The sequence below is a fragment of the Opisthocomus hoazin genome, chromosome 25, assembly GCF_030867145.1.
Source record: "Opisthocomus hoazin isolate bOpiHoa1 chromosome 25, bOpiHoa1.hap1, whole genome shotgun sequence".
Taxonomy (NCBI): Eukaryota; Metazoa; Chordata; class Aves; order Opisthocomiformes; family Opisthocomidae; genus Opisthocomus; species Opisthocomus hoazin.
Window position 1 is genome coordinate 5,324,112 of NC_134438.1, and position 140,224 is coordinate 5,464,335.

General features: G+C 49.1%; 5 protein-coding genes across 13 annotated transcripts in view; 2 read left to right on the forward strand and 3 right to left on the reverse strand.

The window, feature by feature from the left end:
* The first annotated feature begins 5,432 nt into the window (after positions 1-5,432).
* Positions 5,433-18,344, forward strand: DENND2D (DENN domain containing 2D). The gene is made up of 12 exons (XM_075442767.1): positions 5,433-5,597; positions 9,686-9,870; positions 10,375-10,487; positions 10,602-10,671; positions 11,769-11,846; positions 11,933-12,073; positions 13,872-14,020; positions 14,160-14,337; positions 14,847-14,888; positions 15,262-15,352; positions 15,708-15,947; positions 17,101-18,344. Exons 1-12 carry the CDS (start codon positions 5,543-5,545, stop codon positions 17,160-17,162), a joined length of 1,404 nt encoding a protein of 467 aa, XP_075298882.1. The 5' UTR covers positions 5,433-5,542; the 3' UTR covers positions 17,163-18,344.
* A 4,899-nt stretch (positions 18,345-23,243) lies between these two features.
* On the reverse strand, positions 23,244-57,319 carry CEPT1 (choline/ethanolamine phosphotransferase 1). Of its 4 annotated transcripts, none has more exons than XM_075442748.1 (9): positions 57,231-57,319; positions 53,179-53,580; positions 49,326-49,473; positions 48,214-48,355; positions 32,061-32,145; positions 27,185-27,316; positions 26,145-26,303; positions 24,785-24,910; positions 23,244-24,049 (listed from the first exon to the last, which is right to left on the reverse strand). In XM_075442748.1, the coding sequence occupies exons 2-9, from the start codon at positions 53,572-53,574 to the stop codon at positions 23,930-23,932; spliced, it is 1,308 nt and encodes a 435-aa protein (XP_075298863.1). In that variant the 5' UTR covers positions 53,575-53,580; positions 57,231-57,319; the 3' UTR covers positions 23,244-23,929. The 4 variants fall into 4 exon arrangements, with proteins under 4 accessions (XP_075298863.1, XP_075298866.1, XP_075298867.1 ...); XM_075442751.1 differs by lacking the exon at positions 32,061-32,145 and adding an exon at positions 40,899-40,983; XM_075442752.1 differs by lacking the exon at positions 57,231-57,319 and adding an exon at positions 56,513-56,528.
* On the forward strand, positions 55,385-72,164 carry DRAM2 (DNA damage regulated autophagy modulator 2). Of its 3 annotated transcripts, none has more exons than XM_075442771.1 (9): positions 55,385-55,440; positions 59,968-60,063; positions 62,498-62,656; positions 63,351-63,418; positions 63,958-64,097; positions 66,591-66,768; positions 70,244-70,326; positions 71,312-71,404; positions 71,822-72,164. In XM_075442771.1, exons 3-9 carry the CDS (start codon positions 62,526-62,528, stop codon positions 71,927-71,929), a joined length of 801 nt encoding a protein of 266 aa, XP_075298886.1. In that variant the 5' UTR covers positions 55,385-55,440; positions 59,968-60,063; positions 62,498-62,525; the 3' UTR covers positions 71,930-72,164. The 3 variants fall into 3 exon arrangements, with proteins under 3 accessions (XP_075298886.1, XP_075298884.1, XP_075298885.1); XM_075442769.1 differs by lacking the exon at positions 55,385-55,440 and adding an exon at positions 57,270-57,358; XM_075442770.1 differs by lacking the exon at positions 55,385-55,440 and adding an exon at positions 57,517-57,596.
* A 20,272-nt stretch (positions 72,165-92,436) lies between these two features.
* Positions 92,437-104,246, reverse strand: LRIF1 (ligand dependent nuclear receptor interacting factor 1). Of its 2 annotated transcripts, XM_075442736.1 has the most exons (4): positions 104,180-104,246; positions 97,055-98,570; positions 95,295-95,573; positions 92,437-93,979 (listed from the first exon to the last, which is right to left on the reverse strand). In XM_075442736.1, the coding sequence occupies exons 1-4, from the start codon at positions 104,242-104,244 to the stop codon at positions 93,512-93,514; spliced, it is 2,328 nt and encodes a 775-aa protein (XP_075298851.1). In that variant the 5' UTR covers positions 104,245-104,246; the 3' UTR covers positions 92,437-93,511. The 2 variants fall into 2 exon arrangements, with proteins under 2 accessions (XP_075298851.1, XP_075298852.1); XM_075442737.1 differs by lacking the exon at positions 95,295-95,573.
* A 21,331-nt stretch (positions 104,247-125,577) lies between these two features.
* The window catches only part of LOC104337062 (cryptochrome-1), a 15,167-nt gene continuing 520 nt past the window's right edge, over positions 125,578-140,224 (reverse strand). Inside the window, exons 1-11 of one of the 3 annotated variants that reach the window (XM_075442739.1) lie at positions 139,612-140,224; positions 135,794-136,226; positions 134,457-134,573; positions 132,634-132,781; positions 131,817-131,957; positions 130,246-130,416; positions 129,941-130,081; positions 129,306-129,457; positions 128,221-128,318; positions 127,562-127,672; positions 125,578-126,428 (exon numbers count right to left, since the gene is read on the reverse strand). The exon at positions 139,612-140,224 is cut by the window's right edge and continues 511 nt beyond it. In XM_075442739.1, the coding sequence (XP_075298854.1) occupies positions 126,265-126,428; positions 127,562-127,672; positions 128,221-128,318; positions 129,306-129,457; positions 129,941-130,081; positions 130,246-130,416; positions 131,817-131,957; positions 132,634-132,781; positions 134,457-134,573; positions 135,794-136,206 (1,656 nt within the window). In that variant the 5' untranslated portion in view covers positions 136,207-136,226; positions 139,612-140,224 and the 3' untranslated portion in view covers positions 125,578-126,264. The other 2 variants (XM_075442738.1, XM_075442740.1) reach the window with 2 other exon arrangements.

Here is a 140,224-nt window from a genome sequence, read left to right on the forward strand (position 1 = left end):
TCCCAAAGGATCTGGGGACAAGGAGGAGAGCTAAGGGGGTCCCGTGCCTCCCAAGTGCTGGCCCTTAGGAAGAAGGAGGACTTGCTTGGCGAGCGGTGATCTGGACGGAGGGATCACCCCCACCACCTGGTCCATGAGGGAGCCCACCCTTTCCACAGGCTGGAAGCACCCCGGGCTCCCACCAGGTGACGACGGCCGGAGGCGTCATTCCTGCCCAGCACCAATAAAGCCCTCAGGGATCCCCTGCGGTGGTAAAACGCTGCAGGAATGCAAAGCGACGTGCAGCCCTGGGTGCCACTGGAGGTGAGAAGCTGATTTAATTTCACAACCTGCAAAGCCCCTGGGGAGGTGGACACGGCCAGGCTGGGCACCAGGGCTGCTCAGTTTCTGTCCCTGGCAGTGACGCTTGCAAAGCAAAGCGTGGGGGCTCTCCACGAGCTCACATGCTCCTGCAAGCCAGGCCATGACCCACATCCCACCCCACCGCCTGGGTGAGAAAAAACACCCTTGGTGGCCCCTTTTTTCTGAGCTAATGACCGTGGTCACCTCTTCCTTGCGGGGTGCAGGAGAAGCTGATGTCCTTTTGCACCCCAGCACGGCACCCGGGAGGGACGGGGAGGGGATGGGGGGAGCAGCCAGGAGCCGGTTATCTGATCCCGGCAGCTCCGGTGTAAACTTAGCATGGCCTTTCGGAAAGTACTTGCTGTGGCAAAACACGCAGTAAATCGCTGTTCTGAATGCCAACAATATTTCGAGATTAGCAAATCTTACAGAGCTCCTTGGGTTAAAGCTTGGTTTGGGGTTGTGCTTTGCCGCCCTGCCAGTATAACTGGGGGGCTCTCGCCACCCCAGTGCCCCCCGAGTCCCCGGGGTTTGCACCGAGCTGCAAATGCTTCTTGTTCTGTGGAGGAGATAGGGCAAGGTCTGGGGTCAGCACTGGGCAGGGGGCTGCAGGACCCCCACGTTCACGTGGGTGCCCGCCCTGTGCTGCCGAGGAGTGGGACCGACCCTCTGATTTCCATGCCCTCCCCTTCCCAGCCCACTCAGCCTAGCGTGGAAAATCCCCAGTTTCCTCCTTATTTTTATCAAGTAGCAAAACCAGCTCCCCACCAGCTGCCCGGCCCTCTCCAGCATCATCCCGCGCTGCCCGGGGCGAGCCACAGTGACCCCCAGCACCCTCACCCTGGTGCCGGGTCCCCAGTGTCCCCAGCACCCCTGGCACTGGCAGGTCGCTGAACCACGATGCCTCAGGGTGGGGAAGCCCAGGGCTTTGCAAAAGCCACCCAGGAGTTTGGACCCCCGGTGCCACCACCCACCTCCAGACATGCCATGAGTTTCCCAGGCTCAGCTGAGGGCTAATTCTGCACCAGGGCCCTGCCTGGGGGGTGAAGAGGAGGGACGAGCACTTCGAATTGGGCAGATAAAGGGGCAGCAAGTACCTGGGAGCCAAACCCAGGGGCTTCCAGGTGGAAAATCAGCTGTAGGCTCTGCAGATGATCAACCCCTGAATTACAGAATCACAGAATCACACCAAATCACAGAATGTTAGGGGTTGGAAGGGACCTCTGTGGGTCATCTAGTCCCATTCCCAAGGCCAAAGTGGCCCAGAGCTGGCATTGTAACCCAGGACAAGTCACTGGCTTGGTACGGGAGGGACTGGGGAAAATCCCGAGCTACACCTGAGGCTGGGCTCTGCGCCTCGACCCTTTCCATCTATGGATGCCCGCTCGCAAAGCGATGCCAGCCCAGCCAGAAGCCTGTAAACTGAGACGTCTTTGCACCTCCTGACCATTAAACGGCCTCGGAAAGGAGCAGTTTCCCTGCACCGTGTTTGCGAGGGGGCTGCAGCCCAGCACCAGTCCTCCCAGCCCACCCAGCACTGCCCAAGTCCCTCTGCTGAGCACCACCTCCGAGAAAACCTAAAGGCGGACCGAAATGCTTAGGATTAAATCCATCAGGTGCAAGGAAAAGCGGTGAGATTAGTTTTGCTTTCTGATTCCTGGGAGCTTTGCAGCCCCCTCTGTAACCACCATGCAAGAAATGGTCCCTAAAGCTTTTTTCATGCAAAAATGTGCAACTTTTGGAGTCTGTGACTTGGACTTGGGCTCTCTGCAGCCCAGCAGGGAGGGCTTTCAGGGACCAGGGGTGCACCTTGCTAAGGAGCCATGATTCTGGTGTCCCATGAGGGTTGACATCTCTTCTCCTCGCCCAGTCTTGGGACTGCTTCACTCCTGGTCGCAGGCCGGAGTGTCCCAGCTGGCTCTCAGCCCCACTGTCCCAGCCGGTCCCCCTGCACCCACCAGCATCAGGGGGAGGGGGGCAGGCGAAGGATGTCACGTGGCACCTGCTTTTGGGGAGCTGGGAGTGATCACCAAGCATTGAACAGGGCAGCGAGCAAAGCATCAGGGGCAGGAATGGTGCAAACACAAGTGAGCTGAACCCGCAAGTTCTCAGCCCAAGCACAAACCTCCCTGAAGCCGGATAACCAGGGAGAAAAGTCTCTCGGGAGGAAGGTCCCCTGTCCCACAAGGTCTCCCAGAGAGGTTTCTTTGCTCTAATGCTGCCATCCAGTGGGAGAAACTCCCTGGCATGGGAAAGGCTGGAAAAGAGGGGCTCGGGGTCCCCAACCCTCGGGCGGGGCACCCCCCACCACCACCAGCAGCCTTGGGCTGCCCTCAGGGACCTCCCGGCCAGGGATGCTGCAGGCAAACCCCAGCCTCCGTCTCCAAGCCCCGACCCCAGCCTGGGGCAAAATAAAAAGTAACCACACACCCCACGCTCCAGCTGCTCCGGCACCCCGACACCCTCCCGAAACGCAGCACCCAGTGAAGGGATGGGGAAGGGGTGAAGATGCACCGGGATGAGGCAATGGGCAGCAAGCTGAGCCTTCCTCGAGAGGAGGAGGAGGCTGAGGAGCTGCGGTGCAAGCAGGGTCTCAGTGGTGAGCACACCCTGGTCCCCATGGGATGCTCGCAGCGATGTCCCCCCGGCCGCGGGATATTTGCAGTCCGAGCACACCACGCCTGCAGAAAGCCAAATTCCAGCGTGTATTCATCAGCACCGAGGCTGCAAGGAGGCAAAAAAAACCCCAAACACAAAACTCCCTGGGCTTGGTTACAGGGAAGCGAAAAACGACTTTGGCAGCGGCGACAGAGCAGCGCAGCGGCAAGCGATGCCTCGGCGGTGGCCAGCAGCCCCCGGGACCCCACAATGCGCCCGTTTGTTGTCCCGGTGGGCGGCTGGCTTCCCGCAGAAAGGAGCTTTCAGTGGGAATATTCAAAAGTCCGAGCTCTTTCAGCAGTGCAAGGTTTGCCGGATGGTGCGGCGGGCACAAAGGGACAGTGTTTCCTCGGGAGCGGGGAGGTTTCGTGGCTGGGAACACGGCGCTTTTCTTCCCCGCACAGGAGCCATCTGAGATGAGTCCAGGCGTTATCGAGGAGCCGGGGACTTGCCTTAAAGGGAGAAAGCAGAAAAGACTTGTGTATATTGGGAAAAAGATGAAAGAATTTGGGGATTTCTTTTGGCTGAAGGCAGCAGCTGTTTTCCCAAGGTGACGCCGGTTTCCAGGAAAGCAGGGATTTTCCTCCAAAATCGAGGGGGAAAACCCCTAACTTGTTATTATTCCTTCGTGCCAAGAGGAAATTTCTCTTGGGAACGAGCCCTGTGTGAAAACAAGCACTCTGCCCTCTCCTCCGGGAAGCACAAGTGCTCTTCCACCCACCCAAGACCAGCCAGAAACCACCCCCGGGACCAGCAATTCCCTGATAATCCCAGCAAGGCAGGAGCACCCCGGCCGGGTCAGACGCGCGTTTCGAAAGCGTCTGCCACCTCTGCAAGCTGGCGCAGGCCGTTTCTCCCGGCTGCAAACCCACCCTCGAGCTCCAGCCCATGTTCGGGGCAGCGAAGCGGACGGGAGGTGTTGCGAAATACGAAAGGAGGGTATTTGGTGTAGGAATTCTTGTCTACAGCTGCAAACAGCCACGCTCCAGCGTTAGGGCTGAGAACTCTGCACAGCTCATCACACCCAAAGGCCCCATAACCCATAGCTGTGTCCGTAGCCCCTTCTGTGTGTTTAATTACTGCATAAACACTGCCTAAGAACGGCAGAGGAAGTATCAGGGGTGTGGACAAGCTCAGGATGGGAAAAGGGGAATTTTTTTTAAAGATATCGCTGGTTTTAAAGAGACTTTCCTCTCTGGTGGGTCTGGAGCGGTAAAACCGCCCAGCAAAGCCGAGCAGCTCCGTCGGCGTTCCAGCTGCGTGCCTGGGATGGGGCGGCCACCGTATCGCAGTGCTAACGAACTGCTCTCCCTTCCTGTAACGAAGATGGATGGCAACCAGCCTCAAGCTGAAGAGTTGGCTGAGGCACCTCTGAGTCACTCTGAGAGGGGGAATAAATCTCTGCCCGACGGAGAAGCGCCAGTCCCAGGGAAAGCACAATGTTGACGGCGTTCCCAAGCGGAGCCAGGACAAACTCACAGCCAATGGCCGTGGAAATGAAAGCACGGTGGCATCGTCAGGGTGGCTCAGCTGACTCCTCATCACATTTTAGGGCAGGAAACCCCAAAATCTCCATCTTCTGGGGCAGAGGGGGGGTCAGCATCACCCTCGGCCCCGCAGCGGCTGCGCTGGGAAACGTCCCTGGCCCTGGCAGGGTTCCCAGGGGACAAAAGGGCTTGGAGGAGGCAGGGAGGCCGGAGCAGGGCTTGGCCAGGGGTGCCGGAGGTTTGGGGCAGGGCGCTTTGTCCCCGGTGGGGTAGGACAAAGCCACCCCTTGTCGCCGGGGTCCCTGCCCCTTTTCCTACCCTGCGCCCAGTTGTGCCCCGTGCCCCTACCCAGGCTCCCCACCAGGATGCCTGGCCGTGTGTGCGGGGGTGCTCAGCTTGCCCGGTGCTCCCGGGACCCCTGTATCCAGCTCCCGCCCAGGACCCCCATGCCCGGTGCTCCCGGGACCCCTGTGCCCGGTGGTCCCAGTACCCCCATGCCCACTGCTCCCGGCTCCCCCATGCCCAGCTCCTCCTGGCATCCTCGTACCCGGGGTGCTCCCGGCTCCCCCACTCCAGGTGCCCCCGGGACCGCCGTGCCCGGGCGCTCTCGGAGCCCAGGGTTCCCAGTTTCCCAGTGCCAGGTGCTCCCAGTATCCCGGTGCCCGGTGCTCCTGGTGCCCGGTGCTCCCAGTATCCCGGTGCCCAGTGCTCCCGGCTCCCCTACAACCAGGTGCTCCCGGCTCCCCCCTTCCCGATCCTCCCGGGACCCCCACGCCCGGTTCTCCCGGCTCCCCGTGCCCGCCCCCCGCCGTGCCCAGGTCCCCCCGCTCCCGGGACGGGCTCCCCGGTCCCAGGTGCGGCCGGAACCCCCCCCCTGCTCCCCGCTCCTCCTCTCCTCTCCTCTCCTCTCCGCCCCGTCCCGTCCCTCCTCCCCCGGGAAAGCGAAAGCTCGGCGGGCGGAAGCCGAGCGCTCCGCACCGGGCCGGGACACGCCGCACCAGGCCCGCACCGGGCTGGCACCGGGGCCTCTCCCCGCCGGGGCCACCGGGGCCACCATGGCTTCCATCGGCAACTTCTTCCGACGGAGCCTTCGGCGCTCCGGCCGCAGAGGTGAGGGCCGGGAGGGGACGGCGGGGAGCGCAGCCCCGCGCCGGGCTCCGGGAGGTGCCGGTACCGGTGTCGGTGTCGGTGTCGGTACCGGTGCCGGTGCCAGCCCCGGGGCCGCGGGAGCCGCCGGCTGCCGGCGGAGCGGGGACTTTGGGCGGGCAGCGCCGGGCGGTGACACCGGCTGGGACCGACGGGACGGGCACCGGGCACCGGCACCGGCTCGGTCCCCTCCAGCCCCGCGGAGCCCGGCTCTGGCCGCCCGCCCCCGGGGTTCTCCCCGTCTCCCGGGGCTTGCTCCGTCCCCACGGGCCGACCCCCGGCCCCCGGCAGTGCACCCCATCTCCCAGGAGCTGCACCCCAGCCCCGGGGGTTCAGCCCACCCCGGGAGCTGCACCCCCCCGGGACACCTGGAGCGGGGCATGGTGGGCACCCCCGGGGCACCCACGGGGCAGGGTACCCCAAAGCAGGACAGCGCAGTGGAGCCATCGGATGACGATGCGGACATCGCTCCTTCAGGATGCGGGATGGATCGTCGGGGTCCGCTGGCCTGCCGTATCCCAAGCCACAGCAGAGCAGGTTGGGGCAACCTATGGATTTGGGGGGTTCACTGCCACCCCCCCACCGCCCCCCAGGTCCGTTTTGCGCTGGCTGGCTCTTGCTCTGGGTGCGGCAGATGTTTTTCCGAGCTCGGCAGAAAAGGTTCGAGAAAGCGGAAGCCGTTTCCCCTCTGCCGGGGCAGGTGGGCGGCTGCGCGGCGCGGGGAGCAGAGCTCGCCCGCCAACCGTCGTGCCGGGCCGGGAGATTTTGGCACGCGGCAGCCTGGGAGTTTTCCGGAAGGAAAGAAACAGGTTGTGCCGCATCGCGGCGTGGGTCTGAGCGCGGCGCTCGGCTGATGATTAAACCCTGCTCTGGTCGGGGAAGCTGGGTGCGCAGCAAAATGTCTTTTTCTTTCAATGCCAGCAGCCCCGGCGTCGTTTCCGCATGGGCCAGGGCGCACGGACGCAGCCTTTGCCCTCTCCGTGCCCGGCGGAGGGAAGGGTGAAAATCCACAGCGCCGGCAGCCGCTCCCCATCCGGGAGCTGTGTGAGCCCCCCGGGCTGCGGGGCTCGTTCCCCTCCGCGCAGGGGATGCTCCCGCTGCTGGGGGGCTGCGGGGTGGCCCCCGAGTCTTCCCCATTTGGGCTGCGGGAGAGTCATTGGCCAAAGCTCTTGTGACAGTGGCTGGTGTCCCCGAGACACATGAGGGACTGCGAATCTTGCCGGTTTGGGGGAGTGCTGGGACCCCTGATGCCGCATTAAACCGATCCAGCGCCGCACGATGGTGCGTGGGCCCGTACATCCCCGGCGCTCGTCTCCTCGGCGCTCTCTCTCCGGTCTCGGAGGGATTTCGGCTCTGCCAGCGCGGGCTTTGCCAACCGGACCTGGCGCAGAGGAGCGCTGCCGGGTGACGCCGCGCCGGGCTGCGCATTGGGCAGGCGCGTGGGTCCGTCCGCGAGAGGCAGACCCGCAGCCCGGCACGACCAACCTCCCCGGAGCGGAGACCCCACGGGCACGGCGCGAATCCAGCCCTTGCTGGAGAGCGCGTCTCGTGCTCGCTGACACGCAGGACAGGATGGGGTAGGCAGGATTTAACCAGACTTGCACCTTACCCTGGCAGTCTGCGATGGGAACACAACCAACGCCGGCGTTCAGCGAGGATGGGGGACACCAGCAGCCCTCCCCCCTGCACAGCCTGGTTCCCTGGGGTCCCCCCAGTAACAACCTCCTGCCCCAGCCCCGTAGGTGAGGTTGGGCTGCTGAAGCCGTTGCTGGAGCATCCTAAGGAGGAGCAGGAGAAGCAAAGCGCATCGTGTTGACCTTTATTGCCTGGCCCGGAGCAGCTTACTGGGCTGTCACGCGGGTGGATCCCCACCGAGGACAAACCAGAGATGTCTGCAGCCAGGTCTCATCCTTGAGATGCTCCTGGGCTTCCCCCTGCTGCGAAGGGACCTCTTCGGGATGAATTTCACCTTGCCAAGAGGAAGGACTTTGCATGCAGAGGTGGAGCAGCCTCAGGGTGTGTGCGGGGGCGGCTTCACACCTCTCCCCGCCCCAAGCTGGGAAAGGCATTTCTGGTCCCTGGGAAGGGACATCCCGTGATGGGATCACGAGTGTCACCTCCTCGGATGAGCTTTCTGCTCCCGTCAGCTCCCAATGACCTGGAGTGAAGGCTGGAAAGGTGTTTCCAGACTAAAGGAGGCAGCTACAGAGCCGGGGGGAGATACGTGGGGTGGGGTGTCCACCAGCGCTGCTTTCGGAGGAGGAGGTCATGCACAGGGGCAAGGAGAGCAGCCGGCCGTGGCCGTGCCTTGCCCTGCCGAGCTGCGGCACAAGCGAAAGAGCCCAGGGCCAAACTCCAGGATGCAGGGAAAAATTTCATCCAGCCACACGTTTATTTTCCTGCCTGTTATTGCTACGAACTGCTCAAGCATTTCTGCTCCAGCTCTCTGCTGTAGTCAGAGCCAAGGCCAAGCCCGGGACAGTTTCGGTGCCAGGAACTGGGGATTTAGAGTTGCAGGCGGCTGCTGGGAGAGGGAAGCGCTGTGGCATGGCCTGGCTGCAGCCTCCCACTGGCCTTTAACTCCTCTGCTTCCCAGCCCTTGGATCTCGCTGCCCCGCTGTGATCATCCCGGGGCCCTTGGAGATGTCGGCTTGGGCTTTTTTCACTCTTACTTCTATTTTTTTGGGTTATGGCAGCTGACACTCCCCAGCTGCCCTCCCCAACCGGCCGAACGAGAGGTGGGGTGTAATCTCAGGGAGCTGCTTTGCTCTGGCAGATGTGGTTCAGGGAAAACCCTCGAGTATCTCATTTGCAATCAGCAGTTCCCAGGACTGAGGACATCTGGCAGGGAGAGGTTGGGATTCATCTTGTTGAAGCCTTTGGAGGTGCTCAAACAAGATTTGTGCTGTTTGTTTGCTGGTTTTATTTTCCCCTAAGGGAATAAAATCAACTACAAAAGCATTCCCACACCTTCCCGCAGACGCTTTCTGCAGAGGCCGTCTGCTCTCTGCCATCCCACACAGAATCCCATAATCCCAGCATGGCAGGGGCTGGAAGGGACCTCTGTGGGTCACCCAGCCCAACCCCCTGCCCAAGCAGGGTCACCCAGAGCAGGCTGCACAGCACCGCGTCCAGGCGGGGCTGGAATATCTCCAGAGAAGGAGACTCCACAGCCTCCCTGGGCAGCCTGGGCCAGGGCTCTGGCACCCTCAGAGGGAAGAAGTTCTTCCTCGGGTTCAGCTGGAGCTTCCTCTGCTTCAGTTTGTGCCCGTTGCCCCTTGTCCTGTCGCTGGGCACCACTGGAAAGAGTCTGGCCCCGTCCTCCTGACCGCCACCCTGCAGATATTTAGAGGCATTTCTAAGGTCCCCTTGCAGCCTTCTCTTCTCCAGGCAGAACAAGCCCAGCTCCCTCAGCCTCTCCTCGTAGGAGAGATGCTCCAGTCCCCTCCTCATCCTCGCATCCCTCCGCTGGACTCTCTCCAGTAGCTCCTCATCTTTCTTGAACTGGGGAGCCCAGCACTGGACACAGCACTGCAGATGGGGCCTCCCCAGGGCAGAGCAGAGGGGGAGGAGAAACTCCCTCGACCTGCTGGCCACACTCCTCTTGATGCACCCCAGGATCCCATTGCCCTTCTTGGCACCCAGGGCACGCTGCTGGCTCATGGTCAACTTGTCACCCACCAGCACTCCCAGTCCGTCTCCACAGAGCTGCTCTCCATCAGATCGGCCCCAAGCCTGTACTGGTGCAATGCCGGCTTCGCTCTGGGTGTCCCTCTGCCCTCTCTGGGATGGGGCAAAGGATGGGGGTGTCTGGCAGCGCTTTGGTTTTCTCCAAAAGACTCCTAAAAGCTATTTCTCTTTCCTTTCTATGTCCCGCGCTCACATGTCCCCAGCTGTTAGCTGATGGGGACCAAAACACCCTATGCACCAGGTTCCCTCCGGCCACTTTGGCTGCTTGGTCTGTAGCTCTGCATCTCCTCTCCTGCCGTTGGAACACCTCCTGGCCTTGCATTTCACTCTGCTCTGGTTTTTGGGGTTTTTTTCGGTTGCAGAAGGAAAAGAGGAGGTCTCTGCTGCAGAAAACAACGCCTCGCGGGTGCCGCAGGGGAAACCGGGAGAGCGGAGCTCTGTCTTCTATTCCGCTGGGCAGTTTTTCTTCGAGTACCTGGTGGTGGTGTCGCTGAGGAAGATGTCGGACGGACATTATGAACCCAAGATAACCTACCAGTTCCCAAAGGTATTTAGTCCCATGTTTCTGGGAAGATGAGTTTTACGAATTTAGAGGAAAAGGGGGTGTCGGTCCTTCCCCATCATGAGAGCCGGGGGAGCAGGACAGAAAAATACCCCATGCCCTGGAGTCACAGACCCAAACCCCAGGGCTTTGTCTGCTGTGGGTTGGGGTTGCTGGGATCGTCTGTCCCTCCCTGTGGTCCAAGCCCAGGGCCACAAACCCCAGGAGGAAAATCCTGGGGTGCTCCTAGGTCTCCTGTCCCAAAAGGGGAGACCACAGCGGCGATATCACACCTTGGGGAGGTGGCACAGGAGGAAACTCCCTGGGTGCCTCTGCTTTGCTCCACTGTCCATGGGATAAAACAGTCAGAAATGGGATTTTAGGGAGGTCCAGGCACCCTCTGCTTTGGTCTGAGCCGGGGGTTGCTTTGAGACGCACCCCATCCCACCCCATCCCCTGGGGCTGCGGGCACCCTCCATCACCCTGACTCTTGGCATCGCTTCCTTCCAGCGCGAGAACTTGCTGAAGGGCCAGAAGGAGGAGGAGGAACGTCTCTTGCAAGCCATCCCCCTCTTCTGCTTCCCCGACGGCAACAACTCAGCCCCCGTCACCGAGTTCACCAGGTACCTGCCGTGCTGCAGGGTCTCGGCCGTGGTTTCCCACCCCGTGCTGTCGTACCCCTGAGGGCTGCGGGCTGGAAGAGCCGTCCCCTCCCCACGCGTTCTCTCTCCTTGCAGCGAAACATTTTCTTTCGTCCTGACCAACATGGATGGCAGCAGGAAGATCGGCTACTGCAGGCGGCTGCTGGTGAGCATCCCACCACCCGTGGTGGGACACGATGCCTTCTGCCATGCCCAAAGTACAGCTCTTGGGGACGTGCCTTAGCAGGCCACTTGCCTTCACAAAGATGATGACGAGCAGCGAGGGGGGTGCCCAGAGGGATTTTTTTGGAGCGTTCTTCTGCTGGGGCATCGGTTGGATGGAGGAAAGCAGCGTTTGCTGCAGCCCAGGGCTGGACTGAAATGCAACCAGGAGATGCGACGGTTGGGAGGTGCCGTTCCCCGTACCGGTGGTCGCTGCCTCCCCGCCGATCTCCTGCACCTTCCCTGGCTCCTTTCCCTTGGCCGCAGTGGTTGGGATGGCTGCAAATCCCACTCGGGATCAGGATGGGGATGCGCGTGCACCCATCCGGGTGCCAAGGAGCTGGGTGCCCTCAGCCCTGTCCCTAAAAATTCCTTCTGAGCAGTGGCTGCCTTTCTCAGCTCACGGATTTGGCCAGCTCGACGGCTGCGAGGCGTGATGAAGGTCTTCCTTGGCTGCTGATTTACGCGCAGCCTGCTTAAATAGGGACATAAAGCCATGGGGCCACGTGTCACGGCTCGGTGACTTGCTGGATCTCACCACCCTTTCATTCCCTGGTGAACCTGCCCACTTTTCCATCCAGGGTGGAGCTCTGGCTGTTTGAACTGGATGTCTGGAGGGCTGAAAGCGCAGCGAGAGCAGATGGACCCAGGATAATCCAGTTTGAAAGGGAAAAACAGCCTGGGCACTCATCCTGCTGGTCCCCATTTCAGTAGGAGGCAGGATTAGCCCCCGGGATGGGGGGGCAGGAGGTCTCGGAGGATGCATGTCTGGGGGGATAGGAAGGTTTGGGAATATGCCAGAGGGCTTTGCACCAAAATGGTTAACAGCTTTGGCATCCAAATTGCCTTCTCCATACACCTTCTGCTTTAACAGCATCAGCTGCATCCTTGGCCTGAGCCCCAGCTCTGAAAACCCCCCAGTGAGTGACTGGGTATTCTGGGGGGGAGCGAGTGGGGTCGGGGGGGGATCTCTGGGAAGAGCGCAGAGCTGGTGCAGTGGGGCTGGGAGATGCTCCAACCCCTTCTCCCATCCTCCTCCAGCCATCCGGCCGTGGTGTCCGCTTCCCTGAGGTCTTCTGCATCATCAGCTGCCTGGGCTGCTTCGGGCTCTTCTCCAAGGTAGGGATGTGGTGGCTCTGTCTAGCACGTTGGTGGCCCATTCCGTTGCCTGCCCAGCTTTCACAGCTCACTTTCTTCTCCGCCAGATCCTGGACGAGGTGGAGAAGAGGCGCCAGATCTCCATGGCGGTGATTTACCCCTTCATGCAGGGCCTTCGGGAATCGCCCTTCCCAGCTCCAGGGAAAACCGTCACCATTAAAAGCTTCATCCCTGAGTCAGGCACGGAGGTTGGTGGGGGCCTCGGGGGCTCAGCGGCACCTCCTAGACTGCTCTGATGTGGGGAGCCCAGGCTATCTCCGTGAGCATCCTCCACACCTGCAGCACCCATGGGTGCTCGCTGGAGCAGTGGGTGGTGGGTCTAGCTGCCGGGGGCCTCATGCCCTGGGAATATGGCTGCCACCTCCCTCGTGGTCCAGGAGGAGAGCAGCAAGCAGCGAGGAAGAGGATGGAGCCCATCCGCACATGATGCTGCGCATCTCTGCAGCTCCACCAGCCTCGAGCTGCCAGCACGAAACCTCCCCGGACGCCGTTTCTTAACACGTCGGTGCTTGCACGGCGCTTACGTCAGAGCAGGGCTCGTCGTGCCGGGGGGCCATGGAGCGGGGCTGGCTGCGCCCGCTCCTGAGCCGGGGTTCGCCCCGCCGGGGGCTGCTGGGGTGGTCGGTGGTGCTGGGGCCGTTGCGGGGTGTCACGGGCTGCAGCTTCCCCTCGGCCCGGGGTGCTCAGCCCTCAGCCTCGCCACTCGCCCCGGGTCAGCGTCAGGAGCAGGCAGGAGACCCGACGCAGGCACGGTGCCCACGGGGCTCGTCTCGCCCACGCACGGCCCAGGCTCGCACAGGCACAGCCTTTTCTCTTGCTTTTTCTTGTGGCAAAGCTGGGGTGGAAAAAGAGGGAGGATCTGCCCTGGAACCAGGCAAAATCATCTCGGTGCTGAGCATCCCAGGGATGCGTCCTGCCAGGGTGGGTCTGAGAGCAAGATCCCTCCTCTCTAGTGCAATTTGGCATCTGGCTGTCAAACTGCGAGAGATTTCTTCATCCAGGAAGGTTTGTGCAAGGGCTCTGCAGGTTGCTCAACGCTCTGGCTGCCGACCAGGCTGCGGGGAGCGTGGCTGGGGGTGCCGGGGAGGGAGGATGCGCGAGGACGTTCTTCGAAAGAGCTGCGCTTTGGGGCTCCGGGCAGGGGCTGGAGCAAGTCGAGATCAGTGAGAAAACAGGGAAAGGGGTGAAAAATAAATCCTGGGTACTGCATGAGCTGGGAATTGTGCAGGATTTGTGCTGGAAAGGGCGCAGCCAAGCCCTGTGCTGCTGGCTGGGAAGATGCTGCTTGGCTGGAAAGGCGGCTTGGTACATGGAGGAGGGGGATTCCCCCCCCTGCAAAGCTGGGAAGAGGGGTCAGGACTGTGTCATGAGCCCACGGTCCTGTTAACCCTTCAGCGGATGCAGTCTTGGGGCTGCCCACAGCAGGGGAGAGGCATCGACCAGGTTTGGGAGACTCTTGTTTGGGGGCAAAGCCAGCGGAATAGACAGCCCACCTGCAAATATCCGTCAGATAATTCACTTTGGGGCCATCCTAGCTAGGACGCGGCAAACTGGCCCTCCTGGAGAGGCTTTTGAGGAAGCTTTTGTGGTTTTTCTAGCAAAAGTCATGCCCTCATCCCTCCTCCCTTTCCTGGAAGCTGCTGCTCACAGACGAGCTGTCAGATACTGAGATGGGGACACGTCCCTGCCCATCGCCTACCAGGGACTTGGGAGCGCTGGAGAAACGAGGCATTTTGGTTAAAAATCCAGTGCCCCAATAACTAAACCCCACAGCGCACATCGCCGCTGGCTTCTCCTGCATCCTCAGTGCTGCACAGCCCACATCTCCAGGCAGGACTAGATGAGGTTTGTCCCTTGCAGAGGGACACGATGCAGACGCTGCAAACTCTGGGTTGTTAATTGCTCCCAAATCACCTTCTCGGGGAGGACGGCATGGGGGGACCGCTCCACCTCCTCACTCGGGGTTTGGTGGGTCTCCCTTGGCAGCTGATCGAGCTCACGCGGCCCGTGGACGCCCACCTGGAGCACGTGGAGTTTCAGGCTCTGCTCCAGCGGCTCAGCCCCCACCTCATCCTGCACATCTTCGCCTCCGCCGTGTTGGAGCGACGGCTCATTCTCCTGGCAGAGGAGCTGAGGTGAGTCCTGATCTGTTTATTTTAAAATAAAAGAAAAAACAAAAACCCTTAAAGCTGAGCTCGGAGTGGGATGTTCCCTCTGAGCAGTGAAGCTCCCTTTCATCACGCAATGCCACCACGATGGCTCCTTGTCCCGCAGCGTCCTTTCGCAGTGCATCCACGCAGTGGCTGCTCTCCTCTACCCCTTCACCTGGGCTCACACCTACATCCCCGTGGTCCCCGAGTGCCTGATCGACACCGTCTGCTGCCCCACGCCCTTCATGGTCGGCATCCAGATGCGGCACCTGGAGCAGGTCCTGGACCAGCCGATGGAGGAGGTATTTCATCCGGGCCGGGGAGAGCAGCTGGATGGAGCCATCGGTTGATCCACGACCCTGGTTTTGGGTTGGCCCTGGGGCTGGAGGCTCTGGTTGTGCCCTTTTCCCATCTGAGGAGGCTGGAGATCGGGGCTTCTTGCGTGTCCCCTCCTGTTGGCACCTGGGGCAACACCTCCACATGCCCCTGCGTGCTGCCAGCCACCCCCGGAGCCGCAGCCCTGACCCTGGGGGTCAGGGAGCTGCTGTTGGCCAGGCTGGCTGCTGGCATCATCCCAGCCCTGCCGAAGCGGAGAAAAGCTGCGTGGGGACAAGCCACCAAGCCTGCAGCAAATATGGTCCCTGGGGAGATGCCCTGGCCCCCCTGCCCAGGTCCCTGCAGCACAGAGGGACCGATCCTTCTCCTGCTTCCCTCATGGGCTGCGGACGCAGCGGTCTGATCCCAAAACGGGTGGGAAGAAGCTTGGCTGCCTTGGTAGGGCTAAACCTCGTTGCTCTCTGCTCTCTTTCAGGCTCTGATGGTTGACCTCTGCAAAGGGAAGATCCTCCGGTCGGTAGGTCCCCCGACACAGGGCATGGGGCTGGCAGTGGGCTCGCCCCAAGAAGGGCCCCTTCCCCGCCTTGGTCCCAGCTACCTGGCAGCTTTCACATTCTGGGGGGCAGAGACATCTCGGTGTCACCCATCCAGGGGGGAACATCCCACGAAGGGATGTCTCCGTCTGCTGCAGCTCTCCTGCCGTGAGCCAGAGCAGCAGGGTCTGTGTGTTGGGCATCCCACTCCCAGCATCACTGCAGCACCCTGCCATGATAATTAATTAACGAGCTCTGCAGCACGCCCCGCTGACGGGCTGCGCTGCCCGCTGCCCGCGGCCATCGGAGCCGGGTTCCCACCGGTGCAGGCTGCTTCACTGCCCCGTTGCCTTCCAGGTCGGCGACGAGGAGGAGATCTTGCCTGTCAAGCTGCAGAACGAGATGCTGACGTCTCTGAACAGGCACAACAACAACAACAACGTGCACAGTAAGGGCGTCTCTTTATGCACGGTAAAACGGACGCAAGCTGCCTTCCGCAGATGGCCAGAGTCCTCAGCGAAATGTTTTTTTCTAAAGAGACCCGGCCTGGGATGTTTCTGCCCCAATTTGCAATAAAATTCAGCCACCAAAGAGCAATCCCTTGGCCTTTCCCCTGTCCTGCGAAACATCAGAGCAGGAACTATTAATTCTGCTGCAAAAAATCAGGTTTTGCCAATATTTGGCCTGCAAAGGTGCCACCACCCTGGAAGGCAAACACAGCCAGCGCTCCCTCAGCAAAATTAGAGCTTCATTTACTGGCAGAGGGAGGTTTTAAGCTTCTCATGCTCCGTGTCCTCTTCCAGCGCCCGAGCAGGTGAACGCGCTCGTCTCCGAAGCCTTCGTCCAATTCTTCGTCCGAACGGTTGGCCACTACGCCTCGCACATCAAGTGGAGCAAAAACGGCTCGGGCACCTTCCAGGAGCGAGCCTTCTGCAAAGCCATCGCCTCCAAGACCAACCGCAAGTTTGTGAAGAAGTTTGTGAGGACGAACATGTTTTCCCTCTTTATTGAGGAAGCGGAGAAGAGCAGGATCCCACAGGAAGGTAAACGGCCCCATTTCTCCTTCCCTCTCCGGTCGGGCGAGCTCTGCAAAGCCCTGGGCTGTTTGGTTCAGGGAAAGAGATGCCCCGTGCCCGGGCAGGGATGCAGCTGGAGGCTGAGGATGCTCAGGGCAGCGAGCAGCACCCGTTTGCTCTCAACAGCTGCGTTTCTCTTTCCCTGTCAAACAATTAAAAAAAATCCCTGGGCTCATTTGAGATCTTGTTGCTTGACTGGGGACGGGGCAGGCGTACCGAGAGCTCAGTGTTTAGGCAAACATGCCAGCAGCAGCGCAAATATTTGGCTTGGACGCAGGCAGCAGCTGGGAGCTGGCTCCTGGCTGCGCTGCCCGCGAGCCCGGACTCATCTCCGCCACTGGCTCTGGCATGGACCTGTCCCCCCTTTCCCCTTCCAGAGGATTTACAGGGCACTGGGCAGAACCGAGCTTCCTCCAGCCCAGAGCGAGGACAAACAGGCGCGGTGGAGGTTGGAGGAGCCACCCAAAATATCTACTGGTGGGCAGGGACATCCTGGCCCAGGACTTGCCACCCCCAAGGTCTCGCTGCACTCAGAGAGTGCAAGAGGGTGCAGTCGTTGTGCTCTGTCAGCGACGGCCGCGTTGGAGCAGAGCCGATGTCCCCTGGGATGGTGCCTGGTGGCAGCGAGCGGCAGAGGGTGCCAGTGGTGGGTCCTTCGCCAGCCTGCCCGGGGGCTCGGGCCCGGCCCTGCCTCAGACACTGCTTTCTCTGCCCTTTTGGGCAGGCATGGACCTGTGTCTACCTGGGGTTGGGAGAGAGGGGGGGCACAGTCCCAGCTTTCGGGTTGTATTCCCAGTCTGCGTCACCTTTTCGGCTGCTTGCATTGCCAGGGTCTCGTACTTCCTCTCTTCATTGCTGGCTGGAAACACAAAAACTGGAGGGCAACGCGTGGATTAAAAACTTGGGCTAACCCAGCATGATAAAGCCCCTTCTGGGCAGCTGAGGGAGGAATCCCAACCACCCTGATTTCACCTGGGTCTCACCTGGGTGCAGATTTGGGTGCCCCAGCCCGGTTTGGCTCCCGGGGCGCAGATGCACTCCCCAGGCTGGGGCTGTGCAGCCCCGTATCCCCCCCAGCCCGAACGCTCACGCCTCACTAACGCCCTTTTCTCCTCCGCAGCCTATTTCCAGCAGAAAATAACAGAGTACCAGGAACAGAAGAAGCACCGAAGGGACTCCTGAGCTCCAGCCCGGGACCGCGGGAGCGGGGCTGGGAGCGAGCAGGTCCCCCCAGCAGCACCGCGCTGCGCAGACTCGACGCGTGCCCCGTCCCAGGGCAGAGCACGCTGGGTTCCGCTGGATCCGTCCGCCGGTTCCGACCTACTCCTGGGACGCGTGGGCAGCGCCGAACACCGGTTCCTACCCTTTCTTTTTTCCTCAGGGCATCGCTGCACTGGAAAACTCTTTTGCACAGAGCTGGCAAGCAGGCTGTGATTTCTTTTTCCGATCTTGCTAGCAGCAGGGACAAACTGCACCTCGCCGTGCCCGGCCCTGTGCAGGGGCTTTGGCCCCACCGGGACCTGACGCAGCGAGGGAGGGAGGTCAGGGAGCTGGTGGCAGAACAGCAACGGTTGTAGATTAATTGTTAGAGAAAAAAAAAAACCAACAAAAAAAAAGGATGAGTAGGAAATAGTGCCATTTCTAATTAGAACAAACCTAGGTTTTACAACTAAGTAACATCCTACTGAGTAAGTTTCTATTATTAACTACTGTTTCACTTTATTTTCTATCAAGATCTGCTCGTTGTTAAATACTGGCAGGAACAGTCGCGGTGGATTTTAGTGGTTTCCTCTTCAGCGGCTGCCTGCTTCACTGGTACCACTCAGAGCCCAGTTTAGCTCTTTAAAGAGACAAAAGTACTCTTTTCCAACAGGTTATTTATTTGTGCTGTAAGCAAACTGTGAAGGCCACAGGGCTGCGTTTGGTAGCAGAGGGAAAGGGCTGATCACCAGCTCTGGGTAGGGAGGAAGTATTTGTTAAACCCAGTAGTAAAACGTGTCGAAATCCTCCTTGTTTCTGGTTCTGATGCCAACTTCTTCTAAAACTTGCAGTTCATTGAGGCGCCGTCTCTGAAATGTGATGCCTGCAGCAGGCCTAAAGCTAAATCATGGTTCTCCCCCTTTCCTAATGTGCTCGTCCTGGGAATAAATACGGCAGCAGAGAGAGCCAGGGCTGGCTGCCGAGCTGCCTGGTGCCTTCCCAGACAAACCAGGGCCAGGGACTTCTCCCAGCCAGGACTGGGGTCGAAGGCAGAGCTTCGTCCTCCTCTCTGGGGTGTCACAGCCAAGCTGCCACCTCGCTCCATCCCCACTAGACACGGGCACACGTGCAGATGTTACCAAAAATAAAGTTTAATACAACTTCCGCGGTGGTGTTGAATACCACGATGAGAGATTTTCCATAAACACTAAAAAATAGGCAGGCTGAGTGCCAGACAGCTTTCGCTTTCAGCGCTGTTGAACACCTAACGAAAACAAGACAGATGTAAAGGGCATTTATTTTAGAAGTAACTAATTCTGCAGTCACGCACAAATGTAAGGGACAGAAACACAGCTGGGCAGAGGGTACAAACCGAGCACCATGGAACTCCCTAACCCCGCTGAAAGAGAAGTGTTGATTTTTGTTCAGCCCCCAGGGGTGTTTGGAGGGCGGGAACAAGAATTGTTTGTTAGGAAAAAAAGGGATTTTTGGCACTGCGGATCTCTTCTCTGCCCGTCACAGGTAGAGAGAGCATTACAGGTTGAACTGCAGGAAATTAAAGGTTAGTGGTCTTTTGTTGTGGTTTTTTTCATTTAAAAACTCCTCTGCCAGCAGAAAATGGTGTGTGTGTGTCTGTGCGTGTAAAATCAAGGGCACCTGTCAAGAATTGTCCCTTTTGAAAAGACCAGTTGTCTCCTCCTTCCCCTGCTTGCTCATTACCTCTGGGAAGATGCCAGCCTTTTTTTTGGCCGGGAAGCGCGACACCGGCTCCCTGAGACACACGGGAAGCAGCCCTTGCTTTGGCAGCACCTCTTCAGAAAAGAATTAGAAATCACACACGAGATTGGATTGCGTGGTTGCTTAATTCCTGCCAGAGGAAAAATGCAATGGAAGGTCATTAGCTGCTAAAAAGAAAACAGATACGCAAAAATGATCCTTAATTTAAAAAAAAAGGAATGTCTTTCAGGTGTAGCCAGTGCTACAGATGTCAGCAAGGGTTAACTGCAGCGAGTTAGAAGAACTGGTGCTGCCTTGCTTGTAACTGCTGAACAAAGAACAGGTTGAAACACTATCTTAAGCTACTTAAAGCACTTTTCCTTTTAGTTTTGTTATGCAAAAAGAGACCTAGATCTGTTCCCAGTGACCAGCCCAGAAAAGCATCCTTTGGGAAGCACCTCAGCTCCAAGGTCAGCTTCTCAGCTGGCCACAGGACAGCAGGAACGGGTGGAGAGGACCGGGAGCCACCGGGCACTTTGCTGGCACTGACTTCTCTCCCCACCACCCAGCAGCAGCTTCAGAGCTCTAAGTGGTGGAAAGAAAGAAAACAAGCCCAGGGGCATAATCTGCCCCAGGACCCCCAGATCTCCTCCCCCCCCACTCCTCTTACATCTTCTCCTTTTCAGCATGCTGTTGCTCTTCCTGAGAGCTCTGTCCTTGTTTCCTAAACCTGATGTCATTCCTGATCAGCAAGTTTTAAGGGTTTCTTGAGTTGGGTTGGCCTGAACATTGAAAAGCAGCTTGGTATTACCATGCTTACTTACTCACCTGACTGGTGCAAGCTGGCAAGAGCTCTAACGCCCTCCCTTTAATCCCTGGAGGGTGGACAGGACACACATCCCTACGATCAATCCAGACCGGTGAAGAAAGAAGACACCATGCTGAAACGGCAGATGCTGAATAAAATACCCTATTTCTCTCTCTGAACTCAGCCAGCCTCTCTCAGACCAGTTGCTTGTAGGTGGGGGCACCGGGTTTGCTGCTGGAGACCCTGGGGTAAACTCAGCTGGGCTTTGCTGGGAGCACGGACGCATCCAGCTGGACTTGGGTCACGCCGCAGTGCATCAGCAAAACTCGCAGTGTGTTTTTAAATCCTGCTTCCTGCTCCAGCTTTGTCTAACACTTGAGCTAAGACTACAACAGTAAATACAACAGTGCCAAGAAATGTTTCCCTGGACTGGAAAGTGCTCATTTATTCTGCTAAATTGTTAGCATAGTTCCCAGCATAGCATGAGCCACCTCGCACCCGTACAAACAGCTCCCAGGCATGGCTTGGGAGTCAGCTCAGGAATTGCTCCTCTGATTTGTGGTTCAATTCCTGCCACGCATCTGCCCTGCTCAGAAGATCAGTTGCGTGTTATGGCATGTGCCACCCTCTGCCAGCTGGCCTGGGTGCCAGCAAATGGCACTCCCTACCGGAGTCGGTGCAGCCATCATTGCTAAGTGCTTTCAGATTGCTCCAGAACAGCAACAGACACAGCTTCCGCCTCAGATCACTCCCCACCTGGCTACAGCCTCTGAAAACCGCCGCAGTCTTCACCTCCTGCTCTCTGGAAGTGATTGAACTTCTCTGCAACTCCATTGCAGACTCAAAGAGGGGGCACAGCAGCACTGGATGTCCCTGGTCCATGCCGGGTAGCAGGGAAGGAAGAGAAAAATACTACTGTGAAACAAAACTGACACACAGCTGAAGCAGAAACAGGCCCTGAGGTATCCTGACCTGTCTTTTTCCTGTGTTAAATTCCTTGTCAAAGCAAGGGAACTCCTTTACCAGTTCTTACAAGAGGCAACACTCCAACACCAAGTGGAAATTTTCAGCTTGCCCTTGCAGGAAAGCTTGCTGAAGAGCACAGCGGCTGTATTTGTTTTGAAGGCAGCACACCAAGACACAGGTGTCCCAGGAAGCTCCCCAGGCTGCTGTTGCAAAAGCTCTTCCTTCTGAGTGTCTTCTGAATGCAACAGAAAGTGAAAAAGCGTGTCACAAGATCAGGCTGAGCCCACAAAGACTCTGTTCCCCTTCTCAACTCCTGGAGCAGCCTTAGCTCCACAAGCACACCTATGTAACCTATGGCCACAAACAAGACGGTACCGTAGTGCACCAGTGCCAGGGGTAAGGTTCATTTATCCCATTATTTATTACAGGCATTTACACAACACCTATATCCAGAGCAATGCTTTATATGGCGTGGATTACCAGCTCTAGCTATTCCCTGGGAACACTGAAACTTTCTTGGGACAGAAGTGGGAATTCTTTCCCGGCTGGCTGAACGCGGAGGGCATTCAAACTTCCAGGTAGCGCAACACTGATGAAAAGGTGTCCTACTGCATTTCCTGAACATCAACAGGCTTCAGCTGAGACGTGCTTTGTAAACAAAAGTTTGGTCCTAGGCAACCCTCTGAAGACTTCAGTTCTTCAGCAGTCTCAAGCATCAGTGACAAATTATTTGCAGCAGCTTGATCTTCAAATCCTGACGACTGAAAGCACGATTGTCCTTGTCTGCGTCACCAGAAAACCACTCACGCTCCAGGGAGGGACTTTCCAAGCAATGGATTTTTGCACCCACTTCATGCTGATGGAAAGAAACACACGGTTTGTGAAAGGGGAGACAAGCCCTCAGCACCTTAAAATCCTTCCAGACTGTCTTGCTCACCACTTGAAGGGCAAGAGCGGAGGCTGGACTGCCTAGACCAAACCTTCACCCACCTGAATGCAGTTCAAACCAAGCCATCTAGCTGTCTGAACTCCAGTTGTATCTAACACCGCGTGACTAAAGAGACAGCTGCCACCTTACACACGGGAGATGCTCCCAGTACTGCGGCCCTTGGACCACGACGTTTCCAGGGTACTGAGGAGCCGTGCCCCAGGTGGGTGGCCAGGATGCAGGACCCAAACTCTTCCTCAGGCTTCAGCCTTGCAGCGACCCTTTGGGAGCCCCTGACACAAACCCACAGTGCCAGGCCCCCAAAGAGCCCCCGGCTGTGCTTGCCAGAAACCAGCTGCTCACAAGCAGGCAAATGCCTGGAAGTTCAAGGGCGACGTGGGGAAGCCTCCATAAATTTCTCCTTGTCCCGAAGATGTTCCTCCTTTCCCCAGCACCCCAGCCCCGAGGCATGGCCTCCACCTCACTTGTTGAAATGGTGTCACCCCAAAAGAAGGAAACAAAACTCTTCCAACTAGAAAAGACACAAGACAGAGCCCGTCCACACACTGAAGGCTTGGCTGCACAAGTCAGCATCTCAGTTCCTGCAACATCTCAAACTAGGGCCAGCCCCAGTTCTTTCCACGCAAACACTTTAACTGGAGCCACGCTACTCCTGCGTCCTCTCTCAAGCCCCAGCAGTCCTGTGTCTCTGCAAGGACACAACTTGGGAGAACCAAGCTCTCTGTCCGTGATGGCCTGACACAGGGTGGTGCCCCAGGGAGGTGGAAGAAGGGGCTTCAAAGCTCTCCAGTCACTGAGGGAACTGAATTTTCTCTCCTACTTCCTGAGTATGTTTTCTAATCGCTAGGGTACCACAGGAAATGCAGGTCACCGCTTCGCGGGGCCAACTGAGGTTTTTCTTTATTGTTGTTGAGGTTTTTTATTTTATTTTTTTAAAGTGATCTGTGCTTAATTCCCTCAAAGAAGGGACACATGCAATGGTCTCGAGGTACTGCTGTCGCTCTGCATTCCCAATAGACAGAGGCCTTTTCTTACCATCTTGAGTGAGATGCTTCAAGGTCAGAGCGCTAGGATTTCAGCCACCAGGTTCCCAGCACTCCCCACCAACTGTCCCAAGCAGCTCCCCCACAACCACGGCAGACCCTGCTCTGGAGACACTCCCTTCGCTCCGTACAGCAAGCCCAGGCACTTCGTTCGGGGTCTGAAGTTCCCCTCAATGCCAGGGGATTGCAGCACTTCACTACCACGAGATCAAACCCTCCATTAAATCTCACTTCGCCTCCCTGATGCAGCTTCACCCCATTTAAAATGGTATCAAAACACCACCAACGGAAAAAGCCCCACCCCAAGCTTACTGCACGATGTAGCAGAGAAAGCTCTTGGAGATCCTGGAATGACAGCACTATAGACATAAAGGCATTAGAAAACTGCTTTCTAAAAAGCAAGCAGGACTGTGCTTCCTGAGTAGGGCAGAGCACCACACACATCTGAAGACAACTGTTGCTCTCACAATTCTCATTTATTAAGAGCAGAAAGGAAATTTTGCTTAAGTTGTATACATAAAAAAGTAAACAGTAAAATTTTCTTTTTATAGTCTTTCCACTAAAGAAAATTGAGAAATAAGTTGTCTTTTTAGATAATGTTTATTTAAAAAAATAAAATTAATTGACAAAGATACCACACTATTTTGCATGCCGGTCATCCCTTCCGCTTGCAGAACCCTGTTCAACACATTCTTTAGCAAGAAACCACTTCATCAGCAATGCATAAGCAAAAGAACCACACCAGTCTGGACTCAAACCTTGACAGCCGCTTCAGCTACACAAGCTAGTGCGATACCTCTGTTTTTACCAGCTTGGGTCTTTAGTAAATAAATTTCAAGTGGACACTAAACAAGTATTTCACTAAGAGATGATGAAATATTAAAATTAAAAGCGAGTCGTATTGCAGCTGTAATTATACTACATTAGAAACTTCAGTTGGTGGGGAATCCATTCACCATATATAGATTATTTTGTAATCAAGGTAATTACAAAGACAGAGCATTACTCCCTGCATGCTGTCCCAGGCTTTGAACCAACAGAGGTGACTACATGTAGAGTTGACTAGGGTGTACTTGGAATTCACTCTCAGGCAGGAGACTAATTAAGGAGTGTTACTGATAACAAAGAATAAAAGTTATACAACACTGATTATTATAAATTACTTTGTTCTTATCTGCTTTTTGCCTTAGTCTCCTACATATCTTCACATCTGTTCATGTAGAAAATCAGATCTCTCTTATTTCTCCTTATGACGACTCCCCGTTTACTAATGGTGATTAGAATGCGTGGAGGACGACTTGATTCGGAACACGTGGATGTGCAGATGGGCAGCAATCTGATTGCACACGCTGACACAGTATCGAAGCAAATCAAAGAGAGAAAAGATCTGCCAAGGAAAAAAAAAAGTTACACACATTTAGGTCTGTGCTTTCATAAAGCGCACCACCACCCGCATACTTCAGAATAAAGGCGCTGGGGTGTTTTTTTCAAGAACGAAATCCTGAACTCTGTAGGAATAACGCTCGGTGAAGGAGGAATTACCAGACACAGTGGGCTTTCCTCCAGCTTTGTAAGAATACAGACTCTGAATTCTAGAGTCAGAGAGGAGAAAATGGGTACAGTAGCTATACAGATATTGTGAAATGGCCCATTAACTCTGAATATAATACCAACTTTATTAAAAGGTTAACACTGCATTTTGGTAGGTAACGCCTGAGTGCTCGATAAGCACATACGAGTTTAACTTCAGTTTTCTTTCCTGATTGCTGCTGCTACTAATGACAGACATACATGCTTTCAAGAGATTAAGGCACAGCCACACTACGCTTGCACTGCGCATAATATATTCCGCTGCTAACAAGACAGCAACCCAAATCTTCAAAATATTCTATTCTACTGAATATTTGCCACACTGCTTTAAAATCATTCAAGCTATACACCAAGCCAACCACATCTACCTCTGTTTACTGACTTGATTTTAGATAAAGCTCATGCAAAGTGGGTTCCAGCCCCATCACCCTCTAGGCAAGTCGGCCAGGCTGAACCCATGCAAACAGTATCTGTGAAGGAGCACGCAAATGCTTGTGGCGATTACCGACAAGGAAAGTGAGCCCACACTTACCAGGGCAATCCAGAGTACAATATACTCATCAATAAAGCTGTTAAAATACTGGTCCAGAAACAATAGTGCTGGGCCTATGAATGCTGTGTCGTGCAGGTGCATTTCGCTTTTGGTCATGTGTGCAACCTACATTTAAAAAAAAAAAGGAAGTTTAAGAAATAAAACATATGCCAGCCAAGGTAGAGTGATTTCAGAATACAGCAAGCCAAAAAGGTTACAGTTCAAGCCACATTACTGTAAGATATATCACGTACTTAAGCAAAGGAGCAGCAGCAATACTGTTTCAGCCATGGAAGCCTCTGGCTATACGAGATGCAAGGTTTGCAGAGAAGTATCTTATTAGAACAATGAATGTAGCTACAGGAAAAACACCTGACATGTTTTCCAGCCCACCAACTTTCTCCTCCTGCCAGAAACAAACCAGTAAAATCGAAGTAGACGGGTGAATTTTAAGGTTTAGTTGAGCCTGGAAACAAACTCCCAGCAGCTAGATCTTCAAAAATCAGAGCCACTGGGTGCTCCTCTCACTCCAGCTATTGGTTCCCATCCCATGAGGATCACCATCTGTCTGGTTACAATCTGATGATCATGCCTGTTTTTGCCCAAGTGTGGCCTTTCCACCTCCCCCATGTGCACAGAGGCTGTCCTACACCTCATCCTCACTTTTACCAGCACAACTGCTGACGTGGCTGTAGTAAAGTGGTCTTCGTTAGAAACAAACTTCCATTGCGAGTTCGGTCCAATACAGATTCAGCTCGTGCGGCGATGCAACGCATGCCTGCAGAACTGAGCTGGTGTGGGGCAGCAGTTGTTCAGCCCCTCATTCTCTCTGCTCAGCGAGGGCTCCTCTCCTGACAGCATTGGCATCTGTTCCCTGGTACAAACCTGTTGATAACTTTAACCACTATTTCTCTCCAATTGTTTAAGTTCAACCCCAAGCAACTGTCCCTAACCTCAGCAGCTCTATCACTTTCTCTCCTTCTCTCAAACATTCCTCCCCTCTGCATCTGAGGGGGTTTTCAGCCTCCTCTGTTCTCAGCCCAGCTTATCACACATGCACAAATACACTGCAGAAGTGTGAATAAACAGCAGGGAAAGGGTGAGAAACAGAACCCAGGCACCTGTAAGCTGTCCTGGCACTGGCTGTGTAACCATGGCATTGGCTTACAGTTTACCACTCCCCTCTCACACAGGGGAAAGGCTCTGCTGCACCTCCAGGCTACCGACAACCAGCAAAGCATGAGTATCACTTCAGTACAGAAACAGATGCACGTTAGTCCATGGAATAACCAGAGAACTTTAAAATCTACAAGAAGTTTTACCGCAATAACAAGAACCTCGGAGGTTCCGGCACACTTACCACTAGTTTATTTGTTATCTTAGCAGATACAAAGCCAAAAGTAAGTATGTATAAGCAGGGGTGCCTTTCAAAGAGCTGCACAGCAGATTTCTTGTAGATCATTGCAGCTAACGCGATCACTGACCCAATATGAAGAAAAGGTGAAAGGACACTCGTCCCCTACAGCAAGAAAAAGTTAAAAGAGTTAGGTTTTAGGTTTACAAAGCGTGCACACTGCAAAGAAACCTCAGTAAGCCCAGCACTCACGTGGTATGCAATGCGTGGTTTGTAACTAAATTCACATTAAAAACATGTCTTTCTGAACACTGCTACTAACAGGAACAAAGTGTGGTGAAACCTGAGTGAGCATCAGCTGAAAATGTGGTTGAGCCTTGCATGTGCTGGGGGAAAAAACAAGGTTTCAGGCAGCAAGCAGCACACCGTTCTGACACCCATCACACAGGCAGCAGCTGACACTGTTAGCAAGGGACAGGAGACAATACTTCTACCACTTACTCTGGGCCAGCCAGAAACCAACTACAATAGTCTTCTAGGTAGCAAATAATTATTCGGCCGGTATAGAACTGCGTTTTGGAAACCCCCAGGGCTCCGGAATCAATCGCCACCTTCACCGAAACAGAAGATATGTGTGCAGGTGCCTCCACCCGCACTTTTTCACTGGTAATATAAATAGCACAGATCTTTCAGAAGGATCAAAGCCATACCTAATCTTCCTGATGAACTTTCTTCTGAATAGATTTTTGCATTGCACTTTTCTACGAACTCTTTGGAGGGAGATGTATTCGTATAATCTGTTTAATGATTAATTCACAAGCAATTATCAAAGTACCATGAGCATTCCTAATCACTCAAATTTTAAAACTCTCGACTCCTAAAGCTACTATTCTTATGCAGACAATACTAATTTGTTTTTCCCAAGCCAGCAAGGAAGTGCAAGGAAAATATTTCACATCTAGAAGGTATTATGTTGAATAAAAACTAAAGGTACAGCTGAAAAGCCACAGAACACTGAAGAGTAACTAGCAGAACAAAGCACTTACTGCTATAGTGGATCCATTTTTGCCAACTCCACCCGTGAAGATCACACCAAAGTAGTTTGTACAGGAGAATATGGTTCCTGCGACAGTACAGAGCGCCGGGAATATTTTCACCTGAATATTCAGTATTGGAATCTTAATGGAAGAGAGACAAGAAGTTAAAATATGCACAAGCTAACTACAATGGGGCCTAATACTTCTGGTGCACTCAAACACTCCACTTTCCAACACCACACTTGCTTTTCTTTCTCTGCTATTCACGGAATTAAATCTCTACAAGGCACAGAAATATGTATTTTTCCAGTCTTTCCATCAAGCTTCCCATAAAACCAGACTTATCTTCAGTTACCTGAAAAGAGCAATTGAAAGTAGAGAAGTGGACTGAAACCAAGACCTTGCTACCTAAACCACCCAGCCACCACAGAGAAGAGAAATGCATCAGTCACCTTTCTCTGAAGCTGGTTGTAAAACTCACAGCCACAGCCCAAAATCAAACTGGGCAAAGCAAGAGCCATTGGAGATGATCAAAGACCCTGAAGAAACTGGATACCACCTTACGGGCCAGGCAAGGGAAGCAAACAGAGACCAGACAAGTCACCTCAGAGTCAGTGAGCCTAGGAAAGCAAGCAATGAGGTTGCTAAAGCAGCGAAAAATGAGCACGGGCAGCTTTGACAGGCAGGCAGTAGTTTGCTTCATCTTTTAACAGCAGTGTTTCAAGCAGAACAGGAGAAACTAGAAGTGAAGAAAGAGTTCAAAATAAACCACAGCAAATATGTTATGGAAGCAAGTGTTTAGAGACAACTACCCAAAGCTTCCCTACTTTATCTGTACAACTACAAAAAAAACCTTCACGGGCTCTTAACTCAGGAACTGCAGTCACAGCGCCCAACTGCATAAACACACTTGGCTCCCCAACAGCAAGGGGTCCAGCTACACACAGCAGCCCAAATGAGGTCAAGTTGTTTCTATTTCTCTTCAGTTAAGTTCTCAGCGCGGCTTTCGGCAGGTAAAGATCATTAGTGTTCTATCGCATTTAATAACTGGATCTCTCAATCTTTTCAGGGCACAATTAAGAGGAAGGGGCAGCTTTAACTCTTCCTGCCTTGCTCTTGGGCAGCCTACAGATGAGCACCCAGACCACCTCTCCAAACCACCGCCCTGCAGGCTTCTGGCCGGCTGGCATAGTTTCATGACACTCGGAACATATTTCTCCCTTGCTCAGGCTGCACTTAAGTCAAAAAACATTTTCTGAAAGATAGTAAAGAAGACTAATGACAAGTAAACAAAAGGCAGACATTGCCCGACTGGAGTGCTAACTGCGATCCTTCATCAGTGTCACGAGGCACAGGACTTGGGAAGGTCTCTCCTCAGTCACATAAAGCAAGGTACATGTGCTGCCCTTGGCTTCAGTAACAGCACTTTGGTATTTACAGAATGGGCTGAATTTGCTCTTCTACAGGAGGAAGAAAACAATGGCAAGCTTCATACAGGAGTCAAAAGACATTAAGCTTGACATTTCCCAAAGACAAGGGGAGTTTGCTGGAAAACACACCCCATGAACTCCCAGCTACGACTAATGGGTCCAAGAATGATGCTCGGGAAAGGCAGAAGGATGAGACCACACTTATAACATCCAGTTGGGCTAGTTATGGATTATTCATACCTTCCTTTTTGCTTCCACCAATAGCTGCATCGGTGGTAGGTATTGGACTGCACTTATCCAGCAGAAATAATTAATGGGAAACAAAGCTACATACTGAAATTTGGCAGAGGAAAGTCAAAGGAGAGGTATAAGAAGGCAGCGCCTGCTAAATTGCTTTGCATACAAAATGGAAGCAGTGAGACCAAAAGTTGGAAGCAGCAAAGGCAAGCAAATAGTGCAAAGAAAGACAACAAAAAAAATCCGAGCAAATGGAGAGCGGGAGTTGTACTTGGAACTCTTCCTACAAAATGGCACTGCAGCCCTGGACTTTTTAAACAAGAGGACACTACGAGGCAAGCCACAAGACTTCCTCGGCCGGTATTCCATGGATCACTACAGTCCACGCAGTTATTCTGACCTCGCTGGTAACTGCGTGAGTTGCACCAGAAGTCAGATGCACGCAGAACTTCACAAGACTACGTCAATAATGCAGAAAAATACCACAAGCCAAATCTTCTGCAGGCAAATTATGTTCTCTGTTAAACTCTTTGAAGTTGATTTGTACAAGAGAAAGGCTACACTGCACAGAAAGCTTCTGAGTACAGGTACATCTGTTAAAGCGAGCATTCCAAACTGTCTAGAAAAAACCATCCATGCTAATAAAGGCAAGTGGCAGCAGGCAAAGAATGGATTAACGAGAGCTTGCCAGAGCCTGGATTAAAGTAAATCCAGAATCATTTGCCAGAAAATCAATGTCAGGCCTCCAGACTAGACACCATCAGAGTTGTGTGCAGCACGAATTGGGATTTAGAAAAAAAGAAACCCCCAAAAAAAGAGACCTAACTAGGGAACTGGAAAAAAGCACAGCTAAGGGCTCGGGGAAGCAGTGAAGAGCATGTAAGAGACTTTGCATCCGTGAGCGGACGCAGAAGCCCTCCCTCCAGCAGCTCTTCTTGGCCAGCTCCTAGTCACAAACACCACAACCAGCTGGGCAACTCCTAGCACCCTGGGAGTCCTTCTCACAGGCTGGATCCCAGCAGCAGTGCAGAGCTGTACGTGTGTACGCTTCAGTCACATCTGCAAGAGGAAGAACAGCTCAGAGCGGGCCAAAAACCAAGCTTGCTTTATATTCATCAAGTGATTACACTTTTAAAGATTACATTGTGGAATAAAACTTAAGCAATTGCAGCACTTCTCTGACTTCAAACAGAAAAGAACCTCTGTATAATCAATGCATCAGACAAGCTGCACCTAAGCTTGCTCACATTACTCACATTTTCCAAACGACGATTTCGGCTGCAGCCGTATTCACCACTCACCAGAAATTACTGAGCTCCAGCAGCCTTGCGAAACTGCATCTTAACACGCTTTAAAGAGAACCTACACTGACAGAAAGAAGGCAGCCAGTACAGGTACCCACCGTCCCACGGCAAAAAGAGAAAGCTAATGAAAGCAACAACTGACAAAATACACAATTCTGCATTTAGCCTATTCAGATTGGCTTGCTTTTCCCATGTTAGCATAAGAAAGTGGAATGTTTGAGTACACAACCATTTTATTCCATTATCCCTCCCCCAAAGGGAAACAAACCAAGATTACCAGACCACCAATTTTCCTGTCACATAAAGCATTAAAGGATGGGGGGGGGTGATATATTTTGCTCTGCAAGTAGTAAATAACATTTATCTTTATTTAAACACAAAATCTCACAAGTTGAATGAAACAGGAAGATTCCTAATTGTCTCGGGAAACCTGATCAAGTTCCTTCTCCGGAGAAATGCCTCCGTTCACCCACCAGACTTCCAAACAGTTTAACCTTTTGGGAGCTGACTTAGCCAAATGCTGCTGCAACCCAGAACTTTCAACAGATTTCAAGATTTTGCTAAAAGGGTTAATACTTTATTTAAAAGGGTTATTTAAGTTATTCAATAACCCAAGAGAACAGTATCTAAGCTCATGTAAAAATCACCTTGCACTGAATTGTGCCAGAGTTTGCTGTGACAGCTTTTTTTTGCCTCCTTTCTTAATAAAGGGAAAAGAGGAAACTAATAACATGAATTGGGAAATCCCTAATTGTAACGCAGACTAACAGCTGCATGGAGATGTTAGCCACACTAATCTCTCTGGAAAAGTCTGGCACCAATATGACTTGTATCTTTTTAGAATGAGTTCTATCCACACCCCTTCTCTTTAGATGGTATTTACTTTGCAGTGTACTTAATCGAGGGGGTTTGGGTGTTTAAGCCTGAAAGCACATGTAGCAAAACGAGAGTAGCCAAGGTTAGCTCCTTCTTCCAGATATTCTCTACAATGTTAGAGGGTTCATTTCTCCCAGTTATATGAAGCAGACTAGAAATTCAGCGATTTAGGGTGACATCTTTCAGTAATTTTTGACCATCTCTTGGTTTTATTGCAAATCAAGATTTCTATATCTACCTTAAGAACTGCATTTGTCAAGCACAAGAACGAGATCAATACTCAGGAAGGAAAACCTCCTGGGAAGTCAATGCTTTAGAGGTCATTTCCAGAAATTTGTTGTATTTATGTATGCATATGTATGCATTTCTCAGGGCAATGCTATTTTGACAGCCCAACATGGCTTCAGTAACGCAAACAAAGTCAACTTAACGACAGCTCATAAGCTGCCAGCTGACGTGGCCCGGCAATCCTATGTAACACAAGCAGGATCTATACGCAGCCAGCCCGTGACAGCTTTCTTAATCAGGACACTCACTGCTAAAAAAAAACCACATCAGAAAAAAGCCACATGATAATTTTTTTTTTTCCCCCCATACAGATAAGAGTTGGCAGTCTCGTTCAGGCCAGATTATCTACTGATGGTTATCAACTGCTCTCCAAAAATTTCCTCCATACTCTCCATCCAATTCAGTAGTCCTCCGCTGCTCATCTAGTTTGTTGCACGAAATGCAAGTTTTGGCCAGCCCTCTCAAAGGGAGCTGGGCTTCAGTGAAGGGACCTTTAAGGTTGTGCAATATTTGATAACCTTCTACCTGGAAACACAAGATACAAAATCACAGCTTGTTTTAATGTCTCTGGCAAAACCAGAATGCACAGTTATTGCCATGTGACCTATACACAAGAATCTATATTGCCATTTACGAGGAAAAGTGAGACCTTCTCCTCACCAATTCAACTGCGCTACTACATGCGGGTAGTTCTTCCAGGTGTCTACTAGATCATGAGAAAGGATGAAATAAGAACATGAACAAAATTACCAGAGATTGCCAAAAAGGTGGTCCTCCAATCACTGCCAGTAAGTGCATGATTATTATGAAGATTTGTACTTCAGTCACATCAATTCTGATTAGGTAAAAAAAAGCCAAAAAAAGCAAAATTATTCAAAGCGATTTCAAGTCAGTTATTTGCAAGCTCAGCAGCTCTCCTCTGTCATGCACAGTATAAAACCTCCCAAATACTGAGGAAAGAAAGAGGCAAAATTTACAAATAATTTAGATAGGAAAAATATGTTTTAGTTTTATTATTAAGAGCCATGGTGTGCTACACTTTTTGTTTTTATTTCACAGTGCAATAAAAATCCATCTTGTCAAAACGAACAGTTGGAACTCTACTTTTAACTGACCGCTGCCAGCTGCGGAAATAAATACTTGGTTTTAACCTTGCCCACCAAAAAAAAAAATTTATGTCAGATGATAAAATTCAGGAAAGATATTTTTAATCCCTAATATATTCCCTACTCTATTTTTCAATACGACTATTCTCTCTGAATAGCACCAAACTTTAAAAAGAAACATGAATCCCCAAGGAGTTTATGCAGATGTAAACGGTCCAGCCAGCCGCATCGCTAAGGATGACGCAGCTCAGCCTCCAGCACGCAGCAAGCAGAGAAACCACCTCTGGTTCCAGCACAGCTCGTGCGTTTCGTAGAGGCACAAGAAGGAAAGGCTTATGGAAAAGACTGAGTTGAAGACTTTAAGGAGCAGGCAGAAGTCTTGGAGCTAGCAAGATGAAAAATTGCCATACAAATCAATTCCAGAAACTGAAGAAAGGAAAGATACAAGTGAAATCTAAAGAGGATGGGCTTGCAGGTGTAGAGTATGAAGCTGTATAATACTCTCTCATACTGGGGTACTGTATCAAAAATAGTCCTTTGAGACAGCCTGCGATAGTTACGGCATGTTCCTTATCTCTAATAATACAGCTTTACCTAAAAGACTGGGCCGCTTCTTGCGAATACATGCTTCGCTGTTATAAAAATATCATTTATATCAACTGCACAGCCATCAGGGAATAGTGGTTCAGGGTTTTTTGCCTGTGTGCCTTCAATGAGCTGCAAGACCTTGCAATTAAGTGCAGTATCAGAGCAGCGTGCCACCAAGTTCTCTACAGCCTTTGTTCCAGTTTTGAGCTGGATCTTCTCATTTGAGCATCTCCAGTCTGGGCAAAAAGGAGTAATAGTTCCACAACAAGGGAAGGTAGATTTAGACTGGATATAAGGAAGAAATTTTTCACGCTGAGGGTGGTGAAACACCAGCACAGGCTGCCCAGAGAGGCAGTGGAGGCCCCATCCGTGGAAACATTCAAGATCAGGTTGGACTGGGCTCTGAGCAACCCGATTTTGTTAAAGATGTCGCTGCTCAGTGTAGGGGAGTTGGGCGAGATGATCTCTAAAAGTCCCTTCCAACCCGAAGCATTCTAGAATTCTATGAAAATACAATTTTCGTTCAGCAGCAGATCAATACGCACAAGGGATAATTATGAGGCTGCATCCAGTTCCCATGCAGAACATCCCCCAAAGCAGAAGAAAGCAGAAGGGCAACACTATGTTGTACTCAGTGCAATCTCTTACTATGGATTCTCCAACGCCGGCTACTGCTTTCAGCAGGCTTTAAAAACATCTCATCCAACTCCTGCTGTGCAACTTCACCTTTCCATCAGGCAAGGGCTTTCTGAACCCCCCCGCCGGAGAGCAGGGCACGCACCGCTGGCACGCGCTGCGGAATCAGCACGCGGCGGCACTGTCAACAGCAGGCAGACAGGATATGAGGCACCCAAACCCCGTTGATCGCTCCTGCAAACCACCACAGCTCCCTCTCTTTTAAAGCAAATAAGCAGTAAAGCAGCAGAGGGGAGCATGAAGGATAAAGAAGACAGGAGAGCAGCAATACCCACGAACTAGCCAGACTGAGCACATAACAGGAAAGTTTAGCCGACGTTGTCAGAGGAAATCTAGAGAAGATTCCAATAAGACAGTTTCCTTTAGATGTCTTTGCTTTGTAAATTTTCTTTCCACTACACCAAGCATGGAGATGAGAGCTACACAGGAAATAACCTCAGGATCCTCCTATACTCCGATCTGTTCAACAACAATCCTACAAATCATATGAGCAGATTGAGCCATGGAGCTACCTTGCAAGAAAAAGGAAAAATGCTCAGCCATGCAAGAAGAGCGAGATGCAAAACATCTGACTAAATGCAAATTGCTTCCTCCTAGCTTTTGGAGTCAGCATGGAAACGTGTTTTCAGTGTGTCCAACCGAGGAAGGGCTGCAGGAGCTCCGCGAACCTGCACAGGTTGAACAGGAATGCATTTCAGCCTATTTCACTACTTCTGTCAATGACCTAAAAGAATATAAAGCAACTGAGAAAGCTTACAGAAACAATGACTAATAACTAGTGTAGGTAACTCAAGCTTATAGCTTTCCTTGGACAGTAAACCAGTTTTTTTTTGGCAGCAGTAATCTTAATGCAAAATGAAGTAAGGTCATATACTTCAAAAAAAAATTCAGATCATAGAAAACAAGGTGTTCCGAAAGAAACCCTTACACAAAACTGGGAGCCCAACCGGATCTCTGGAAGCAGTGCCTGGATTCAGGTTAGGGAGACGGCATTATCTTCTTTACACAGCCATGGTACAACCTTTGCTCCATTGCCCATAGCCCTGTCTGCCCCAGCTCAAATAAAAATGGCATCAGGCAGCTGGGAAGGGTTCAGCAATGAACTGCAAATATATTTGGTTAAAAACTCCTCCCTGACTTATTCTAAGAATCTCATGTTGCAGAACAAATACAAGTCTTAACCTCAATTCTACATAAAGTGAAGATTATTTTTTTTTTAAACACCAAAGGTCTCCTTAAGACAGAAGACAAAGACGTAAGAGCAACTGAGGAGAAAGGAAGCACCTAGACTACCACCTAAATAAAGCACAAGTTCTTAAGACCAAGGATGAAAAAGGACTGGGAACATCCTATGTTCATTAAAACCCCTGTCAGATGACTTCAAAAGAGACGCTTGACACCAGTAGAGTACGTGCCTGATGCTGGAATTACCCAGTGCATTTTTTTTTTGCAGGATGTCAAATGGCTGCTGCTTAGAAATCTCAGAATACAGGAATCCAGACAGGCAGCTCCTGGAAGCTAGACCACAAAAGGGAACAACGTTTGGAAACACAGCTGGGTGAAAGGGAAAAGAGGCAGACTGTTCCTCTATCCATTTAACTTGAATTTAAGATGACCGTGCAACTACAGCAAACTCAACTAAATCCACGCTGCTGCTCGAAGGGGCAGTCACCCCAGCCTCCTACAGACTGACCACTTGCTGCCCCCAAACCCACCCGCTCAGTCCCGCTTTCTCCCTCGTGCCAGCACTACAGTTGCACTGGCTTAGCTAAAATGACCCAAATGAAAAAAGAAAAAGAAAGGTTCCTGTCCCAGTTTCTAGCAGATCAGCTTTCCCTGTCCACTTTGTGTGGCCTCGTGAATGACGCCAGCGCAGAGAGGGCAGTGGAAGGTCTGCACTGCCTCTTTTGGCAGCTGCCCGAGCCCCTGCTGAGTCAAAGTGACTGTGCAGCTACGGACAGAGACAACAAGTGAGGAATAAATGGGAATGAGTTACGGCTCCCAAATGCGGCACACGAGTGGACTGCCACCAGCGTTCATGAAAGTCCTGAAAAACCCTTGAAATGTAACGCTGCCAAAAAAAAAAAAAAAGGAAAGAATGCAACTAGAAAACACAGCAACACGGGTTTGGCCAGGAGAGGTAATGCACAGCACCACCAGGAAAACCTTAACACAGCAGGCAATCTAGAGGACATTCATTCCGACACTGTAATGATTAACTTGTATTTATGAATTGCTTCAAGATAAAATGTGCTAGTAATAAGAAGATCCATAAACTGCCTTGGTCACCATATTGTTTTTAAACTCTGGTAGAACTGGGAAGGTGCCTAATAAATTCAAAAGAGACAAGCAGGGCTGCATGGAAAGCTGCTTGCTCAGTTTGGATGTGGCCTGACTAAAGCCTTTCTACCCACACTGGCCTTCTGAGGGAAAATGCACATAGCTTGCTTTAGTGGCTACAGAAATTATTTGCAAAGCAGGGTAATAACATTCTTGCTTAAATATTACATAAATGGTACTATATTTTTTCCCGTACATAAAGCTCCATCATACATTGGAGTGCCTCTTCCTATGGTAAGGACTGTAGAAAATACAAACTGGAGTAGTGGTTCATAGTAGAAAAATATTTTTAGCTTCAATGCAAAAAGACAGGTGCCACGAGGAAAAGAACCCACAGCACTGGGAAACCAAAAGTGGGAAAAGGCCTTTGGCGCTGCAGGAGCCCCCCCTTTAATCACTGCACATCACTAGTAGCCTGGTTATGTGTGTGTATATATTTATATATGTATATCTCAGAACTAAAGGATAGCAACAACATTTCAAAGCAAGAAGGGAATCCGCCAGTTCAAAGTCTGATTCTATTTTCTCCTTGTGTTTGTATTTATTTAGTTGTTTAAATGGTACAGTGGACATCCTAAGAAAAAACAAATGGAAAGAGCTATCAGCATGAATTCTGCAGCTCCAGCAAGGGGGTTTCTTCAAGCCTCTTAACTGGGATATTTTCAGCAATCACTTGAGCCACACTTCCCCTAACCTGACAGTTTTTTTGCCTGCTGTTTCCTGACAAATTGAGTCATGTCAGCATTGCCCAAACAGTTGATGTTGCTAGGCTGATGCGGAGACACAGTGCACAATACGCGGCGGATCCCCAGCGCCTAAGAAATGCAGCAAATGAAACAAACCGTTTCCCCCAAGACATGTCCACACTACAACGGATGGACGTGAAGTTATTGCAGCAGTTCCTCAACAGACACAAAGCAGTCCAGTTCCGAAGACCCCTTCTTCAAATAAACCAGGGACTTTTTCATCTTCAAGAAAATAAACAGAAGACCCTGAATCAAGTTTTTAAGATCGCCACGAACATCCAGGGAAAGAACCAAGGAACAAAGATCAGACACTGAAGACAAAGCAACAAAGAACCTAGACTCAATAGTTTACCAAACTGCAAATGCCAAGACGGAATATCTAACTGCAAGGCTGGGAAAAACACTGACAATGACCCTGAGAAAAACCTCGTTCCACAGCAAACTGATGTTGGGAAAGAATAACAAACAGCAGCTCTGCAGAGCTAAAGATGGCAAGCGGGGACTAGGTCAAACAATGTCAACACTGCACCAGCTACCTTTGTGAACTCAAGACTGTAAACAAGAATATCTCAATGTTTTAATTCGGATAAAGTCAGGGAAGCATAAAAGTTGTGAGGTTTTAAACACACATTTCATCCCTTGATCTGTCTGCCTAAATCCACCAGGCAGCAGAATGCCTGCAGAGCCTCAGAAGCCGTTCTCCCGCTCTTGCGGCAAGACGGCAATGGATTTTACTGCACCCACTGCAACACGTTTTACTCTATTAATCTGTCCTTCCCTGTCATGCCAAACCTGAATACAGATTACTTGCCAGTTTTCCCATTTATGCTTTCTGACACAACAGAAGATTATCAGGAACAGTATTATTTTAACATTTTATTTCCCATAAAAGTGAGTATTTTCCAGATTCCACCATCTTAAACACCTTCATTTGCAATTCCTCTATATGGTTGTGCTAAACTGTATTGAAACTGATTGATTCTGGTCTTTGAAAAAACACCAACATGTGAGGCAAAACATCACAAGCAAAAGTCACCCTCCAGCAGCACAAGTACTGAAGGGCGGCATTGCAGAGCTGCGGGAAGGGGGAGGCAGGGCTCTGAAGCCCGTTAGAATTCTGCACATTTGCACTTCAGGTTAGAGTCACCCTGTTCTGACTCAATTCCCAAAATAATTTTGTCTTCCCTTGTTTAAAGCCTTCATGTTCTTTTAAATAATTTGCCCATTGGCTAAAGGCACACACAAACTTCTTCAGCAATTTAAGAATTTTATTCCCCCGGATGAATAAAAAGCCTTCCTGCCCAGCACGTATACATAAAGGTTTATTTGTGTTGCAAGAATTAAAATCACAGAATCCCAGCATGGCAGGGGCTGGCAGGGCCCTCTGTGGGTCACCCAGCCCAACCCCCTGCCCAAGCAGGGTCACCCACAGCAGGCTGCACAGCACCGCGTCCAGGCGGGGCTGGAATATCTCCAGAGAAGGAGACTCCACAGCCTCCCTGGGCAGCCTGGGCCAGGGCTCTGTCACCCTCAGAGGGAAGAAGTTCTTCCTCATCTTCAGCTGGAGCTTCCTCAGCTTCAGGTTGTGCCTGTTGCCCCTTGTCCTGTCGCTGGGCACCACTGGAAAGAGTCTGGCCCCGTCCTCCTGACCCCCACCCTGCAGATATTTATGGGCATTTCTAAGGTCCCCTCTAAGCCTTCTCTTCTCCAGGCTGAACAAGCCCAGCTCCCTCAGCCTCTCCTCATAGGAGAGATGCTCCAGTCCCCTCATCATCCTCGTAGCCCTGCACTGGACTCTCTCCAGTAGCTCCTCATCTTTCTTGAACTGGGGAGCCCAGAACTGGACACAGCACTGCAGATGGGGCCTCACTAGGGCAGAGCAGAGGGGCAGAAGAACCTTCCTCGACCTGCTGGCCACACTCCTCTTGATGCACCCCAGGATCCCACTGGCCTTCTTGGCAGCCAGGCACACAGTCTATCCACGTCATATTTTGCCAGATCATGTAGCATTTTCAAGACAGGGCTATATTATTATAGTGTCTCACTACAAACGTTCATCACATGGAACAGCTATCAGATGAACAAGAATAGCAGAAAAAGCTTATTTCCTGTAGCTGAGCCATCTGAGAGATGGTGCAATGCTGAAACAAATCTGTACCCCCCGCCCTCAAACCACGTAACAGCAGCGTGCTGCGTTGTGTGCTTCGGGCGAGCGGCTCAGAAGCAGCAGCATCTTTACTTACTAGTTAAGACCAAAAATAAATATGCTAGAAGGCATGTGAAACTACATATGCAAGAATTTAAAGAGGTGATTAAGTCCATTCTGTAATTCAGTATGCCTGAAAGCTGGCTAAAATCAGCGTGCAGGAGGGGACTGGTCACCAGCAAACACTCAGCGTTCTGTTACTGGAGCAAGAGGGACAAAACACTTTGCCCAGCCCATCCACCACACACACCAGTCCTACCAACCACTGCAGTTATTTGTAAAGCCAACGTCTTCTCGAATGGCAGAGGAATCCTTTCCAAGGGTGGAGGCCATCGGTGGGTCTGCAGACAGACACCTCCACCAGCTCCGGGGCACCTGTGCAGGGGACCAGCTCCTCCCTCTCTCCCCCATTAGACAGCAATCCATCTTCATCCATTCCAACCAACTCCCTTTCACTACAGAATTGGAGTTGGTTCCTCTCACATAACCACCACACCACTGGGTGACTTGAGAAGCCTCCAGATGTTCCAGTACTGCAGGTTTTGGTGCTCTTTGGTAGTTTGTTTTTTTTTTTCCTCACCCTAAGTGTCTTCTTGATAAGAGTCAGAATGCTGTTATTGCAATAGGCTAAAATCTTGATTAAGCTCTTCCTTCCTTCAAGTTATTGCCTGCTACATTACCATTTCCTGACACTAAGTATTTCCAGCCTTTCACAGACTGTCAACAAAGCATTGAAAAATTACGGCGTCTGACTGCCTTCAGAGCCCACCTAACTGGCACTTGGCTTAAATTCTCAGACACAGTGGATATGACATGCACCACGATTTACCAGACTGCTGATATTGTTGGATCTGAAGTAGAGCTGCTAATTAGACTCTCTAATAGCATCAGGAAAGCAGAGATTGTGCTGAACCCATTACATGAAAAAACAAAAGAATGGCATAATTGGCATCAATGCGAGAGTTTAACAAAGGGCATGTAAACAAGCAACCAGAAAAAAAAAAATTCTCAGTTTTATTTTAAATCTGATGCAGGTCTAAGCAGGACATCAAAAAGCTGCTCTTCTATCCTCAGATATTTAAAGGGAAACTCCTGGCTAATAATCCAGCATCTCTGAGACATTTCAAGGAAGCGAACTTACTCTTAATGACAGCATTTGGAGGGGGGGCGAACCCCCACTTACACACGTTGTATTAAAAAAGGTGAGATAAGGAAGAGAAAGTCCTTCCTAAAGAGTAGTAAACCAGAGCGGAGAAGGACACAATTAGCACAGACATAAGGAAAAGCATTTTGAAAATAAAGCCAACCAGGAAATGAAGCTACTTAACAATGAAGCTACCAGCACAGTGAAGCGACTAGACTACACGGATGAAGTGGCAGAGCTTGAAACAGGCGTTTTTCACCAGTAGCTGATGACTTTTTAAGCTATTGCACAGTGTGCAGTTCCCCAAACTAGCCAGGTAATTCTTTTTTTCTGGTGGGAAGGTATTTAAACAGTAACAGAAAAAAAAAATTTCTATGACTTTAAGAAGTAGTTCCAACAAAATTATTCTACACTCACACTTACAGAGCTGCTTGCACAACCCTGGTTATCTTTCAGTTGAAGCCAGAACAGTGACAAAACAAAAAGAAATATTTAAAGCAATTTTTTCCTGTTTAATGGGCAGGCTTTTGCTTTGTTTTCAAGTAAAAAAAAATGATGCTTTAAAAAAAATTCTTTCTAGTTAGATCGGATTTTTACTGCTCATACATTCTTTGCAAACATTTTTCCCCCTTGGATTAAAGCACTTGTGAAGCACCCTTAGGAAGATGCTTTTCAGATACCAGTTACTACGTGCATGACAAAGGTGCTGGCTCTGCTTAGCCCATGCCATTGCTTGCCAGGTAGCATCAACATTCGCTTTACCGTGTAGTTCCAGAACCAGGGCCCCAGAGTTCCTGTCAGAAGCTGGATTGCTACTGTACAGAGCATAGACTCCGTAACATCAAATCTACGTGCGAGGGAAAGAAACATTTCAAAACATTTTCCTGAGCAATTCAGTTAAGTGGAGCCATTAAAACACATCTCCAGTCACGGCGTAAAGCACAAAATCCAGACAACTACTGTGCAGCACTGAGATCATGTAAAGGGTAGGTCAGAGAAAGGGAATTAATGACCACAAAAAACAAGAATATTGTAAATATTGTAACCCACACAGTATTTCACACATTCAGAACTCCATTCAGAGCTTCTGCAATTTACAGTACCACTCCAACACACAGGCAAACGCAACCATCGGTGTGTGCACGAGGAAACAGAAGGAAATTCCTTGCTCCAAGTCACAGCAAATAAAATTCACAAACACACCCAATTCAGGACCTCTCGTCTCCCTACCCCATGCTCCTATCTCCAAATGACACTGAATACGAATTCTTCATCTGAAGATGCTGCTGCATATGTTTTGTAGAGCAGAAGCGCAGACTGCATCTTCAGTTTGCCACCTCTAGAGCAAAGCAAGAAGTCGCACCTCCCCGCTCACGCAACTCCTTGGCAAGCAATGCTAAAAGCCAGGTGAGCTCTGGCCCTGGTGGCAACCGAACTCTGTTCTGTGTACATTTATTTTTCATCCCCAAAAAAGATGAAAAATATGCTGTAACCAAGAGAGCCACAACCACCACACATACTCCTTCTGGTAAAATGCAGATTTATAGCATCTTATAACTAAAATATTTTAAAATGTGATCAACCTAGAATTCCATTTAAACCATCAAGTTAAAAAAAAAAAAAACACAAACTACTTCAGCAATACCAGCTTCAGCCATAACAGCAATCCTGTTTACTGCCGTGCTTATCAAAGTACGCTTGGAACAGAAGCGTGCAGCCTGCCGTCCCGCACCGCGTCGCCTGATTAAAGCTGTACATCAGAGAAACAAGAGTTCATCGGGATCGCAGTGACAGAGCTTAAGGAGGGCAGTAACGATGTGCAGTCCCATGCCTGGCGAGAGGGTACAGTGAATTTCAGTCTAATCAGCATTCTCAGTTTAATTACCAGAGCACATGATACAGTTAGAAAAGGTAACGTCTGGTATTTTGGGGAATACAGGAAGAGAAAGTCACATCTACAAGCAACACAGCCAACTTCGGTACTTGTGCACAGCTGCAGTTCCTTTTCCTTTTTTTCTTATGTTACTCTAAGTGATGTTTGTAATTCAGACATGGATTCATTTTTTAAACATTATCCAGGAAAGCTTAAGAGGGGACCATCAGCCTTGGCATGTGCTTAACTCTACTTTGATGTCGGCAGTGACAAGTCTTATTTTGTATGCAGTCTGCTCTGCTGGGTTCCCTGGTCAAGCTGGTAAGAGTCCTGAGCCAACTAACACACACTTGATTAGTCATGCATCCAGCATATACTCTTGTCAGTGCTAATTTATTGAGCATATTCCACAGGCAATTTTTGAGGTCCTGTTTGATTAAACAAGCCATTAGACCTTAACAAGGGCCACCACTGAATCCAGTTTCAGAGTTTAGAGACAGCTGCAGTCAATTCTCCTTGTCCAGAATTGTGAACCAAAAGGATTTAATTCAAAGTTGAGAGATTTCCTGAGAAAGCGAACCAACCAAGAACAACAGGAAACACACACTTACGCTGGAGATTGCTCTGCAATCAAGTAATCACTACCAATTCAGCTGATCTAATACAGCTTCTTCTCAATACTGTGTGAAACTAAAGCGGGGGCATTCATGTACCATCCTCCTCCTCCTCCCCAGCACACAGAATTCCTGGCAACAGTCCCGTGTAGCAAAACACAGCAGACAAGAAAAACACTCTTGCCTCATCAGAAAACAGAAGTTACGAGGCTGGGAAGCTCAAGGGACAATGTCTACCATTTAATGCTCTGCGCAGCAGCACTCTAGTCTGAGAGACGATGATTCTTCCATCTGTCTTCTCCATATCCACCAAGTGTGCAAGTGGGATTACTCAGGCTGGGCAAGGAGCTACGAATCCGAGCACGAGACAAAGGATTGTTTTCTTAAGGGAACCACTGCAGCAAGAAAAGAATGTTCATCATCATAACACACGAGAGAAAAAAAGGCTAAAAGTCACATGCTGGAAGTCCAAATGCTTAGTTTTAAAGGTTATTATGGAATCTAATCTTAACTCATTCCAACCCAGCATTTTACTTGGCCATAATGAAATACAAATAGCACGAATAAAGCAAACTGTACAGAAGAAAAGTATAAGCAAATTAAAACTAGTCCCAGCTACAGGAAATTCATGTTGAGGTAAAAATAATATGAAAGATGAGCCATAAGACTTTCTCCTTTCCTTGTTGCAATACACTTCAGATGATACGCACATTTTTTCTTTTGCTGCTCATCAACATAAATTAGAAGTTGTACGGGTCAGACAGCAAGGTGAGGCACGTGGCTGTTATGTTGAAGCTCACCATTTCACAGAGCAGGAAGAACATCTGTCAATGATGAAGGCAGAAAAAGCAGCAGTGGAAGCCCTGCACATGCCTGCTTGGTTCCTGGTTTAAAACACTGTTAAGGGACTTGTGAGAGGGAAAGGAAGAGGAGGAGGATCATGATGTGGAACACCCCCCCCCCCCCATCATTTACATCAGCCCTCAGCAATTGCAGCTGTATGTATTGATGCTGTAGCAAGGCACCTATACATATTTATGACACACAGCAAGCACTAGAGAAACGCTGACAAGTGGCAACGAGTGACTTCAGCACGCAGAAGGCGGCAGGTTGCAAGCAGCAAACTTAACGCCTACCGCAACGAGACTTCAACCTATCCTTCTTGCAAGGGAGAGAAACTAATTCCCCCCGACACCAAAAGAGACTCTACTGAGCTTCAAACTTTCCTCTGCAAATAACCAAGGTGTTAAAGTTCTTGAAGAAGTGTTAGAAAAAAAATCCTAAAATTGAAAGTTTTAAGCCCTATAATCATGGAGATTACTGCCTTATCTCCTACTGTAATCCTGAGATCCCAAAGCTGTTCCCAAGAGCAAGAAAACATGCTAAACTTTGACTTGGAAGGCTTCCAGCTCCGTATTTTGATATTTGGTGTGAATCGTCTATCCAAGACAAAACACAAACTCCTTTCCTAACTGCTAAAGAGGAAGGCTTCATTTTAGCTTCTTTCTGAAACACGGCCTCAATTACTGATCTCTCCTTTACACCTCAGTGGTAGTACTGGCAAAAGGGCTCAGGTTAACCAAATTAACCTTCCTCCCTTCCTAAACCAACCCCTTAGCAAGTGGGCTCTTGCTTATGTACGACTGCTACACTGTCACTGAACAAGAATGTTCCCCCAGATTCTCCAGCATTCCTCAAGAATGGCTGTTCTGTTAGACAGCTTGAACGCTTTTGCTTTCTCTAGGGACTATTACTCAAACAGTGAAATAACATTTTTAACTTTTCTGTTATAGGAAAGCTGGTAAGAATGGATCCTTCCTCTCAGTGTTTACTGCTATGCCTTTATGAAGCATCCTTAGAAACTAATCTCCACCTCGTGTGTATTTATATTTACACACATATATACACACACCCTCAGAATTTCTGCTATCACCAACTTTCCATATTTTAATTAAGAAAGGTTGGGATAAACCAGATAATACATTAACTTGTAGAAGAAATACTGGAGACCATAGTGCAGCAACACCCCCATGTCACTGGGTTTTTAAAATAGGATTTAGCACTTCCCGAGTCCAACGTGGCCAAACATGCAAGGCTTTCACCTGTGCAGCACTGTGTCTCATCTCAAGACGACACTCCAGCTGCAGTGCAGAACCCAGCTCAGATCTGACAGAGACGGATAGCTCTAGATTCACTTCTAATTACCCTGGATTTGAGACGGCTCCTGCAGAGTCAGACTGTCTGCACACTGACCTTGTAAGGCTGGATATGCACTGAACCTGCGGAAACACAGACACCTCCTAAAACACTTCTCGAAGCCAGAGCAGCGAGCGGGTGCAGGACTGAATCCAAGTGGAGTAAGTGTGGGTCTGGAAGAACCAGAGCGAGCAATCACAACTGGGCTCCAGCTAACAGCAGGCAAATTCTCTTCAGGGTTTGTGCATCCTATTCCCTAACAATTCGAGTTCCTGCACTGCATTCCTACCAGATCTGCTTCCACATGGGTATGTGGAAGTCCAACGGCGCTGGCCAGTTTGATTTTTTGTGACATACAGAAGAAAAGGCGCTTTTTCCAAACCAGAGAAGCCTCACTTATGGCAAAGCTGTACCCGTACAAGACAGCTTGAAACAAAGCTCGTGCTGTACTGCAGCATGACAAGTCCACAATCCAGATAAACCAGCTACTGCACTGAAAAACAGAACAGGAGAACAAAGTATCAGGACTGCTTTAATATTAAATGTTTTCCTGCAATTCAGAATCATCATCTTGTTTCTTCAAGTGTGCAGTACATTCCTGCTCTTTCACGAGCCCGTGCCCAGGTCGGGTGTTTGTTCTTAAACAAAGCTGCTGCGTATGACACTGTCCATGCTGTTCCCTGCTGATGTTACTTACAGTAACTTCTACTGTCACCAGCCCAACTTGCCTTGAGACGTTTCCTGCTTCCTCATGCGGAATTATTAAGCAATACTGACCTCTAGCTATGTTTTTGAGCTACTCAAGCAGCTCAAGTTGCTTTTTGAAAAGTCTGCATCAGCTGCCAAGATCTAATACAACCATATGATCATTTAAAGACAAAGATAGATCACAGGACCTTACCACCTCCGCTGATTATTCTGTAATCCTGGAATGGGGCAGCGCTGCTCCCCGCAATTGTCAGCGGGAAGAAAGAGAACCAACACAGTTGATGTATTCAGTAATTGGGCACAATTAAACTAATAGTTTTCCTACTCCACCTGCAACACTCCATAGGAATTTAGCAGAAACAATCTCACTTCTTCACTCCTCCCTCAGGGTGAGCACTCAGAGTCTGACACAAAGTGCTCTCTGCACAGCTTCAGTGAATTGTCAAGGCTGGTACGGTGACAGCATATATGAATCAGACAGTCTGTTCCGCAAGCATACACTTGATTTGACACACTAATATATCTTTCTTTTTTTTTTTTTTTAAGACAATGGAGTTTTTCAGCAAGCCAAGTTGCTTATACATTTAACTGTTGAAGTCTGAGCTGCATGTAAGGAGAAAAATACTAATCTCACCCTTTAGCAGTCTGCTGCTCTTCTGCGAGCCGTTTCCAATTTGCTTATTAAATTGATCTCTAATGAAATAGAATTTCTTGGACATAATCTCATCACAGAAATATAATAAGAGCACACAGTTGGTTACCACTTTTTTGCTTCTTTGGAATGGAAGGCAAGTAAGAAATGCTGACACGTTTCCTAAGACATCACTACTCTTCACAGCTCCCTCAGCGTATTTTTGACATGGAATTACTACATAGGATACACAGACATGAAAAGGCGACTGTGCACCAAGACCTTCTCAGCTCCTTTTAACAGCTGTCTCCGATTCCACTTACTCAGGAGTAAGAATAACTAAGCCTGTTTGCTCCACTGAATCTGAAAGGGTAGATAAAATAGACTTATTTTCAGTCTTATGATTGGTGAAATGAAAGCTTCAGAAAAAAACTAGTGTTATACAGTGAGAGTCAATTAACTGGATAAATAAGCTCAGAGTTTTCACCACAGAAATAAATGTCAGCTTATGGCAGTCTATTAACCTTGTGACACGCGGCAAATTAAGAAATAGATGTGTTTACCACACAGTGCTGTTCATTATCTAAAATAATGATACACGTACGTTTGTGTACTTATTACCTTCTCTAAATCAACTACATCCTGATGGATCACCAAATTCCCATAATATAAGGCCGTGCAGAGCAATAGCATCTGCTGCAAATTGCTGTCTCCAAAATACAAAGACTCCTCACAAAAGCAAAAAGCAAGAGTTAGGGTGAACATCGGGAGTAGTGCAAGCATTTGTCTGGAGCACAAAGGTAAATTGGGTGGGTTTGATACTTGCATCTGTAAAGTCAAGCACATGCCAAGGTTGGGGTTGTTTGGGGTTCTTTGATCAATAAGGGGAAAACTTTAATTATCAGTGCCCTGTAAAGTTCGAAGGGAGCTAAAAGCATTCAGTGTTGAGACTTTCAGTACAGCACGAAAGTAAGCAGCCAAAACAGAACCAGATTTGAGCCAGATGCCTTACTTTAATGATTTAAGTATTGGAGAAGTGACTGAAACTATTCTACCTGCTTTGGTGCACACAGGATTGGAACAGGGCCTAGATTTTTTTTTTTGCTTCCTCCAATAGACATTGAAAACTGCTCTGTCATTGTACATTTTTGAGCAGAAACACAGAATTTTCTCAAGAGAAGCTGCATTAGTATTCTGTCAATAAGAGCGGTTATTGACAAGAGGTCCAGAGCTGTACTGTTTTAGCAGTATCTGGGTATCTATAGATCAGTAACAACAGACTCTAAATAAACAGTGCGTGTTGTCACCTTGTTTCAAAATCCCATACAACCTAAGGACAAATTTCAGAGGTTGCCAGGTGCAAAATCATTTTGCAGTGTATTTACTCAAAATAGATCATAGACATCTATAAGTCCAAAGACAGAACACACACACATTTCCACATTAAGGCTAGTGACGTCCACAGCTCACCGAGTCCTTGTGTCCTGTTCACTCACCTACCCACACCCAGCAGTAAACGGGATTTCAGCTGTTGGCTTTTTGGCATTGCAATTTTGGTCCCGTTATTGACAAAAGCATGGTCTAACTAAAAGTAAATTCAGAACTTTCAATAGTAGGCACAATGTCAATTAATACACTATATTTTAAGAGTTATGGTTAACAGTAAAGATTAACTATACACCATCACAGGTCAAGCAGGATCCAGAGATAGGTAACGGAATACTAAAGCCAGACTGCCACCACCCAACAAAGGCATTCCATTCTTGGGGATGAAACACCAGGTACTTTCCCTTCTTTATTCAGCTCTAAATCACATCAGAAGCTCCTAATTAACTAATATGACAAAAGGATTTTTTTACCACTCCTAAAACAAGCTAAGTAACATTCATATTAATTGCAGATCCAACAGGTAACAGCTGTTACAAGCTCTACATGTGTGTATATGAATATAAACAACTTACTGCTGCTCTAAGGATCTGAACTACAACCACATAAAGTATAACCAGATAGGAAAGCAGCCTAACTTTCAGTTTTATTTTCAGCCAAGGTACTTACATGCCGAAGCGCAACGTTCCAGAGACGTACGTCTGCCAATGCGCGCAGTAAAACATGAATGTTCCAGCAAAACAACAAAAGAACATCCAGTCAGGGTTCGTTCCCAGCTGCACAGCAATACAAGTTCCCAAAACCACAAAGACTGCAGAAGAAAATCAGTCACATAGTGAAAAAATAAAGTGTGTAGGTGTGTAAAGATCCTTACCAGAAATAAATCTAACGAAAGGAACCAGAGAAGGAGTGTGAGAGTATCCTGATGTGTTTTATTTCCAACATAAGAGATTAACACTTCCATTTAAAAAAACTACAGACTGTAAAATGTATATTTAAATTCCTATCAGCTATCAGAGCTCCTCAATGTTGAGGGTTTCTTAGTCTCCACATTTTTACTGAATTTAATGGGATTAGACATCAAGGGACTTGAGTGATCTACGGAACTGCAGCCAGCGGCCAGAGTTTGGCGTTTTCTCATGTATCTAAGATGCATTTGACTCTTTTTTCCTTATTTTCTGAATTTTTATTGTACCATTAAGAAAATCCAAGGTCTGTCACTCAAGTTTCATGCTCCCCCTTCCCCCTTTAAATAAACAACTTTGATAAAGTGTTCCTAAAAATTTAAAGCACAAGAGCTTAGAATTTAAGTAACCAAAAGCATCTGATCATTCTTTTACAATGGGCTTAAACTTCAGGCTGGCTCAATGAACTCTACCTGATTCTAATCTTGAACTCGGGCTTCTCCCATCCCATTACTTAGGCTTCATACCTGTCTTGCAATTGCTCTATACAGATTCAATCTAAAATAATATAGGAGAGCATTCTGATAACTTCTTACAGAAATTTTTTTAGAACCAAGGCTCTGATAAAGCACACACAGAAGACTGCTGGCTCAGACTGAATTAGTCACATGCTTAATTTTTTTTTTTTTGGTGTAATACAAGAGGAGACATTCAGTTGACCAAGGGTACTGTCTACAGAAAGGAGGACTGAAAATCTATACATTCCGCAATATCAGTTGTCCTCTTCTTCAGTAAAGAAGCATTTTTCTGTACTCCAGATTTGATCCCTGAAATACAGTCATTTAATCCTCATACTTCAATTAAAAATTACAATACCTGTGGAAAGTGAATCACAGCCATGATCAAAAAGCTCTCCTAACGGAGTACTGCTATTTGTCCTTCTTGCTTGTTTTCCATCTATAGCATCCAAAGACTGGTAGATGAAAAGGCCACACGCACAAGCGATGTATGCCCAGGGAGGTGCCTGAGAAAGAAACAGTCAATGAGAGTAAAAGACTTTTTTAAACTTAAAAAAAATCGCCCTAAGTTAAACTGTCTTACACTCTCATACAGTAGTTTTTCATTTGCACACAGTTCCTCACCACACGCATGGACCTTTCAGTAGCTGGTCCCTGCAAGGACAGGCAGAGGGGGTTAGGACATGTGAAACGTAAATCAAACAGCGACAAGAATTACCAGCTTAGATTAACTGGCAGAGCGCATTTTCTAAAGCAGGAAGCTGCACCATATGTCTGAAAAAAATTGTAGTACCACATTTGCAAAGCAGTGCACAATTAAGCTCTTGTCTTGTTTCTCTTTCCTGTAGGGGTATTTCTAAGCCATCCGAGTGATTTAGAAACTGGAAAACTTTCTTAGCCCCCAAAACAGGCAACTGCGCCACAAACACCGAGCTCATCTTCTCAAGCCCTCAGTGAGGTGTCACGTACCAAAACACCGCCAAGTACAGGGCATTACCAGGCTGCAGTGGCATTTGAGAACTGTGTCGCTGCAACGTGCTCAAACTGCTGGAGTTCAAGTTTAGCTACTACGTTTTCTAGACCTGCAAAGCTTCAGCGCTCAGCAGTACAGCACCTCCATCACCAATGGGTTTTTCTATTACTAGGTAACAGTAGCTTTGCCCAGTCTATGTTAATGACTCTTAATATTCACATCCTGTATAGCAATTAATTTCTACAGAAATACAAATGATACCAAAACGCTGCTAGACCAAAGACTACAATTCAAGCTTTTTTCAGCATCTGAGGCGTAAACCATTATTACCACAAAAGCCAGAGGGTTGCCACTAGTCTGTCTCAGTTTACACATCCACAAAACTGGTATTATTGGATATTCTGCAATCTTTGTATCTGACACGCTTTATAAAAGCGAGCATTTATGAGCAGCTCTATTGTACGGACCACACCAATAAAGTCCAAATACAGCTGGGCAACTTAATCAAGCTGACTTGCCTCTCCTAAAGCTTTGGAGTCCAGCTTCTCTCGGTCTACACAACCATGACTCAGTTGTAGCACATCAACTTAAATATATTCTTTCTGCAGCTTGCATTGTTCCGTTCACGCTGCCCCAAGAGCTGGCACCACGCTCGACTTTTGGCAACGCGTCTGCACAAACCAGCGCAAGAAGAGAGGTAACGGGGAAGCGCGTCACCCGAAAGCAGAGGGCCACGTTTAGACAAGGCTGTGATGCTACAGAATTCCATCCCATGATGATATTTCTGTTGCTTATGGATAGATTTAATACAGAAGGTTTAAGTTATCTTTCAGTATCATGCACTTTTTCCTCTATAAACTTAAAAAAAAATACTTAGATTGTTGACTCCTCTTCTGTCTTAAACTCTACTTTCATCACCAGCGTAGGTGTTTCCACTTAGATATTATCTGTACTTGGACAAAATTTTACAGCTCCCTCTCATTCAATTTTTTTTAATAAAACCCCAGAAAAGCGCAGGTTAGCATTCCGTTGCTCAGCACTTTGCTAGCTAGGGTCTCCCCAGCTAAGCAGTCAGTAGAACTATTTGTATCTCTCTATTTTTTTTGGCTGCCAGTGAAGCTGTGATAGCTTCACCTTTCATCAACAGGAAGAGACAAGTCGCTTTTGAAAAAAACAGAACTAAGACAAGGAGGAGACAATTTGCATCTGAAAGCAATCGTGCTTTCAGAAAGAAAAAAAAAATAAATAAAAAAAATCTGTTTCTGCTATTTCAAAGCCTCATTTTCTTCCCAGGCAGCTACTTGACACTTTAAGAGCACAAGCTCGCAGCTCCACCAGCGCGAAGGCATCCTCCCTGCCGTGCCAGCACACAGGGCTGCGGTGCCATATGGCAAATCAGATCAGGCCAAAAGCTACCTCAGCAGAAAGTTATTTTTCAGCTAAAGTGAGAAGACAATCTCATTCACTTAGCACAAAGTAACTCTCAAACTGTTAAACACAAAACAGTGTTTCAATACAGCAGACTGCAGCTACCACTATGACTTTCAGACATGGTGACTGTAGCTTAGTGCTTACTTAGGAAGCTTAATTACCAACCAAAATACAACCATGCTCTAAATTCTGAATTATGCTCTGGTTCAGTGGCCTATAGTAGCTGCTACATTGCTGAAATAGAAATGAGACAGGCTGAAGTCTCTCTATCACACTGGATTTCAGAGATTCAGCCCCCACATAATACCGTTATCAGAGTAAAAGGCAAGTCAAAACCAAGCCACACAACCATGCCATAGCCTAAAACAGGCAGGAGCTGCTCTAAACATTCACTGCTCAAACTCACTATTCACTTCTGATCTTACACCTACCAAATTCCACACGTTATCGTGAAACTATCCATTTCAAGAGATCTCTAGAAGAGGCAAACATCACTTTACTACACCCTATGTGGAACATGGACGCAGAGGGTTGAACGTGCCAACCTACATGGGGTTTTGTAGAGTCTGGGTGCAAACACACTGATGCCGCTTGACTGCGAAGCATTCTCCCAACCTCAGCTGGGAGACTTGGTTATGAAGGAGCTCGGGTATTTTAAGAGCTAGAACTCGTTAGACATTCTCCAGCCATTTGACATGTAATACATTTTCTGTACCAAATGATTCCCTTTTTTCAGTACTTATAGACACAAGTAGCTTTTCAGATTCAACATTTAAGTGACAAAACTTTTCCAGTGCATGAAAGTGAAAGTCTTCAAGTGCCTTATGAGATAACTCCAGTGCGAGAGAAAAGTCTTTGAAACGAGTAACTTGAAATGCCTTGGAAAGACTTTTATACCCCTGAAACCAGGAATTTCAGGAAGTTAAGAGAGTTCTGAGGACAGGCCAGGAGCTTTTAGTGCATTCAGAACAAAGAATAAAACTACCGACTTTCATCCAGCCTCCTCACAGCACGGACTGCTCGGGCAGCACGCTGCTCAGGAAGACAACTTTGTGTCCCCACAGCTCATCACACACTGTGCCTCAGGTCCTGGTCCGAGCTGCCTGGTAACGTGACCTGCCAGGGCCCGCAAGGGATGAAGAGAAGCGTTCCTGTGTTTTAGCAAGCCGGGTTTAGTCACAGCAGCCACGAAGGAAACAGCCAGCCTCGACCTCCCAAGCTGCACCACTTTGGAGCTCAGTTCCTCATCTGAGCTCGAGTTCCTCGCTGTGTTGCAACTCTAGCTGGGCTTGCTGGCAGCCTCAGCTCCCTGCCAACCGAGTCACCTTGCACTTCTTGTTGTGTGGTAACTCTAGATCCAAAAGCTGAAGGTGACTAACCCAGTCACAAGCAGAGAAAGTAAACAGGCAAAAACTCCGCGTGCCATGCAAGGCAGCTTCAAACCCACTACTTAACTCCAACCTTGTGGGGCTGCAGCTTTCATGCAGGTCCTTCACTGCTGCAACCAGAACAGCTATTTTGGCACTAGACCCTGTTTCACACAGTGCACGGTGGCCAGATGAACCGTCGGTTCACTCAGCAAGCAGCATGCTAACCCCAGAATCCATTTGTGCTCTTTTTGCATGCAAGCACTCACACAGAGGCACACGCATCATAAACGTTTTACAGGTTTTAGCTTAAATGTGAGAGAACTGTGGGCTGATCAGGGAGAAACAGTTCTCCACAACGACAAGAACCCACCAGAGAACAGTGCCAACTACTACTAGATGGCAGTAGCTACAAAGATTGTCAGAGGTCCATCACTTACCTGTTCTGTAGCTGTTGGGCAGTAATATACTAATAGCAGAGTTGTAAATATATTTATTAACAGTCCAATGATGGTGATCAGATTTGGGGCAATCCAGGCTGGAACTCTTCCAACTAACCATTCCCAGTAACCCTGCATTAGGGGTTCAAGCAGGGACCGTCCAGCACTCTGATATTTGTGTTCTTCTAACCGTTTCAGCTGGTGCTTTGACAAGGGAGGTGTGGGCAACTGAACCAGTTTGCTGAACACACATCCAGCAGCGGGACCGTGAGCGCAGCCCGCGGGGGATTCCAGGTGCGACTCCCCACATCGCCTCTTCAGGTTTCGATGCCCACTCATGGATTGGGCGGCCTCAGAAGTTTTATTTGGCAGGTAGCAGCTGTTACGGAGAATCATAAGATCCTGCAACATAAAGGGTTGAGACATATTGAAGGCGAAGAGCACAAATAAGATTTTAAGCACTTTTACGTTTGCCATCAGCAAGCCAAGGAGATTTTATAGAGTTCTCCCTTAAAAAAGAAAGATGTTTGGAGAACTGCTGAGGAAAGACAGGAAACAAGGGTTCTCAGTGCAGCTATAAAACATTAGGTTGCACTTGTTTACTTTCATTGCTGCCTACTGAAGCAAATATCCTGCAGCCACCAGCCTAAATTTCAGCAGCAGCAGAAACTTACACCACACCACTGACCTACAGACTAAGGCACAGTCAGCCCCCTCGCACCTCTCACAGGAGCGCTAGTGACACACAACAGGCCTGCACCACTTAGGTTTTCAACCAATAGCACAAAACCCAGTACAAATACAGGGAAGTCTTAAATTAAATTAGCTTGGAGCAGCTTTGCCTCTTTGGTGAAGCTGAACAACCACCTAAAGCCACGTGTAAGCATTTTATTCACATCACCGTTCCTTGCTTCAGTTTTGCTGTCGCTTTTTTCCTTCTCCAAATTTAACCCAGTTCAGGTGAAAGCTCATTGTTTATACAACTTTTAAGATCTGCAAGAAACATGCAGGAGCTAGAGGGCTTTAGCTGGTCAAAGAGCCTACAGACACCAGCACAGGCAGGTGTGGAAAGAAAACACAGGGTCAGGAACAGCATTCCCATTGCAAACAAGGACCATTGGGATATTCTGCCTCCCTCAAAGGCAGCTGACCAGAAATGCATAACTCTCCACACAAGCTAGAGAAGCAGCAGAGAACTGAGACTAAGTTCGCTATTTATCTACAAGAGCCAATCAGGAAAAAAAAGAACAAAACCTAGTTGTGAAGTCTAACAGAATGAGGCTAGAGAGGGGAAGAGGACAGCTACACCTAAAGCCATCAGCAAGGCACGCATCAGGTAGGGGAAATAAGCTATGAAAATCAAAGGTCAATACTGGCATAAGAACAAGCACTCTCATTTCCACTCTCCACAGCTTAATTAAGGCAATTTCCAACAGTGAAAAGCCAACCTCAGAAAGCCCTGTCAGTGGGAGGAGAGGAGAAAGCAAGCAAACAGGTCGTTGCCTGTGCAGGAACCCGATAAGTTTGGGAGCAGGCAGATTTGCACCCATTTGTTTATCAGGAAATCAGACTTAGTCACCTAGGAGGCCCCTGTGAGTGCTGTCCTGGAGGACTAGAAAAATTAGTTCCAGTGCAGAAAACTATACTTTTTTCCACTCCTCCTGAGGAGCTGCTCCCCCTGAGGGGAACCCCCACCACCCCCCCCCCCGAGACAGGGGAGCAAACAACCAAAGGCCGCCCGTCCTCCCAAACAAACAGCCCCACGCCGCCCGGCTCCCGCGGGACTTTCACCCGGGCCTGGCTGCTCGTCGGCAAACACCGAGAGCGGGGAGGGCGGGCAAGGGCACCTCTCGGCCCAGCCAGCCACTTCGCCCCCAGCCCCAAGGAGCCGCGGGGAAGCCCAGGCCCCACCCGCGCCCAGACGGGGTGGGGGTACCCCAGCCCCCGGCCCGGCCCGCAGCGCAGGCCCAGGCCCGGCCTCAGGGACCTCCCGCCCTCACCCACACGGCACCCCTCTCCCTCAGGGACCCCGTCCCGCCCAGGCAGACACAGAACCAGGAGAACAAACCCCGACCCCCCCACCACCGACAACAACCCAACATTCACCTCAGCCTCCCCGCACCGGGCGACGCTTTTTACGCCCCTTTTGCGACGGCCGGAAAGGAGGTGGGCGGAGACAGCGGCGCGCGCCGGGGGCGGGGCGGGGCGGAGAGGGGCGGGGCGGCGCGAGGCCGCCGCGGGGACGGCGCGGGAGCGGCTGAGGTAAATGCGGGGGGGGGGGGGAGAAGGGGGGACCTCGGCGCGCGCGGCCTCGCCCATCCCCCTCCTCCCCCCCACCGTGTCCCGCCCCCCCCCTCCGCCTCCCGGGCACCCCCCCAGCGACCCCCCGGTGTCCCCGGGGCCATCCCCGGGCTGCTCGTTCCTGCCCGCCCCGCCTGCCGAGAGCCCCCCCAGCCCCACTGGAGCCCGCCAGCTCCCTCCCCCTGCACATCCCCCGCCACCCTCCGCCGTGCCCCCGCCACCCTCCCTGCTGCCCCAGTCACCCCCGGCCACCATTCCCCGCGCCGCCCGTTGCTCCCAGTGACCCCCGGCCCCGGGGACCCCACCCAGCCCCTCAGCCCGCTCACCCTCAGGCCTCCCCTTCCCTCCCTCCTGGGCCCTTGTCCCTCTCCCTGCCCACCCCCAGCAGCCCCCCACGCACCTGGCACCCCCAGCCCCGCTCCGTGACCTCGCGATAGCTTTGATCCCCCCAACAGCTCCGATCCCTCCAACAGCTTCGATCCCCCCATAGCTGCGATCCCCCCCAGCAGCTTCAATCCCCCCAACAGCTTTGATCCCCCATAGCTTTGATCCCCCTGACAGCTTTGATCCCTCCAACAGCTTCGATCCCCCCAACCGCTTCGATCCCCCTGACAGCTTCGATCCCCCCAACAGCTTCGATCCCCCCAACAGCTTCGATCCCCCCATAGCTTTGATCCCCCTGACAGGTTCAACCCCCCATAGCTTCAATTCCCCCGACAGCTTTGATCCCCCCTGACAGCTCCGACTCCCTGGCTGTAAGGTGCGAAACTCCCTCCCGCCCTCTGCTTTGAGCTCTCACAGATTTTTAGCCGCTTTGATCCCCCCGACAGCTTTGATCCCCCCGACAGCTTTGATCCCCCCAACAGCTTCGATCCCCCCAACAGCTTCGATTCCCCCCATAGCTTCGATCCCCCCGACAGGTTCAATCCCCCCGTAGCTTCAGTTCCCCCGACAGCTCCGATCCCCCCGACAGCTCCAACTCCCTGGCCGTAAGGTGCGAAACTCCCTCCCGCTCTCTGCTTTGAGCTCTCACGGATTTTTAGCCGCTTCGATCCCCCCAACCGCTTCGATCCCCCCGACAGCTTCAATCCCCCCCAACAGCTTCGGTCCCACCCAACAGCTTCGATCCCACCGACAGGTTCAATCCCCCCAACAGCTTCAATTCCCCCTACAGCTTTGATCCCCCCGACAGCTTCGATCCCCCATAGCTTTGATCCCCCTGACAGGTTCAACCCCCCATAGCTTCAATTCCCCCGACAGCTTCGATCCCCCCGACAGCTCCGACTCCCTGGCTGTAAGGTGCGAAACTCCCTCCCGCCCTCTGCTTTGAGCTCTCACAGATTTTTAGCCGCTTTGATCCCTCCAACCGCTTTGATCCCTCCAACTGCTTCGATCCCCCCGACAGCTTTGATCCCCCCCAACAGCTTTGATCCCCCCCAACAGCTTGGATCCCCCTGACAGCTTCGATCCCCAACAGCTTCGATCCCCAAACAGCTTTGATCCCCCCAACCGCTTCAATCCCCCCGACAGCTTTGATCCCTCCAACCGCTTCGATCCCCAAACAGCTTCGATCCCCCCAACAGCTTCGATCCCCCCAACAGCTTCGATTCCCCCCGACAGCTTCGATTCCCCCCATAGCTTTGATCCCCCCGACAGGTTCAGTCCCCCCGTAGCTTCAATTCCCCCGACAGCTCCAACTCCCTGGCCATAAGGTGCGAAACTCCCTCCCGCTCTCTGCTTTGAGCTCTCACGGATTTTTAGCCGCTTTTCTCTGGTTGGCCTGACAGGTAGCGTGCGTTCGTCCCTGACATTGGGCTCCTCGATCAGCTGTCGCTACAGACCGGGATCGTGGTGTGCCAGGTTTCTAAAACAGGCCTCGGTACGTCCTGATGTCACGGTATTTTGTGGCCGGCTGGGTTTGGTTTGGCGCCGTGCCATTCTGCTGCCTCCCCAGCTGGGTCACAGCGGCTTAGCGAGGGCGCGAAGATCCTCGCTTCAACTCTCTTGAAGGCTGACGCCCATATCTGAAAGATTGAATAGCAACTTTTTTGGTGTCTGTACCGAGAAAACACTCAAAATGAGTCACCCGTCATTACCCTGCAGCGAGAACAACAAAGGTGACACATTTCCTACTCTCTCCCTTCTGGTCCTTTGAGGATTAGCAACCTTTAACCGTTCTTATCAGTTTGACCCTGACAAGTTGCGCAAATGAAGGTGTTCAGTCCCTTTCTGACTCATCCTCATCCAACCTTTGTGTTTACTTGGGAATGCACCCGGCAAATTTCTTTGTCTTTCCTCCTTGGACACACCACACCGTGTCTGTTGGCGGATTTTGCGGGAGGGGAGAAGGAGCATCCCTCAGTACGGCTTTATCTCTGCCTGGCTTGCTGAGGGATCAGGGAAGAGGCAGGCTGGCAGTCAGGGTATCAGCGCTAATTTAGAAATTTCCCTTTTCCACACCAACTTTTGACCATCTTCTCAGCGTTATCGTTCTAGGTAACATGAACGTTCTGCCGTTAATGGCCGTGGCCACCTTTCATTTTCATTTGTAGTTTCTATTCCGCATGCTCAAGCATGTGCAGAATGCTGCTGCAGACTTCCTGCCTTTAAAGAAAAACCTCAGGGGCGGTTAAAATCTCCTTTGTTTTTGAAACACTTCCTTGGCTTGATCTTGAGAATGATTTGATAATGTCTATGGCAGGAAAGACTGTGATTCTCAAACTGGGGCTTAAAAACCCCCTTAGGACACAAAAGTGCCTACAGGTCAGGATAATTGTTTAAGAAATTAGTAGTGATGTTGAAAAGAGAGGCTAGCCTTTGCCGTTGTATAATCAGTTGGCAAAGAACCCTGTGAAAAAACAAGGAGGTTGAGCGTGTTTTCTCTCTCACTGCTGAAAACAGTAGGACAAGATGAGGTGTTAATAATAATTCATTTCAGGACCTTCCAGCTGGCAAATCGCAAGGCAGTTCCATCCTGCCTCCCGGTGATGTGCGAAGCCTCCTGATGCGCCTGTGCTTGCCCAGCCGCTCCGCAGCAGAGCCCTGTGAGCTGGCCCCGGTGTGTCTGCAGCAGGGCGAAGCTGGGCCGGCCTCGAGCAGACGGGGCCATAAATGGAGACAGCGCTTTGCGCGGAACAAAGCCTGCGTTTGGGACGTACAGTCTGCCCACGTAACAGCGTGAGAAAAGACTTGATGTCACTAGAAAACTTTAAACAGGAAGATGAGGGGAGATGATAAGAATTCAGGGAAGAGATGGACAGAGCTAAGAAAGAGAATTCAGTGGGGAAAAATAATTACAAAACAGTTTTTAAGTGTAAGGAGAGTTCATTAGGGGTTTATGTCTGTGAAAGTAAGAGGGCCAGAGCTGCAGTTTTCTGGCAGAGCCCAAACCAGCTGGAATCCCCGTGCCGTTGGGATGAACCAGCCTGCGGCTATATTCACAGAAGAAGTCGTGCCTCACCAGAGCTCTCGGGTTGCAGCTGAAGCCACCACACCGCTCCTTACGCCTGACCACATGAAAGCGAGCGTAATTTGTGTCGAGGCCTTGGCTTTGGGCGAAGTGACAGCACAGGTTGTGGAGATGCTCGGTCTCAACTGACTGAGGGCTTTGCTGCAGCAGGGCTTGCTCCGGAGCAGACGTTGCCGACGAGCTGCCTGCGTGGCCTCATATGATAAGAGCAACATCCAGGGGGGAAATGGGGAGTAGCTGTTCTGCTTTACTAACCCCGCTTTAGTCCAGGTAAATTAAACTGCACGCGTGTGCAAATACTCTGAACAGGTGGAAAATCTGCGTTGTTTGTGAGCCTTACCCCCACGTAGCGTCAGTCCCACTGCGTCCAGGCGGCAGCGGTCACCCAGAGCTGCGGCTGACCAGCACCCGAACGTTGCAGACATCTGCGCAATGAATGTTGCCAGCTGACGGGAACGCAGCACAGCGTCTCCTCTCTGACGGCTTTTTGGTGTATGAAAACGGCAGCTGCTCACGTGAAGAGGGGGCAGGAGCCGTGGGATGTCTGGCTGAATGCAGGTTGCTTCAGCAGCTATCCTGCCACGTATTCAGCGTAGCACCAGCATCACGTTGGGATGCTCACCCACCGTGAAACGGGAAGACTCCATGTTCTGGCCTCTTCCTTACATGAAAGCGAGATCACGGGCACTGGTTTTAATGGCATTAAAACAGTTGCATTCATTTTTTTTCTTAAAAGCTTCTCATTTCAAGTTAAATCTTTGTGTAGACAAGTCCTATAATTCAAAAAGTCTTAAACACTTGTTTTTCTGCATTTCTACCATCCCACCATCCACAAGCTTCACTCCTTAAACCACTTGGAATGTAGGAAAAACACAGTGTGTCAGCCCAATGGTCCGTCTAATGCAATGGCCAGTCAGCAGCAATGATGAACACAAGGTGCTAAGAAGGAGAATAAATACTATAGAGTAAGGGGTATAAAAGCATCTCACATCTTGATTATTTTCCTTTGTATCTCAAAGATTCAGAAAAAAAATGAAGCGAATGTGGAACATCATCAGAAAGATGACTTTGGATTCCCCTTGAGGAGACATTTCTTTTGATGTCCTTGTTCTCAGGTACGTGGCAATAATTTTTTATTTGTTTTTCAGGCAAAAATCTGCTAGCTCAGAAAGGAAGTTAAGGTACTGTTAACATTTAAACGTTACAGGAAAAGTGAAATCTAAGCATCAGACTGACTGCTTGAAGTTTTGAATCGCATGCCCAGGCACATAACTTCTAGAACAGAGAACGCCATGCAAAATATGCATTTCTCTTTCAAATTCCCAATTTACTCACAAAGAGATGGCATTGTGAAGTCATATTCATTACTATTTTTACTGTGTTACAGTCTTAAAATGAAAGTCAGCATTAGAGGGCAAATGTTATACTTAGCCTAAAAATGAAAGCTTAAGTGTAAGAAAGCAACTTTAATTCTATTACTGTTCTTACTCCCTACAACTCCTGTTAGAGACCTTTATCTGCTACCTAACATCTTCCTTAAAAGCAGCTGAACCTGTCATTTTACAAGCATGTCATTGTACATTCTTTTCAAGGGTTAGCAGTTAGAGTTGGCTTTCATTACCTCCCAGGAGCATGGCAGAGCTCGTTTGTTCTTGTTTGAACTACTAATATTCTAGGCTTAAAAGCAGCACAGACTCACGACAGTCACCAATTTCTGGTAAATGAGCAATTCTCATTAGGCATGATTATGCATTATGTGACGAATCTATCAACCTAGCTTTCCACAAGCTCCCCTAGACACGCGGGCTGGCAAGGGTCAGCAACACGATATTCCATGGAACAACAAAGGTCTGCCTGTGACTGCGTATCTGCTGTGTGCAGTGAGCCCACGTCAGGAGAGCGCTGAGGTCTCCTGAGTGAGATGCAGAGGAGTTGATGAGCTCTGCTCTGTTGCTGCATTCACCTGCTTTTGTTTCACCTTCTTTTTTCCTCCCATGAAACTTTCTAGTCTTGGTGCTTCCTGTCTCTCTTCCTTTTCCCTTTCTCCTTTCTTCCAGTCTAATGCTCTAGGCAATGCCCTCCTAAAACATCTCAGTGCTGCACCCCTTCCTATTTTGTCTCAATGTTATTTTGCTTTTCTCACATACTGTTTGATCTTTGCCTGGATGCCCTTGGATCTGTACTTTTATTACTTGCTCTTCACCTCTTTCCTGTTTCATATTCCATTTACAGTCTGCAGTTTCAACTTTGCTTAAACACTTTCTGTACTCTTCTCACTGGTGTAAATGTCAGGAAACGCCATCTGTAACATGGCATAAAACACAGAGCCAAGTATAGCCTAGAGAAGAGAAGGCTCGGGCAGGATCTCATCAATGCGTACAAGTACCTGAAGGGAGGGTGCAAGAAGGACGGAGCCAGGCTCTTTTCAGTGGTGCCCAGCGACAGGACCAGAGTGGGGCACAAACTGAAACGCAGGAGGCTCTGTCTGACCATAAGAAAGCACATTTTCACTGTGAGGATGACAGAGCACTGGCAGAGGTTGCCCAGAGAGGTTGTAGTATCTCTGTCTTTGGAGATACTCAAAAGCCATCCTGCACCCTGGCTCTGGGTGGCCCAGCTTGAGGAGGGGAGTAGGACAAGGTGACCTCCCTTCCCACCTCAGCCATTCTGGGGTTCTGAACTCAGCTCTGCTTAGCTTTGTGTTTGAAGCCGATAGAAAATTACTTCCCTCTAGCACCAAGAGTAGAGAGAAGCCACAGTTCTCTCTGTGTAAGCTCACCAGGGTGACACTGCTACACATTATTGCTGTTAGAGAACTGAGACTAGAGACATAGATTTGCTGTCAGGCTGGGACTTATGGAACTTGGTAGTGAGTACAGAGTTAGCCATTTCGCTCCACTGCAAATGGACCTTTTCCTCCTTCCTCCATGTAAAACACGGAGCTGCCATACTGCCACCAGGAGTAAGCAGCCCTTGAGTTTGAAGGTTGTGGCTGGTAGCAGTCAGCCCTTGCTCATAGATATCTGTGAGCTTATTTAAGGGATGCTTATAACAGATGTTGAGTCACACAGCGTTGACAGGTAGTAAATGAGTGCAGACATTAAAGTAATTTTAGGTCATTTTCTCCATGTCTACGCAGTGGATTGTTAATGGAAATCAGGGGCTCTACAACAGCCACTATCAGTTAAACTGTCACCACTGGGACACATTCCCTGTCAGCCTCACTAATTCTAACATGGTGGTGTGACACGAGGGTAAGAAGGAAGTAGAGTCCGTTACTCACAGTGACCCATTTGACTTTCTTCTGGCAGCAACAAATGCCAAGACATGTAGTAAAGCGACACTACTGCTTTCTTTTCAGAAATGAACATTTGCAGTGTTATTTCTGCTTATTTATGATTGCTTCCGTGCCGTGAAGTCAAATGTTCACTTGGGTTTGCAGGACCAGGACTGAGAGCAATATCAAATTGCTGTATTTGAAGCAGCTTGCCTCCAGAAAAGCAAAACCTTTGAGAAATCTTAGTACACCTTTGTGTTTGATTCCTACAGTGTTCAAAGTTAGAAGCCAGCCACTGAAATGTGGTGGTTTCAGCAAGGCCTCTCTGTCTTGCCTGTGGCTTTGGTTGTTTGGTCAGCTGCCTCTTTTGTGTTTTCATACATTACTGCGATCGTCCTACACCACGTCGACCCTTTGGTGCCCTACATCAGGTCAGTAACGCTCGTACTGTATCGTAGTGTTGAATTGGCCTCTCACTCCCATCAAGTCTCGCCCAACTCCAAATTTTAAACAGCAATTCTTACCTAACAAACAGCTCCATTTCTAAACTAACTAGCTGTTTATAGTTGTTTGTGTGTAACTATTTAAAACTGTCTATTTTTGTGCAAAAGTCTAAGCCGTGGCTCTGCAAACGTATCCTTAAAATTAAGATGAACAAGAAAACTGGGGGTGCATCTCCAGCCCTCTGTTCACCGTGAAGCGTCTTGCTGTCACCAGGTTGGGCTGCACCAGTAAATCCGTACAGTAATCTGTATTCCCAGCTGCATTGCATCAAGGCTGTACACATGACCTTAGTTTTGGTCTTTCAGTTTTCCAGTGTCTTAATTTTTCCAGTTTTAATACTCTTTATTCACCTTTTATGGAATGAAGATCAATATAAAAGGAATAATTACACCAAGTATGTTCATTCCTTGTTATAAGGATAGCACGTCTTTACCATATTTATTTCTACAGCTCTAGAAACTAGCTCAGTGTAGTTAGAGTAATGAAATATTCAGTGAAAAATATCTGGGAGGGCTTTTTCACAAACCTGTTTTATATGGTTCCTTTGTAGACTGAAATAAGTGAAGTTATGTTGCAAGTATTTTTAGTATAGATATGTATCACTCCATTTATCTCTTCCAGTGATACAGGGACAATACCACCTGAAAGATGCTTATTTGGGATCATGTTAAATATTTCGGCTTTCTTGGGTGAGTACAGAAAGCTGTCCTTGGCAACCAGCAGGCAGTTCTGGAATGCACACAGCTTCAAACAATTTAATTTCCTTATTCAGATCATTAAACAGCCCATAATTCTGAGTCAAACCCCAAATTCTAAACAATTAATATTAATTCTCTTAAGCAATTCAGAGGAAAGTGTATGTTAGGGATGTTAGGACAATTGCAGATTCCAGAAGGCCAAAAATGCATGTAAAAAACCCGACAGACCAGTAAAGGAAATAGAAGTGCAAAATCAAGGCAGCCTAAATGTGCTGCGATTATGGAGAGGGGGAGAAGCAACCTAGTGTGCCTTTCAAATGAAAGAGATCAGAAAAAGCTAGTCAGTTGACTTGTTTACCATTGTATTATTTCAGTTTTGGCTTCCAGATTCTCAGCTTTCCTATTTCAGTGTACCGTAAGACAGTTTTTGTATTTTAAATAGTTGCCTCTGTCACTCAGAATCTTCCTTAAAAAAGGACAATCTGCTTGTCAGCTGAAGACCTTACTGCCTTTGGGTTCTTCATTTACAGGTATGGCTACCATGTATGTACGTTACAAACAAGTTCACGCTTTGAATCCAGAAAAATCCAGGATCATCAAGCTGAATAAGATTGGCCTTACACTAGGACTGATGAGCTGTTTTGGACTTTGCATTATTGCAAATTTCCAGGTTTGTGCTTTGCTTGCAATGTTCCAAAGCTGTCCAGAGTTGTGTGTTTGTTTACTCAGAGATCTGATAAAATGAGGATTTTTGGGGGACAGACCTGTTTTTTGTCAAATTCCCTACAGAAAATTGTTAAAAAAAAATTACGGTTGGTTTATAATTTCTTACTTATTTCTTTATCCACTGGGACATGTGAGCAGCCATTCCTGAAATTTCAAAACATTAAAAAACCCACAAGTTTTGCAAGAAGAAAACTCATCTTGGACCTCCTCCTAGGGGATTTGAAAGGCCTAGCTCCAGATTCAAAGACCACAACTACATTGTATTTTGACTCAGGAGGATCAGGTATCAAATAGTCAAAATACAACTAGAAGTAAAGCCAACAAGAACACCCAACCCCACAAGAAGTCCAGCTCTGAAAAATCTGCCCTCTTAGGTATGTTTTCCTTCAAACCTGCGCAATTCTTGAAAATCCTGCAATGTTAACCAGCTTTTGAATTTTGTCTCTGTTTTATTTCTCCCCAATACTTCCCACCCCCTCCAGAAAAAAAGAAAAAATCTGATATTCTCACATACCACACCATCAGCAGGGCCGTATTCTACATCCATGGCTATTACATGCAAAGCAGTTGTATAGTTGCCAGTCTCATCACGTTGATTCCCTACTGGGTTCGGGGCGATCTGTAGTGGTGCCTTCAGCAGGCTGCAGCGTCACCTTGGTCAACTTGGTCGCCTGCTGGGTTGGTGACAGGGAGAAGCAGAGGAGAAGCTCCTGGAAAGCTCCACCTTTTTCCCTGCTCCTCTTCCCCTAGCACAGCTCTCCAAGTGCTTCAGCAGCTCCTGTCTTAGAAACCCCAACACACTCATTTGGGGGTTTTTATTTTTGGAGGCCTCAAGCTATTTGCTTTGTTCTAGAGCCCCAGCTACACCCAGAGGCCACAACCTCCCTTACCACACCCACCAAGCAAAAGCCTCCAGGCTGCCTTTACCTCCATGATTTCTCTCCACCACTGGTCAGGAGAGGCTGTGGCTACTTTCTGTAGATTTCAAGATGATCAAAATATACAAGTTGCATGTTATTTTGTTAAGTAGTTTGTGTTACATTTAGTCTTGAGCGAGACAAAAATTGGAAGCGATCTACCTGCTTATCCAAGTGATGCTGGGGACCTGCTGAGGGCCACCCCAGAGGCAAAAGGAGCTCAAGCCCCCTGGAATCCACTAGTTAGTGAAAACAACAGAAGTGCGAAAATACATGAAGATGAACAAAGGGGATGTGGGAACAGCCTTCACACAGAGAGCTCCAGGCAGTTCTCACTGCTGGGAGTCCGAGCAGTAGCGCAGGGCTCCCTCAGGGGAGGTTTAATCCACTCTGTTCAGCCGGTACTGTTGCTGGAGTCTAGCTGTGGCTATTGATTTTCTCCTCTGTAGGGCAAAGATTTCTCTCTGATGACACCTCGTCACTGAACAGCACATGATTTTGGAGCACACGCCTTTGCAACGTGATTATTCACTATTTAAATATAAATCCCCATCTCTGTTACACTGGATAGAGCACTTCAGATTCATTTGTGCGCATAAGGTGCACATGGAGATTGTGAGGAAAGGGCGACTCCAATTCCTGATCTTAATACTTATTAAACTACACAGACAGCCTCCTGCTTTAGGGCATAAAGGATGGCCTGCACCACTGGAGGGCAGGGACGCTGCCAAGCCTTGCGTTGCACAACTGGCAAGATCCCACTTTTTAGTTTCTGTCTTTGGTGCTGTGTTTAGCCAGGGATGAGAGGAAAGGCCTGAATACAACGTGATTTTTCAGGGCATAAATTTTAACTGGGGTTGTTTTTCTTGGATTAACTTCTAGTGTTAATGATTTTTACTATTTGACAGTGGATTCCCATATAGTGTTTTTTAAGTTAAGAAGTATTACTGCTTGATGCAACCTTGTTCCCTCTTGAGTATTCAAACATACTAATTTGACAAACAAGGCTTACTCAAACTAGACTAATTCAGAGAAGTGCTAAACCTCATTATTTTTAATCCTATTTTGGGTACTAGAACTGTGTCGTGTTTATCCTGTATTGCATTACCTGTCACAGATGTGCAGATTCCTGGGATAGAAATGCTCAGCAGATAGCCTGTTGTCACTCATCACCTGCCCAGCCGCAGGGGTTCCTGCATCCAGTTTCTGTATTGCTGTCTGTTACGGCTAACGAGAACAGCTCTTATCAATTCCTGTAGTTAAGGTATAGCTGTGACCTATAACTTAGCCACAAGAACTCAACAAAAACAGCAACACAAAGGGCTGGCAGGTGCTGGCTTCCAGCTAACTCTGTGTGGTGTTTCCAAGAAAAATTGAAGTACTAGCACGTTCCAGAACTGCGTAGCTTGGGGTGTGAGAAGGTAACTGAGTGGGTGGAGTGCCAAAGGTTTACAGAAGAACATTGTCCTTGAGTTTAAAATGAAACCAGGTTCTGTACAAGCAGTGCTTTCTTTCCCTAGAAATGTATTCTGTACTACGTACACGTGGTTGGAGCCTGCCTGACGTTTGGAGTAGGGGCCGTTTACATGCTGGTTCAGACTGTCCTGTCTTACCTGATGCAGCCAGAAGTTCACAGCAAAGACATCTTTTGGATCCGGCTGACCGTGTTGCTCTGGTGCTGTTCGAGCATTGTGAGCAGTATCCTTTCGCTGTGCAGCGTCACCGTAAATCAGAGCAGCCTTCACAAATGCCAGTCTTTGCATCCACATTAATTCAGCCTACCAGTGTGGAAGGCTGTGCCGCAGGTGGCCTGTCATCTTTACACGTACAGCGTGTGTCGCGCTGTCTATTCATGTTCTGTATTGCTACCTGGGAACTTTAGGAGAAAGGGGAACCAGCAGGTTAAGCCCACAAGGGAGTCACTGGGTAATAAAAAAAGGTAAGAGGGATGGTTACCGCCTGTTGTCCTCCTTTCCTTCTGCACATCAGAGACTGAAAATGGCAAAACAAGAGTTTGTCACAAAGAGGTCTGACTGTAGCTTATGAAAGATGGGGAGAAAGGCAAGTGTGCTGAAGAGCTGGGTGGTTGTATGGAGGAATAAAGCCAGGTAAGAAGTAAAAGTGTCCGTTTGCTGGTGACAGGAATGGTGGAGCAAGTTTTATAGTTGGATACAACTAAAAGAAGTAAAAGTGTCCGTTTGCTGGTGACAGGAATGGTGGAGCAAGTTTTATAGTTGGATACAACTAAAAGAGAAGTACAGAAGATAGCACAGGAGAAAATACTACAAACCTACCCATGCGCAGCCATGCTGCCCTGTGCCAGCTGCCTCCCAGAGTGGGTTTAAAGCACTGGCATTTGTCAGAGAGAGAATTCTGGAGCATATTGCCAAGGCGGAGTCAGAAGAGTCATTTGACCTCTGATCTCCTCCCCTGCCCATCCTACAGTTCAAAAGACGGGAGGTTTCTGACCAGTAATCCCTACAGCCTTCCTTCGGCTCTTGAATCTATCATCTCTCTTAACTTTGAATTCCAAGTGCTGGAGGCAGCTGTGGGTTTTGCAGAAATTTGGGCAAGCCCATCCAGAAAGACAGGCCTTTTTCCTGTCCCGAGTCATTTAACAATCAGGAAACTGAACCACAGCAGTTCCTCTGCTCACCCTGATAGACCTAAACTTTGTATTTTGAAAACCATGACTCAGTTTTTTGTCAAACAGCACCACAACACTAAAGCTTTCAAATTTACATTCCAAAGACACAAGTGCAAAAATCATTGCTTAAATGTTGTCCCTTCTGCAGCTGAATCAAGGCCACCAATTTACTCCCCACCAGTTCCTCATATTTCCAGGCTGGCAGCCAAAACCAGCACTAAACCACACGCCCCATTTCCCAGTGACGGAGCACCTCGCTCAGCTCCCGTGCCTGCTACTGCACGATTGTACAATCTGTACCAGCCAGCCGAGAAGCGATAGTCTGAGCACAGGCTGGTTATCTGAAAAACAGCGAGAAGCACCCTTACCTGCTGAGGCAGCTTGACACAGAGCAAGGAAGTCATCTGTCCGACTTGGAGAATTGCCGTCCCGAGCAGAAATTTTTGGTGCTAGCAAAATATAAGATTTTCAGTTTCGAACAGTTTGGAGCCAAATGCAATTGGGGAAGACTAAAATGGAACAAGATGCTCTGCTGCAAGTTAAGAGCCTTTTACAGATGCCAAAAACCCACAAAGTCCAGATCTCTAGAGGTTTTTATACCAGTGTGGTCTAACCAAAATTAGAGGGAAGTAAAGCTGTAGAAATAATGATATATGCATACATATGTGTGGGAGGGGAAGAAAAGGGAAATCATAAAGAGCATTTTCTAAATTAACAGCTCATAATGTAATAAGGGGAAGATGGTAGCAGGGAGAAGTCTGTGGTCATAGGTGAAATGGTTGTAACTGGTACTGGAGAACAGAGGGAAACGCATTTTGTATCAGGAATGGTGTGGCCAGCAGGAGTAGGGAGGTGATCAGGCCCCTGTACTCAGCACTGGTGAGGCTGCACCTCGAGTACTGTGTTCAGCTTTGGGCCCCTCACTACAAGAAGGACACTGAGGGGCCGAAGTGTGTCCAGAGAAGGGCAACGGGGGTGGTGAAAGGTCTGGAGAACCAAGACCTAGGACAAGCGGCTGAGGGAACCAGGGTCGTTCAGCCTGGAGAAGAGGAGGCTGAGGGGGGACCTTATCGCTCTCTACAACTACCTGAAAGAGGGTGTAGCGAGGTGGGGGTTGGTGTCTGTTCCCAAGTAACAGGCACTAGGACAAGAGGCAATGGCCTCAAGTTGCACCAGGGGAGGTTTAGATTGGATATTAGGAAAAATTTCTTCACTGGAAGGGTTGTCAGGCACTGGACCAGGCTGCCCAGGGCAGTGGTGGAGTCCCCATCCTGGAGGTATTTGAAAGCCATGTAGATGTGGCACTTAGGGATGTGGTTTAGTGGTGGACTTGGCAGCGGTAGGTTTAAGGTTGGGCTTGATGATCTTCAGGGTCTTTTCCAACCTAAATGATTCTGTAAAAATACTCCTGATCCTCTGCTGGAGTGAAACAGCAGAATTACTAACACAGAGCAAAGCAGTTAATTACCCACTCTGTAACGAGGGGAGGATGGGAACCCGTTATTTTTGTATCATGATGATTAAATTCTTTCCATTGCAGTAGTAATGCAGACAGGTAACTAACAGCTACAAAAACTGTACATTTTAATTAGCAGAGAATTGGGTAACTTGCATTCAGATCAGGAACCAAAGCTCTCTGGACCACTCACATCAATTTCTTAATGAGCTTTGGAAGTCTGGGGTTTCAAAGACATGCTTGTGCCAGTGAGTTCAGCCTTGTTCACCACCAAAATTAATCCTTCACATCAGGAGGCTCTTGATGTTTAATCTCATTAACAATTGAAGAAGTTAATATCTTAATCCTATGAAAATCAGATCTTCTGTAACGTCGTGCTCGAAGTTTCATTGCAAAGGCAGTAGCACTGATGTAGCACGCCTTCGCTCTACAAGATGTTGAAAGAGCAACATCTCAGAAACTCTGGAAAGAGCCCAGGTCTCTGATCAAACAAGGAATCATTGTCATGGGGGATTTTTCCTTGGCTGCTGTACCATAGCAGTTATCAAACCTTGAGTGAACTAAGAGGGCAGCAGAAAAGCTGATAACCCTCTCTGCTGCAAGCAATACAGCATTCCAACCTGTCACCCACATATCAAGAACTCAGGGTGGCTGAGGAGCAGAAAAGCAAATCAGAGAAAGAGGTCGAGGCACTACTAGCCTGGAAAATACCGATAAAAAAAAATTCCTAAATGCTAAGTAATCACATTTGATCATAGTTCAAATGCTTTCATAAAGCTGCTGTGTTTGATCTTGTTGAGGTACAACAAGATGCAGCATACAGCAAACAGAGGTAATCGATGTAGATCAGAATTAACCTTTTCAAGTGGCAGCTGGAACAACCGACAAGCTGAAGGTGCAGTGTGAAGCAGCCCATGTCGCTGTTACTGCTCACTGTGCTGAGGAGACCTTGTGGGGAGCACGCGGCCACCTCCTTACAGCCGCAGCTTGACACAAGCCCGAGCCAAGTCTGGAATTTCCAAGTTGCTCGTTCTTGGTATTGAACCTTCCTTAACGTCATTTCTTTACAGTGTTTGTTTCCTCAGTGGTCTTATACAGTGGCCTGTATGGAACGAATCTAGTGCAGAAGCTGCACTGGGATCCACAGGAAAAAGTGAGTGATTGAGTGGAGAAAATATTCCGACAACAAAACTCAGCTCCATTATTTGGAGCAGCAAATGCAGCTGGTAACTTCCTGCAGTTGCGTACGCGTACTTGGGCTGGGAGAGGCAAGTGACCTTCACCCGTTGAGCCAGTGTGCAGCTACTTGCTGAAGTGCTGCTCTGAGCAAAACAGTTGCACCTTCAAGCGTTATTTTAAATTAATCTCGCTCACGGGCAGTAATTGAACCAGCTGTCAAACTACCAGCCTGTCTGGTGTGTGCTGGTCCACGATGCCTGGTCACTGTGCCACGATAACTGTAGATAAGGACTCTCGCGTGCCAGCTGGCTGCAGCAAAGCAGAGTTCTGACTGCTGCCACGTGGGCGTCTGGTGGAGGCAGGAGGAGGAGTAGGCCAAAGGACACAAGTGGTAGAGCTGCCATCAAAGCGATAAGCACGGGGCAGTGCGGGGTCCCGGGTGGGACAGGGAAAGGTCTCCACAGCTCTGTCCATCTCCCTGGCCCTCCCCATCCTCTCCAGGCACTGATGCAGGCATGGCACTCACTGGGGGAAATACTGGGCAGGCTGGTTTTGAGGGCTTTTCCCACCCCTCCCTTCAGTTAAAGCATAAGGCACCTCTCTGGAGTCTGCTTACATCCAAGGGAGGGCCTTGAACCTTACTTTTGTGCAGAGGTTTTGCTGCTAGTCATGCCAAGCTCTTGCTTAAGCCTTCAGGTTTTGCGAGTGGATATTAAATTCCCAGTGGGGTCATTCCAGTTGCATGGGGCAGATGTTTCCCTGGTCATTCGCGCTCTTCTGCTGAGTTCAGCACTTCATTCTGAGAGACTCTGGCTACGCCAGGAGATTTTGCTCTCCAAAGGGAAGAGCTGTGGATGTGGGATGTCATGTGCACAAGCCGTCTTTGTGCCATTGCAGGTTCAAGAGGAGCTTTTCACACTGATTTTTTTTTTTTCTCCTCTCCTCTCACTGTTACACAGGGCTACACAGCTCACATCATCAGCACCATCTCAGAGTGGTCGTTAGCATTCTCCTTCCTCAGCTTTTTCCTGACCTATATCCGCGACTTCCAGGTAAAACGAAGTTAACGTTAAGCGCGTTGCTTCTCCAAGCTCTGACTAGCCTGACACGACGCAGGATGGGCTGCCCTGTGGTAACCGCCATCAGGGCTAGAGGGCCGGTAGCAGGAACAGCAGTAAGCAGCCCTCTCTTCCTCAGGAGGATCCGTCCCTGCGGTGTTAGCACACAGACTCCAACGTCAGAGTAACTTTAATCGGCTTCACTGGCAAGATCTGTCACTGGCACAGGGGACATTTGCTGTAGGATTGCAAGGCAAATGATGGAGTCTGGCCAGGAGAACAGACTGGGAGTCGGGCATATAGTTCTGGAGCCGATCTGCATTTTGGTGTTCCATCCGACTGCTGAAGTTACCCGTGCTGAGGCAGTGACAGGCCTGCTAACTTGCGTTTCCTTTCCTTTCTCCTATGTAGAAAATTTCCCTACGTGCCGTTGTCAGCTTGCATGGACGAACACTTTACAACACAGCGCAGAGCTTTGTGACCGACGAGCAGTCCCTGCTGATAGCGGGGAGCATCTAATGAAGGCAAAGAGAACACGTTCTCAGCATAACTCAGGAATTTAATGGCAATAACAGTTGATATTTCTATGCATTTATTTTGTATGAAAAATTTATGAAGTGATTGTATTGTACTTGACAGAAAGGGCTTTGCTATTAACCCACAGAGCAATGCAAATGTTATCAGTATTGTAAACAAGCCTATAACATTTCTACACATGCCAATGTCACGAAAAAATTAAATGAAGGTTATTAAAGAGTTGTGTTTCCTCGTCACTTCCACCACACCCAATTTTACCTCCCTCGTTCCCTTGCCTGCCACTCCCCAGTCTTCCTCAGGCCAAGGAAGGGCCTTTTGGGATGCCTGGAGCCAGGCTCCAGCCTCATCCTTCCACACCTGCGGCTCCCTGCTTGGGCAGCTGGGCTGACCCACAGCCTGCACCCTACACCCACGCAGAAGCACCCCAAAGGCACCTGGCCCTATGAGCACCCCACATGGAGAGCCCTCGTTACAGCACAGCTTCCTCCGGAGGACAGGAGGGAGCAGACAGCTGGGCCAGCTCTGCTCCTGCTGGACGGGCACTGGCTCCTGGTGAGGAGCAACAAGGAACAGCAGCAGAACCTGGGCAGATGGCTCCAAGGTCAAACTGCTCTGCTCTGACTTTCTTCCTTCCTCCCTCCCTCTTGCTGGCAGTTGTTTGAGCTGAGGGACCGGTTCATCCAGAGTACACATGCAGAGAGTCCCTATCAAACAAGTCTAGGAAGAGTCGGACTACGCAGTCCCTGTCCTGCTCACTCAAGGAGGAAATGCTGACTTTAACCAAGCCCAGAGCACAGCCTGACGCCCGTCCTTGCAGCCTTGATGTCCCCAGTGCTCCCCTGAGATGGTCTCCAACCCAAGAGCCAGCTGCTCACTCCTCTTGCTGCTTCCCAGAGCTGCCACACAGCGCTGCCAGCCCCCACCCCAGCTGTGCAGCCCATCAGGGTGCTCCAGAGGTTGAGCTCCACAGGGCTTCCAGTGCTTGACACCCCAGAGGTGTGCCAGGGTGTTTACACTGAGTCTTTGCACAGGGACAACCTCCCACACACGGTAGTCATGCCCAGACCAAGCCAGAAGCCTTAAAAACACACATTTGCTCTAGTTCTACTAAAGTGGTATTTGATTACACACAGGCCTGCAGAACACGTTACCAACAGCTGCCTTTAAGCCCTGTTTAGCAGGAATAGCTCAGCTTCCTTCCCAAGTTCTTGCTCAAATCTCCAGCTATAGAAGCTCTAGCATGTGTTTCCTCCCACACCAAAATGGCTTACGCTGGCATCTTCCCTTCCCTGGAGGGGCAAAGGACCAGGAGAGAAATTTAAGCTAGAGGCCTCCTGGAAATCACAGCAGCTGCCCTGGACAACTTCCTTCTCCCAGATTAAATACGGATGTTGTCGTGGTTTAACCCCAGCTGGCAACTACACACCAGAGCCGCTCGCTCCCTCAACCCCCAGCGGGATGGGAGGAAAGAGAACTGGAAGGGCAAAAGTGAGAATACTCGTGGGTTGAGATAAGAACAGTTTCAAAATTGAAATAAAATGAAATAAAAATAACAAGAAGAATAAATTGTAATGAAAAGGCAAATAGCAAAAAGAGAGAGAAATAAAACCCAAGACAGACAAGTGATGGAAATGAGAAAGAAGAAACAAATTGCTCACCACCAACCGACCGATGCCCAGCCAGTTCCCGAGCAGCAGCCACACCCCGGCCAACTCTCCCCTGGTTTTAGCACAACGTTATATGGCCTGGGCTATCCCTCTGGTCAGTCAGGGTCAGCTGTCCCAGCTGGGTCCCCTCCCAGCTTCTTGTGCACCCCCAGCCTCCTCACTCACAAGGCCATGGGAGTATTAAAGGCCTTGACTATGTCTAAGCACTGCTCAGCGCTAACCAAAACATCCCTGTGTTATCAACACTGTTCCCAGCACAAATCCAGAACAGACCCATACCAGGAAGGAAGCTAACTCTACCCCAGCCCAAACCAGCACATCCTCCACCCCTTATTCCGCACCATTCCCACCATGCTCAGGTCCCCTGCTACCCAGTACAGCCTCACCACCCACCACCCCTCTTCCCATCCTTTAACACAACACAGACACCATTCCCCCAGTCATGGGCCGCCCCATCAAATGTCTGTATAGTGTCCATAAATGTCCACAAGTGTCCACAAAATGTCTGCCAAGTTCACTTGGTCTGTGGCTTTGGGCTCCATCTCTTCTGGTGGTTGCTCAGCACAGGAGAGAGGCTGCGCTGCGTGGAGTTCCTGGGCACCAAAGCCAGCTCAGGCTGGGTCACTGCTGCACTCGCACTGCTGCGTGTAAGGCTTCTCCTCCATTGCTTCAGGTGGTTCCTGCTACGGTAATTCCCATAAAATGCAACTCAAATCATGGGTTACAACCATTTAAAGGTATTTCCATTACAACCTCCACTCCTGGTCCCTTCGGACCAGGTCATCAGGGTGTAACGTTGCAATGAACTTCTCCCTCGCTCCTAGCCTGGCTGGCAACAAGGGGTTCCTGCAATACAATTCCTACAACATGCAGCTGCAGTCACGGATTATTTTCATCCAGGATTAAATCACCTTCAGGTACACGCTGGACTCCCCCATCCTTCTGCATCACCCACAAAGTGCACCCAGGTCCTTGAGCAAAAATAGTCTCACAAATAGGTTCACCCTTTCCTGAGGAAGGAATAACCCAGACTGTTTTTCCTAACGAGTTCATTATGTGTGCTACGGGGATCTTATCTCCTTCCACAGTGCACAGGGGTCTTGACTGGGCAGGGCCAGGTCAACTGGCAGATCCCCTGGTGTTAAATAGCCAAGCGGCTTCTGCTAAACATCTGTCCCAATGCTTGAGTGTCCCAGCACTCAGTGCTCATGGTGTAGTTTGTAACCAGTCCATCGTATCGTTCCTTTTCCCCAGAGGCTGGTGCATGGTCGGGGATGCCATACACTCACTCAGTGCCATGCCTGCTGGCCCAGGTGTCTCTGAGGTTGTTTCAGAAACGAGTCCCATTGTCTGAATCAGTTCTTTCAGGGGTACTGTATCACCATGAAACTTGCTTCTCAAGGCTGGGATGTTGTTTTGGGCAGTGGCATGGGATATGTTTCCAGCCATCCAGTAGTCGTTTCCACCACGGTAAGCATGTGGTGCTGGCCATGGCAGGTTCGTGGGAGTGTGATATAATCTATCTACCAGGCTTCCCCATAGCGATACTTGAGCCATCGTCCTCTATACCAAAAACGCTGTAGCCGCTTGGCTTGTTTGATCATGGTACACGTTGGGCAATCATGGATAACCAGTGCAATGTCATCAACAGTCAAGTCCACCCCTCAATCACGAGCCCATTTGCATGTTGCATTCCTTCCTAAGTGTCCTGAGGTGTCATAGGCCCACTGAGCTGTAGGTAGCTCACCTTTATGTTCCCAGTCCAGATCCACTTAAGCCACTTCACCTCTAGCAGCCTGATCCACTTGGTCATTGTTTCAATTTTCTTCAGTGGCCCAGCTCTTGGGTATGTGAGCATCTACATGATGTACTTTTACAACCAGATTCTCAGCTTGAGCAACAATATCTTGCCATAATTCAGCAACCCAGAAAAATTTGCCTCCGCACTGCCTGCTGCTCTGCTTCCATTGCTGTAGCCACCTCCACAGAGCATTTGCCACCATCCATGAGTCAGTGTAAAGATAGAGCATTGGCCATTTTTCTCATTCAGTGATATCTAAAGCCAGTTGGAAGGCTTCCACCTCTGCAGACTGACTCAGTTCACCTTCTTCAGCAACTTCTGCGACTCATCATGTAGGACTCCACACAGCAGCTTGCCACCTTTGATGTTTTCCCACAATACAACAGGATCCATCAGTAAACAGGGCATATTGCTCCTATTTTCTGGTAATACATTATACAGTGGGGCCTCTTCAGCACGAGTCACCTCCTCTGGTGACACTCCAAAGTTTCAGCCCTCTGGGCAGTCTGTGATCACTTCCAGGATTCCGGGGTGGTTGGGGTTTCCCATTCAAGCCCGTTGAGTTATCAGTGTGACCCACTTACTCCATGTAGCATCAGTTGCATGATGCGTAGAAGGGACCCTCTCTTTGACCATCCAGCCAAGCACAGGCAATCGAGGTGCCAAAAGGAGCTGTGCTTCAGTACCAACAACTTCCGAAGCGTCTCAGGTTCCTTCGTATGCTGCTAATATTTCTTTTTCAGCTGGAGTGTAATGGGCTTCAGATCCAGTTTATCCCTGGGTCCAAAACCCCAGAGGCTGACTTCGAGTCTCCCCTGGTGCTTTCTGCCAGAGGCTCCAGGTATGGCTATCATTCCCAGCTGAGGTGTAAAGCACATTTTTCACATCTTGTCCTGCTGGACTGGCCCAAGTGCTACTGCACGAACTATCTCCTGTTTAATTTGTTCAAAGGCTTGTTGTTGCTCAGGGCCCCAGTCAAAGTCATCCTTCTTCCAGGGCACTCGACAGAGAGGGCTTACGATCAGAGTATAACCTGGAACACGCATTCTCCCAAAACCCATGACACCTAAGGCAGCCTATGTTTCTCTCTTGTTAGCTGGAGGAAACATAGTTGCTATTTTATTGGTCACATCCATTGGGATCTGATGACGCCCATCTTGCCATTTTGTTCTTAAAAAATGAACTTCCTGTGCGGGTCTTTTGACCTTACTTTGGTTTATAGCAAAACCAGCTTTCAAAAGAATCAAGATTATTCTTCTCCCCTTCTCAAACACTTCCTCTGTTATGCTCCCCACACAATGATGTCATCGATGTACTGCAGGTGTTTGAGAGCTTCACCCTGTTCCAGCACCATCTGGATCAATTAATGAAAAACACCAGGGCTGTGTTTCCACCCCTGGGGCCGCCAATTCCCAGTGAAAGCAAACTGCTTCCAGAGGGATTGAGAAAAACACATTGTCAATATCAGTTGCTGTGTACCATTTGGCAGCTTTCAACTCTAGTTCTCCAGTTCATATTGGAGTTCTAGCATGTCCAGCATGGCAGCACTCAAGGGTGGTGTGACTTCGTTCAGGCCACAATAGCCTACTGTTCACCTCCACTCTGTTAAGATTTTCTCACTGGCCATATGGGACTATTAAAGGGTGAATGAGTCTCACTGATCACTCCTTGACTCTCCAGTCAACGGATCAGCTTCTGGATGGGAATCAAGGAGTCCCGATTGGTGGGATATTGTCACCAGTGCACTGTCATGGTAGCAATTGGCACCTGCTGTTCTTTAACCCACAGCAGTCCCACCTCTGAGAGGCCAGGCAAGCTAGACAGCTGTTTAATCTTCCCTGTACTCAAGGCAGCTATCCCAAAAGCCCACCGGTGCCCTTTTGGGTCTTTCAAGTATCCTCTCCTTAGGTAGTCTATGCCAAGGATACATGGAGGCTCCAGACCAGTCACAACAGGATGCTTTTGCTACTCATTCCCAGTTAGGCTTACCTCAGCCTCCAACACAGACAGTTCTTGGGATCCTCCCATCACTCCAGAAATACAGGTGGATACCACCCCTTTGTAATCTGATGCTGTTAGAGTACATTGTGCATGGGTGTCCACTACAGCTTTGTACTCCTGTATGGCTGATGTGCCAGGCTATCGGTTCCACACAGTCCAGTAACCCCAGTTGTCCCTTTCCTCCTCCTGGCCGAAGGCAGGGTCCCTCTATTCCTGGTCAGAGTCTTCATCACTTGATTTTTGTAACTGCAAAGCAGAAGTCCCTTCATCAGGGTCCAAAGTACAATCAGCCTTTCTACTCTGCCCAACCAGCACTGGAGCAGTCATTTTCCTGGATGGATGTTTTTTGGCTGTTATTTTTCCTTGCAGATTCTGTACCGAGCTTCTAGTCTCCAGGCAGGTTCACCATCCCACTTCCTCATGCCCTCCCCTTGCCCATGCACAAAGAACCACGGCTTGCACATGGTGTGCACCACCGCTGTCCTCTCCCTTGAACAGAAAAAGGAGAACTCTTAATAGCTGAGGCCTTGGTTGGAGGGCATGAGTAAGACCTACCTTTGTCAGCTTGCTTGACCATTTTTTGGGGTCAGTCTGTCCACAGCAGAGACACAGGCACACATGGAGGGGACAAGATTATCTCCATACACTTGTAGCTGTCTGGCCAGTTCATCTGTAGTCATTCCCTCTTGTCTGTCCAGCTCATTATTGCCAGGGTGTGGGTGTACAACATCGGTGCATTTTGTACAGAATTCTGCCACGTGGACTGTGGGCACCGGATTTCATCCAGGTCTTTGCATGCCTGGTCGTTACAGATCACCTCCAACACAGCTAATTCCCTCAGATACTGGATACCTCCCTCAATGTTGGTCCATTTGCTTCAGGAATTTGCAGGATCTTCCTTGAAGGGATGCCTGTCCTTCACACTTCACAGGAGTCACTGCCAGAGACTAAGGACTCTCGCACTTTTTCCAAGCCCTCTGTCAACGGCCTTATTCTTAGCAAGGGGTCCTAGCTGCTAGGCCTCCTGACCCTCTAATTCCTGACTACTGGCCCCAATATCCCAGCATTAGAGTAACCAGCTGAGAATCAGCTCACCTGGTTGACAGCTAAAATCTTCTTGCATATCTCACAGCTTACTTGGGGATAGGGATCGGGTGGTTTCCATCTGATTATGATTTCTGTCTCTTCCTCCTCCTGTTCTTGTGACTGCTCTGCTGCAGAATAGGCTGCCTCTTCTGAGTCTCTCCTGCTCCCTCTTTGGAGAAGCTTCTTCATCCCTTACTAAATGAGTTGACTTCTGCTTCCATTGTTTCTTTATATATAGTTATAAAGGTGACTGATATAATGTCTGGTCTAGCCACAGTGTTTGTTGGTTTGTTTTCCCTCTCTTCTCCCTGAGGGCACTGCAAAATATCAAGCAGTGTCTGGTAGTTACTGGCTAAGGCCCAGCACAGTGCGGTAAGCTGTGCCTCTTTGGATTAGCCACAGCAACTTTTTTTTTTCCCCCCTGCAAACATTCTGTCACTTCATCAGGATCCTGTAGTTGTTCAGGAGTGAAGTTCCAGACCATGGGAGGTGAGAAGTTCTCTAGATACCTACCCATATTCTCCCACATGCCATGCCACCCATGACCACACTTTCATGGAGCCTGGGTCATATTTCTGAATTACATGTTAACCTTAGGCAAAACCATAGCAATATTCCCAAGAAATACCAATAGAAGTATTTTAACCGCCCAAGGGTGTTCAAGATACTGAGAAGTCACTGCAACAAGGGAGAAAACAGCGCAGAAGATAGCAAAGGTGCCATTCTGTTCCCCCCCCCCCAAAAAAAAAAAAGCCTTGCAGAAGAAGTAGTATAATTGTTAATTGTCTCCATGAAATACTACTCAAAGTAGAATCATAATAGGGTTGGGATTGGAAGGGACCTTAAGGATCACCCAGTTCCAACCCCTCTGCCATGGGCAGGGACATCTTCCACCAGACCAGGGTGCTCCAAGACCCATCCAACCTGGCCTTGAATGCTGCCAGGGAGGAGGCAGCCACAGCTTCTCTGGGTGACCTGGGCCAGTGTTTCACCACCCTCATGTTGAAGAATTTCTTCCTTATAGCTAATCTAAATCTCCCCTCTTCCAGTTTAAAGCCATCACCCCTTGTTCTATCACCCCAAGCCCTTGCACAAAGCCCCTCTCCAGCTCTCTCACAGGCCCCTCCAGGCCCTGGCAGCTGCTCTAAGGTCTCACTGCAGCCTTCTCTTCCCCAGGCTGACCAGCCCCAGCTCTCCCAGCCTTTCCTCCCAGCAGAGGGGTTCCAGCCCTCGGATCGTTGCTGGGGCCTCCTCTGGCCCCGCTCCCACAGCTCCAAGTCTGTCCTGTGCTGAGGGCTCCAGAGCTGGATGTAGGGCTCCCGGGGGTGTCTCACCAGATCAGAGCTGAGGGGCAGAATCCCCCCCCCCCTCACCCTGCTGCCCATGCTGCTGGTGATGCATCTCAGGGGATGGCTGGCCTGCGAGTACACATTGTTGGGTCATGTTGAGCTTCTCATCAACCAGCACCCCCAAGTCGTTCTTAGCAGGGCTGCTCTCAATCCATTCTCCACCCAGCCTGGATTTGTGCTTGGGATTGCCCCAACCCATGTGCAGGACCTTGCACTTGGGCTCGTTGAACTTCATGATGTTCGCACAGGCCCACGTCTCAAGTCTGGCAAGGTCCCTCTGGATGGCATCCCTTCTGTCTCCAGCATGTGGACTGCACCACACAGCTTGGCATCATCAGCAAACTTGCTGAGGGTGCACTGAATCTCACTGTCCAACACTCAATCCCACCAAGCCCAATACTGACCCTTGAGGAACACCACTCGTCACTGGTCCCTGTGGGAAACCATATAATTTGAGACGGAACAGCACTGTCTTATAACCCTGAAAGATCAGCGCGTCCTGTGCCTCCCTTCTCTGTTCTTGGGAGATAAGCTATTTTCACACATCCAGCTGCAAAAGATCCTTGAAAACAGCAACTGTGAACTGGCATTCGCAAAGCCAGGAATCCAAAGCTGATTGGCTCTAGTAACTATTGTATTAGTATATAAGGTATTCACTTGAGCAATAAAATGATTCTGATCAAGCACAAGATTGGGGTCCGTGAAGTCATTCACCACAGGTCTCCACTCAGACACTGAGCCGCTAACCACAACCCTTTGAGTGCAACCATCCAGCCAATTCCTTATCACCAAGTGGTCCATCCATTGAATCCATGTCTATCCAATTTAGAGACAAGGACGTCATGTGAGACAGTGTCAAATGTTTTGCTCAGCACCAGGTAGATGACATCAGTTGCTTTAACCTTATCCACCAACGCAGTAACCCCATCATAGAAGGCCACCAAGTTTGTCAGACACGATTTGCCATTAGTGAAGCCATGTTAGCTGTCAACAATCACCTCCTTATTTTCTACGTGCCTTAGCATAGCTTCCAGGAGGATATGCTCCATGCTCTTACTGGGTGCAGAGGCAAGACTGACTGACCTGTAGTTCCCTGGGTCTTCCTTTTCACCCTTTTTAAAAATGGGGGTTATGTTTCCCCCTTTCCAGTCAGTGGGAACTTCACTGGACTGGCATGACTTCTCAAATACAATGGATAGCAGCTTAGCAACTTCATCCACCAGTGCTCTCAGGACCCACAGACGCACCTTATCAGGCCCCATGGACTTGTGCTCCTTCAGGTTCCTTAAATGCTCTCAAACCTGATTGTCTCCTACAGTAGGCAGTTCATCATTCTCCCATTCCCTGCTGTTGCTGTCTGCAAGCTGGGTGGTGTGGCTGGAGCACTTTCTGATGAAGATTGAGGCAAAAACATCACTGAGTACCTCAGCCTTCTCCACTTCCTGGGTAACCAGGTCTCCTGTTTCCTTCCAGAGAGGGCCCACATTTTCCCTAGTCTTCCTTTTATCACTGGTGTACCTATAGAAGCTTTTCTTGTTGCCGTTGATGTCCCTGGCCAGATTTAATTCTATCAGGGCTTTAGTTTTCCTAACCTGATCCCTGGCTGCTCGGACAATTGCTCTGTATTCCTCCCAGGCTCCCTGTCCTTGCTTCCACCCTCTGTAGGCTTCCTTTTTCTGCTTGAGTTTGCCCAGGAGCTCCTTGTTCATCCATGCAGGCCTCCGGGCATTTTCGCCCAGCTTCCTCTTTGGCACGATGCATCACTGCTGAGCTTGGAAGAGGGGATGTTTGAATAGTACCCAACTTTCTTGGGCCCATCTTCCCTTCAGGGCTTTATCCCACGGTACTCCACTGAGCAGATCCCTGAAGTGGCCAAAGTCTGCTCTCCTGAAGTCCAGGGTAGCGAGCTTACTGTGCGTCCTCCTCACTGTCCTAAGGATCTTGAACTCCAGCATTTTGTGGTCACTGCAGCCAAGGCTGCCCTTGAGCTTCACATTTCCCACCAGCTCCTCCTTGCTGGTGAGAAGATCCAGCACAGCACCTCTCACTGTGGGCTCCTCTGTCATCTGAAGAAGGAAGTTATGCCCCGCTGTGTTGTCCCACCGACAGATATCAGGGTGGTTGAAGTCCCCCATGAGGACCAGGGCTTGTGAACATGAGGCTGCTCCTATCTGTCTATAGAAAGACTCATCCACTTGGGCTTCTTGGTTAGTTGGCCTGTAGCAGATCCCCACTTTAATGTCACCTGTCCCTGCCCTGCCTTTAATCCTGACCCATAAATTCTTGGTTGGCTCCTCATCCATCTGCAGGCAGAGCTCCATGCACTCCAGCTGGTCATTGGCATAGAGGGCAACACCCCCTCCTTGTCTCTCCTGCCTGTCCTTCCTGAAGAGCCTGCATCCTTCCATTCCAACACTTCAGTCGTGGGAGCCATCCCACCACATCTCCGTGATGCCAATACAGTAATCGCTTCAGTACAGAGCCCAAATACCAGAGCAAGCTCAAGGTCAGTGTTTTAATAACAAATCTCCCAGGCAAAACATCACAAATCACTACAGAGAACAGCAAACTGCAAAAGCCAACACCAGTCTTTAACAGGTACAACAACAAAAAAAGAAGAGTATGGTACAGATCAGATAAACCAGTATCGAGAGATAAACCAGTATCGAGAACAGAAAAATCATTTGTATATCATTGCCCACAACTGTTAACAGACATAAATCCCTTCTAATACACTCTGGTCAATCTGTTATTATCTCAATCCCTTCGAGCCCCATGTTGGGCACCAGAAAGAACTGTCGTGGTCTAACCTCAGCCAGCAACTGAAGACCACACAGCCCCTCGCTCCCTCAACCCCCAGCAGGATGACAGGGAAAAGAATTGGAAGGGTAAAAGTGAGAATACTCATGGGTTGAGATAAGAACAGTTTCAAAACTGAAATAACATGAAATAAAATAATAAGAAGATTAAATTGTAATGAAAAGGAAAACAACAAAAAGAGAGAGAAATAAAACCAAGACAGATAAATGATGCAAATGAAAACAAACCTAACTGCTCACCACCAACTGACCGATGCCCAGCCAGTCTCCCAGCAGCAGCCCCCTGGCCAGCTCTCCCCTGGTTTATATGCTGATCATGACGTCATATGGCCTGGGCTATCCCTCTGGTCAGTTGGGGTCAGCTGTCCCACCTGGGTCCCCTCCCAGCTTCTTGTGCACCCCCAGCCTCCTCGCTGGCAAGGCCACGTGAGGAGCCTTAAAGGCCTTGACGCTGTGTAAGTACTGCTCAGTGATAACCAAAACATCCCTGTGTTATCAACACTGTTCCCAGCAAAATCCAAAACACAGCCCCATACAAGATACAAGGAAGAAAATTGACTCTACCCCAGCCAAAATCAGCCCAGACTTCTCTGTCGCAGTTGTGCTTTATTTGCACTTGCAGCCCAGTTCAGCCCAGAGTTCAGGCAGTTCTTATGGTGAAAACAAGGTTTGGAGCCAAAAAAACGCCAAACCGCTGAAGCCATTGGAGTCAGAGGACAAGTAGATACAACTAACAGAGACCCCAAGGACTCTATGGCTTGGGGAAGATTTCCTGCCATGGTTTAACGTGGCAGCCAGCAACCAGGACCTGACAGCCACTTGCTCACTCCTCCCTGCCCCAACACCAGTGGGATGCAGAAGAAAATGGACAAAAATAAAATCTAAAGAGAGAAGATTTAGATGAGATATTAGGAAGAAATTCTTCACCATGAGGGGGGTGAAACACTGGAACATGTTGCCCAGAGAAGCTGTGGCTGCCCCCTCCCTGGCAGTGTTCAAGGCCAGGTTGGAAGGAGCTCTGAGGCCACCTGGTCTGGTGGAAGATGTCCCTGCCCGTGGCAGGGGGTTGGAACCAGATGATCTTTAAGGTCCCTTCCAATCCAAACCATTCTATGATTCTAAAAAGTAAAACTAATGGGTTGAGATAAAGAGAGTTTAATGAGACAAAGGACAGAATAATAATAAAGAATATGCAAAACAAATGATACTCAATATAATTTTTCCCCACCAGCTGACGACCGATTGCACAGCCTGTCCCTAAGCAGCAGTTGCAGAACGCACAGAAATCCCAGAATCCACAGATCTTGTGGAACCCTGCTCAACCCCCACTTATATATCGTTATATACTGAGTGCGATGTCTATGGTACGGAATATTTCCATTGGCCAGCTTGGGTTAGCTGCCACACTACGCTCCCTCCAGTGCTTGTACACCTGCTCATTAGCTGAACATGGGAAACTCAAAAAGGTCCTTCATTTCTTAGCAACAACTAAGAACATCACTGTATTACATTCTGCTCATACTAAACCCAAAACACAGCAGCTACTGGGAAAAAATTAACTATCCCAGATGAAACCAGGACATTTCCCCAAGTATTCTATTTTAGTTGCTGATAAAGCCCCAGTGATCAGGGCCTCCCTGAAGAGTTGCACACTTGGCTACGTGCTCTCTAATGAGGCAATACATGGACCCCAGTTTCTGGTTAAATGCTACAACCTAGAAAACGTGATGTTTCAGGCAGCAGAACCCCCTTTTCTATGCCTCATTTAAGTCTCACTAGGCAAACAGCTTAATCAGGAGACTGTCATGACAGCGATGTACTGCCTTGGCTGATACTCCCTTATCCCTGCTGGGAAGGAGGGAGAGAGCCCTTTTCCAGGTTCAAAAGGGGGAGAAACAAAAACCTCATTCATTCAGTCATGCAGCTTCTCAGGAAGGCTCTGGTAGGACCCTGCCTGCTCAAGGGCTTTTCTCTCCTTCCCCCTGTCACCTGGTATTCGCTTCATCTCTTGCTCCCATGGATCATGATCAAGCACAGAGAGGACAACTGGCTGCACCTGGGAGCAAGTCCGGCTCCAGAAAGCCCCAAATTTCTCTGTAGTAGCAGCACTCTGATGAGTCAATTAAGACAGACCAACATGTGAGCAATCAGGAGTCTGAGCTCTGGGAAGACTTTGAGTTCTACCTAAACCAGCACATTCCTGAGTTTGCAGTTAAAAACCCACAGACCCCTCAAACCACCCTAGTGCTCCCCCACCTGCTCAGCACCACTTGTTGGGTTTCTTGCTTATCTGCAGATCCACAGAAGTTCAGCCTCAGAGCATTAAATTTGTCTCTTAACAGCCTCAATGCTAGGAAAACCCTCTTCCTCCCCTCTCACCCTCTTCCAAAGGGACAGAGGTGAGCAGCACCCAGGAACAGCTCCACACTTGTGATGGACTGCTCCAGAGATACATGCCCCCATTGCACCACTGCCTCTTTCTCCTCCTCCCACCAACACAGAAGATTACTCCTGAGGGGACTGCTCAGTCCCCTGAGGGCTGGGCCAGGTCCTACCTGTCCTACTGAAGAATTTTGATGGCCAGTCCTCCTGCAGAAATTGGGCACAGTCAGACTGAGGAAAGTTTGAAGACTCAGGCAGTCAACCCAAGGCTCTCAGAGATCTGCTTCCCTCATTGCTACACGACTTCCAGGCTCCTGAGGGCATTAATATACCTTAATTGCCCTGACCAGCCTCACCTGGGATCTCCTCCCACACTTTCTGCCCATGGCCCAGGAGCTCCATTTGAGCCCAGGCCCAAGCACCCAGTCCTGGCCTGAGCTATGTTGTAGGTAGACATGCCTTCAGTTCTGCCTCTGGCTTTATTTTGTGGATGGACTTCAGACCTAGATAGCAGGTAACTTTCATCCAACCTGATCTCCTCCATGGACCTCAAATGTGCAGTCAGTCCTGTCTCCAGTCCCGTCTCCTGCTCCTTCTGATTGAACACCTTGGACAGACTCAGAACCTCATTCATCATCTCACCTTGCGTGGGGCTGTCCATGGACCCTGTTATCACCACCCTGCTCTGCCTACCTGGCCCAGCTCCCTGGTTGGTGAGGGCACTGCCTGTGCCCAAGTGACCACCAGCTCATCCCTCCTTGGGGAGTAGCCCCACTCCTGCTGCTCCCTGACAAGTTGGGATGTTTCAGTCAACTCCCATTGACTAATCAGCACTTCCTCGTTAAGGAGTGGCTGTATTCATATTTCTTGTCCCTGACAGTTCCTGTGAACATGTTCTTCCTCTACTCCTGGCCAACTGCAATAAACTTACAGGCTAGGGCTACAGAAACTGCCACCTAAATGACACCAGTGTCTTCTTGTGAGACCATAACTGAAAATAGGGCTGACTTTCTCACCCATTTGGTGCGCAAGGTGGCTCTACACCATCACTCCAGAAATGAGCCCCACACCATGCTGCAAGGACAGCAAGGATGGAGGCATCTGTCAGCAGCTGAACACTGGAGACGAAGCATGCCAAGGAGTCACAGCCCTCTTGCTAAGACTGACAGGAATGCTAACATAAGTCTTCTATTAAAAATGGAGAAAAGCCTGTTAAAATGGCAAAATCCAGCAGCCACCAATTCTTGGTGAATCCTCATCCTCCCCCTTGGACAGCTCAGGCTTGTCAGATTGGTGAAGACTGAACACCACTTCGCAGGAGTGAGAGGTGGAGTACAAAAATACCACGTAATTCCACCCAAAGCCAAATGGGAGGTTGCCAGCTGTGGGGGGCAGCTTTGATGAGAGAGAAGAATGTGCCAGAAAGATGGGTAAAAATGCAAAGAAAAAAACCAATAGAGAACATGGCAAGGACTGAGCGTTAACTTCAGAGAAGCATGAGAAGATGGGGCAGGAGCTAGCTGGGAGCTTGTAGTGTTACGGGAGGAAATTGTTCCAGCTGACTCATCCTTTATGCATCAAAACAAATTCTTCATGGTTTTATTCTTTTTTAAATCATTATCATTTAAAGAAAAATGATTAGCAAGTGAGGCCATGGTCAATTTTTATTTTTTTTTAAGAGAATTAAAAGGGTTAGCCCAAAGGGCAAAATCTATGCAAGATGCTGGAGACTGTTTAGAGAGCAAATGCATGCCACCTAGCCCAAAAAGACCTGGAGAGGGAGGGGGACAGCCAGCATGGCTGAACTGGGTTAAGGCAGCCATCACAAGGAAGTTGGCCAGAAGGTTTTGAAGATCAAGGTATAAAATGAGTCTTCAAAGAAAAGTCTACCACAAGAAATTATGATATTGGTATCCATGACCACCACAGAAGAGCCCAGAAATTTTCCCATCCTTTCATCGCAGGGAACCGATGGATCTGTCTGAAACAGAGATGTGGGCAAGAAGTTTCAAAACAAACTGATGAACAGTAATGAGTTAATGAATGAACAGAATTACACTCTCATGTTTAAAGAAGAACCCTAGAGGAATAAAAAATGAAACAGCTGAAAGAAGTTCTCATTGAGAACTGCGTCACTATTGGAGGACAGAAGAGTGGCAAATACAACACCAACTTTCTGAAGCGTTGCCAGGGATGTCTGTGGAGCCATAAAGGCAGCACTTTCTTGTCCACACCAATAGAGTAAGTAGAAATTATAATAAAAATAGAATAATGGAATAGCAATGCCAGATGAGGGCTACAAAGATGATGAGTGGACTGGAAATCTCTCCTGTGAGAAAAGGCTGAGAGAGCTGGACTTGTTTAGCCTGAAGAAGAGAAGGCTGTGAGGGTATCTCATAACTGTTTATAAATATCTTAAGGGTGGGTGTCAGGAGGATGGGGCCAGACTCTTTTCAGTAGTGCCCAGCGACAGGACAAGGGGCAACAGGCACAAACTGAAGCAGAGGAAGTTCCAGCTGAAGATGAGGAAGAACTTCTTCCCTCTGAGGGTGACGGAGCCCTGGCCCAGGCTGCCCAGGGAGGTTGTGGAGTCTCCCTCTCTGGAAATATTCAAGACCCGCTTGGACAAGGTCCTGTGCAGCCTGCTCTGGGTGACCCTGCTTTGGCGGGGGGGTTGGACTGAGTGACCAACAGAGGGCCCTTCCAAACTCTGCCATGCTGGGATTCTGTGACTCTGTAGGAAAATGTGCATTGCAGAACAATGTAGTAAATTTCAATGGTAGATCTGATTGGAGAAGATTATTTTATTTTACATTAAAACCCTCTCTCATGCTCGTAGCCACAGGCAGGTACCAAGGTAGGTGTCCATGTGGTCTGGCCAGTAGCTCAGTGCCAAGACAGCTGTATCCAGATGTTCCTTGTCCAGTGTTGCTTGCTGTGACATGGAGGATGACACCAGGTTCCAAATCCTCCTGACATCTCCTGGGCAGTTCTGACTTTGGCAATTACCCATCAGCTTTGAAAGTAGATTTCCATATGCTTTAGGAGCTGACAGATTGATCTTTTCATCTGTTCATCCTTCTCCACTTATGTGAACCATCTGGATTTACTTACTAAACTTTCCCTTCTTGTCTGGGTGTCTCGTGACTCGTACCCTATCTTCCCACCATCATCTCTTAAAGGCTTGAGTTTTCATTTTAAGTGGTTATGGTTTTTTTAGACTGTCATTAGTTTCCTCAGCTGGAAGTCCTCAGTAGCTGGAAATAGATGTGCTGGGATCTTGCTGACTTGCTGATCTCGGTGCCATCAGTCCCTTCCAGTCTCACAGCCCTCCTGCTGCTTGTTTCTTCTGCTGCTCCTACGGATGTTCACTCTTTCTCCAGACTGGTCTTCTCTTTTCTACTACAACTCTCTACAACTGAAGAAAAGTGTCTGCAGGTTCAGTCAAGACAACACCTGCCCCAAATACAGTATCATTTACCAAAGGACTTGGTGTCCCTGTAAACAGGGATCTATGGTCAATCACCTACCTGGACTTCCTTCACCAGTTTTACAGAATCCAGGCTGCTATGGCAAAAGCAGGACTGTCATCAGCTGTATAAATTGCTGGTTTAGAGAGAAGAAAGGCTATTCAACAGCCAGTTTCTCAATGAAAGAAAGAAGTCCCAGATACTCCTGTTGGAGCTTGTACTCTTCAATGTTCACAAATTATTTAGAAAAGCGGGTGATGAGCAAGATGTCAAAGTTTGCCAGTGGCATAGCTCTCAAGAACTTTGAAAAAGGCTTCAGAAGGTTCCCACAGCACAAAGAAACTGAGCAATAAAACAAATTATGAAATTCACTTTAGATGAATGAAAACCCTTGTGTCTCCATACACAATAATGAGCTCGGAATGAACTCATTTTCTAGGTGTCCAGTACCGATTTCCATTCTCATAGCATCATAGAATCACAGAATGGTAAGGGTTGGAAGGGACCTTAAAGATCATCTAGTTCCAACCCCCCTGCCATCAGCAGGGACATCTTCCACTAGACCAGGGTGCTCAGAGCTCCATCCAACCTGGCCTTGAACACTTCCAGAGAGGGGGCATCCACAGCTTCTCAGGGCAACCTGTTCCAGCGTTTTACCACCCTCATGGTGAAGAATTTCTTCCTAATATCGAATCTAAATCTGCCCTCTTCTAGTTTACAGCCATTCTTTCCCCATGTTGGTCTCTGCTGGAGACACGATGATGGGCTGGATGGATCTTCAGACTAATCCAGCACTGAGTACTTCTGCTTTTATGTCTTGCTTTTGAAAGCAGTGCCATCTCCCTTCCCATTTGCCAGAAGATTTCTTCGGACTGAACTGTAACTGCTCTACACGTCCCACATCCACCAGAGGAGGACAGGTAGGGCTTTGCCAATTTCAGCCTCCCACTGCCAACTGTGCCCTTGGAAATCAGTCACAATTTGTCCAATCAAATCACACAACTGTAGGAAATTCAGGGTTACTTCCACACTGTTCAAAACAGTTGAAAGCTGAATCTGCACATCCCTGATGACGAGTATCTGCAGATTAACTCATTTTGTAGTATTTCTGCACACCTCTACCCCCATCAGCTGACTGCTGCCTTGCCAGGAAGAAACTGGACCTGAGGGGCTCTAGGGTGCCCAGCTTACAGGTGGTCTCTCAGGCTAAATGGCTGGGACAGATCTCTGTGAAGATCTGTGTCCTCCTACAGAAATGCCGGTGCTGTGGTGGGTTGTCTTCTAGCTGAAGAGTAACACATTTTTACATTGATAGTTCCATCCAGATACTCCAAGTCACCAGAATAGGTTGATGTTGGCAACTGGCCCAATATTGTCTTTGCTTCCCAATCTGTTTTGTCCAGCGCTCTGCCACATTTGCTCTTTGGACCCAGAAATTCCTAAAAGGTCTTCCACTGACCCTTCCTGAATATTTGCTTGAAAGTAATAGCTTTAATTCATATCCTAAGTCCATGCTTTTCACATTGCTAGTGAGCAAGCATGGTGTGTAACTGCAATGCCTTCTGCCATCCAAGGCTGCACACAGGGTTGGCTGCCAATAACTTTCACACCTGGGGCCGCAGCCAGCAATTCTCATGACTCTAGTTTTTCTGTCACAAAGAAATTCTTAACAGATCATAGGAGTTCAAGGAAGAACAGTGCAGAAAAATAGAATCTGCACTACAGATAATGTGTCTGGATGACGAGCAGTTCCAACAACCTGCAAGGTCCTTGGCTGTTGGAAGTCCCTTCACTCCTGCTGTTGGTGCAACTTTCCTACATCAGCACACCAAATGGGTTCTCTTGGCTCTCAGTGATCCTTTCAACTTTGCACTGGTGTTCCAAGGCAGACATTTCTTTCTTTTCCATAGATGGCTTGGCTTTCTCTTTCTGAATTGCATCAAGTGTCTTCCATTACTAGATCACAAGGAAATAGCCCGTTCACTTTTTTCCACCAAATCCTACTGGTCACATTTCTTCAAAATCTTGCAGTGAGGATTCTTCTCTGAATTTTCAGTATCTTATCATCTCTAGAGAAAACTCAGGCTAACAAATCACTTTGCTAGGGTAAAAGAGGTTCTAGAAGAAAGAAGGTGGTGTGTTGTAGAATACCAAACCTGGAAAGCTTCCAGGGAAAGGAGAGGATAAGTGAACTCAGCTTCATTAATTTCTCAGGAGATCTTTGGAAAATAGAGGAAAGACTTTTGTCAGAAGACCGTTAGGATAGGTGAGTGATGTCTGTTGGAAGAGTATCACAACAGGTGTCTGCAGCACCAGACACAAGATCCAAAGCTGCTTCTATCTCCTTTCTGATTGCCGTGCCATCACACTGGGTCTGGCTGGGATGGAGTTAAAATTTTCTTCAGAGCAGCCCATGCAGTGCTGCATTTTGAATTTGTGAGGGAGACAGTGTTGATAACAATCCAGTGCTTTGGCTACTGCTGAACAGTGCTTGCATGACATCAAGGCTTTCTCTTCTTCTCGCTCCACATGCCTCCCAGCAAGCAGGCTGGGGACAGACATAGCCAGGACAGTTGCCCCAAACTGATCAAAGGGATATTGCACACCACACGATGTCCTGCTCAGCAAACACAAGCTTAATGAAAGCAGCAGGATGCAGGGATGTTTATGGATGTTCATGGTTATAGTATTTGTCTTCCCAAGTAAACATCATGCACACTCACACCCAGGAAATGGCTAAACATCTGCCTGCTGATGGGACACAGTAATTAAATTCCTTATTTTGCTTTGCCTGCATGCAGCTTTTGCTTAACCTGTTAAACTGTCTTTATTTCAATTCACAAGCCTTCTATTTTGCCCCCATCCTGCAGGAGAGGGGCGCAAGCGAGCAGCTGGGTAGGTGCTTGGTAGTTGGCCAGGGTCAAGCCATCACCGCCACAGAAATGCGGGGAATATTCCCACTTTTCACACAAAACAATCGCCTCCTCTCTACTGCTTATATCTGACAGGCAAGCTTGGCCGAACTTGTGCTTCTTCCACACTTTCTGGAACAAACACAGATGAGACTGCACATTTACCAATAAAGGAGACACAGCATCTGTACACACCTGCTCCATAAGCAGCTTGGCCTCACTGCCAGGCTACAGGATGCAGGTGCCTGGTCCAACCACCGCAAGTCTTTTCTTCAGGTGCTCAGCTGTCTTGCACATGCTCCTGGGTCTGTGATATGTGGGCTGCATAAAATAGGTTATGAAGCCCAGTTCATTCACATCATTCTCTTTACTGTGTATCAGCCCTTCATTAGGTGTCTGCTTCCTATGGGATTTCTACTATAGTTTTTCTACTATTCTGTGATTCTGTGATTCTGCCCCAAAACACTTACTCCACACACAGTCAACCCATGGATGCCCATAGTATCACCCTTACTTGCTTGCTCTATCACAGGCACTTACCTCTTTTACAGTAATCTCAATTATTAAAGAGTTTAGTTCCATTATATACCTTCCTTCATCACCCACCGTTGTGCGTTTGGTGTATCATCTTCTCCTACCCTTGGTCTATCCCAAGCTATTCAGAGCAGGCACCATCTTTTTCTTACCTTGTAAAAGCCTGTCCTGCCTCTCTAATCCACTTGAGGTTTTGATGCTGTCAAGAGGCATATTAATAAGGAATATGGGGCTGACACAGTCCACTAGGCTTGCCGAAGATTTATCTCCAAAGCAACATCCTTTGCCAAAACCCTATACATACACTAGGCATCCACATGGTAATACAGAAAAGCCTTGCAGATGAAAATTTGATTAACGTATAGAAAGTAAGAATAGTAGCAAAGTCTCCCATGAACAGAAATTAGCAGTGAAGTTCCTCAGGGATCAGTGATGTTGAATATAACCAAGAAAAAAAACAATGACAAATTCCATTGGCAAAATAGTTATTTATGGCTGTAACAGTAAAGACTGAAGACCTGCAGAAGGGCCTTACAAGATTCAATGACATGGACAACACAAAGTAGTGAAAGACGTCCACACAACACATGACAGAATATGCTGGGAAAATAGACTACAAAGATCTACAAAAATTATGACGGCAAAGACAGTTTGAGCGTACATTCTCTCCTACAATGCCAAACTAAGTTAGCATCAAATGAATCTAGCAAGAGACATGTTGAAATAACGACTGAACAAATTAATGGAAAAGATACTCATCAAGAATTATTAAAGATACCACCCCTGGGTAAAGAAATATGCCTTTTTTGCTTTAACAAGTTCAACAAATTCAAGAGAATTCTGTTTAGAAAAAATACACCTCCCCCCCTCAAAAATAACCCCACAACCAAACTTCAACACTGCGCAGCTGGCAGAGGCCTTATAAAGGCTTACAATAATAACGGTAAGAGACATGTATCGAGATAACTGTCAGCAGGGGTTTCTACTGCTTATGTGTTCACATCTGCAAAAGTTTTGTATAAATATCTGCATTCTTACTGCCTAAAGTCTAATTCCCAGATCACTTAAATAGCATTTATTAAACACTGACCATTGACCTGTTATGACAATTGACAGTTCTCAGGAATTCACAAAAGTTGTCATGCACTACAAAACATTAGGAAAACAGAAAAATGTCTACAATTGGGATTTGCAATTTACATTCAGTTTCCTAGAGATAGTCCATGGAATTCCAAAGTGGGAAAGTTTATTTGCTAGGACTAATACAGAAACCCCTCAATTCAAAATATGGAGAATACACTAATAAAAATGCCTATCTTCTGTGTTCTTTGATCCATATAATGTCCCAGAAGCAGAATTTGATGGTCCAAGTCTTTTACTTCTGGTCGTTAACAAGAAACCTATACTTTCCTAAGTACAGATATATTGTAAATCTCATTAAGATCTTCCAGCTACCAGAAAAATTCATGTTTGTTTAAATACAGAACAACTTCTTGAAGTCACTGAAATGAAGAATATGGTCCATACCACCAGCTTCAGTATTTCAGCTTTGCTGCATTTTCCTACGCATCTCTTCAAGCGCCGCTTCTCGTTCTCTTAAGAGCTGTTTAAGTCGGTTTATTTTTTCATCCCGTATTGTTTCATCCAAGTCTGGGGGAGTCAAAGGGAAAGCATCATCTCTGAAAGAATCTTCAGGAACTGAAGTATCATCTTCACAAGACACTAAAACTGGAATACTTGAGTCTGTAATGTCACTATATTGAGAGTAGGGGTCTTGCTCAGAGTCACCCCCTAGAGGCGACGTAACGAAGTCTGTGGAAACACTTTGCTGCAATGATACTGGTGGAGGTGAAACACTTCTGTTAACTACACTGGAACTTGAGCCAGTATCTTCCCAACTTGAACTTGTGGTTGACTTGACTGAAGTTCTCCTTCTCTTTCCACTGTCTGACAGTGGTAAGGATTTTATTTTTCTTTTCTTAGTCAAATCCTCTTCCAGATCCACAATTATCTGTACAGTCAAGAAACATAAAATGTATTTCTGTTAAACTGAGCATCATTCTACATTATAACATCACAGTTCACTAAGCACAAATTACAAGTTATTCGTTGCAAGCCTCTTAGTATATGGAAGATGTTTCTTTTAGCAATTTGAGCAAACATAATTCCATATTTTTATAGCAAAGATTCACAGTTAACAATCCCAGAACACTGAACTCCTTCCTTAGTCAACAGTGCGCTTCTGCCTTTCCTATGCATAGCTATCATCTCCTGTTGCTGCTTAAGTTCTTTAACTGTAGTGTAAGACAAAAATTTTATATCTAACTTGACAGGAAAATTCAAAACGTAGCAGAATTCTTCATGCTTACATTTCCAAAAAGCTCAACATTAGCAATAACGTCCATTCCAAGACTGCACTCCTCCCAGCTGCTTTATTATTTAAATGTTAATGTAGTTCACGAAGAGCAGCCAGCAGGTCTGCTCAAAGCAGGACTCTGAACACAGAATTATTACAACCTGAGAAAGCCTTTGACTGGGTAGAGTAGAATCATACAAAAGAAAATTTAGAACATTGTGGCTGAACAGGACTACTTTGGATGGACAAAATCATTTTAATACTTTAAGATGGAAGTCCTTACACCAAGGGTACCTTTCCAGAAGCACCCAAGCAAGCTCCTAGCCAATGTCAAAGGACTGAGTTTACAAAGACATTTGTAACTCTAGAGGTTAGACAGGTACACAAGGAAATTTGTTTTAATAAAACCACACAAGACTAAGTGGGTACCTTTCTTCGGAAGTCAGCCACACCTAGTCATGTGAGTGACTGAAGTGCCTTGAAATAATGGCACTTGACTGATTTCAAACTCAGGGGTAAAGCCTCACAAGAAACCATTCTTCTATTACTCTGCTTATAACCATTGCACTATTGGATAAACAGAATTGTTTGCAGAAGGTTATATATAAATCAGGATACAGAGGTATGGTTTCTGTTCCAGTAAAGACTATCCCTTTGACTGTTCAGCTGCCATTAGAGGGTCCAGTCTTCCTCAAAGCATTTGTCCTTTGAATTTCCTCCAGTGGAACCCAGAAAGGAGGATAAGAAGACTTAGATGGTACTCAGGTCAACTAAAATCACCCAGCTTTGCTGCAGAACACAAACAAGTTCTAGAACAATTCTCACAGGGACTGTAACAATTTCTGACTTGCCCTGACGAATCCAGAGGTGGGAGGGTTCAAATAACCATGCAGTTCAGTGTTGACTATACGTATGCTGCTTTCTGAATGTGCTGCAATTCACATTTTAGCATGGAAATACTTCAAGATACCTTTTCCTCTTTAATACATTCCTGATGTTGATTTGTTATTTCCACATCTAACGATGATGAACTGCAAGAATCATTTTTCCTTTTCAAGTTGTTACTGGAACAAACCCTTTCTTCTGGTTTCTCACAGGAGGCCCTTAATGGTATTCTCTTAAGGTACACCCTCTCCTGCTTAGAGAGACCAAATTTTTTCCTTAATTCCAAGTATTGTTTCCAAAATGGCTTCTCTTGGTGTTTGATTTGAATCACCTTTCCTGGTGAATCCATCTTTTCACACTGGATCTGAAATACAGAAACAGTGAGAGTGCCATCAATCATACTCTCTCACTCTCCCTCTCCTTCTCTCTCCACACATATAAACTAAAAACTAGCTACTAAAAAGACAGGTGAACATTTGTTTTGTCTGCCGTTCTCCAAGAGTTACCTGTGTTAAAACACAGGTAAGCCAATTTTGGGAAATTATATACATATTATCATAGGTCTAACAGTCTTGTTAGTTATTTAAAACCCCACGTATGTTGTGGAACATCCATAAATGCACAGTCCAACTAGTAAACCACAGAAGTATAAGAAGCAGTAAGGGAATAACCTGTTCTAAAACTTCAAAGTAACGAAGATGACGGAAGATCAGATAGTGTCTTTACAGTGTCACTTTCAGACTGTTGAATGCATTTCATATTTGCATTGTGGTTGATAGTACTAACAAAGCACTATTGGCCATCTCTCATATGTAACCTCATTGTAACTGGAGCTGTTTCTGATCTTCAAGTTCAATCTCCCATCAGTACGTCTGGCAATCCATGGGCTTGCAAATTTAAGGACTAAAAGCAGCAAACATTTGATACAATGTTTTTCACAGAGGTTACAGTAAATGAGAATGCTGACACTTCGCATCACAAAGTGCTGAAGAAGAAAAAAAAATCTTATTTTAACCATTTTCTCAGGTGAGGAACAATCGAAAAAGAGGCCCTACAGTCTGTTGCAATTATTAAATGTCTAAAATTTGCCAAATATGCTTAGCTGACATTTCTCTTCTGCCTGGTCAATAAAAGCAAGTATAAACTAGCTTCAGTATCATTTTTTTTTATCTGGAGGCAAATTCATTCCGGCCTCTTGAGCAGCTGAAAACTTGACCCACCATCCTTCATGGGTAATTTTGGGGAAAGCCATTAAAGATCTCAAGAGTTTCTTCTGCCTGACATGAAACTGTGAGTCAAAGGAGGTGGATCTCTCCCCATCATGGCATGAAAGGGAGGAAATGCAGCTTCTGCCTCCGGCTGTCTGAGCTAGCGGAGGCTGGATCTGACGTAGTGCAACACCAGAGTTTGTCTCTGGATGACAAATGCTGCTCTTCCACCTTGTCTTCCTCTTGTGTAGCTGTAAACTCCTCTACCTTACACCACACCTACAACACAGCCAATGGCTGTGCTGTGAGAATGTGTCATCAACATTAGAAAGCAGACAGCTCACAGAGCTCAATGAACAACTTCCCTAAAGCTTCCGTTGTTACCTACAATTTATCTTGTGAAGAAACAAATAGTCATCTTTCCCATGCCCCTTTCTTTTCTTTATGCAATCTTACTGAAAAAAAAAAAGGATCATTTTTTGAATAGAACTACACTTTAGACCAGCACTTCCAGTGACAAGATACCTGGTTACAAAAAATCTGTGAACTTATTAATAGTCATTTTATTCAAATAGAACCAGGACCATATAACAATTTAGCAGAGACTGAGATGGGCATGTTTATTGGAGAAAGTTACCTTTTGCCAGTCTTCACTGAAAGCACGCTCTTCCTTAGACTGAGGTAAAACAGCACTTGCTGCTTTGGGGGAATGAATCTTTTCTTTGCCATTTTGGCATACATTTTCCTGTGTCCCTACTGCTGTAATAGGGGTCACTCCATTTGAAATGCTCCCGGTGAATGGCAAACTCTTTCTCTGGTTTACAGTGGAATTATGCTGATTAGCACTTGGTGTCACCAGAACTGCAGGTGCAGATTTTAAGTCATTTCTTAAGCCAGTTGGTGAAGAATTTTTTGAGTTTGTACCCGTTTTTGGATCCTTCTGAGACAGCACCATTCCTTTGCTTTTTGACAATACCAGATTCACTACTTTATTCGTTATTTTATTGACTGCAGTAGAATCAATTAGCTTGGATGTCTCCTTTTTAAGTGAAGCATCAGAAGAGGAAGATGCTTGTTTGTCAGCTTGGGCTGACAGAACATCAGAGCCTCTTTTGGTCAACAAGTAGACTTTCCCATTGTACATGACCAGAGCATTATCTTTAATAGATGTGATTTTTGTTTGGCTTCCACCAGGACCACTAGAACAGAGAGGTAAAATATTTGCAGAGTTAGCTTCTACATTCTTCATGTCTGACAAGGTTTTCAAGATCTTGGAAGCCACATTATTTGATGACTTTACAGGAATAAGGCAAGGCGCTGATGACTGTGGAGTTTCTTGCACAATCCATTTCATCGGAGTTTGCTGGTACTGCTGACCATCAGATGTTACTGCCTCAGGAGAAGAACAATTTCCCTCTTGTGTAGCTGTCATTATTAATGTTTTTGAAACTTCTGGGGCAGGTTTTGGGCAAATGGTTTGCAAACGCTTGGGAAGTACTGTTTTCACTGTGTTCACTGGTGACACGTAAATAACAGTTGGCATTTTTGTACCATCAGCTCCTCCAGACACATTAGTCGCTGCAGCTGCAAGTATTTTTTGCTGTATTGCAGGTGGCAAAAAAGAAGCTGGGACAGATTTCACTTCTGCATCAGCTGGTATCTGGAGGTGGTGGCCAGAGGGCAGTACTGAAGACTTCATAGCAGCTGGAAGACTTGTGGTGTTTACCAACATGTATGCGGTGTTACTCTGGTTAGATGAACTTGTTACAGCAATGTTCTGCAAAGACAGTCTATCAACTGAAACACAGCTGCTCTGGACGTTAGCAGCTGATTTGGGAACTAAGACTTCTTTTTCAGAATCTCCCCTAGCACTTTCCTGTTTGTCTGATGTCCTTGTAAGAATAATCTTTCCAGGATTAGGAGACTGAAAAACAGGTATTTTAACAGATGAAGGTGCAGTAGTATTGGTAAGCTGTGTCTTAAAAGTAAGATGGACTGGACTAGAAATATTCGCTTTAGAATTATTTGGCATGGCTGAAGACTGAACTATTGGCACAAAGCTTCCAGAAGATTTAGAAACTGGAAGTAATTTCAGAAGGTTTTTTCCATCTGGTCCTGTCGTCTGAACTACTCGGTACATACAGCCTGCAATGCTTAACAAAACAAAGAAAAAAGAGAAAAGAAAAATGAAAGATAGCATAAGTGAACACAGCATAGATATTTTAATTAATGTGCATCAGTGAATTGTATACCCAGTGCTGCTATACCTTAGAAGCAGACTAACTACTGAAAAATGCCAGCTCTAATCTTCAAGAACTTCACTGGCAAAAATCATACTGGTCTACTCAGTGTACATTTGGAGTTAGCATTTCAGAATACCACAGATTATCTGAAAATAATGTCCAACTTTTACATCACAGAACAGCAAGAAATGGCATCCTTTTCAGATAAAATAAGTTAAAAGACCCAAGAAAACACCGTATGTTATCCCCCTTTTCTACTTACAGGGCCTTTCACTCTGAAAAAGAAAAACATTCTTTCCATATTTCACAGAGAACCCATATTTTCTGCTTTTCCATCTCCCTGTTACTATTAATAACCCTACTTAGTGCTCTGAAGTACTAATCTCAGGAAAGCTTCAGGAAAACACAGGCAGATTAGTTGCACGGCGAGATGGAACCAGAAATTACTTCAGACACATATATACAAAAAAGAAATTAAGATGCAGAATACATCTATTTTGTGGCATAGGATGCAGGGTGACCAACTCATATGCCTACATCTCACATGCCTGCTCATTCTTTAGGCAAATATAGACTACAAAGGTGGTCATCTTCAAATGCTATCAAGGTACATACATTTATGAGAACAGAAGTCTAAGTCTAGGAAGGAAAAGGCTTCAAAAATGAGAAGGAATACATGGAAACACCACCAGTGAACTGTGAAGAGTAAATACAGATTTTTTTTGCAGGTGAAGATAGGAACCCAAAACAGCAGACAGACAGACAGAACCTTGTCAAACCAAAAGTTATTTGTGACTGCTTCAAGTGCCAAGATTGTTCAAGTCCATTGCAAAACAGCGAATCTTCCCCACTTCAAGTAAGTTTGCCCGAATGCAGGCACCTTTCTCAAAGAACTGTTTGGCTCTCAGAAGAACAATTTAATGCCCAAAGCACTGCAGAAGCAACACGACATGTTGAGACATATATGATCAAAACAGTTTCCCTCATTAGTAAAGAAGAGACCAAATGAACTGGAAGTACGTTTCATGATCTTGACATCAGATCCAGAATGATCAAAAGACAAAGCCGCCAACTCCACTTTCAGTCACCAAGAGCATTCTAGCTCTGTCCCATTGACTTCCCACATCAATACAGGCATTAAGAACATGGACATGAGATTATTTCCCAGTCCCAGTTGACAGCGGTATTGTGTTCTGTTTACTGTCTAGTAGTTCTGAAACACTTGCACTTTTTCTGGCAGTGAAGTGTTACAGTTTGGGCTTCCAACTCAGCTTGGAACAGAGTGACTAGGAGATACCATTCATGCGTCCCACCGTTGTAGCTGCTCAAGAAGTCAGTCAAGGCACTGCCCATTCCCATCAAGTGAGAAGTCAAAAGGATGCTCTTCACTCCCAGAGTTGGACAGTTCCTGCTACAGTCTGACAGGGTCACGTTTCCCTTGGTGGTCGACATAAATAAGCATGCTATTGTCTGTCTAAAACACCAAGGCTTTAGACATGTAGAGCTTTCCTCACTGTAACCTTGGAATTTAGTCCCACATCCAATATTTTGGTGCAATGCCTCATTTCTAGGCATAATGTGTGAGAAAGCAGACATTTATATGATTTATCAGTGCAGTGGGCAGGAAATTCTGCAATACTTTCGTTTCAAAAATAACGTACTGAAAATGAAAGCATGGGCAATGCACCACATGGTTCCTACCAGAAGCTGCCATCAGAGGTTTTAGTAATAAAATGGACTTGGACGTTCTGAAATCAGAAATAACAGTTGACACTGAAGGGTAACGATCTTACAGAAGTATTTTCGCTTAAACAAAGAGCAGCTAGAAATATTTGTATGTTTGAACTTAATTAAAGCAGAAAAGACTCATATTTGGAGCCACTTTAAACCTCCTAGCACTACCAGTGATGTGGAATTACGACAACCAGCGTTGAGCTCCTGGGCAACTTTTGGCATCTGGATCTGTTATATGCTTTGAATCTCTCAGTGCTTCTTTAATAGCCCTGTGATCTACAGTTTCAACTTTTTCTTCTCTTCTACATACAAGAATTAACATTCCAAAGGCAAATTCAGAAAGAAATTTTCAGCCAGTTCCACAGACACGGAAATGCTGAACCACTACAGCTTTTACAGAGCAAACAGGCGCTTACCTCCACTCAAACTAACTAGCACTGCAAATAGGCATCAAACGGCAGAAGAAACCTCCAAAGAGGCACGCTCCTACACCTGTCAAAGCAAGGGGACACCTCTAACTTTTGGGCAAGAAGAGAGGGAGCACAAAAGAGAGAGGAAGTAAGAAGAACGGGGAGAGAAAGAGAGAGATGAGATAGAGGATGCATTTGCATTAATACTTTCTTCAGCGGCAACGCTGGCTTCCAGTGCTGACCTCCACTCTTCTCATTTCCACCTTGAGTCACTCTTCACCTCCCTCTCGAAGGACTTAAAAAAAATGGTTTTGACACTGTGCTACAAACAGAATATTTTAAGCAGGCTAAGGAAGAAACCTGCTTTAAAAAAATACAGTTTGTCTGAACTCCAGATCACTCTGCTCTTCATGATTACGGAAGACAACTGCAACTTTTTATCTTCACACTCAATGCAAAAAGCGCAAGGAACCCCAAAATTAGTTTTCTGGAAAATAACACTCTTTTACTTGAAATACATAGCAGGTACTTACAGGACTGCAGAATTACAAAAAGCTAAAAGATAGACAAGAAAGAAGGAAAGGAAGGGTTCACATGAGATATTGAGAAGTTTTATTCACATCTATTTACTCAAACATCTATGACAGAGGAAGGAAAGATGTCATTGCCAAACTTTTTGATCACTTTTGCTGTTTCAGATACAAGTGGAAAATGCTTCACCATCTTTATCTCACACGACTAAAGACTCTTCCAGGTGATACAAAGAAATAACCAGGACTGACGTTTCATGTTACCAAAATAAAATAAAGCATTTTCAGCTTTTTCACACATTATTGAGTGACGAAGAGGAGAGCAAAAAGCTATTTTCATTCACTCTGCAGGCCATTGTTTCTTTGAAGTTACGTTTTAAGAATCCCTTAAGCAGAGTGGAAAAATCTTTCCAACAGTATCCCCCTTAAAAGAGTGTCAGATTAATTTAGTTTAAGAACAAGCTCATTTCTTTTCCTAAAAAAAAAAAACCAATAGGAATTCTGTAAACCACGCCAAGTTGTACTTAGGGATTTTTCCCATAATGACTGGAGTAGTTTTCTTTCTCCTCTTCATCCTCATTCAGTTCCCTACCCCACAAATACAAACCTCCTCACATCTCGCCTATTAACACTTAGAAATACTTCCGTACTTTAGCATGGCCCAAGTCCTGAACACGAGGCAGATCCCTGAACAGAACTGGGGGACAATAAGCTCATGAAAGAAAAAAAAAAGTGGTGGACTGGTAGGAATCTTCTCTAACGTCACCACCAAATTCAGGTAGCTGGCTTTCTATAAAAAAAACCAAAACAGCTCTGTGACATTCCGAGAGAGAACTGTCAACTAAACGACATTTTTCTTGACTGAAAAAGGGCATTATTTCTTTAGGTAAAGAGTCTGCATGGCAATATTGAAAGCTTCCCAAACAACAACGGAAACGGCACTAAGCAAGCTACGAAAGCAGATATAACAGAAAGAAACAGGAAGATTTATTTATTCATTTATTTCTATCAAGCTAGACAAATAGAAAGAAGAATAGCATACGTTTCCCTCAGTTGAAACAGAATTCCTGTTTTCTTCACTTACATGATCAGGCACACCAATTTTATTGTCTCAAGGTCTCATCCCATATTGTTTATTGCTCTTATTAAGTAGCAGGCTCAAATAACAAAATACTGAGTATTTAAAAATTCATTTTCTGTTCCTAATGTTTGCATTAGCACAAACACCCTTAGAATACTTCCAGTAAATAAAACCCACTCAACGAATCCATTGCAACCACCAGGGCATCCCAACACATTACTGCAACAGAAATCACCATCATGCCGTCTAAAAAAAAAAATGTATCAGTGGAGATAATGAAGACAGAAAGACTTGCTCAAGCTTCCATTCTGCTTCCAAGTTGTCAGAAGAAACACTCCCTTTCCACAGAAGCAAGCTACTTCTTAGTCTGCCTTCACTCCCAGCTACTACTTTAGAGACAACTTTCATCTTCTACGAATGTGAATAAATCAAATGGGGACTACAAGCCACTACAAACTTCAGAGAACCAACTTCACTTGTTTTAAGGCATTGAATCCAGAAAGCAGCAAAATAACATTTACTATAAATTGGAAACGTACACTTAGGGACAAAGTGAAATTAATTGATTGTAGTCTGTATTTATTTTATACAGCCATATCCCATCCAGGTATTACCTAAATATTTTAACAAAATATTTTTTTATTTTATTACCTGAAGGAAAATGGGAAATTGATGTTGAGTTTGCATACAAAGCTAAGAATCCTGTCCAGAATTGAGGCCCAAGCCATTCCTAACAGCTTGGGGTTTTACCGTAAAGCAGAAACTTTCAACAATGGCAGTACGGATAATTACTCTAGGATGTGCTAAATTCTGGGAAATGGTTCCTGAGCTTTATTACAAACCACAGCTCTCCCGATGAGTGACCAGGTCCTCCTTCAGCCACAAAACCTCTGCAGAACTGCAGACAACGCCAACAGCACCAAAGACGCATCCCACGGCCACAGCAACCCCGTGGCTCCAAAGAGCCCCCCCCGAAACTCTCCACCGAACAGACGCAGCAACCCGAGATCTCCGGAGAGACAGGCAAAACGCACCCGGAGCCAAACCGCGACTCGAGCAGGTGGCCCCTGCTGAGCTCCGGCCAGTTTAAAGCAGGAATGCAAACATGGAGGCTCAGGCAGCCGAGAAACTTTCCTTGGTGTGATCAGAGCCGTTATCACCCACCTCACGCCGGGTCTACACTCGCGTGATTCTGCTGCGGTTGAGTTAACAGGCTGGTGCAAAGCTGTTCCGCCGCTGCGAAGGGTTAAATCCCCGTCTCGCGCGCCCCTCTTCCCTGTCCCCCTTTCCTGGCTGCCTCCGGCACCATCCCAACAGCAGCGGGGCTTCGCCGCTCTCCCGCAAACACCAACCCCTGGCAGCGATGGAGCCAGCGACGCCGCACCAGGTGAGCGCACCACGTGCAGGGGCGGAGGCGTGAAGAGGTGGGAGGGGGCCGGCCTCCACCCACTTCCCCCGCCCGCGCCCTCCGCTTCGGCCTCGCCCCCTCCACCGCCGGAAGGGCCGGACCACCGCCCCGACACCGAGCCGACAGCAGAACCGGGCGACTCCCGCGCCGCCGCTTCGCCCCCCTCTGGGCCCCGAGGCGCAGGGCGGGGCCCCGTCGAGGGTGGGAGGGAGGGCGGCGGGTCCGTACCTGGCGGGTCTCTCTCCCTGCTCGGCCGTGCCGGGCGCTCCCGAGCCGTCCGGGAGAGCGGCGGGCCCGTCTGCCGAGGAGCCGCCCGCCGGGCCGGCCCGCGCCGCCCCGCGCCGCCCGGTACTCACAACTGCGCGGCGTTGCCCGGCCGCTCCTCTCGGCTCGGCGGGGCCCCTGGCGGGCGGCTGGACATGGCGGGGCGGCGGAGGGGGGAAGGGCGGCTGCCCCCGCCGCGGGGGGCGCGAGCGCGGCACCGGCAGGGGGACGGCGGCGGGCGGGAGGAGTGGGGGGGGGGGGGGGGGGGGGGGGGCGCGGGCAGGGCGTCACTTCCGCCCGGTCCCGCCTCCCCGCCCGAGCTGGCCGACGCGGCGCCCTGCCGCTCGCGGGCGCCGCTCCACCGCCAATCGGCGGCCACTTCCGGCCGGGCGACTTCCGGGAGATGGAGGAAGTGGAGCGCGGCGCCACCGGGCGGCCGCAAATGGCGCAGCAACTGGCGGCGGCGCTTCCGGTGGCCGCCGGAAGTGGTTGGCAGCGGTGAGGGACTGCTTCCTGCTTGGCCGGTTTTGAGGGGGAAACAGCCGACTTTCACCCCCTCGAGGGCCCGGGTGAGGGATGGGGCTGAGGCACCAGGCCCAGGGCAGCTCCAGCGCTGGGGCCCAGCCCAGGCAGGAGGTCCAGGCCTTTCCCCACAGAGAGCCTGGCCGCCACGCCCACCCTCACACATTCAGCCAAGGCGCTCCTCAGCCCCGACAGCCATGGCACCTTCCTCGGAGAGCACGTACGTTGAGGAGCTAGTGGAGGGAGTCTAGCGGAGGGCTACGAGGATGAGGAGGGGACTGGAGCATCTCTCCTACGAGGAGAGGCTGAGGGAGCTGGGCTTGTTCAGCCTGGAGAAGAGAAGGCTGAGAGGGGACCTTAGAAATGCCCTTAAATATCTGCGGGGGGGAGGGGGTCAGGAGGACGGGGCCAGACTCTTTGCAGTGGTGCCCAGCAACAGGACAAGGGGCAACGGGCACAAACTGAAGCAGAGGAAGTTCCAGCTGAGGATGAGGAAGAACTTCTTCCCTCTGAGGGTGACAGAGTCCTGGCCCAGGCTGCCAGGGAGGCTGTGGAGTCTCCTTCTCTGGAGATATTCAAGACCTGCCTGGATGCAGTGCTGTACAGCCTGCTCTGGGTGCCCCTGCTTCGGCAGGGGGTTGGACTGGGTGACCCACAGAGGGCCCTTCCAACCCCTGCCATGCTGGGATGCTGTGCGATGTCCAGACTGCTGTCGCCCCCAGCATGACTCTTCTGCTCAAAACCAGCGAGTGAGACCATTGCTGGTTTCTGCTGTCAAGTCACAGAATCAGAGAGTCACAGAATGGCCAAGGTTGGAAGGGACCTCTGCAGATCATCTGATTCAAGCCCCCTGCTCAAACAGGGCAACCCAGAGACAATTTCCCTGGACTGTGTCCAGACATTTTTTTTAATATCTCTAAGGATGGAGACTCCACAACCTCCCTGGGCAACCTGTGCCAGTTTTCCATCAACCTCACAACAGAAAAGTGTTTCCTAATGCTCAGAGGGAACCTCCTGTGTTCCAGTTTGTGCTCATTGTCCCTTGTCCTGGCACTGGGCACCACTGGCGAGAGCCTGGCACTGTCATCTTTCCTCTCTCCAGGTATTTGCACACATTAATAAGATTCCCCTGAGCTTTCTCTTCTCCAGGCTAAACAGTCCCAGCTCTCTCAGTCTTTCCTCATAGGAGGGATGCTCCAGTCCCTTCGTTGTCTTCATGGCTCATTACTGGACTCTTTCTAGTGTGTCTCTCTTGTACTAGAGAGCCCAGAACTGGACACAGGACTGCAGGTGTGGCCTCACCAGTGCTGAGTAGAGAGAGGGGAAGGATCACCTCCCTCGACCTGCTGGCAATACTTCATCTAACGCAACTCAGGATACCACTCACCTTCAGTGCAGCAAGGGCACCTGGCTGGCTTCATGTTCAGCCTGGTGTCCACCAGGACCCCAAGGTCCTTTTTTGCCAGGCTACTTTCCAGCCAGGTGGCGTCAGCACATGCTGTTGCAGGGGATTTTCTTCCCCAGGTGCAGGACTTTGCACTCCTCCTTGTTGAACTTCACAAGGTTCCTCTTGGTCCATTTCTCCAGCCTGTTGAGGTCGCTCAGCATGGCAGCACAAGCGTCAGATATATCTACCAGTACTTCTGAGTAGTGGTCAACGGCTTGATGCCCAGATGGAGCTCAGTGCTAAGTGGTGTCCCTCAGGGGTCTGTACTGGGACCAGTGCTGTTTAATATTTTCATCCATGATGTAGACAGCGAAATCAAGTGCACCCTCAGCAAGCTTGCAGATGACACCAAGCTGAGTGGTGCAGTTGACACACCCGAAGGACGAGGTATCATTCAAAGAGACCTGGAGAAACTGGAGAGGTGAGCCTGTGTGAACCTCATGAGGTTCAGAAAGGTCAAGTGCAAGGTCCTGCACCCGGGTTGGGGCAAACCCTGCTATCAATACAGGCTGGGGGATGAAGGGATGGAGAGCAGCCCTGCCGAGAAGGACCTGGGGGAACTGATGGACAAAAAGCTGTCCAGGAACCAGCAATGGCCGCTGGCAGCTCAGAAGTCCAACTGTGCCCTGGGCTGCATCCCCAGCATCGTGGGCACAAGGCAAGGGGGGGGGGGTTCTGACCCTCTGCCCTGCTCTGGTGAGACCCCCCCTGGGAGCCCTGCGTCCAGCTCTGGAGCCCTCAGCACAGGACAGACCTGGAGCTGTTGGAGCAGGGCCAGAGGAGGCCCCAGCAATGATGCAAGGGCTGGAACCCCTCTGCTGGGAGGAAAGGCTGGGAGAGTTGGGGCTGGGCAGCCTGGGGAAGAGAATGCTGCTGGGAGACCTTAGAGCAGCCTGGTGGTACTTAAAGGGGGCTTCTGAGAAAGATGGGAACAGGCTTTTTAGCAGGGCCTGTAGCGATAGGACAAGGGGTGATGGTGTTAAACTAAAAGAGGGGAGATTTAGACTGGATATAAGGAACAAATTTTTTACAATGGGAATGGTGAAACCCTGGCACAGGTTTCCCAGAGATGTGGGAGATGTCCCATCCCTGGAAACATTCAAGGTCAGGTTGGACGGGCTCTGAGCAACCTGATTGAGTGGTAGATGTCACTGCTCACTGCAAGAGGGTTGGACTAGATGACCTCTAAAGGTCTCTTCCAACCCAAAGCATTCTATCACCCACTCCTCCGAGTTTTCTGTCATCTTCAAATTTGCTGAAGTACACTCTGCCCCATAATCCATATCATTGATGAAGATGCTGAACAGCACTGAACGCAAACTCTCACGTTGTAGACGCAAATGGTGCTGCTGTCTCACCATCCGCACTGAGCTGGACTCCAACACGTTTTCTAAAGTGTCATGGTCTGTTTGGATCTCTCAAACTTACAGGGTGACGTACTCTGTGATTTAGACTATATTTCATGAGCTCGTTAAGAAATGCAACAAACAAACACAACAAGCGGGGCTCAGTCCCGTCTGCCCAGACAACTCCATCATGTGAATTCACTTATTCACTGCCTGAGTCATAAGGTTTCAGAACTTATAGACCATAACTCTTAATTCATGCACTTATGAGCGAAAAAAAAAGGAATTAGTTACCTAGCCAAGGTGAGAGCACTCATCCTTCCTCTTCCACCACGGTGCGGGTGTCCCCTGCGTCACGCTGGGAAGCATGATGAAAGCCTCAGCGGTCCAGCTAGTGTTGGATCCGTTTGAAAAGCTTTTTGGGTAAGCTGATGTTTGATACCTTCCAGCCTGGAGGTTTGGTCTGGACCTTTTCCATGAGTGAGCAGATTCTGGCGAAAGTGCCAGGCGAGAGCTGATGGCTGCGATCTGCAGGTGGCAATGGCTGCGTCACGGCCCTTCAGCATTTTCTGGCCACCCACCCTGCCTACATGGCGCTCCCGCCATGAGCTAATGGCGCTGCTGCCAGCATGCACCCAGCCTTAGCATGAGCTGTGTCAGCCAAAATCCATGCAGGCATTGAGTAAACAGTCACATGAAGGCAGAACTGAGCTGCCTGGGCTCCAGTGTATTTTCCCCCCAATTCCTTTGGCGCGGGAAAATCACCAAAATAGCTGCCCCCAGGACAGGCTCCAGGCGGGCTTTCTGGCACAGCTCATGGAATCATAGAATCATTAAGGTTAGAAAAGACCTCTAAGATCATCAGGTCCAACCATCAACCTAACACCACCATGCCTGCTAAACCATGTCCTGAAGTGCCATATATACACATTTTTTGAACCCCTCCAGGAATGGGGACTCCACCACTGCCCTGGGCAGCCTGGTCCAATGCCTGACCACTCTTTCAGGAAAGAAATTTTTCCTAATATCCAACCTAAACCTCCCCTGGTGCAACTTGAGGCCATTTCCTCTCATCCTATCACTGGTTACTTGAGAGAAGAGACCAACACCCACCTCACTACAACCTCCTTTCAGATAGTTGTAGAGAGCAATAAGGTCTCCCCTCAGCCTCTTCTTCTCCAGACTAAACAACCCCAGTTCCCTCAGCCGCTCCCCATCAGACTTGTTCTCCAGTCCCCTCCCCAGCCTTGCTGCCCTTCTCTGGACACGCTCCAGCCCCTCAATGTCCTTCTTGTGGTGAGGAGCCCAAAGCTGAACACAGCACTCAGGGTGCGGCCTCACCAGTGCCGAGTACAGGGGCGCGATCACTTCCCTGCTCCTGCTGACCACACCATTCCTGATCCAAGCCAGGATGCCGTTGGCCTTCTTGGCCACCTGGGCACACTGCTGGCTCCTGTTCAGCCGGCTGTTGACCAACACCCCCAGGTCCTTTTCCGCCAGGCAGCTTTCCAGCCACTGCTCCCCAGGCCTGTAGCGTTGCATGGGGTTGTTGTGACTCAAGTGCAGGACCCGGTTGAAACTCAGCCCATCAATCCAGTTTGTCCAGATCCTCTGCAGAGCCTTCCTACCCTCCAGCAGATCAACACTCCCGCCCAGCTTGGTGTCATTTGCAAACTGACTGAGGGAGCACTCAATCCGCTCCTCCAGATCATTGATAAAGATGTTAAACAAGACCGGACCCAAAACTGAGCCCAGGGAACACCACTCGTGACTGGCCGCCAGCTGGATTTAACTCCATTTAGCACCACTCTCTGCACTCGGCAATTTAGCTGATGCTTTATCCAGCGAAGAGTACACCCATCCAAACCATGAGCAGCTAATTTCTCCAGGAGGATGCTGTGGGGAACAATGTCAAAGACCTTACTAAAGTCCGGGTAGATAACATCTTGCCACTTTAGACACAATGGTGGCAGCAAAGCTTCCAAGGCTGTACCAACGCCGTGGCACTCGTGCATCCTGCCATGGGCAGCGCTGTGCACAGGACACAGTGACTCTAATGGCATGGCTTCCCTCAGTCTTCTCGCATGCTCTGTCTCCACCCACCTGCCTGCCCACACTCTTTCCTTGCTAGGAATCCCCTTTGCTGTGTATGGATCCCTTTTTCCCAGTTATCGCTCTGGAAGTAACTCTGCTTCTTCCTCAGCGCTTACATCTCCGTGCTGCTAGCTCTGATATTCCTTAATTGCCTTGAGCTAATGTCTTCTACTTCAGTTGAACCTCCTTCTTCTAAGCCATCTCATTAACAGGCATCCTCTGTTACCGCCCACTTATATCAGCTCTGCCTCTGCTGGTGAATTAGCTCCACCTGTCCCTCCCTTAGAAGTGGTTTGAGGGGAGACCAGGCAAGCACTTGAGCAGGACCTCTGTTAGGCATCTCGGAGCAAACAACCTCCAACATCCTCAGGAAATGCCTGACCTGCAAATCATTAAAATCTGGGAGAGCATTACCAGGAAGAGTTATACACACTTATGGCAAATGTGACTTTCTGTTTTCATTGGATCCCAGTGGCTCCCTCGTCTCTTTCCCCATGAAATAGCCACATTACAGCCAGGCTCCTCCCTTCTCCCACAGTTCATCCCTGTTTACCACCTCCCCAAAGTCCCCAAGACATCAGTCGCCCTTCTCTACCTATACATTCTGTGCATCCCCTTCAACTTATTTAAGCCCACTACATCTCTGACTCCTGCTTACTCCAATTTTCTAGCCTCCTTCTGCTAGTGAGTCTTTACGCTTTCACCGACATCCATCCCCCACGCTCACAACCTTCCTAGATGTTGTCTGCCTTTTCACCCCTGCTTCATTTTCTCCAACACAAGGCACCAGCTTATCTAACTAGCTTATCCAAATAAAATTCCACAGTGGGATAGCTCTCAGTCCTTCATCCACCCACCAGTCCCTTCACTCCTTTCCACCTCACCTTACCCATGGCACTTGTTTTTTTCTGTCTCATCCTTTTTTCTCTGTCGTCTAGCTCCTCTTCTGTTCCCTAGAAGTATCCTGCCACATCAGTTACACTATAGGACAAGTCCTTATACATCAATTCATACAGACTCCAAGACTTGCAGTGTCTGTATTTCATGGAAGGGAAAACTGTCAAAATAACATGTCAAAATTCTGCTTTTACCTCTCCATTTTATGGAGGAACAGCTTGCTAAAGCTATTTTCTTCAATCTGTTGTGACAGGCTTGTTCTCTCTCTTTGGTGGGGACTTAGCTTGTATGGCTAGTACGAAAAAAAGCAGGAGTGACTCATCTGATCCCTCTCCGGATACCTGCAGTAGAGATGTCCATATCTGCTAATTGTCCTGTCTAGACAGATTTCCAGTGTAGAAAAATGGACTGTTTTCAAGTTTACTGATCTCTTTTAGATGCCCATTTTAAGATTAACTCAGTCAGAGTTAATGTTAATGGTCATTAGAGTTAATAGTCAGCCAAAGCCTTGGGTGAGACAGAGGCTCAGAGGACCTCAGAGCTAGGCTTTTGCATTTAGTCAGATTTCAAGAAAACCATTGGGTATGGACTAAAGCTCTCAGTGGCATGACATACAATTTGCTTCATGTCAACCTAAATCCCATCTTCCCAAAGCTTCAGCAGCTTCACTGCCTCCCAGTCAAAAAGCTAACAATTACTAGTGTTGCCAAATGTGGTACTTGAGATCATTTTACCAATGAAGACTTTAAAAAACTGCTTGAGACATTCATGTTACTGCTTTTGACATTCTCTGGCAGCATAGTGAAAGACCCTCTTGTATTCTGCCCTCTCTCTTTCCATGACCATAATCTCCCGTTAATTCCCTCCATACCAAGCAATAGAATGAGTCAAAACTGTCCAGATTAGTGAATTAGAAGGCAAAATTTCCCCTGGCATTACTGTATGTGTCCAGATGGTGGTAGTGAGAGGGCTGCAGGGGTGGAGGACCTGATGTGGGAGCAAGTGGGTGTTTCCTGAAGAAACCACAGCCTGTGAAGGACCCACACTGGAGCAGGAGAGAAGTGTGAGGAGGAAAGAGCGGCAGAGAGGAGCTGTTATGGACTGACCACAACCCCCCATTCCCCAACACCCCCGAACTGCTCAGGGCGGAGGGTAGGTGGAGAAGATGGGGATGAGGAAGTGAACTTGAGCCTAGGAAAAAAGAGTAGGTGAGGGGAAGACGGTGGTTTTATTCTTGTCTTTGTTTCTTACCATCCAAATCTATTTAAATTTGCAATAGAATCATGGAATCATAGAATGGTTTGGGTTGGAAGGGACCTTAAAGATGATCCAGTTCCAACTCCCCTGCTATGGGCAGGGACCCCTTCCACCAGACCAGGGTGCTCCAAGCTCCGTCCAGTCTGGCCTTGAGCACTGCCAGGGAGGGGGCAGCCACAGCACCTCTGGGCAACCTGGGCCACGGCCTCATGACCATCAGAGTAAAGAATTTCTTCCTTCTATCTGACCTAAATCTTCCCCTCTTTCAGCTTGAAGCCATCACCCCTTGTTCTGTCACCCCATGCCCTTGTGAAAAGTCCCTCTCCAGCTCTCTCATGAGCCCCCTTTAGGCACTGGCAGCTTCTCTAAGGTCTCCCAGCAGCCTACCTTTCTCCAGGCTGACCAGCCCCAGCTCTCCCAGCCTTCCTCCCAGCAGAGGGGTTCCAGCCCTCGCATCATTGCTGGGGCCTCCTCTGGCCCCGCTCCCACAGCTCCAGGTCTGTCCTGTGCTGAGGGCTCCAGAGCTGGACGCAGGGCTCCTGGGGGGTCTCAGCAGAACAGAGCTGAGGGGCAGAATCCCCCCCCTCGCCCTGTGCCCACGCTGCTGGGGATGCAGCCCAGGGCACAGTTGGACTTCGGAGCTGCCAGCACACATTGCTGGGTCATGTTGAGCTTCTCATCACCCAGCATCCCCAAGTCATTCTCCTCAGGGCTGCTCTTAGTCCATTCTCTGCCCAGCCTGGATTTGTGTTTGCGATTGCCCTGACCCGTGGGCAGGACCTTGCACTTGGGCTCATTGAACTTTATGAAGTTCGCACAGGCCCACCTCTCAAGCCTGGCAAGTTCCCTCTGGATGGCATCCCTTCCCTTCAGCATGTGGACTGCACCACACAGCTTGGTGTTGTCGACAAACTTGCTGAGGGTGCATTCAATCCCACTGTCCATGTCGCCAGCAAAGATGTTCAACAGCACCAAGCCCAATACTGACCCCTGAGGAACGCCACTCGTCACTGGTATCCACTTGGATATCAAGCTGTTGACCACAGCCCGTTGAGTGCAACCATCCAGCCAACTGCTTATCCACTGAGTGGTCCATCCATGAAATCCATGTTTCTCCAATTTAGAGACAAGGATGTCAGGCAGGACAGTGTCAAATGCTTTGCTGTAATAAACTTTGCTATAATAAACAATAAACTAAATTAATTTTCCTAAAGTCGAGTGTTTCACCCATGACACTAATTGCTAAGTGGTCTCCCTGTTTTTAGCTCAACAAACAAGATTTTTCTTCTTCTTTTCTCCCCTGTGTTGTTGAGGAGGGGGAGTGAGAGTGCAGCTCCGCAGGCATCTGGCAGCCAGCCATGGTCAACCCACCACAGTCACATTTATGAGGGCTCATCTGGAGCACTGCATCCACTTTTGCGCAGCTTCCCCACCCTGCTGTACAAAAAGGACATCAGCAGACTGGCAAGAGTCCAGTGGAGAGCCACAAAGATTGTCCAGGGCTGGAGCACTTGACACACAAGGGGAGACTGAGAAACCCAGGTTTGCTTAGCCTCGAGGAGTGAAGGTACAGGGGCCCTAAGAGCTGTCTTCAGCCACCCAGCTGAGGGTCAGTAGAGAAGACGGAGCCGACTCTTCTTGGAGGTGTGCAGTGAAACGGCAGGAAGCACAAGGTGTAGCAAAGGAAATTCTGTCCAGACAGAAAGAAAATATTTCAGTACACAGGTGGCTAAGCACCAGTATGGGGGCCCAGAGAGGTTGTGGGATCTCTTTCCTAGGGAATACTTCAGACTTAACTCACTAAAGCTGAGAGCAGAATAAACCTCCCATAATTCAGGAGAAAGCAGTTAACAACCTGCTATGCCACCTGGACACTTACAAGTCTATGGGGCCGGATGGAATCCACCCAAGAGTGCTGAGGAAACTGGCGGAAGAGCTGGCCAAGCCACTCTCCATCATCTGTCAGCAGTTCTGGCTAACAGGGGAGGTCCCAGATGACAGGAGGATAGCCAGTGTAACACCCATCTACAAGAAGGGCCAAAAGGAGGATCCTGGGAACTACAGGCCTATCCACAGAAGGGCAACAAGGCTGGTGAGGGGTCTGGAGAACAAGTCTGATGGGGAGCGGCTGAGGGAGCTGGGGCTGTTTAGTCTGGAGAAGAGGAGGATGAGGAGAGACCCTATCACTCTCTACAACTGCCTGAAAGGAGGTTGTAGTGAGTCAGGTATTGGTCTCTTCTCCCAAGTAACTAGCGATAGGATGAGAGGAAATGGCCTCAAGTTGCACCAGGGGAGGTTTAGGTTGGATATTAGGAAAAATTTCTTTCCTGAAAGAGTGGTCAGGCATTGGACCAGGCTGCCCAGGGCAGTGGTGGAGTCACCATCCCTGGAGGGGTTCAAAAAATGTGTATATATGGCACTTCAGGATGTGGTTTAGCAGGCATGGTGGTGTTGGGTTGATGGAAACCCAACGGGAAAAAGCGGGAAAGCGGGAAGTGCCAACGAGCAGCAGCTCTGACTCAGCGGGGGCGGAGTCGAGTGTGACAGCGGCCAAACCCCCTCAGGGATAAGAGCAGCCCCCAGGGAGCGCGAGCGAACAGAGCCGGCAAACAGAGGCGGCGCAGCAGCCCGGGAGCGGCGCAGCAGTTTGCGCAGCAGTTCGCGCGGGCAGGGCGAGCGGGGAAGGCGACTGGCAGGGTACAGCCGCCCCTTCTGGCTACTCGAGTAGTGGGCATCGCTCTTCCAGGAGATATTCTAGCCATGGTTACCACCCGTGGTAAAGCTGTTGCTCGAAGGAGTGTGGGGACCCAGACGGAGGCCCCACGCAAGAACGCGGGTGTCCAGGTCTCTGGCTGCAGGGAGTGCCTGAGCCTGGCGCTCGTACCGGAGGACAGCAGAGACAACGGCTGTGTTCGGTGTGAGCAGGTGAATGACCTGCTCAGCCTGGTGGCAGAACTGAAGGAGGAAGTGGAGAGGCTGAGGAGCATCCGGGAGTGTGAGAGGGAGATCGACTGGTGGAGCCGCACCCTGCCCTCCCTGAGGCAGCGGCAGCAGGAGGCGGCTCCACAGAAAGCAGAGAACCCCCATCCCTCTTGCCACCGAGCAGAAAGAGGGGGCCTAAGAGATGGGGGGGAATGGAAACAGGTCCCTGCTCGGGGGGGCAAGCGAATTTCCCCCCGGCCTCCCTCACCTGCTCAGTTGCCCTTAAGCAACAGGTATGGGGCTCTGGAATGTGAGGGACTGGCCACAGAGGATGTGGGTGAAGGTGAGGCTCCATCCAGGGGGTTGCCTAGAACGAGTCAGACAGCCCCACGTATTACAACTGCCTCAACTAAGAAAAAAAGGAGGGTCATTGTCATAGGTGATTCCCTTCTGACGGGAACAGAGGGCCCGATCTGCCGACCGGACCCATCCCACAGGGAAGTCTGCTGCCTCCCTGGGGCCCGGGTTAGGGATGTTGCGAAGAAACTCCCTGGTCTGGTGCGGCCTTCTGATTACTACCCCCTCTTGGTAATGCAGGTTGGCGGGGACGAGGTAGCAGAAAGAAGTCCCAAGGCCATCAAAAGGGACTTCAGGGCACTGGGGCGACTGGTTGAGGGATCAGGGGCGCAGGTGGTGTTTTCCTCCATCCCATCAGTGGCAGGGGACAGCACTGAAAGGGGCAGGAAAACTCACCTGGTTAACAGGTGGCTCAGGGACTGGTGCCATCGGTCAAATTTTGGCTTTTTTGATCATGGGGAGGTATACACAGCACCGGGCCTGCTGGCAACAAGTGGAGTTCAGCTATCACAAAGGGGGAAAAGAATTCTTGGCCACGAGCTGGCGGGGCTCATTGAGAGGGCTTTAAACTAGGTTCGAAGGGGGAAGGGGATATTGCCCAGCTCACTAGGGATGAGCCTAGGCTTGGAGTGCCAAGGCCAGGGGTGAGATTGACAGCCCAGCTCAAGTGTGTTTACACCAATGCACGTAGTATGGCCAATAAACAGGAGGAGCTGGAAGCCATTATACAGCAGGACGGCTACGACTTGGTCGCCATCACAGAAACGTGGTGGGACAACTCGCGTGACTGGCATGCTGTCATAGATGGCTACAGACTCTTTAGGAAAGACAGACCAACAAGGAGAGGTGGGGGAGTTGCTCTATATGTGAGGCAGCAACTGGAATGCATTGAGCTTGGCCTGGGGGCAAGTGAAGAAGGAGTTGAAAGCTTGTGGGTTAGAATTAAGGGACAGGCTCACACGGGTGACATTACGGTGGGTGTATACTACAGGCCACCCGACCAGGAGGAGGAGGTTGATGAAGCCTTCTACAGGCAGCTGCAAGCAGCCTCACAGTCACAGGCTCTGGTTCTCATGGGGGACTTCAACCACCCTGACATCAGCTGGGAAGACCATACAGCTAGGGAGGCGCAATCCAGGAGGTTCCTACAGAGCATCGATGATAACTTTCTGATGCAAGTGGTGGAGGAACCAACAAGGAAAGGCGCGCTGCTGGACCTCGTGTTAACAAACAAGGAGGGACTGGTGGAGGACGTGAAGGTTGGAGGTAGACTCGGCTGCAGTGACCATGAAATGGTCGAGTTCAGGATCCTGCATGGAGGAAGCAGGGCGATAAGCAGGATCAAAACCCTGGACCTCAGGAGGGCTGACTTTGGCCTCTTCAAGGAGCTACTGGGAGGAATCCCGTGGGCCAGGGCTCTCGAAGGCAGGGGGGTCCATGAGTGCTGGTCGCTTTTTAAACAACACTTCTTCCATGCACAGGAGCAATGCATCCCCCTGAGAAAGAAATTTAGCAAAGGAGGAAGGAGACCTGCATGGTTAAACAAGGAGCTTCTAGCGGAGATCAGGCAGAAGAGAAAGGTGCATGGCATGTGGAAAGAGGGACAGGCCACTTGGGAAGAGTACAGAAACGTAGTGAGAGCATGCAGGGATGCGACGAGGAAGGCCAAGGCTCACCTGGAATTGAAGCTGGCAAGGGATGTCAAAAACAACAAGAAGGGCTTCTTCAACTACATCAGCAGCAAAAGGAAGGCTAGGGACAACGTGGGGCCGCTGCTGAATGAGGCGGGTGTCCTGGTGACGGAGGATGCGGAGAAGGCAGAGCTAATGAATGCCTTCTTTGCTTCAGTCTTCAGTGCTAAGACTGGCCCTCAGGAGTCCCAGGCCCCGGAGGTAAGAGAGGAAGCCTACAGAGAGGACGACTTTCCCTTGGTCGAGGAGGACTGTGTGAGGGATCGCTTAAGCGATCTGGATGTCCACAAATCCATGGGCCCCGATGGAATGCACCCACGAGTGCTGAGGGAGCTGGCGGATGTCATTGCTGAGCCACTCTCCATCATCTTTGAGAGGTCCTGGAAGACAGGAGAGGTGCCCGAGGACTGGAGAAAGGCCAATGTCACTCCAATCTTCAAAAAGGGCGAGAAGGAGGACCCAGGGAACTACAGGCCGGTCAGCCTCACCTCCATCCCGGGAAAGGTGATGGAGCAGCTTATCCTGGAGGCCATCATGAAGCAAGTGGAAGAAAAGAAGGTTATCAGGAGTAGTCAGCATGGTTTCACCAAGGGGAAATCATGCCTGACCAATCTGATAGCTTTCTACGATGACATGACCGGCTGGGTAGACGAAGGGAGAGCTGTGGATGTTACCTACCTTGACTTCAGCAAGGCTTTCGACACAGTCTCCCATGATATCCTCCTGGGGAAGCTGAGGAAGTGTGGGCTGGATGAGTGGTCGGTGAAGTGGATAGAGAACTGGCTGAATGGCAGAACTCAGAGGGTTGTCATCAGCGGCGCTGAGTCTAGTTGGAGGCTGGTGACAAGTGGTGTCCCTCAGGGGTCAGTACTGGGCCCAGTCTGGTTTAACTTCTTCATCAACGACCTGGATGAAGAGTTAGAATGTACCCTCAGCAAGTTTGCTGACGACACCAAACTGGGAGGTGTGGTAGATACACCAGAAGGCTGTGCTGCCATTCAGCGTGACCTGGATAGGCTGGAGAGCTGGGCAGAGAGGAACCTGATGAGGTTCAACAAGGGCAAGTGCAGGGTCCTGCACCTGGGGAGGAACAACCTCATGCACCAGTACAGGCTTGGGGTGGACCTGCTGGAGAGCAGCTCTGCGGAGAGGGACCTGGGTGTCCTGGTGGACGACAGGTTAACTATGAGCCAGCAGTGTGCCCTGGCTGCCAAGAAGGCCAATGGGATCCTGGGGTGCATCAAGAAGAGTGTGGCCAGCAGGACAAGGGAGGTTCTCCTTCCCCTCTACACTGCCCTGGTGAGGCCTCATCTGGAGTACTGTGTCCAGTTCTGGGCTCCCCAGTTCAAGAAGGATGAAGAGCTACTGGAGAGAGTCCAGCGGAGGGCTACAAGGATGGTGAGGGGACTGGAGCATCTCCACTACGAGGAGAGGTTGAGGGAACTGGGCTTGTTCAGCCTGAAGAAGAGAAGGCTGCGAGGGGACCTTATAAATGCCTACAAATATCTGAAGGGTGGGTGTCAGGAGGATGGGGCCAAGCTCTTTTCAGTGGTGCCCAGTGACAGGACAAGGGGTAATGGGCACAAACTGAGGCACAGGAAGTTCCGTCTGAACATGAGGAGGAACTTCTTCTCTCTGAGGGTGACGGAGCACTGGAACAGGCTGCCCAGGGAGGTTGTGGAGTCTCCTTCTCTGGAGATATTCAAGACCCGCCTGGACAAGGTCCTGTGCAGCCTGCTGTAGGTGACCCTGCTTCGGCGGGGGGGTTGGACTAGATGACCCACAGAGGTCCCTTCCAACCCCTACTATTCTGTGATTCTGTGATTCTGTGATGGTTGGACTTGAAGATGTTAGAGTTCTTTTCCAGCCTAGGATTCTATGATTCTGTGAACATCCTGGCTTACCTTTGGTGTTGGCTTTGCTTTGAGGCAGGGTTGGATGTTCAACTTAAGCTATTCTGTTCCTTTCTTAGAATGACCATGAGCAGCATCACCTTCAGCTCAGAGTGGAAAGTTCCCTTCTCTGACTTACTGACTTACAAAGCAAGACCAGCAACCTGCCAAGGGGTTGGAAAATGAAAAAAATAACCTTTGTGGTAATATTTTTTTTAAATTATGAATAAACACTCCTCTCTTCCCTCCCTGTTGCCTGAGGTAGCTCAAGGCACTTTGCCACGATGGTTTAGACCATCTTCTGATCTGTATGGTTCCTCATAGACCCGAGATATTATAATCTTTAAAAATTATTATTTCGTTATAACATAAGACTGACCTTGAAACCTGCCATGATTGTACACATGCAACCCATGGTGTGCTTACATGGAGAGAGGGGACATGGGGACACCTGAGGACAGAGAGTTTCTAGAACAGCTCTGGCAGGTGAAGCCAGGCAGAGGCACCATGACCAGTCGCAGTCTGTCCACCTCTCTGAGAAGGGTCTGCACTGATCTAACCCTGAATGGCTTCAGGAGGTTGTCTGGAGAATGACCTCGTTGTTTCAGCCTGGAAGGGAGTCTGCACCATCTCTCGTGTATACTTCTTGACCAGCAGTTTAGAACTTGTGAACAGGATTTCCTTATACATGGCTGGTGCTTGTGAATCTCTTTCAGTTTGTCTACAAGACCTTTATTGAGTTCATTTTCTTTAAAGCTCCAGAACCAATATCATCACAGTTGATTTTTCACTTTTCAAAAGTTGATTTTGAGTCTTCCTGTTTTCTGAGGATGACCTGAGAATAGAAACTATGATTGTTGAAATTGTATAAGTTATTGTAGAATTGAAGTAAAAGCAAGACATAACTTTTATGCTGTTGGGGGACTTGCTTTTTAAAATATTGATGACGCAGTTCATTCACTGCTCAGAGACAGTGACATAACTGTCACGTCAGGAGACCAAAGAGATGATCTAGACAGAATAAATTTTCTAGTCCCAAGTTCATCAGCAATGCTGAGGCTAGAAGCCAGAAAAAAAGAAAACACAACTGAGGGTGAAATGAAAGAAGCTGTCTTGGACACAGAGCTTTCCGGGGCCCAGGTTGTAAAATTGAAGAGGAACTTGGTGTGTTTAGAGAAACAAGAATCAGCGCACAATTCTGTTTTAATTTGTAATTAATACAGGTGCTGTCTTGGGCATTCACCTAACCCATAAAGTTGATTTTCTACCCTAATGAAAATAACCAAAATAGATCCCAAACTTCCGTCATCTGTTCAGGCTGAAGGGAAATATGGGATGGACATATTTTAACCCAAAGAAGGGACAAAGCTCTTCCTGTCCTGCCGTGCCATACAAATAGCAGGACTTCACCTGAAGCTACCTGCAGTGATTCCTACATGTCTGTGTGTCTCCAGACAAGAGTTTGGCAAATGTCTAATCACCCACAGGTTCACTAAAAGTCAGAACTCTACCTGGTCAAAAGCTTTTTCTCCTCCTTCCCTCCCTTCCCGCCTGGATATCCTAATGACGAGGTTTGGTGTCTGACTGAATTTGACATATTGCATCTGACACATTCTGGGCGTTTTCCATTCCAGGGCAGCCAGGTGAAAGCTCTACAGATGCATTTTTACTATTTCACAGCAGACTGGTGACGGCCAGTACATTGAAATCACATGTTTAGACAGAAGCTGGCATCTAGTCTAGAATTTCTCAGACACACATTGTTAGGACTAACGCCATTTTTTACTTCTTAAAAACAAAGGAAGCTAGTCTCTGAAAAGTGATTTAAAATTTACCATTCAATCCAGCAGTCTCGGTGCCCTGCAGATATTTCGTTCAGTTAGATGGAAGCTGATCTGAGCCCCTCGTTTTCTCTGCAGTACAGTTCTTGGCACATCAGGATCACCATTTCCAAGCAGGGTTTACTGTAGAGTTTTCAGTGCAAGAGGATGCCAGCTGGGCTGCTGGGAAGTTCGGGTTCCTTCAGATTTGGGCAAATCTTGTCACTCATTTCAAGCTCCCTTTGAATTGGCAAAGTACTGCAGCCTCTGCTAACGGTGAGGTGGGTCTTCACCTTTTCCATTTATAAGAAGCTAGAGTAAAATTTTCCCTAAGGATTTTTTCATAGTCATAACCTTTTCCTTGTGTTGATTTCAAATATGTGGAGTGAGGTATAACTCAGCTTCCTCTAAATTGCAAAACAGACCCATGGACTTCACCCGAACACCGATGTTGATGCGGTCTTTGGGGAAAACCAGTTCAGCTGACTGTCTCCTTTTCCTGCCCGTTCATATGGCGTCATTTGGTTTTGACTTTGAGTTCACCACGTGTCTCATGAAAGCAGATACTCGTGTGCAGAACTGACAAGCTGTTTATTTATCCAATGCTAGTCCAGTCTTCTCTTGAAGGGGATTCTTTGGCTTTTTGGTCTGACGCTTCAATTGGAAAAGCAGCCAAACAGATGAATCCTCTGCCAGTCAACGTGGATATTGTCAACATTTGCTCTTGGCCAACTTGATGCCACTGAGATATCACAAGGTGGCAAATTTAGCTGGCTGACATAACTGATGCCCTAATACATCTGGAGTCTTGCAACTGATACCTGTAAACGTCACACTTACCAGAGTGATTGTAATTAAACTGAAGTAGATTCTTGCTGTTTTGAGAAGACAGAAAAGCTCTAAGATAAAGAGGCTCCTAAATAATGCTACTTAGACAAACTTGACTTGCTGTTTTGAGAAGACAGGAAAGCTCCAAGACAGAGAGATTCCTAAATAATTCTACCCCAGATGGATCAGCCTTGGCAGGGCAGATGCATCAAGCTACAAAGAGACACCAAGAGGGCAACAAGACCAGAGCAAAACAACCTGAAAGGACATGGTATACTGATCTTAGAACTGAGTTTGTGCAGAAACGAAGGTCAACCAGAGGGCACTGGGATGAGGAGTATAAGCCACCATCTTAGGACCCTCAAAGACCACCTGAGGATGCTAACAGACATACGTGAAATACATTAATATATGCTAATTAGTTCTTGGAAAAGTCATTAATATGCTAAGCATTTCTTGGAAATATAATGAATAAGTATATTGTGATTGTATTTAACCTGAAATGACAGGGTGTCTGGCACGCATGTTTGGATGAGAGATCCTCAGTGTGCCCGACGCCGTAATAAAGAATCCCTGCTTCATAGCCCTCTGACTATTGAGTCTTCAACTCCGCCTTTTCACGGCATCATAACACTTGTGACAGCACTAAATGACACTGAATTAAAGTTTACCATCTGCTCCCTATTCAATCCATGCCACATGAATTATAAACTGGTTTATAGCTTCAGTGCAGTTTTTTAGTGGTGAGCCATCAAAGGTGCATGTCCTACAAAGGCTGGGTTCCACCTCCAAAGTGATCCATGCCACATTAATATTTTCAACCATGTAAAGAAAATTTTCAAGTATATAGTAAGACTGCCTAAATTCATTGCCAATTATACAGCTTGAAAAAGTAAACTTGGTGTTAGACATAGTAAAACCTTATTTTAATTAAAATAGGACATCATGGGGGTTCACAAGAATTTTGCATTCCACCTCTGATTTGTTCTAATGGAACAAATTAAAGCTTGAAATTCTAGTAGACGTCCACCAAATCCTAGCTAATATTGCTTATTTTGTTAGAGATATTTGTTTGTACAACTACAACTAAACCACAAAGAGTTAAAATTCAAATCTCATCCAAAGTTCAAAACGCCAGTGGGCTGTCTGAGGATCCATCACCATGATGTTTATAACCAGTGGTTGCTTGGTTGTTTTCAAATGGGTGAACAGCTTATTAAAAACTCGGTTAATTTAAGGCGTAGCATTTTCTAATGGGACCAAGTATAGCAAGTTTCAGGATTAAAGAAAAACCGTTGAGTAAGAAAGGAGAGGTAAGTTACAATTTTGCCAGGACAATTCAGAGCGTGAGGGGAATAAATTTTGCACAGAGGTCGCATTTTCTACCTTGGAGTGCAGACTCCATTGCCTCCCAACCGTGTTTACCACACTTAGGAGGGTAATCATTGTTTGTGCTAATGAACCCAACAAAAGAACTGAAGAAGTAAACTACTTCGAATTCTAAATCTCATGTTTTAAAGTGACGTACCATTTTTCCGTGTAATATAACAACAGACATTGGGATACAGATTTCTATGTTCTTGGAGTCTAGACTTGGGAAGGGATTTAGATTGAACTCAGACACCACAATTTTTTAGATATAAAAACTCGGGAGTTTTTATATCTAAGTTTGATACCTAGAACTTCCCCCATCAGTAGAAGCTGGAGAAATCATAGCTCAGTTCTCAAAAAAAACCCAGTCGGTTAAGAAACCAGCTGTTTCTCCCCTAAATCCAAAACAAGATAGTGCTGTCTGCAGAACAGGCAGGCTGTTCTTCACGCTCCCCAGCCTGGGGAGGTTCAAACGCACAGCACACGGAGAACCTCAGCCCTTAACTTGCAGCCACGCTTAGCTGGAGCTGTGACCCAGCGCATGCTGTGAAACTGAAGTGCGCTGGGCTTGTAGTGAGTCAGGTTCTTCCAAAAAGCATCACCCGTAGGAAGCACGGACAGGTGACTCCATGTTCAGGATGAGCTCCAGGCTTGCGTCAAACATCTTCCTGATGGTTCTTTGCTGCACAGTCCTCAGCCCACTAGGACTGTTTGCACTCACTTCTTTGCTGAAGTGAAAATGTTGGAACACAAGTGCTCCAGCACTGAAAATGCGAGACTGACAGGGTCAGTCGCAGCAGCACTTCCTCGGCAAGTTTCACTCCAGCAGACCCTATGCCTTGGAGATCACCTTATCGAGGTGGGGCGTGGAACTGCCCTCTGCTGTCACTCCTGGGAAAGACCCACTCGTCACCATCCAGGGGTGAGGTTATAGAGTCACTCCTGTTTTCAGCTAGTGATTTCAGTCCTTCAAGCCAACCAATGAAGCTGTTTGGACTGGTGAATGCTATTAGCCCTGAAGGTTTCCTCAGCAGCAAGGAAGGAAGCTGTCCATCAACTCCACTGGTGTCAAAATCCTAAAGCAGCTCTAAACACTCTGTAACTGGCTGGGAAAGGCCCCTCTGAAGCAGAAGTCACCGCAGGCAGATGACCTAATTTGGCCACCTACCTATGGCATGATTCACCACCGTGTAAGTGCCTGTTTCCATCAACTGTGACACAAACCAAAGGAAACGAGATCAGAAAAGACACCTAAAGCCCTAACTCACAACCCTGAAAGTGTAAACTTACAAAGATAAGCCTCATAAAGAAGGAAGAATGAGGAAAAATATCACCTGGCCGTACAGAGAAGCATTCTGCATGTCGGAGAGGAGTGAGGGAGCCAAGGGAGGGGCAGGAGTGGCAAAAAAACCTGCCAAGCGAGATCAATCATCATCAGACACCTTTCTCTACTGTAGTAAATGCACTCAAGCTGAGCCAGATTCAGATATTACCACTGCCAAGTGGGAGCATCTATGCCTCCCACCAGGCCTGCACAGCTAAGACGCCATCGCTCATCTCCATGCCCCGGAAACAAGATCTGCATCGGCAGAAAGCCACATGCTTTCGTTGGCTCAAAATCTGACCAATTCCACACGCAAATACTGTCGCCTCCAAGGTCAGGTTCCCCATAGCAGAGAAAAAGAAGATGCAGAGGCAAATACTCTCCTTCAGTAATTCATTTTTACTGAGCAAGTCTTTCGCCGTGAGGTTACAAACCAGACCTCAGACCTTCTGCTTCACAGGAACTTTTCCGTTGCTACTTTGTCAGCCAGAAGCAGCTGTCTCAGAGCTCAGTCACTCTTGCTGTTTCTTGCTCGGACATTGCTCCTATTCCTACCTCAACTCCTTAGTAGGCACAAGCCCTGTTCCTTCCAAAGACCAGACCTTGCAGCTGCTTTGCAACAAAAGGAGTCCCAAAGAGGCCTTGATCCTCCTGACTCCTTTGATGGCTGACCAGGGCCACCTGCATGCTTGGACATCTCTCCTCCTAGGGTGATGCCACTCTGGCTGCCTGCATGTTCATGACCATTGAGCATCCGAAGTCATCTCCTATGTCACAATGTTAGAGGCGATGTTGAACAGCCAAAGGCATTGAGCAGCTGCTGATGGTCCTGTCTTCTGCCACGCTAGGCGGCTCCCAGGACTCACCATGACACTCAGGTGACACAAAGCACTCCAAGGTAGGGATGTTTTAGGTAACCAAAGACCAGCCCATTTAGGGCTTGAAGGCAATGACTCTGCCTTAAAACATGAGGCAAGAACCAGCCCTGCATTCCTGTGGCCACCTGCACTGGGCTACAGCACTGCAGACACGGGTGCAATAAATCCCTTTAAGCGCAGGATGGAAGCCAATTAAAAAGATAGTGGATGCCAGGAGGCTTCAGAGCAGTAATCATCTTCCTTGAAGCAACAAGCACTGCACTGGCCTTCTCCCTCTCGTAAAGGGTTCGGTAACTGCCTTTCATTCTGGTCATCCTTGCAGATCACTCAGTTTGCCGAAGAGCTAAAATGTCGAGTAACATCAGCTTCTCCAGGAGCTCGATGCGGGCTCGGCGCAGCGGAAGGGTGCAACCAGCCTCTCAGATCAGTCTCACAGTCCTTGCAGCTTTTGTACTCACTGTAGAAACAGCAGGCAGTGCCGCTGCTCTGCTGCCGTCACGCTCCACCCCGACAGCTCCTGTGGGCACCAGCAGCATTGGCAGATGCTGCTGGGAGCCGTGTTCGGTCTCCTCCCAGCACACATGGGTCCTGTGCTGCTTCTGCGCTACGTCCATGGATGCCTTCAAAGGGAAGGAACTTGGGTGCACTGGATCATGCTGGAGTTGTCTCACAGCCAGGTTTCCATAGACGACCGATAGATGCCAACTGTGATAATAGATTACTCTAAAGACCTTACATTTTTCATGTCAGAAATAGTTTTTATTTCTTTTTAAAACAAAAATAGTGCCTACAGTGATTAAAGACCCACTCCACTCCCCCCACCCCACCAAACCCCCCCCCCATAACAAAGATAATTGACTAATTCAGCTTTGTGAAACGTCACAACAAGACATTTCAATGGAAGGGTAACTTTTTAGATGTGGTACGTGATAGAATAATATGCACCCTACAGTTCTAGAGGAATTAGCCAAGAAGGAGAGTTATGGTACCTCAGCCATAATTCAGTGAGACAATTTGCAACGTCACCCTCACAATGCATAAGAAGTCCCGTTTAAGTAATAACAACTACACCCAGCCGTACAACGGGCTGCATTCTGCTGTATCTCCCCAGGCTGGGGACTGCAAGCAGAAACTGTGAACTTAAAAACCGTACCTGAAAATCCCTAAACCTCTGTCTCTACAAGACATGCTTTTAACACTAATGTGTGATCACATTAATGTGCGTGTATTCTTCAACTGACATTTATTGGGCATGTTGGAAAGACGAGTATTTACTGCTAAAACTGCTTAGACAGATGCATGAACAGCAAGCAGATTTGAACATACCATCGCATCATGCCCTGTCAAAACGAGTCACCTCTTGAATTCACCCAACAGCGGCAACAGATGGCTTGCAAGTCACTCACAGACAACTTCATTCAAAATAACTGTGCTAACAAACACATTCAAGATACGACACTTTCCTTGGAGGTCAGTTCACAAACAAGAGGCCTCATCTGCAGGGCGGAGCAGTGAGTACAGTTTGTCCAGTTCAGCTGGCCTCTGGCTTTCCCCTTTTGCCATCTTTTGGTTCCCAATGGGTAATCCCTGATGCGATCTCCGTTTGTTCTGTCATCCTGGCCACTTTTCCTTTTGATATGCTTTCCTCAGGGCGGTCGCGCTTTACCTTTATTTCCATTGGGTCATCAGTATCATCTACAGCAAGAAGGAAAGAAGAATCAACGTTTGGCAAGTCCTCCTCCGATTCCAGTGCAACAGCCCGCAATGACAGCAGCGGGTGAAGTTACAAAGCACGCCAGAAAATGCTTCTGGTTACAGGCAACAAGAACAACGCTGGGAGCAGGGGACTCTGGTTCTCAGACTTTGGCTTTCTGTATCTCCAGCAGCAACCACAGCACTTACTCCCCTATACCACAGGGTCTGTGGAAACACCGTCAGCATACATTGGTTATATGCGGATGGTAGCAACGTACAGCCTCCCGGAGACATCAGTATGCACAGGATTGGGAACAACTGACTCCAGGTGACCACAGCAATCGAGGAGCAATCAAGGAGCAATCGAGGATGCTCCCCTCAGCTCCCCTCAGCTGCTGCACGTTGGACTGCTGTAACATCTACGGAGGCTGCTACAGCATACCGTTAAACACAAAAGCATTGCTTCACTTTCCTTCCTGCAGAGGATTCCTCTGAGGCTAAAGAGCTGGTCACAGGCCATGAGATTTCAATTTTAAGAGCACAGGTGCCATTAAGTGAAACATCTGTGTGATTGGAAATACCAAATTAATTCAGGCTCCTCCAAAGTTTGAGTGCTCCAGCCTTACCTGATAACTATCAGTTTGTGGTACATGTGCTTAACCTATTCAGAAAACAAGGGCAAAAGGTAAACTTCTTAGAGCTACTCAGCTCTCGACGGTTTTTCACTCGTTAGTGGTCAGTGGGAATCTCAAATAATGGCTGCTACGGGGCAGGGCAGATCATGGCAAAAAGGAGAAACAACACTGCTCTGGCTCACAAGAGGCGTGGGCAGGGCTCCGAAGGTTTCTGCACTGTGGAGGTACACCTGGCAAACCTGGGAGCTGAGGAGTCTGGGCAGACCCACAGAAGACAGAGAAGGTCTGCTTTTGGGAAGGTGTTCCTCTGGCAGGCACAAGCAGCTCCCAGCCTGCAAGGGCAGCCAGAAGGGAAGGGACACTCCTCAACCTCTGGTTTTCCCTCCTGGGACACCATTTTAACAGTAACTAGAAGTACAGCCCAAAACCAGCCCCCAAAGCTGGTGAGAGCCTCTGCGTTGCAGTCCGCTGAGCACCCAGCGCGGCGGTGCCTCTTACCTCGGGTGAGCTGGGCTGTTCTGTACTGTTCCTCCCTGACCTGCTTCATCAGCTGCAGGTTGTGGTCGCTGGCTTCCTTGTGGTTCACCATCGGGAAGGGGTAATCCTGACCTGGTGCAACACGGAGACAGTGGCCTTTACGGAACTGACCAAGGATGCTTCACTGGATTCGCACCAGGGCGAATGCTTGCAGCTTTTCCTGAAATATTGTATTTCCTGAAATAAATGGCATCTAAGATGGACCACGTGACCCGCTCTTCAGAAAAGCCGGTTTCTCTCCATCAGAGGGAGAGCTCCCATTTAGACATAAACTTGTAAGAGACTTTAGAGACGCATTAGAGCAAGTGTAAAAGCACAAGATGTTCAGACACTACTGAAAGACAGCCAAGCATCCGAGACAGATAAGTGCAAAGGCAACAACTTACAATGATCCAATAGTTTTAGGACACGAAGTTGAGGCAAAAATACAAACTCTGAGATTAGACTCCAGTGAAAAACTTTAAAGGAGAATTGACAGAAGGTAGACTGCTGGATTAATCCCTTTTCAGCAGATAAATGCATGACTTGTGTTGGAAGCGTGGTGCTTCCAGCTCACGCATGCAATTATTTTGGACGTTTAGCAGCAGCAAAATCCTTAGCAGGGTATCCGAAGGAATTACCTATGATACACCCCGCTCGCTTCTGCTCCTCTTCAGGTGCTGTCCAGGGCTCGTAGATGTACTTGGAGGGAAAGTTCTTCAGTACAGGCAGGTATTTCCTACAAAACAGGAATAATATGGGGGTTTATAACCCTGCAGATAAATACTTATACATCTAAAAGAAGTGTAAACCAGCCTATGCCATGTTAATGGTGGTCATAGCGAGACTACAATCCACGGGGAAGTTCTCATTTATTTTGCACAAAACCCCCTGGTTTTATGTTCTGACACTTCCATAGGGTGATATCTTTCAAAAGTTAACTTTACAGGATAGAATAAATGGGTCAATTTAAACAATGGAAACATAGAATTATCACTTCAGTTTTGACTTCATCCAAAATATCTTGGTTTTTAACATTTTCACTGTCATTTCATCCTAAACTTCAATAAATTTCAAAAGCAAATTAAAATATCTAAAAAATTCTTACAGAACAGCAAAGTAATTTTCTGCCCGACTGTCAGGTGTGTCAGCACGGGCTTCCCCGTGACAAGACCCAAAGCTAGACGGGATGTGAGGAAGAGGAGGTGTGGGGAAAAGAAGCTGCTTGCTCAGACATCAGCACCCTGCTGATCAAATCACCCCCTGCTTATGCGAAAGCCCATCAGGACCTTCCCTCGAGATACGGAAGCTGAGACTCTGAAGCAAAGAGAACTCACTCAGAGTGAGAGATAAAACTTAAGTGTCTGAAATGAATCAGGCCGCCTGCAAAAGCAAGACAGCCAGGAGAGCCGGGAGCAGGGGGAGCTGGGGGAGGTTCTACTGAAGCCCTGTAGAAAGAGCAGCCAGCCTGGTGATCAAACACGGTGCTGGAGCCAAGAGGTGCTCATAAATCCATTCAATCCTCTGCTCAGCCACCACCTGTGCAACCACGGGCATGTCTCTCTGTCTCTGTGCCTCAGTTTCCCCATGTGTTAAGTAAAATCATTTCTATGACCTGTTTCACAGGGGTTTACATTCCAAATGGACCAAGTTCATCAGCTCCTGCTGTGAGAGGAGCCGGGAAAGCTCCAATGGAGCACTCGTCCCGTGCCGTGCATCGCCCTACCGAATGTACTGCCCCTCGGGGTCCGTGCGCTTCCCAAAGCGGACGGGGCAGAAGATCCGTGTGTACTGGTGGAAGAAGGCGCTGGCCGACAGCCACATCCAGTTGCCTGCATTGATGCTGTAGTCAGCATCTAAAAGCAGCTCTTCAAACACCTGCACTTCAGGGACGGGAAGAGAAAGAGAGAAACACCCCTGAAATGGCGAAGTTGCAAAAAATAAACAAAAATAGGCTGGGAGACAAAGGGTGAGGTTTGGCTGGTCTGGGCCACCCTCCTCGCAGGGCACACCGGGAAGGCTCTGCTCTCCAGCAAGACAGTTTGCCAGGAGGAAGCTAGAGCAGGACGCAGTGACGGAGCAACCCAAAGCCCAGAGGTCTGGCCTGGGGGCCTGCTGCAGACTGAGCAGGTCTCCGACATCCTCATCATCCAAAATCATCAGGCCCTGGGGATGGGAACGACCTCTCACCGCTGCGCCCAGCAAAGCGGGGCTCAGACTCCAGCGGGAGACCGTGAGATTTCTAGCGAGGCTCAGTACCGACGCGCTGCTCTGAGTACCAGCTCCCACTGCCAGGCTCAGGTTCTGCAGGCGTTTCTCAAGGTCAGCCAGAACAGAGAAAACCAAAAAGCAGAAGTGAACCTTCATGCCCTCTTCCCAGCTGATCCAAAGGTCCCCCCGCGTCAGGAAGCAGGCGACAGCGTGCCGAGCAAGGTGATGGATCCAACCTTCCTGGCGCAGCTGGGTCATAATCGCGTCGATCCATGGGAACCCCGTCTGTGCCTGCGGCAGAAGAGAAACATCAGCTCTCCCGCACGAAGCCTCCTCACGCTTCTGTCCTACACACCGCTGTAAGCCCCACTGCAAATAGCCAGCAGGGACCAACCCCAGGGCAACAGAGAAACTCTGAACTGCACTGTCGCAGCTGGGGCAACGCGTCCTGTTACCGTTTTCCACTTGTGGAGCCTCTCGTCATCCTCGTACCAACCGATCTGAAGGCAGATGGGGTTCCCAGCCATCTTGGTGAAGTTTGGTGTTGCTGTTGCCACCGTATAGAAGAATTCCCTCCACAGAAGCTGCCCTTGGAGCGACACCGGGGGCAGAGAGTGATGCTTGGCCTGCAAAAGACACGAGGCGGAAGCTTCAGGTCATACACACCATTGCAGTCTCACTCATTTAGCGACTGTCAGACCCACAAAATAAAGATTAATCTAACTACGCTACTGTCTCCATGGAGTTTTACCACGAAAGCCAAAGAAATCAAAGATCTGAAGCAATGCTATATGCCCAAAAGCAAAGCTGAACTCTGTTAGACCTCAGGATTACCTCAAACATTCTCTATCTACCTTCCAAAATGGTCTCACACTGGGATTTCTTAAACCAAACATGCGTTTACTGACATATTAACTGCTCGGCTAGCTGAATTCAGGTGGCTTAGCCATGTCTCAAGAAGAAGGTTCATGGAAACCTCGGTTTTCTTGGGTTGTTTTCAACCATACTTATTTCTTAAGAACCAAACAAGTTTTCAGAAGTCGGCTTTGGCTTATGCTGTGGTTAAAACTCGTCTAAGATGAAAACAGATGCTTTCTAGAAACCAAACTGCTTGAACAGGCTAAACTGATGGACTGGTTTCGGCTGGGACAGAGTTAATTTTCTTCCTAGTAGCTGGTGTAGTGCTGTGGTTTGGGTTTAGGATGAGCAGAATGTTGATAACACACTGGTGTCTCAGTTGTTGGTGAGCAGTCAAGGACTGTTCAGCCTCTCGTGCTGGCCTGCCGACGAGCAGGCTGGGGGGGCACAAGAAGCTGGGAGGGGACACAGCCGGGACAGCCGACCCACACCGACCCAAAGGATATCCCAGGCCACGTGGCGTCACGCTCATATAAAGCTGGGGGCAAGAGGGAATAGGGGGACGTCCAGAGTGATGGCATTTGTCTTCCCAAGTCCCCATGACGTGTGATGGAGCCCTGCTCTCCTGGTGATGGCTGAACATCTGCCAGCCAATGGGAAGGAGTGAACAAAGCCCTTGCTTAGCTTGGCTCGTCTGCACGGCTTTTGCTTTACTTATTAAACTGTTTTCATCCCAACCCACCAGTTCTCTCACTTTTGCCCCTTCGAGTCTCTCCCCCCTCCCACCCGGGGGGAGCGAGCGAGCGGCTGTCTGGTGCTTAGCTGCTGGCTGGGGTTAAACCACAACAACCGACCAAAAACTTCACTTGAACATCAGGCAGATGTCTTCAACTCCTTGAATTTTAGCAAGGTTTTCCTGGGCTTCCCTGCTGCTTCCAGGTCTCATTGCTCCCTATTTATCATATTTCCAAGACTTCCTTAGGAACAGCTGTACACATACAAAGCCACTTCGCAGACTTCATAGGACACTGCGAGAAGACATTCGCAAAGTTGCATTTTTTGATGCACCAGATCTCTACCGAGATGATCCGAGTGTTAAACCCTAGCTTCACACACCAGACACGTGAGAGTGCTGGATTTGATTAACTATGACCAATTATTTGCTTACCTGAGCATAAATGTTTGACAACCTATAAAAAAAGGTGCGAACGGACAGGCAGCCCACGCTGAAATACGGGCTCAGGCCTGTGGTGCTTGGAAGCAGCGAATTTGGGATTGTTCTCGGTTTAGTGAAACTTGCCACCCAGCCCTAAAATGAAAACAGACATCCAGGTTCAGGCAGTACAAGGTGACACACGTCCAGCTAAAGAAACAGGGGGATAAAACACCTCTTGGAAACTGGCTTCTGCATCACAGACGCCTGTTCAATGTCATGCCTGGAAAATGCTCCCACCACCCGTCCCCTCACAAATGCCACCACCCAGGACAAAAAAGCCTTGAGACCAGGCCACCATCCTCCTCCAAGCCCAACGTCAAGGCTGTGTCTCACCCATGGGTGCTGTGAAGCTCTGCTCTCCCCAGAGCGCCAGGTGATTTTGTAACACGGGGAACCGCTCTCTCGGTCCAACAGCACCACGCTGAAGATCTGTCCCACTTTATGAAATTAGGAGTGGGTAAAGATCCTGCTTCAAAGCAGCCAGCACCGAGGCAGGCTTGGGTGCCAAGAGCTGAGCTTCAGCAGGGAAAACCCAGCTGGAGCTGGAACAGGACTCCATGGCTGAGCAGCTTCTCGAGGTCCAGGCACAACCCCACGTAAAGGGAGGACACTGAGCTCAGCCCACCTCGAGCCACCAGCGTCACCCACATACAAGGAGGACACTGAGCTCAGCCCACCTCGAGCCACCAGCGTCACCCACGTACAAGGAGGACACTGAGCTCAGCCCACCTCGAGCCACCAGCGTCACCCACGTAACATCCAGGCTGACCTGGTCAGTCAGGTGCTGCTGCAGGCGCTGCAGCCCCGCAGTCTCCCCTCCTCTCCAGGGGGAAAGGCTCTCCGGGGGGATCTTCAGCTCCGTGGGGAGAGGCACCCTGTAATGCCCAGCCAGGCCCGGCTCGGGGGCCCTGCATCTCCTGACGGGAGAGAGAGACCTCCTTCAAAGAAGGAACCAGAGCCAGAAGAGGTAGGAAGACCCCTGCCCACTGCACACGTCAAGATGTCCTCTGTCGCGGCACAGCCAGAGCACGGGAGAATGAAAGCACGGCCAGAGACCCCAGGCTGCACTCTCCCCATGGAAGAAGGAGCTCGTCCTGCACTTCCAGCCTGAACTGGAGGAACAGGAACAGATCCACCAAATCAGAGCTCAGAGCAGCTGGCTGTGACCCCCACAGCTCAGACATCCCTCTCGCTTCCCACCCACCATGTAAGGCTTGGAGGCATCTCCTCTCCAGCTTCCCCAGCCATCTCATCCCTCCCTGGGACAGAACCAAGAGCCTCCTCGGACTCTAAACATAATTATGGGGCACCGGTGCAGCCTCCAAAGGCCAGTCCAGCCCCCGTGCCTCCGGGGAGGGTTTGCTTTGGGAGAGGTTTCTCAGGGAAGGAGGCAGATCAGCTCCCCAGGCTGCATCCCCAGCTGCTCCCTCCTAACCAAGGCGGGGGGTCCCCAAGGCCGTGCCTCTGAGCAGCCCCCCCACATCTCCTCTGCAGCCTCAGCTGCTGAGGCTTCCCCAAGGCCTCTGCACCCTGCGAGTGCATCAGGGTTTGGTTTTCCCCCCCGTAAAACACAGAAGAGGAGGCTGAGGGAAGCGCCAGTGGTATGCAGACTTCTCAAAAACCATTTAACTCAGAGATCAGTAGAGATCTTTCTACTTACCTGGAAAAACTGAGCTCAGCTCTGCTGCAGACACCTACAGAAGGGGCCAGTGCAGCTCTCAGAGCACTGGCATAACAGAGGCCTGCTGGGAAGCATGTCAACCACTTATCTCTCATCAGCGTTAATTTAAAAAGTGCAAATAAACAAATTAGGGGGAAAAAAAAAAAGACAGGGGGTAGGGGGAAACAGTGCAAGAAAAAATATAGGAACTGATCTATGCCAATACTTACATGGGTCTCATCATGGGACTCTCTGAGGACAACATTCATGAATTAACAGGATTCCCCCAGGGTGGGAAGACCTAAGCCTGGGTCACCGACACAGATCTGCTCACGCAGCAGGCACCCGACACAGGAAAGCCAGGTATCTGCAGTCCCATCCCCAGCGGCCAGCTCTCTCCTACCCCGATCCTACCTCCCTTTGGATCACAGACCTCTCCTCAGACAGAGCTAAACATAAGACACCCTTGACCCTGAGCTTCTTCTCAAGGCCTGGGAGACAGGAGCTTGGTGCCTCCTTCCCACAGAGCAGAGGGGAGGAGAGGCAAGGGTTAAAGCCAGAAGGGAGCAGTATGATTATTCCACTGAACCTCCTGCGTAAAATAAACTACAGTGGGTCATCCAATTCCTGCCCTAAAATCTTAATTTGAGAGGAATCTAGAGCATGCCTTTGAGAAAGAGACCTGTAATTCCTTCGTCGTTCCTCGGTTAAACTTTCACATACCTTAAAAGTTTGTCTCAGGGTGCCTTTGCAAAACCTTAAGTCTTTGGAGCAACAGCAGGATCCCATCCCCTGTATGTACAGTCGATAACCCTCCACGCACACAAGTAATGCGAGGTAATACCTAAAACACCCCGTTGCCATTTGGCCCCGGCTCTTCTTCTGGGCAGAGAAAGAGGACCTGCAATTCCTGCTGGCTAGGAGCTACTCACTGGAAGTCTTCAGCTGTGAGGTTTCGGACAGGTACCTCGGGGTCACCAAGCAGAGACAGAATGTGAAGGAACCTCTTGTATGTTAACGGGGGAGCCCCACCGTTCAGGTCCAAAATCCTAAAAAAAAGAAGCAAGATCACTTTTCACCACAATATAAACCAAGAAGGAAGCTGGAGCTGCCAGTGGACAGGAAGGGGAACAGCCCCAGTTCGTGCAACCGAGTGTGGAAATTACAGATTTTACAAGTAAAACTCCCCTGGGTGAACGTATACCCAGCCCAAGAGCGGTCTCTCAGGACTCGAGGCAACAAAATTGGGACTGGGATGCCAGCCCTGGCTTCAGCTGGGCAGCTCTGTGCAGCCAGACACAGCCAGGAGGGCAGAGCGCAAGGTGCAGGACTTTGATCACAAAAAAAAACCCCAGCTTCAAGGCAGTAAATAACAGTTCTACGCGAGCAGCCACCTGTGCAGACAGCCTGCGTTGAAGGCCACAAGTTATCCACTCATTTAGGTAACTGAGGGGCTTTCCAGGACTGCACTGTTAAGGCTGGTTTAGCTCCCAGTGGTTACCTCCCTGTTATTATTCATTTCGATACCTTCAGTCATTCAGCTCTGCGTGACCGCTTGGCTCCGAGCGTGGCCAGACACCGGTGAAAGTCAACGAGAAAGACTAACAAAAAACCTGACACAAAAAATGCGTATGAAAGTGCTACTAAATGCGTTAAATTCCTTCCACTCTGGCTGAGAGGAGACCTCGTAAACGCCTACAAATATCTGCAGGGTGGGTGTCAGGAGGACGGGGCCAGACTCTTTCCAGTGGTGCCCAGCGACAGGGCAAGGGGCAATGGGCACAAACTGAAGCAGAGGAAGCTCCAGCTGAAGATGAGGAAGAACTTCTTCCCTCTGAGGGTGCCGGAGCCCTGGCCCAGGCTGCCCAGGGAGGCTGTGGAGTCTCCTTCTCTGGAGATATTCCAGCCCCGCCTGGCCGCGGTGCTGTGCAGCCTGCTCTGGGTGACCCTGCTTGGGCAGGGGGTTGGGCTGGGTGACCCACAGAGGGCCCTGCCAACCCCTGCCATGCTGGGATTCTGTGAATTAAACTGCCAAAAAGGAAAAAATTAACAAACTCTTTTGGCTGAAATCACAGCCCAACATCCTAACGCCTATGCAAAACCTCTTCTGTTACTTCCAGGAGACCAACACACAAAAACTCTCCAGCAAACAGTGCCACGCTCATCTCAGATAGCCCAGTTTTCTCCGAAGGAACACATTAGGATGCAGAAAGACAAAAATACTCGGCCTTTTCTCCCTGATGCTTGCTAAATCCTAAAATAAACGTACCGCTTGGTATCGTAAAGACTGTGGCCCACCAGAGAAAGCACCTCAAACCCCAGCTCTTCTCCCAGACATCGTATGTTGGCCTCCATCTCCTTGTAAAATGGTTCCATCTCCGCATCCAGAGTCACCTGCGTGATGTTCCACTCCTGGACGCGATCTCTAAGAACAGACTCGTAATCTCCTTGAATAACCAGCAAGCAAGAGCCCAGCTGACACAAATTCTTCTGGAGATCTTCCAGGGACTGGAGCAGAAAATGCCACCGCAGGGCCCCTATGTGCATCACGGACGTCATGAACTTTCTGTCCAGGATGTAGACAGGGTAGACGGCTTCCGAGGACTCCAGCGCGGCCAGCAGCGTTGGGTTGTCATGAAGCCGAAGTCCCTTCCGGAAAAGATGAACGGTGCGATGCAGCATCCCGGCTGTTCTCCTCAGATCTGCTAAAAGAGAATCATAGAACCATAGAATCATTAAGGTTGGGAAAGACCTCTAAGATCATCCAAGTCCAACCATCCATCCAACACCACCATGCCTGCTAAACCATGTCCCGAAGTGCCACATCCACACATTTTTTTAACCCCTCCAGAGACAGTGACTCCACCACTGCCATGGGCAGCCTGGTCCATTGCCTGACCACTATTTCAGTAAAGAAATTTTTCATAATATCCAACCTAAACCTCCCCTGATGCAACTTGAGGCCATTGCCTCTCATCCTATCACTGGTTACTTGAGAGAAGAGACCAACACCCACCTCACTACAACCTCCTTTCAGATAGTTGTAGAGAGCAATAAGGTCTCCCCTCAGCCTCTTCTTCTCCGGACTAAACAACCCCAGTTCCCTCAGCCGCTCCCCATCAGACTTGTTCTCCAGACCCCTCCCCAGCCTCGCTGCCCTTCTCTGGACACGCTCCAGCCCCTCAATGTCCTTCTTGTAGTGAGGGGCCCAAAGCTGAACACAGTACTTGAGGTGCAGCCTCACCAGTGCCGAGTACAGGGGCACGATCACCTCCCTGCTCCTGCTGGCCACACCATTCCTGATCCAAGCCAGGATGCTGTTGGCCTTCTTGGCCACCTGGGCACACTGCTGGCTCATGTTCAGCCGGCTGTCGACCAACACCCCAAGATCCTTTTCCGCCAGGCAGCTTTCCAGCCACTGCTCCCCAGGCCTGTAGCGTTGCATGGGGTTGTTGTGACCCAAGGGCAGGACCCGGCACTTGGCCTTGCTGAACCTCATACAGTTGGCCTCAGCCCATCGATCCAGTCTGTCCACATACCTCTGCAGAGCCTTCCTACCCTCGAGCAGATCAACACTCCTGCCCAGCTTGGTGTCATCTGCAAACTGATTGAGGGAGCACTCAATCCCCTCATCCAGATCACTGATAAAGATGTTAAACAAGAGGAAGGAAACCATTGGCCAAGGTCAATTAACAATTAGAAACGGAGCTCTAAACAGCGCTCAGCTCTTTTTACTGCAAATCTCTTCTGGGTTTTGGTAAGTTTTTGTGAGAGAGAAAAGCAGAAACAGGACCAAACCACTCTCCTCGGTCTCCTCAGCCAGGTCCCACCCTTCAGCAGCTGTATCACCACCTTGCTCCACAGAGAATGGCTTCTTCCCCAAATGAGTCACTCAAGCCCTTAAATTAAATCCCTGAATTGAATTACGTCCCAATAGTCCTCAGCAGAAGGAAGGAATCAAAACAGAGCTTCCAGAGTCCGATTTACTGTAAAAAAAAATTTTGTAACCCCACAGATGTGGCCATCAGGAAACCCTCTGTAGTCAACAGCATGAAGATGACTCGGGGAGCTCTGCCTCCACTCGCACACACCGGGCTGTGGGCAGAACGGCTCTGCAGGAGCCCTCATCTCACCAGAGACCTGATACAACAGTCACTCGGGCAGTGAAAAGCCTTTCTGCATTTCAGTGGGAGACATCTGAAAGACCTGGCATGTTTCCTCGCTAACAAGACCCTTACAGCTTCAAGGTAAGGCCAGGGAAAGCAAAGCACAGCCTAACTAAAGCCGATACAAGAGCATAATATCTCAGTTCATTGGTTTGCCATAGTTTTTCTCCATCTTTCCTAGCCCCAGAAGACCTCAAGGTGCTCCTAAGCAGGAGCTTAGGAGAAGTCCTCCTCTCTCCACAACAGAGCTGGGTGGTGATAACTGCACAAAACTAGTCTTTTTCTAAGCTGGGGCTGATGTAGCGATTAGCACACATTCATTCCCCTTTGAACTGCTCCAGCTTAGTTCAGAGGACAGGCAGGAGGGCTGACCTTGGCCGTCAGCCTGGGGTAGCTCAGGGCAGAGTCTGAGAAGCTGCCCCAGAGCTGCTGGCTGCTCTGCTCGAGGGCGACGGCCTCGTAAGACAGCAGCGAACCGAAACGACGAGCCCAGCTGCCGCCCTGTGCTGGCACCAACCCCGCAGCATCTCCCCGACTTGCTCTCTCCCACCTAGAAGGGGAGAAGCTCAATGTCCACCTCTGACGCGGGTCCACGCCTGCTTCCGATTCAAGCGCTACCACCCGGAGAAGAATTAAGAGATTAGGGATCAGCAGAGAACCAAACAATAATCTCTAATCCAGTTCAGCTCTTCCAGCCAAACTGCTCCGCTCACACCCTCCCGAACGTCTGCGACAGGCACCTCGGCCCCTTGTCCCCGTTTGACCCCCAGCCAGCAGCCTTACCGGCCTCACGAAGGACGATCGGGCTCGCCCTGTTCCCAAAACCCCTCCTCAGCACCACCGAGACAAACCCAGTCGCGCTCCCAGGCCACGACGCAGCCTGGTGCAACCCCCCGGTAAGGGAATCCTGCAAAGGCGGGGGCTGACGAGCGCTGGGCAGCTCCGCGCGCACCCGAGCAGGGGGTCCGGGCTTTGCGGGGTGCTCTCCCTGCACCCCAGGTCCAGCTCTCTGTGCGCCCCGGGTCTGCGCTTTGTGGGGTGCTCTCCGGGGCACCACCCTGCCCGCACGTCCTGGGAGAACTGGAAAAACAAGGCAACGCTCCCGCTGCTTGGGGAGCACCCAGCTGGCACTTTGGGGTAGCAAACCATGCGAAGGGTGCTAGGAGAAGCCCCTGCACCCCATGGCAGGAGCAGCTGGCCTCACCGAGGGGCCACCCCGAGCCCAGGGCCTTGCAGCCCCATAACGCCGATAGGGTCACACCCTTGGCCCCACACATTCTATGGGGCCTCCCCACACAGCCTGTGGGAACACCCCCATCCCAGGACAGAGCCTGTGGGGCTGTGAGGAGCGGGACCTCACCACGGCAGGGACTGGGCACAGGGCTGGAAGGGGCCTGGGTGGGCTGCAGGGCAGCTCTGGGGCTCCCAGCGCGGGGGGCTGGGTTAATCAGAGCTGGCGGTGAGCAAGGGTCCCATTAAAAGGGGCTGGGGCACGCTGGGGAGGGCCTGAGCCTGGAGCCAAGGGGGTGTCGGGGCTGGGTGGGGGGCTGGCACCCATCACAGGGAGCGATGGCTGTGCGCGGGGCTGGGAGCACTGCGGGTGCTGGCGGAGAGGAGGGGGTGGCTCAGCACCAAGGGGCTGCACCCTCGGACGCTCCTGCCCTGCTCTGAGGAAGGGGAAGATCCCTGGGGCGACGGGGGAAGGCAGAGCAGGCGCTACAACCAACTTTGTGTCAGGATTTATCCACCATTCCCCTCCCAGCTCCCCACGAACGGGTGACTTAGGGCCGCTCACCTCCCTGCCACGTCTGCATTCCTGCTGCTCACCAAAAATCAGCCAGCGCCGGCAGAAAACACGCCCGGCACCCGAGGCATCCCCGTGCCACAGCAGAAACCCCCAGATCAGCAAACAGGGCCTTACCTTGAGGTCTCTGGGGTCTTCACACCATGTCGCCCCGAGAAGAGGACGCCACACAACTGCCGATGGCGGCTCTGCCGGCGGGCGTCCGAGTGTCGGCACCCAAAGCCAGCTGTGCCGCTCCCCTTCTTACAAGCATCGAGAAACGAGGTGCCCAGGTTCAAACGCTCAAAATACCATAAATACAGGCAGCGAGGTGGGCTCCGCGTCAAAGCCTGAGCTACTTGAGGCTTCTGTGTAATTCCTGAGTGAGGAGGAGGAGGAGGAGGATCGCAGAGCAAGAGCGGGCACGTACAGAGCGAGGCCCGGGAGCTGGGAGGGAAACGTTTCACAGTTTAATTTCCTCCGCGGGCGCTCTCGAGCGTGCAGTTCAGTCAAACCACGGAGGTTCTCCTTGGCTGTAAGCCTGTCCGCTTCGGAAGCGACAATAATGCAATTATAAAGCTTTAAATACCCGTGTCGGCCAGCTGGAAACCGCCGCTGCCACGCGACCGCGCTCCGACAGGGCGGCTTGGGCTGCCGAAGCGGAGCGGTTGCCGCTGTCTGGTTGTGGAACAGCGTTTGGGTTCGACGGGCCGGAGAGCGGTTCCCCAGCCGGGATCTGAGAACGCGTTTT

Excerpts from the sequence above, each read along its gene's own strand:
- DENND2D (XM_075442767.1), top strand. The coding sequence starts at position 5,543 with ATGGCTTCCATCGGCAACTTCTTCCGACGGAGCCTTCGGCGCTCCGGC. Across the intron at positions 10,672-11,768 it reads GCTACTGCAGGCGGCTGCTG|CCATCCGGCCGTGGTGTCCG; the intron begins GTGAGCATCCCA and ends ATCCTCCTCCAG. Across the intron at positions 14,021-14,159 it reads CTCCTGGCAGAGGAGCTGAG|CGTCCTTTCGCAGTGCATCC; the intron begins GTGAGTCCTGAT and ends CTTGTCCCGCAG.
- CEPT1 (XM_075442748.1), bottom strand. The coding sequence starts at position 53,574 with ATGATTCTCCGTAACAGCTGCTACCTGCCAAATAAAACTTCTGAGGCC. Across the intron at positions 49,474-53,178 it reads GCCCAACAGCTACAGAACAG|GCACCTCCCTGGGCATACAT; the intron begins GTAAGTGATGGA and ends TTTCTTTCTCAG. Across the intron at positions 26,304-27,184 it reads AAAATGGATCCACTATAGCA|GGGACGAGTGTCCTTTCACC; the intron begins GTAAGTGCTTTG and ends TTCTTGCTGTAG.
- DRAM2 (XM_075442771.1), top strand. The coding sequence starts at position 62,526 with ATGTGGTGGTTTCAGCAAGGCCTCTCTGTCTTGCCTGTGGCTTTGGTT. Across the intron at positions 63,419-63,957 it reads AAATATTTCGGCTTTCTTGG|GTATGGCTACCATGTATGTA; the intron begins GTGAGTACAGAA and ends CTTCATTTACAG. Across the intron at positions 70,327-71,311 it reads ACTGGGATCCACAGGAAAAA|GGCTACACAGCTCACATCAT; the intron begins GTGAGTGATTGA and ends ACTGTTACACAG.
- LRIF1 (XM_075442736.1), bottom strand. The coding sequence starts at position 104,244 with ATGTCCAGCCGCCCGCCAGGGGCCCCGCCGAGCCGAGAGGAGCGGCCG. Across the intron at positions 98,571-104,179 it reads CCGGGCAACGCCGCGCAGTT|CATTGCAGGCTGTATGTACC; the intron begins GTGAGTACCGGG and ends TGTTTTGTTAAG. Across the intron at positions 93,980-95,294 it reads AATGTATTAAAGAGGAAAAG|ATAATTGTGGATCTGGAAGA; the intron begins GTATCTTGAAGT and ends TTGACTGTACAG.